Source organism: Carassius auratus, chromosome 44, assembly GCF_003368295.1.
Source record: "Carassius auratus strain Wakin chromosome 44, ASM336829v1, whole genome shotgun sequence".
In the NCBI taxonomy this organism is placed as follows: Eukaryota; Metazoa; Chordata; class Actinopteri; order Cypriniformes; family Cyprinidae; genus Carassius; species Carassius auratus.
Genome location: NC_039286.1, coordinates 12550741 through 12694919, shown reverse-complemented (window position 1 = coordinate 12694919; position 144179 = coordinate 12550741). Strand labels below are relative to the sequence as shown.

General features: G+C 35.4%; 8 protein-coding genes across 20 annotated transcripts in view; 5 read left to right on the top strand and 3 right to left on the bottom strand.

Annotated features, from left to right (window-relative positions):
* Nucleotides 1-2454, top strand: part of mturn (maturin, neural progenitor differentiation regulator homolog (Xenopus)) — a 7580-nt gene extending 5126 nt beyond the window's left edge. Inside the window, exon 3 of the mRNA XM_026232483.1 lies at nucleotides 16-2454. Within this exon, the coding sequence (XP_026088268.1) occupies nucleotides 16-123 (108 nt within the window). The 3' untranslated portion in view covers nucleotides 124-2454. The remainder of the gene's footprint in view (nucleotides 1-15) is intronic.
* Nucleotides 2455-4377: 1923 nt separating this feature from the next.
* On the top strand, nucleotides 4378-11439 carry znrf2a (zinc and ring finger 2a). The gene is made up of 5 exons (XM_026232482.1): nucleotides 4378-4987; nucleotides 10303-10401; nucleotides 10547-10652; nucleotides 10734-10802; nucleotides 10884-11439. Exons 1-4 carry the CDS (start codon nucleotides 4708-4710, stop codon nucleotides 10795-10797), a joined length of 549 nt encoding a protein of 182 aa, XP_026088267.1. The 5' UTR covers nucleotides 4378-4707; the 3' UTR covers nucleotides 10798-10802; nucleotides 10884-11439.
* A 12345-nt stretch (nucleotides 11440-23784) lies between these two features.
* LOC113062552 (NLR family CARD domain-containing protein 3-like) lies at nucleotides 23785-51471 on the top strand. Of its 4 annotated transcripts, none has more exons than XM_026232475.1 (9): nucleotides 23788-24087; nucleotides 27460-27559; nucleotides 27907-28011; nucleotides 30175-30279; nucleotides 30681-30788; nucleotides 34373-36127; nucleotides 46175-46348; nucleotides 50380-50553; nucleotides 51033-51471. In XM_026232475.1, the coding sequence occupies exons 2-9, from the start codon at nucleotides 27513-27515 to the stop codon at nucleotides 51037-51039; spliced, it is 2475 nt and encodes an 824-aa protein (XP_026088260.1). In that variant the 5' UTR covers nucleotides 23788-24087; nucleotides 27460-27512; the 3' UTR covers nucleotides 51040-51471. The 4 variants fall into 4 exon arrangements, with proteins under 4 accessions (XP_026088262.1, XP_026088260.1, XP_026088259.1 ...); XM_026232474.1 differs by having other exon boundaries at nucleotides 23789-24087; nucleotides 27478-27559; XM_026232476.1 differs by lacking the exon at nucleotides 23788-24087 and adding an exon at nucleotides 24539-24768 and having other exon boundaries at nucleotides 27478-27559.
* Nucleotides 51271-68471, bottom strand: ggcta (gamma-glutamylcyclotransferase a). The gene is made up of 4 exons (XM_026232479.1): nucleotides 68235-68471; nucleotides 62780-62925; nucleotides 51776-51908; nucleotides 51271-51552 (listed from the first exon to the last, which is right to left on the bottom strand). The coding sequence occupies exons 1-4, from the start codon at nucleotides 68343-68345 to the stop codon at nucleotides 51427-51429; spliced, it is 516 nt and encodes a 171-aa protein (XP_026088264.1). The 5' UTR covers nucleotides 68346-68471; the 3' UTR covers nucleotides 51271-51426.
* Nucleotides 68472-69197: 726 nt separating this feature from the next.
* Nucleotides 69198-71398, bottom strand: snrpd1 (small nuclear ribonucleoprotein D1 polypeptide). The gene is made up of 4 exons (XM_026232480.1): nucleotides 71242-71398; nucleotides 70637-70713; nucleotides 69483-69674; nucleotides 69198-69398 (listed from the first exon to the last, which is right to left on the bottom strand). The coding sequence occupies exons 1-4, from the start codon at nucleotides 71253-71255 to the stop codon at nucleotides 69322-69324; spliced, it is 360 nt and encodes a 119-aa protein (XP_026088265.1). The 5' UTR covers nucleotides 71256-71398; the 3' UTR covers nucleotides 69198-69321.
* Nucleotides 71399-72016: 618 nt separating this feature from the next.
* Nucleotides 72017-82133, top strand: clptm1l (CLPTM1 like). Its single transcript, XM_026232478.1, has 18 exons — nucleotides 72017-72174; nucleotides 72273-72461; nucleotides 73319-73413; nucleotides 73530-73719; nucleotides 73790-73938; nucleotides 74074-74152; nucleotides 74230-74347; nucleotides 77634-77728; nucleotides 77822-77906; nucleotides 79480-79583; nucleotides 79706-79771; nucleotides 79855-79905; nucleotides 79980-80062; nucleotides 80154-80188; nucleotides 80281-80336; nucleotides 80419-80463; nucleotides 81386-81501; nucleotides 81585-82133. The coding sequence occupies exons 2-18, from the start codon at nucleotides 72297-72299 to the stop codon at nucleotides 81667-81669; spliced, it is 1617 nt and encodes a 538-aa protein (XP_026088263.1). The 5' UTR covers nucleotides 72017-72174; nucleotides 72273-72296; the 3' UTR covers nucleotides 81670-82133.
* Nucleotides 82134-82725: 592 nt separating this feature from the next.
* rplp1 (ribosomal protein lateral stalk subunit P1) lies at nucleotides 82726-85496 on the top strand. The gene is made up of 4 exons (XM_026232472.1): nucleotides 82726-82953; nucleotides 83452-83526; nucleotides 85165-85276; nucleotides 85371-85496. Exons 1-4 carry the CDS (start codon nucleotides 82882-82884, stop codon nucleotides 85451-85453), a joined length of 342 nt encoding a protein of 113 aa, XP_026088257.1. The 5' UTR covers nucleotides 82726-82881; the 3' UTR covers nucleotides 85454-85496.
* Nucleotides 85497-86351: 855 nt separating this feature from the next.
* Nucleotides 86352-143654, bottom strand: ptk2aa (protein tyrosine kinase 2aa). 10 transcript variants are annotated; one of them, XM_026232462.1, is made up of 35 exons: nucleotides 143232-143654; nucleotides 138077-138297; nucleotides 129798-129964; nucleotides 125033-125120; nucleotides 122721-122800; nucleotides 122573-122635; nucleotides 120284-120338; nucleotides 117391-117531; nucleotides 116511-116588; nucleotides 116141-116248; nucleotides 112154-112271; nucleotides 111866-111896; nucleotides 111487-111551; nucleotides 110540-110629; nucleotides 109091-109108; nucleotides 108491-108547; nucleotides 106762-106785; nucleotides 105635-105732; nucleotides 104485-104569; nucleotides 104089-104189; nucleotides 103195-103310; nucleotides 103015-103115; nucleotides 102687-102776; nucleotides 101680-101884; nucleotides 100379-100490; nucleotides 100131-100217; nucleotides 97888-98013; nucleotides 97687-97794; nucleotides 94199-94261; nucleotides 93805-93844; nucleotides 92426-92520; nucleotides 90479-90487; nucleotides 88983-89138; nucleotides 88814-88894; nucleotides 86352-87277 (listed from the first exon to the last, which is right to left on the bottom strand). In XM_026232462.1, the coding sequence occupies exons 1-35, from the start codon at nucleotides 143347-143349 to the stop codon at nucleotides 87083-87085; spliced, it is 3390 nt and encodes a 1129-aa protein (XP_026088247.1). In that variant the 5' UTR covers nucleotides 143350-143654; the 3' UTR covers nucleotides 86352-87082. The 10 variants fall into 10 exon arrangements, with proteins under 10 accessions (XP_026088247.1, XP_026088249.1, XP_026088251.1 ...); XM_026232464.1 differs by lacking the exon at nucleotides 106762-106785 and having other exon boundaries at nucleotides 143232-143649; XM_026232466.1 differs by lacking the exon at nucleotides 110540-110629 and having other exon boundaries at nucleotides 143232-143647.
* Nucleotides 143655-144179: the final 525 nt, after the last annotated feature.

Below are 144179 nucleotides of genomic sequence, written 5' to 3'. Positions count from 1 at the left end.
GCAATTGTCCTGCAGCTCCTGGGTCTTCCAGATATTGACGATGACACATTCGATCAGTATCACGCAGACGTGGAGGAGGAACCAGAGCCAGACCACCAGCAGATGGGTGTGAGCCAGCAATAATGCCCAGCAGAGAGGCTCCGCGCTGGGCCACAGTCTCTGCATCGAGCCCTGCTCTCCTAATCTTACTCACCTGGCTCTTCTTACATACACAAACATACACCACACCATTAAACCCTTTAAGATCTGGACAGCTTTTCCTGCACCCTGATTTTAACTTAAATGATCTCTATTTTGGTCTATATTATTTCACATTAACTTCTCATCAAATTCAAGCAGAGACAAAACAAATATCTCATTCCCAGCCTTTATAATTTATATATAAACCTGTCATGTGACTGGATGTAGTAGATCAGAAACTTATGTTCAGAATGGGATACTAGTGCACTGTATACTGCTGCACTGTTGGCACATGAGCTCAGTACTTTGCATGTTTAATTCATGGTGTTGTCAAAAAATTAGGATGTTTTTGCATTTCGTATCCAATTCTGTGGTAAAAACATTTGAATTTTTGATGGTCGTTATAACACCCTATTGATTCATCAGTTTGGAAATGGAAGGTAAATGATGCACATTTTTATCAATTCTATCAATCTGGAATTTCTTGCAAACACAAAATTTACATGCAAAATAGTTAAGGTGGTATACTAGTATGATATTCTGAACATAACACTTGGGAATTTGCTTAAGGTAAATAATTAAGGAAAGTCCTTTTTTTGTGCACCGATGAATTGTTCACAATGAGACCAGGAACTTGTAGTAAGAAAGTAAATATGGTCAATTATTTTGATTAAATGTTGATTGTAAAGAATCTAGATATCAGTGAATAAGACATTTTACCCCAGGTCTTGTGCTTTAAATCTCTCCAAAATACCTGCTAAATGACAAATAACCAAAGCTGATTGCAAGTGCATACAAAGTATCTGTGGTCAATGATCAAATGAAACAAGATCAGAAGGTAAAGTCTGATTATCACTGGGACAGAGGTGATGGAGTCAGTGTGTTTTTGAGTGGGTGAGACGTTTAAACAGACGCTTGATTAATCTTCTCTTTGCCTTTATTGTCTTTTGATTGTATTAATCAACTTCCAGTTAACTCTAGAGTTTAACCAGAGAAAGGTCAAACTGTGTCAAAAAAGTCTAAACTCTTAAAATAAAGGTTCTTCTGCGGTTCGACACTGAATGCAATTCTTATCAACATCCATTTTTGGCCTCATAGGGTTCTTGAGTTGATATGGACTTCCTTAAAGGAGCTCTATACGATTTTTACAAAGAAGTCTATCAGATGTTTGTACGCTATCTGGGTCATAATCTTTCGAGTTCCTAATGAGTTTTGTGAGAAGGGGCGTGACCGAGCCACACATTTTGGTCTGAGATGTGCTGCTCCCGTGCAACATCTAGTAGTTGAGAAATCATCACACATTTAAAGAAGGCGTTAAAGAACCAGAAACTGAATAGTTGTACTTTTAACATAACATCAAACTCTAAAACCTGGATATCACCAGAACCTTTATTTTTAAGAGTAGGCTTATATGAGCTGATTCAGGTGACTGCTGTGTAGTGGTCATGTGACCTGATGTAGCAGTTGCCTCGACCTGTTTAAAGCATCATTTATCTGCTGTCATTTTATTTGATGGAAGGACAGCCACAGGAGAGGTCAGCACAGAAACAAACCTGTTCCTCCAGGACATATTGTGTGTGAATTTGCTGATGTTACACACGTGGCCGCTAAACTTCTGCTTCCATAGTGTCTTCCTGCACAGCCCCAGTCAACAGTGAAGCGTATGAATTATACCAACATTAAATGGAAGTGTTACTGAGATCAAAGCTGCTGTTTTTATGTAGTTATGTAACAGCTCTGTACCAGATTGTGATATTTATTTTATTTTACTGTTTATTTATTTGTCCAATGATCTAAACTTATCAACTTTGCCACTTTTTGTGCAATTTTAATTTCTTTTGCCTGACCATGTTACTTCATGTAACTTAACTTTTAAAAATGTATTTGTTTGTGTATACGTATTATACATTTTTTGTTAATCACCTGACTGTCTTCATTGTGTAACAGTGAAAGCTTTATACCAGTTTTGTGATTTATCTTTTATTTATTATTTCTGTTATTTATTAGCATTTATCTATTGCTATTATCAGCACTTATTTATTTACTCCTTTGTGTGTGTAAATCCGTATGTGGATGATATTTTCGTCACCTTTATAACTAATAATTTAATTTCTAAGAAGATTGTTCATTACAGTGTGGTATTTGGAAATATTGTTATTGATTTTAGATGAATGTTGATCAGCCTGTTGAGTCATTTAGAATTAAACTGGAGTAAAATTCGTTTGGGTCAGCATGAACTGTAACCTGAAATTCAACAATTAAATTTGAACCTTATGAGTGTATTCTGTATTTCTTATTTTTTTCATAGCAATGTTTTCATAACTGGTTAATCCTTGTGTTTTTCCCCACACACCAGTAAGCTGTTATTCTTCAGCACATCACATGAAACGCTGGAATTTGTTTTGATGAAAAGTTTACATGTAATATTGGTGATTAACAGGGGTGGTTCTAGGGTGAGTGGAGATCCGGGGCTTAGCCCAGAAAAATCCATGTATGTGACTTTTTATTTTAATAAATCAGAAAGATTTAGGCCTACCTTGTTTAAAATATACAAAAACAATAAAAACAAAAACAAATTTAAAACATTTTATTTAAAGTATTGAGGAAAATACATTTGCTTTTTGCAAACAAAAATTAAGAATTGCAAAACAAATGAAACAGCGCGAAAGCATTGATTTTGCAATACATATTTTCCATGGTCATTTCTATTAATTTATTTGCGACGCTGCTTTTATTTTGCGAGTCAGTCTAGTTTGAGCTTGCGATACCATTTTTCCTTTGCGCTTCATTTTTCTGCACGTCTCTCTGTGTGGCACTGTTTTGACGTGAGGGTGGAGTCAAGGGACGGGGGCGTGTACAACATGCCTCCATGGAAGTGACGTCATCGGCCCGAGACGCAGCTCACTGATCCAGGTCCTGTCATGATGAGCAGAGATTTTCGAGTTGATCGTTTATTTTTATTCAGTAGCATAAAAACATTCATGTTTTCGTTTTATTTACTTTATTAACAAATGTATGTGTATTAGCAGCGTTTGCTCAAGTTAAAGAAGTTGTTAACATGAACATCTGCTGTTTATTTCTTTCGATGTGCACACTTATGTGTATTGGGATCCAAATCATTTGAGTCAGTTCGGGAGTTCGTAGCGGGTTCGCGAATCATTTGAGTCAATTTGGTGATCGCGTATCATTTGAGTCAGTTCGGGAGTTCGTAGCGGGATCCCGAATCATTTGAGTCATCTGACTCCAGTTTGGGAGTTGGAGCGGGATCGCGAATCATTTGAGTCAATTTGGTGATCGCGTATCATTTGAGTCAGTTCGGGAGTTCGTAGCGGGATCCCGAATCATTTGAGTCATCTGACTCCAGTTTGGGAGATGGAGCGGGATCGCGAATCATTTGAGTCAGTTCGGGAGTTCGTAGCGGGATCGCGAATCATTTGAGTCATCTGACTCCAGTTTGGGAGTTGGAGCGGGATCACGAATCATTTGAGTCAATTTGGGGATCGCGAATCATTTGAATAAGTTCGGGAGTTCGTAGCGGGATCGCGAATCATTTGAGTCAGTTCGGGAGTTCGTAGCGGGATCGCGAATCATTTGAATCAGTTCGGGAGTTCGTAGCGGGATCGCGAATCATTTTAGTCAATTTGGGGATGGCGAATCATTTGAATAAGTTCGGGAGTTCGTAGCGGGATCGCGAATCATTTTAGTCAATTTGGGGATGGCGAATCATTTGAATAAGTTCGGGAGTTCGTAGCGGGATCGCGAATCATTTGAGTCAGTTTGGGGTTAGCAAATCATAGCTGTATATGGATAGGCATTTTAACTAATTTAGTAGCTAGTTATAATTACGTTTTCCAAGCTTGTTTAGGTGTGAAATGTGAACTGGTATTTTTGTTTTAATGATGTGCCTTTTAACAGCATCAAGTATATTCAAAAACTAAAATCTGTGCCTAAAAAGTGCATGCATCTAGGCTGATGTAAAGTTACATGATGAAGTCATACTAGTGCGCGTGTGCATTTTGAGTGAGTTCTTTCACTGCATTATTCGGTGTATTCAAATGCATATGAATGCATGTGAATGATCACAAAATTCAAGATATGAACCCTTAGTGCCAAAAGGGTTCTTTCTTGTCTTTGGAGTTGAGTAAAGAACCCTATGGTTCTATATAGAACCCCAATGATCCCTTTCTTCTATCAGTTTGTTGTCAGATTGATGTTAATTAGGCGTTAATGTTGCGAAGTTGCAAGCGTCCCACTCCAGTTCAGCAGGAAGCGCTCGCGCTCCGTGATAAAGCAGCAGCAGAAGCACCATCTCATGTGATCTTTCTTGGGCGTCTGTTGGAGTTGGTTTGCGGTGTGCTCGACTGGATTTACTCACATCGTATGTCGGAAGTGTGCCAAGCTGTTTACGCTTTTCTCTTTTGCGCGTTTGGTGCATGTTTTGCATGCATCGGTCACTATAGTTTTGCGCGTCTGGTTGAATTCGAGTCTCTTAGGTTTTGTAAGTATTTATAGTGTTATACAGTCAGTATGGGTCCTAAACAGAGCAGTCCGTCCGGAGGGGTTCGGATCCGGTCTTATTCCGGTTCCGATTGGTCTAACTCTGACGGGCGAGCTGCTATTCTGCGCTATTACGCGGGCGGTTCGACGGGACAGATCGGTGAACGGGTCCAGTATTCATCGCAAACACCCGGTTCGTTCATCCAGAGCGCCGTTATCCCGACCGGCGGCCGGAGAGATGAGGCAGACGGGCAGAGGACGCTTCTGATCGGCTCCTTACCTGCACACCTCACACCTCACCTGCTGGGGGGTAAGACACTGGACACACTCCCAAACTCCTGCTCATTAACATCACAGAATGCATTTCACTTTGGGCTTTCCTATATATTGTCATTTAATTCACATTGTTGATCTCACATAAGGAATTAACTTATTCTATAACCTTATCATAATTACAAGTATTGTGATATGTACTAATATATTAATGACAATCTGGTTAATATATTCAAATAATGCCAATAAGTCGATAATAATAAAATATATTATTATTAGCTTATTAGTCTTATTTGATAATATCAAACAATATCGTGCATAGTCGTATGCATTATAATTCACTTTATATAATTAATTACTCTATATGTTTATAATAATCACAAGCTCACATGTGCATTATGATAATATATAATGCACGTTATTGACCATAGCTCATAATTATTCCATGCACATTAGAATAAGGCTTATTGGCCTTATATGATTATTCCGCTTTTTAATATGCAAAATATAGCCGAATTATAATGTATAAAATATATGCATATGCAGAATATGAATAATCATAAGTAATCACAATACTACTGATAGCCTATATTATAATATATTGCTTTTTGTCCTCAAATTATTATTAAACTTTTTATATGACAATATCACGGTAATATATTATAATTAATCTCGTTGATATATCTATTTTGCTAGCACCTGACCACTTAATACTAGCATGCATACCTATTCTTTTCTATTCTATTCACTGTAATTTATTTAAAATAAAAAATATATCATGCATATATGAACTTGTATTATAATGTAGATTGACCACATATTGTTGTTCGGATAATGTCAATAACTCCTTAAATGTACTGTATTACAGTTTGTTTTATTGGTGTTATATGACAATATCATAGTTGTATGCATTATAATATATAATAGTGAATCATTTAGACTTTATATGATGTATTATCTTATTATATGGAACTTATCTTAATCAAGCTCATACGTGTTAGTGTATATTGTAATATATCAGTCATTATAGGTTATACAGTATATACTTCAGAATTTAATGCAGATTATTGATGAAATCATAAAATTATGGTATAATGATGCCAGTAATTGAATATATGTCCATACCTTTTTATTATAATGTACCTCACTGGTTCTATACGATTACCTGCTTATTATGGGAGCTTTCATAATAAGGTCATGTGTGCATTACACTGTATTTTTATTTGATGAAGGGATAGATGTAGCATGATTGAGTGTTGTTTTATGGCTCATGTGTTGATGGTTTTATCATTGGTAAATGTGTGTGTTTCTGCACATCATGTTCAGAATGGCCTGCGATCAGAACTGTACGGACACTGTTGATTCGTTGTGGATGTTTTATTGTCTCAATACACAGAGACTTCCTTATCCAAGAACAAGACTACATGGAAATGTGGTCCTTTAACATTCCTGATGTGTTTTTGTGGGTTGAAACGGGTGATATAATGCTAATGAATGAATATTGTTTGCAAGGTCTGTCTTTCCGGATTACATTGACTGAGAACATGAAGGTCAACCTGCAATTTTTAATTTTTGTGACCTTTGAGGGGCAATAAACATCAAACATTAAGAGCGTTTGGTGAGAGGTTCCAGATTTTATCTTAGTGCGATAATGACAGTTTGTATTAAATAAATGCTTGATAGTAGGTCAGATTGATAAGGACAATTTTGCTTATGGGTGTGAACATGAGTAAAACGTCATATTTGTCAGCAAGACATTTATGAGCCATATTTCCTGTTGAAATCCTTTTTATGAATCATGTTTGCGTTAACTGAATCTTTTTGAGGTGATTAGCCATTCTCTGACATAATTCTATAAAATAAGAAGAATAGCAACCTTAAAACATTTTTTCTGCTATTGTAGTTGCAGAATCAAACACACAAAAAATTATTAAAGATGACTGATAGAATTGTGTGTTGGAAGTGTCGCAGTGTTTATATTTTTCATGGAAATCAACTCACAAATGCTGTACTTATACGGAGCAGGGATAGCAAAAACTGAAGGGACATTCTGCGCTCTGTGTCAATGCACAAGATTTGGGTCAAACTGGAGTGTGAAGGTTAAAGTGCAGGAAGCATGTGTGTGTCATGTGGCTGCTCCAGATGCAGTGTGTTCAGTTGGATCAGTGTGTTCTTCGTCAGTTCACATGCTGAGCTTAAACATGAACATTTGGACAATACAAGTTACAGAGAACACAAACCGAATATGCATTAACCAAATTTTAGTGTCTTAAGTTAAATTCCTTATGCATAAAAACTTCCTCTCAGAATAATAAGAGTGCAAACTATTTTTCTTGCATTTTCTGTGACAGGGGTTCAGAATTTTGGGGTTGTTATTTATTTATTTATTTATTTTACAGTTTTTCTTAATAGCTTAAAAACATTTCTTGAAATTGTGCCTTATTTTCTCTAAACTCTAAACACCAATCCATAACCTCTCACCCAATTCCCCATACTTCCTATTTTCAGGTCAAAATGAATCTCTCCACTCAAAACCCTTCAGTCTTGCTGTAAAAAAAGAAACTTTGCCCTCAGACATGACACACATCCGCTCAAAAAAAAAAAAAAACACTACAACACAGTCTTACACAATAGTGAGATCAACTCATAACACTGTCTTCTTTTGGCAATCATGAGCTTGAGGGTGTACAACTGTTGAGAAATGTGTCTTTGTTTTGAAAACTGAATGAATGGTTTGGAAAATTGGACCAAATGAGTCAGTTCTAGTGTGTTAGCGATCAAGAAAAACTGCGACATGAATTTTAAATGGTTATTTTGTGATGAATACTGCCAAAAATTGACTATTATGAATTGAAGCTTAACAATGAAACAGTAGGTCCCTATTTGACTTGATTTTGTGGTATTGTTCCTGAATTGCGAATTTCAGCAAAAACTCACCTCATGCATAATAATAACTGACCAATCATTGGTCAGTACTCATCAGTACTCCTGTACATCCTTGCCAAACAATAAATATATACAGTAGACATCTTACCTTGGGGTCATTTAAGACAAGTTGGAGATGATCCTAAAATAAGGAGGTATGAAATGCTTTAAGGGCATTTCTTTTTTTCAGGAATTAAAATTCTTAGGTTTATTGATTCTTAGCAATCAGTAAAAAAAAAAAAAAAAAAAAAAAAAAGATGAAAATTCTTATGTTCTTGGGAATATAAAATATTCTTAAGTTTATTTTTAAGGTGTAAAATAAGAAAATTTCAGTTTCAAAGAATTTTATTCGTAATGTGTCATGAATATGGCCTCTGATCTGATGTGTATGCCATATTAAACATAATAGAGAGTGGTTTCATTGGGACAGCAGTGATCCTTAAGCAACCTTTGTTTTCATAACTCAAGCACTTGTTTCACTTCGACCTTTAACCTCCTGTCAGAGGAGAGTCAGATAGTGGTTCCTTTGATTCCTCGGGGCCACAGACACATAATACACACAGCTCTGTCTTATACTGGCTTCTTGTAAAAGCTGTATATGTCTGTAATCAGTCTGGAGATGCTGTCATGCGTCAGAAGCTCCTCCCCATCAGTACACAACTGACTAACCTTTAATTTTATTTTATTTACTTCCTGTTAATGTTTTGTCAGTACAGACTGACACTGATTAACAGGTGTGTGTGTGTAACCAAGCACTTAAATGCATTTATACTCTCAGTGATAACATTTGCCCTGCTTAAATAGTTAGTTATTGACGGGTCAATGCAGTAGTGGTTGTGAATAAGTTCTCATTATTATTAAATGTGAATAAATGCAATGAACAGGAAACATGTGCAACAAACAATCACACTTCATTTAGAATATAAATAGTTTTTTTTTTTTTTTGGTTTTCAGTTTTTTTTTCTGTATATGGCCATCAGAAATGCATTGTAATTAAACTTTGAGCTCATTGCTCTTTATTGTATTCTGTTGCATAATATTTTTGCATTGTGGAAAGACTGGGGTGTTTAATGCACAGAATAAAATGCAACCTGTTACACAGATTTATTTTAGCTTGTTGGGTAAAATGTTCAATGCATAATATATATTGTATACATATATATTGTATAGGAGTAAGAAAGGATTAATTAAATATCCTCTGTCTATATTAATTCAGGCATACATTTTGAATGCCTACAGAGATTTCTGTGAAGAACTTTATAGCCTCATAATGAACTTTGTTTGAAATAAAACAAACATGTTGGCATATCCAGCTTTATAATCATTCAGCCACGTGAAGCACAACCACGTGCCGTGAGTTTTATGTATTAGATATAGTTCATATTGTGATAACCTGATAATGCACAGGAGATCACTACATTTTTACAGGCACAGGAACTAAATGCTGTGTGATTCTAATCAAGTGACCTAAAAAAAAAATACACTTACCAAACACACACTGAAATTTTTTTTATGTTGAATTTACTTAATTGTATTACGTCAAGGGGTTGCACTAAATAAATTTATCTAAATCCAGATATATTTTTTTAAGTTGAGTTTACTTAAATTTTATAAATTGGTTGTACATTATATTTTATACATTGAGTTTATTAATCTCTTTCAGTAGTTTCAGATTAATTATATTCATAATTTTAGCTAAACTATTTTGAGTAGAATATACTCAAATTAATTGTGCAACCAGATCAATTTAATCGTTTAATTTCTACATATTTAAATTAATTTTAATCCAATATTTTATTTATTTATTGTATCTTTCATTAATTTTCAGACAAATAAAGCAAACCCAATATTTTTAACTCTAACTTTATTTTTTAAGAGATTTTAGCTCTCCCAAACAAGAGTGCCTGTATGTAACTCAATAGTCACCATTTCTCAGAGACCTCAATACATGGTACACCACACACAATGACGGTAACAATCAGTGAATAGTGTTGGAGTATAAATGGGTCATTTTGAGTAGAAAATGAACTTCAGGCGTCACAAAAATGAATGTCACTAAAAGTAACATCAAAAGCAACCATAAAACTGTGAAAAATTTAACATTTTTAATTATTCATGCCCCAGTGCATGATGGGAAATACACTGAAAAAAAATGATTCATTGAATTTACTAAAATAATTAATTAAATATAGCTAAAATAAATTGATTGCAACCACTTACCATAATTTATTTTAGTAAATTCAATGAATCATACCATCATAATCATAATTCGTTTAAAACCAACTAATAATTATTAATTAAAATCAAAAACTAAATTTGAATGGATTAAACTAGCAAAATTGAATTACGCTTTATTTAATTGGGGCCATAATCATTTTTTTTCAGTGCAAGTATGTGGATGACTTTTGTCTCTTCTGTTTGTTTCAGCTGGATTCGACTGTCCCATGTGCTCAAAGTTTGTCTGTTCTGATGAAATAGATGTTCATCTGCTCAAGTGTTTCTCCAAACCCAGACTCCATTATAACGGTAAGAATAATCTTCACTGCAGCTGGTCACTGTCTTTCTGTCTTAAAACTTGTTTTAATGCAGGTGTGACACAACCGCGGCCCGTGTGTCATCAGCTGCTTCTCTGATGCTGGTAGTGATGTTGTGAGGTTTTCTCTGTCTGTAGATGATGTTTTGTCCCGGGACTCTGGCGAGTGTTCGATATGTCTGGATGATATGGTTCAGGGGGACACCATCGCTCGACTGCCCTGTCTCTGTGTCTACCACAAAGGGTATGAGAAACATTCACTATCACAGTCATACACACACACACACACCTGCTGTGGAAATCAGCTCCTCTTCTGCTCCTCCAGGTGTATTGATGAGTGGTTTGAGATCAACAGATCGTGTCCAGAACATCCCACAGATACACATTAAAACAGGTCAGTGGTTAGACAATGGTGCCACCAAGAAACCAACAATGTTGGAACAAAAAATCACAAAGTATTTTTTTCTATCTGCAGATGATCAAATAAAGAAGAGCAGCAGAAAAGGGCTCAGCTAATATTTTCTCCATGATCTGACTCGCTTTGACACTAGATGACGAATCCATCACTATCTGAGACTTATATGGGTCTAAAACCTGCTGTGCCAAATCAAAATGAAATGTTGCGTATACTTTGCACAGTTCTGTTAGCAGACCTGAAGGCTGTTTTACAGTAATCTAGCTGCCATCTTTACCCATGATGCTCTTCGGAGATCAGATGGTGGACTGCAATACTACTTCAGTAACATAACAGCGGTTTCATGATCGATAACCACAAGATGAAACACATTCTCCTAACAGGACTTTCTGTTCAACTGTTTTAAACCAAAGGAAGAGATGTTTAGAAAAGAAATGAATATAGAGGACGATGACCATGGAAGGACATGAAAGACCGAATCAAATATATTTTCTGTACACATAGGTTTTTGAAATTATATTTAAAATAGATGAACCAGTTGTAAATATTTTTGATAAATGCTGTTAATTTTTTTTCTCAATGTTATTAATGTCATGTATAAATAAAATCAAAGAGCTCTGGGATGTAAAGAAGTGCAATTTTTTGCTTTGATTCTGAATGACTATTAATCTGTCCAACAACATAAGGTGTTTCTATACTATTGATTTATATTGTGTGTGTGTGTGTATATATAGAAATATACACACACACACATGTATATATTACAGTTCAAAAGTTTGGGATTAATATTTTAATGTTTTTATAGGCACTTCTGTTCATCATGGCAACACTTATTTGATCAGAAAAAACAGTAATATTGTGAAATAATTTAAAATATTTTTTTTGTTTAATATAGTTTAAAATATAATTTATTTCTGTGATCAAAGCTGTATTTTCAGCATCATTTTACTGCACTCTTCAGTGTCACATGTTCCTTCAGAAAGCATTATAATATGGTGATTTATTATATCAATGTTGGAAACATTTTTTTGTATTCTTTGTTGAATAAAATGGTAAAAAGAACAGCATTTATTTAAGATAAATATTTTGTAATAATACATGCTACCAAAAGTTTGGGGTCAGTATTTTTTTTCTTTAAAAAAATTAATGCTTTTATTCAGTAAGGATGTGTTTAATTGATAAAAAGTGATAGTAAAGACTTACATTATTAGAAAATATTTATATATAAAATTAATAATTATAATAATTAAGCAGCACAACTGTTTCCAACATTGATATTAAATCGGCACATTAGAATGATTTTTGAAGGATCATTTGAGAGTGAAGAAATGTCTGATGAATATTCAGCTTTGTATCATATAAATTATATTTAAAAGTATATTAAAATAGAAAAACAATATTTTAAACTGTAATAATATTTTACAATATTACTGCTTTTTAAAAAAAAAAATTGTTCAAATAATTGCATGAACAGAAGAGACTTCTTTAAACCGCATTAAAAATCTTACTGATCCCAAACTTATAAACAGCAGTATACAGAGATGAATTAAACAGATGCATTACTGGTATTGGATAAAACTTTAAAGCTTAGGCCTGCCATCATTTAAAGCTCAGTGTGATCACATAAACATGAGCTACTGATATTAGAAACTGACCAAACACACAAATTTTATCCTTACAGTTTTATTATTTAACATTGAAAACATCAGTGAAGAATGAAATTGATCGAAGGTCAATAGATGAACGAGTCTGCTTGCATTTTGTGATATTGGAAACGGCGTGAACAAACTCCAATAGCTAGCCACAGAGGCACTCCGGGGCAGGGTTGCCAGGTTTTCACAACAAAACCTGCCCAATCGTGTTTCAAATGGTAAAAATAAAAGTTTTATTGAGGCCCAATATAACATTATTGGCATCACTTCAATCCTGGACATGAAAAACAGCCCACGGCAACATTGTTCAAGTAGCCCAATTCTGTGTGAATGCACATTTTAGAGTGGTCTTTTAATGTGGCCAGCCTAAGACACACTTGTACAATAATCATGCTGTCTGATCAGCATCTTGATATGCCACACCTGTGAGGTGGATGGTTCATCTCAACAAAGGAGAAGTGCTCACGAACACAGATTTAGACAGATTTGTGATCAATATTTGAGTTTTGAGTTCAGGTTATGAAAACTAGTTGCAAAAACAAAAGTGTTGCATTTATAATGTGTATGTTCTTCTTCAAATGTACATTTCTCTGTCTACTTTTTTTCAGTTCTCTTTCACTCTCTTCATGCTCATCTCAGACTCTTCTTGTTAGTGTCCCTTTAGCTCAATTGGTCGCGCATTGCGCTATCTCTTCCCTCTATTAAACCATTTCTCTTCTTTTGATGTTAATGAAGCTACTGACACTATCTGCTCTACTTTTAACATCCTTTTCTTGACAATATCTGCTCAGAGCTGCCGAAAGAAGATTACACAAGACCAAGCTGACCTGAGCAACTATATCAGTCTCTCCTGTCACTTTCTCCTCTAGTGTTTCTGCTGCCAAGGTCTCTTACCACCAGAACAACATCAGCAAAATCTATTCACATCATTCTCATCTCTACTCTATCCTCCACTTTCTCACACTTCTTCTCCGACTGGTTCTTCTTACTCTCTCCTAATGGAGATCAGGCAATATCAGAAACTGTTAATAATGTGTTACCCTGAGAATACACGTTACAGTGCATAGACTCACAGAAGAGATTACAACAGTTCAGAGATTGCTTTTTTTATAGCCATGTAATCTTATAATAGCTGTTAACTGACAAGACCTGATGCTGTGCGATGTGCTCAAGTGACCTACATAATAAATACAGGAAAAAATAAATGTTACAAATATGAGAAGTTGATTTTTGTCTAGTCTGTTTGTTTCATTTGGATTCGACTGTGCCGTCTGCTCAAAGTTTGTCTGTTCAGATTTAATAGATGTTTATCATCTGCTCGAGTGTTTCTCTAAACCCACACTCCATTATAACGGTAAGAATAATCTTCACTGTGACACGCTGACCGCAGGAGGTCACTCTTTATCTGTCCAGTTAGATCATTGGCCTGTTCCTTCAGTCTTGGGCTCTCAAACAGAGCTGAAAAATTTATGAAATAACCAGAAACCTGCACTTATTTCATGCTGGACAGCTCTCAGCTCCACTGAAAAACTTGTTTTAATGTGTAACAGCGCCCCAGTGTGTCTACCACAAAGGGTATGAGAAATATTCACTAACACAGTCATACACACCTGCTGTGGTCTGTGGAAATCAGCTCATCTTCTGCTCCTCCAGGTGTATTGATGTGCAGAACATCCCATGGAAAAGCATTAAATCAGCTTTTGTGATTATTATTGTTCTTTGTGTGTGTGTGTTAAAATTTTTATAAGACTTGAAAGGGCTTATTTTATACACTACCCTATTCCACACAAACTGCATCTTTTTTCAACTGCAGATATTTTCCAATTAAGAAGACCTTTTCTCAGGAAAAAAAGGGCTCTTGGACATCTGTGATGTGCATCAGCACTTCTCTTGATTCTCAATAGTTATTAAACATCAGGGCTATAATTGTGTTGATGCAGTTGTTGTATTGAATAGCCTAAATTTAATTCTGTGTAATGAAAACTAGTTTGCATCAGAAAAAAAAAAATCTCAATCTGACCTGAGAAAGGTAGGCTGCTGGTTGCACTTAAAACCTTTGCCATGTTAATAATCTCCTATTTGAGCTTGTTTATATATCAGGATTATTTGCCAAAATAGAATCATAATAACTTCTCTAAATGAGAGCTGAACAAAGCCCATACTCTTGTCTTTTTCATAACACGTTCATGAACTGGATGAGCTGGATTCCTTCTCTCCGAACAAGACTCAACTTCTGTTGCCAGAAGTGAAAGCATTTGAAGAGTTTTACCATGTGCCTGTTTACAGCAGGACATTATACGATGCTTTAAATCAGAAAAAACATCAGTGTTAAGTATTAAATAGTAATATTTGTAGTTTACATGGTGGGGAAACACTTGAAGAGAAACTACGAACATGGGAACCTTTGTAATTTTGATCAGAGTGACTGAACATTAGTCAGGTGAGCTGCTTTTAACTGACTTCCTCATTCACTAAAGTTACCATGAAAGAAGAAAAACCTTAAATATGAAGTACTTAAACATGGATTTCTCATGTCAAATGTTCTTATTAATGGAGATGTAGGTCATATATGTACAGAGTAGTAAAACATCACTTTTATCCAAATGTTATAGAAGAAACAACTTTGAAAACAATCAACCTCACTACCCAGAGTAACAACAGTGGCTGTGGGTTATATTAATAGTAATGTAATACGGAGACAACTGTTTACATTTTGTATGCGCATTTATTTTGTTTATCAAATTACTGAAATATATGATTTTATAATCCTTTATGGGAAAAACATTATCCATTTAACACTTTTTCATTTTAAGCATTTTAATTAAACATTTAAATAAAGGTTAAACATAGGAAACGGCAATCATGATGGAAAAGTGTAAACGTCAAGGAAATTACCAATGACTTTTAAATAGACTGTCAATGTTTCTGACTCTTCAGACGTACCTGTGCGGCTACATTCAGACTGAATCAGTCATGGAGGACAAAGAAACATTTGACAATCACGATTTTTCTCCAGGATGCAGGTAATTCAGAGTTTTTACATGATCTTTATGTTATAGAAAATACATTGTCTTGTAATAGGGCAGTTGTACAAGATATTCTGAGTGGTTTTCTCGTATATTTCTACTTGTGAGTTAAGATGCAGTGGTCTCTGTAAAATTTTCTTTGTGTGGTGTCATCACTCTTCAACATTTCTAAAGCTTCTCTTGTATCGACAAAATTCCGTTTGAAGTTTATCTACATATTAAATCAACTATATGAATTATTGTCTTTATTCTATTAGTATCTCTTTCCTGTTCCACAGGCAGAGGTCAAACTCACTGGAGCCCGGCTGTGTGTCCATGAAGATTGACCAGTCTAAGGAAAACATAGGAACATTTAAAGGAAAATGCACATCTACAGATCTGAGGTACAACCTTTTTTTTTGTCCAGATAGAAAGTTAGATAGATTCTCTATGATAGGTTTATCTACATGTAAAATGAAACAAATTGATCCCTTTCTCTGCTCTGTATTGTTTTATCTCACCCTCTTCTTTTTTGTTATTTTCTTTTTATTTACATCTGTTTTACAGATATTTGTCCATGAGAAGTGATCGTTCTAAAGACAACATAATAACATTTGGAGAAAAACACACATCACCTGACCTGAGGTATAACATTTTATTCTGTCAGGTGAAGAATAGCTGTAGGGAGTTCAAAACGGAAATCCCCCATGCCTTTTTTTTTTTTTTTTTGTAATTCAAACCATCAACTAAAGCCCTGCACAGTCCTCAAATCTTGTTAAAATATTAGGTGCATATCCAAGTGTGAAGTGTGGAAGCTAAAGCATGCATTGTCTCTTTATTTTACTCTTTCACAGATATTTGTCCTTGAGAAGTTCTAAGGACAACATTATAACCTTTGAAGAGAAACACACATCACCTGATCTGAGGTATTACTTTTCATGTTGTCAGGTGGATTGAAATCAAGAAAGCATAACTATAAGGGGTTAAAGAAGAATCAGAGTGTCTTCCGATCATTAGTTTTATTTAATATTGAAATCTGAAAAAGGAAAAATAGCACATTTTTCACACAACAGTTTAATTTTTCATTTTAACATTCAGGGGAAAAAAATAATAAGCAACTTGAATATTCAATCTTTACATGTGGGCGGGAATGAAACGCCCCTCTTCGCTGATTGGTCAACCAAATATTACAACATAATAATATTCACAAAAAACAAAAAACATAATAATAACAAACATAATAATAGTACTTCACTTCTATTGATTCGTAACGTTTATTTCTACTACATTTGATCTCTTTCTCTTCATCAAACAGCCAGATTAATGAATGGCTTAACCATACTGAGGCAGAGACTTTGGTCTTTTGGCACACCGCCTAATCTATTATAGCTAACTATCAAAATCTGTGTGACAAAGCTGCACAACACACTACATCATACAACAATCATATGTTGTTATTCCATTGGCATGGGACTATTTGTTCGTCAGAGTGCTGTTTCAGTGATTGAATTTAGTGAAATGTGAATTAAATGATTTGAAGGTGAACTCATTTGAGTTATAAGATAATATCCAAACCCTGAAACAACAATTCGAACAACAAACCAGTGTCATCAGTGTCAGAAATTAACTTTCCCATAATGGGAAACTGATATTGTTATACATATTATTATGTTATTATAATTATAATATTATTATTATATATTATTCTTTTTTTTTACCTTTTCCATGTCATTTTTAAAGTTAAATTCTTACATCAAATAAATTAGAATAACATGAAAATAGGCTGTTACCAATTAAATCTGCATCTGAAGATGCTTTTAGATGTATTTACAGTTTAATGCAGACCAGACAGCTTTACATGCAATTTGCACAGCAATCACAAATGTATAATGAAATGAGATAAGTGTTTTATACAACATTTCTAATACAGAAGTATTAATAAAATGAAATTCTACTTGAATTATGAAAGTAATATACTAGGTGGCGGTAAGTTAGTGTGTTAATAAAGGAGGCTTTTGTTCAGTCAGCTCATTTATTAATTTTTGAAACAAAATCAGGCAGCTGTCTATAAAAATTGGTAATTGCATTGTTGTCTATAATAATGGGTTTTACTTTAGTTCAAACATTAAAGGGGGGGTGAAATGCTCATTTTCACTCAATATCCTGTTAATCTTGAGTACCTATAGAGTAGTACTGCATCCTTCATAACTCCAAAAAGTCTTTCTTTTTATTATATTTATAAGAGAAAGATAGTCTGTACCGATTTTTCCCGGAAAAACACGAGCGCCTAGAGGTGTGACGTGTGGGCGGAGCTAAAGAATCACGAGCGCCAGTAGGCTTTTGAGTTGAGAGCATGTGGAAGCTGTGACACAGATCCAGAGGCTGAAATTTAACAAGATCAGCATCAACAAAGGCGTTTCTATGTCGTATGTACAGAAACTGTATATATTTGCTTAGCAGTTTTGGAAAATGACTAAGTTCCACTTTGTCGTCTTTTTTTTTTTTTTTTTTTTTTTTTTTTTTTTTAAGCTGTACATGTGGAAAGTGCAGTTTGATGACAACATCCCAACTTGTTTACTTGATGTGCTTACGCGCTGATAGCTAAGTTAACAACACAGAGATATTTGAAGCAGTTTTACTCACCGCCTGCGGTTCCAACACACGATCGTGACCCTTTTTCATTGGGACTGCATTATCCTTAAGAAATAAACGATACGCAAATCCGTCGTCAAACTGGGCCTTGTTTGTAAAACAAGCATCTTCGAAATGCAGGGGAACAAACACAAACACTTGCACAACTCCGTTGATGCTCTGTAAAAATAAACTCCATCCACTGGTCCCTTAATGCTGTTTCTCTTTTGGTAATCTGTGAAGGGTTGTCTTGCCCTGGCAACCAAAAACACACTCCTTTTGTAATATTTCGCGACGCTCTCGCTCTGATCAGTGAAGTCTGTTGTGCTCTCAGTGCTCTGCTATACGGGAGCGCGCGCTCTTCCGGCAGAAGTGCGTCAGGACCCATATAAGGAAATTCCACTCCATCTAACATCACACAGAGCCAAACTCGAAAAAAACTTTCTGAAACTTGTGACAAACCGGAAGAGGTTTTTTTGGAACAAAAATACTCCTTCAGACATACAACTTAATTTTTGAAACTTTGTCCATGTTTAGCATGGGAATCCAACTCTTTAACAGTGTAAAAAACTCAGTATGCATGAAATAGCATTTCACCCCCCCTTTAAACTTAATTTGGTGCATCCAAGTGTGAAGTGTGGAAGATAAAGCATGCATTGTCTCTTTATTTAACTCTGTTTCACAGATATTTGTCCTCGTTCTAAGGACAACATAATAACATTTGAAGAAAGACACACATCAACTGATCTGAGGTATTATTTTATATTATCTTGGGTGAATTAAAGTCAAGGAAGAACAGCTTTATAGTGAGTGAAAGAATGAAATCCCTCAAGTTTTTAAAAATCTTTACAGTTCAAACCATCAACCGAACTTCAATTACTAATTTAATGAATCTTGCTTTGCATTGCCTCTTTGGATCTGGGTTAAGTCGCTTTTTCATATTTGTGAAGCTCTGGCTTCAGCTCTGAGATCAAACCCCTCACACCTGAGAAAACTGTATCTGACTGACAGGGTTAGTTTATAATCTCTAACTAATAATGCAGATTGTTTGAGTTCATATAAAGTGGGTAATGCATATAATGTCACAAACATTTGACTGTGTGTTATACTCACAGGTTGTAGTCTGACTTTTTCTGGATCAACTGATGGTGACTAGAGAGCCTGTACAGACAGACATCACATTCAACAGAATCAACAGACACTAACTCATAGTGATCATCACACATGTGTGTTTGTGTAAATTTAATGGTCCAGTCCTTGATTTGAAGTAAATAAAACTATTTTTTTGCTCTTCAGAAATGACATTTGTACTGGTACCACATTTTGCTCAATATTGCCAGGTGTTTTTGACACTCTTTATATTTTAATACTTATTACAGTAGATTTTAATGAATGTAACAAAAATATTAATTGACTTGGTAAGGTATTAAAAAATATGCATAACTGATTTTGCGGTTTTTATTGTCTTTATTTTATCTTAAATAAATTGACATTACATTTCAGTTTTAATGTGTAAGAAGAATTATGCAAAAGCTCTGATACCAGTCTACCAGATCTCCTGATCAAATTATTTCATATTCATCTCAGATATTTACCCTCATGCTCAAAACATCTTCTGAATCCACTGATTCTGCTGAAACTCATTTAAATCTAAAGTAGCATTTAATAATAAACTACTGTTCCCTGCAGGTCATTTCTGGATTTCTGTAATCTGATCCAGTATGGAAGTGCTGTCGTTCTGTTGATCCTCTACCTAGATGCAGAGTGATATGAGATAAGCATTCAGATGAAGAAGTGGCTCTTTATTGACACTTTTCTTTAAATAGATATGGTCTTTAATCCTGTGCACAATATGTGTGTTCAAAAAGACAGGAGTTTTGCATTTACATAATTTTTTAATTAATTCTAATTTTTTTTATCTTATTTGTGTACAAATCATTTCATAAACAAGCTCCCAACAATTTGTCCCTCACTCTCTGTAGGGCCACAGTAATGGAATAACCTGACTTTGATGATCAGGGCCCATATTCACAAAACATCTTAAGGCTAAAAATAGCTCATAACTTTCCGATTTAGGAGAGAAAAAAAAAACTAAACATGTCAATTACTAACTTCAGGACCCTTAAATTTTTGCTCTAAGAGTATTTCATGAAGTGTTTTAGTACTAAAATTATTTATATAATTTTATATACTGTAGCTTCTAAATCTGTGAAATGTTAGGAGTAGTGAAGAGGACTCCTAAGTCACTAAGACCAAGCCACAAATTATCCTGAAATGGCTGTTGCCGGCAATCTGCCTCTGAACATAAACATTTAAGAAACATTTGACTATAATGTGCATTTAAAAGGTAATACCTTTGTTTTTGGAGGTAATCCCAGCTCCAAATTTTCCTTTGATTATATGCTTGTTTTCATTAACCAATTGGGAAAGAAGCAACAGCTGTTCTTGTGTCCAGTTTGGTTTTCTTTTTGTTTGCATGTCTTACTATCAGCCGTGATTATTCTACTCTATTAATTAAAAGGCTGTTTATATGCATATTCACTATTTTCTTAGATTTAAATTAAACAAGTATACATATATATTACATATAAATGACACCTAACCTGCATTTCTTTAATCTTTATTTGAATGTGTTAAATTAACATTTAACCACTGAATATGGCAACAAGGTCAACCACACTCTTAGCTTAAGACTTCTCACAATTCCTTAGTAAAAGTTTGTTTCAGCAGCTTTGTGAACTCTTAACTGAACCAAACTGCTATTTAGGAGAACTCTTAGTGGTAAGATAAAATGTGTTGTGAATACGGGCCCAGATTGGCACCTTCTGTCAATTTTTTAATCTCTTTTGAAAATGAATCTTAGCTCCTTATCTTTTTAACTGGTGTGTCTTTTTTGCTTTAAAGGTAATGAATAAGTTATGCACAATCATCATCAAGATAAAGACATCATGTAACTTGTGTGAAGATCAGAAGTACTAACAACTGACCTGTTTTAATGTGAATCCACTCTTAGTCTTATACAACAAAACAAATCATCATTAAAATATCCTCACAGTTGGACTTTTATTGTGGATTCTGTTCAGTACTTTCTTTTAAGTGATGATCATTTAGATTTTTACTATGGCCCTTTGTACAGCACTTTGGTCAGTCTTGCAGGTGTTTTTAAATGTTTTATATAAACCAAATAAATGTTGTGTCTCAAAGTTCACTCCCCTCCCCTTAAACACATCCTCACTGAGCATGATCATAAAGGCACATGACTTCTCTTACCATTGCTCTACAGATGATGCAGCTCTGTCTGTTGTTTCAGCCTGATGACCTCACTGTTTCACCTCATCTCTCAATCATAAATGAATGAATTAATGAGTTTATTAATGATGCATTTATATAGCACTTTATTGTATATTGCTTTACATCCAAAATTGAATTTTAGCTGTGGTAACTGTTATTATTGAATAAATATGGTCCGGAGGAAAAGAGACACAAGAAGTTATTTGAGTTATTATAATCATTTCTTTATGGGACTCACAAAGAGGAGGTTACGTGACAGTGGCTGAACAAAGATACACAATATGGGCTGGTGACATGAATGGTGAAACATTTTATACAGGCCAAGCATGGTAGTGATATCAACTTGAAGGTCATTGGAATCGAACATGTGACAATGAATATCAGAGGTGGAGATAGATGTTTAAAACAGTGATAAACCTATTGGATTCATACATTAAATGTTCTTTGATATCCAGGACTTAAAGCGGGGTTGAAATGCTATTTCATGCATACTGAGTTTTTTACACTGTTAAAGAGTTGGATTCCCATGCTAAACATGGACAAATTTCAAAAATTAAGTTGTACGTTTGAAGGAGAATTTCTGTTCCAAAAAAACCTCTTCCGGTTTGTCACAAGTTTCGGAAAGTTTTTTTCGAGTATGGCTCTGTGTGACGTTAGATGGAGCGGAATTTCCTTATATGTGTCCTGAGGCACTTCTGCCGGAAGAGCGCGCTCCCGTATAGCAGAGCACTGAGAGCACAACAGACTTCACTGATCAGAGCGAGAGCGTCGCCAAATGTCACAAAAGAAGGGTGTTTTTGGTTGCCAGGGCAAGACAACCCTGCACAGATTACCAAAAGAGAAACAGCATTAAGGGACCAGTGGATGGAGTTTATTTTTACAGAGCATCAACGAAGTTGTGCAAGTGTTTGTGTTTGTTCCCTGCATTTCGAAGATGCTTGTTTTACAAACAAGGCCCAGTTTGACGATGGATTTGCACATCGTTTATTTCTTAAGGATGATGCAAACCCAATGAAAAAGCCGCAGGTGAGTAAAACTGCTTCAAATATCTCTACCTCCTTGTTAGTGCGTCCCCTCCCATGCCGGAGACCCGGGTTCGAGCCCCGCTCGGAGCGAGTCATTGTTGCTGCTGCTCTCGTTCAGTTTCAGCCTCTTGATCTGATTCTGGATCATAAATATACGCTGAATCTGACTGTAAGCCATGGTTTGTTTTGGATGATGTTTTTGTCCTCACGGTAATGTCACAGCTTCCACATGCTCTCAACACAAAAGCCTATTCGCGCTCGTGATTCTTTAGCTCCGCCCACACGTCACACTTCCAGCCGGTCGTGTTTTTCCGGGAAAAATCGGTACAGACTATCTTTCTCTTATGAATATAATAAAACTAAAGACTTTTTGGAGTTATGAAGGATGCAGTTCTACTCTATAGGTACTCAAGATTAACAGGATATTGAGTGAAAATGAGCATTTCACCCCAATTTTAATGATGAAATTGATTTCTCTCCATCTCTGTAGCTGGATTTTTCTTCTTCTATTTTTATTTTTATTCATATGACATTGTTGTCCACTTATGACATATCTATCTGCATTATGGGTTTGTATAAATATAGTTTTGTACAAAAAATCTTTCACGTTACTATATTTGGATAGTATGTGAATTTATTGTATTTTTCATGTCATTATTCTTGGGTTGTATGTGAAAGTGTTTTGGATCCTTTGAGAAATTATTGATAATTTATTACTCTCAACAGACATCTAGTGGTAAGATCCTGAAAATGCATAGTCACAAGTATACCTAAACCTACCAATCTCCACCCCCTAGATGTGTATCCAACCACGCCCCCTGGATCTTGTGTTTTGCGTTTTGCATTGAGGCGCTACTGCACTTTCTTGTGACAATATCTGACCATGCTGACCTAAGCAAGTATCAGTTTCTCCTGTCATGGCATGCATCTAATCTATGGTTTCAACATTGTATTCAACACTGCATCATAACTTTCAGACACCTCAGCAGGAATGAAGGAGCATCATCCCCAGCTCAGCCGTGTTAATATGAAGCTCCTTTTAATCCTTGCAAACTGATTACAATGAAATGAAGGTTATTTTAATGGAAGGTCACCCACTGTCTATTTTAATTCTGATTTGTTTTGTTGTATAAGAGCGGATTCACATTAAAACAGGTCAGTTGTTAGTACTTCTGATCTTCACACAAGTTACAAGATGTCTTTATATTGCTGATGATTGTGCATAACTTAATATTCATTACCTTTAAAGCGTTTAAAGCCTTCTCCACCCCCCAAAATTGTAAGCTAAGTAGCCTACTTTTTTCTTTTCTTTTCTTTCCTTTTTTTTTTTGCCAAAACAAAACTATTTTGAAAATGTACAGGTCAAGACTGGTTGAGTGTTACGTTATTCCCTCTCATATGATAGGGATCATATGAGCTTTATTGTTCTTTGCAATCGGGATGGCTAAGCATATTTTACTTAGTGAAAGTGAAAGTGTCTGTATAAGTTTTTCATGCGTCATGCATCCGAACAGAACTAGATCAGAAAAACGAGAATCTACGATTAGTAACCGAATGTTTGTTTAATTGTAGCCTTATATTCAATTGTAGCTCGTGCAGGAAGTTCTACTTGATGGGGAATAAACATTTTGAGAAGCTGTAACGCCACATTTTGTTCAAGGTGAGTCGCCGGGTAGCGTTCGTTTAAAATGCGGATATCACTGGTTTAAGCAAGCAAGCGAAATACTTTAATACAAAACAATAAAGAAACATTAAGCGCTTCACTCGACACCTTTCCTTGATTTTTCATTGTAGTGAAATCACAAAAGTAAATAATAACAAACGTGTAATATGCAATTTTAATACATTTACTGACAAGCGACAATTTTTATTAAAAGTTTTACACATATAAATTGAACATAAATGTAACAAAAATGTAGGCTTATATAAAGTTAATATTTTTACATTTTGATCGATTTGATTTTTTCCCCCCTTTCTCCAAACAGGATTGGCTATAGGCTAAAAAGCGTAAGTAGGCTAGCCTATTGTTTTTTACCTGCGTCGTTTTAAGATAATTTTAATCGGCGAAAACAAAGCTGAGCATCAAAGTGTCTAACAATATTTATTTTAGCTGTTATGTAGGATTTTACGTGTAAGGAGTCTGTGTTGAATAGAAAAATATGTCGATTAAACCTACGAGTCTTCAGGTGAGGTGTGTGAAGTGACTTCCTTGTTATAGGCCTATCCATAAGAATATTTAATCACTAACATGAATAACTTGACGTAACAAGAAGCTCTTGATCATCATATCTTAAATGACTTTGGTGGACTGATAAAGAACTAGGCCTACCCTTACCTAAAGGTAGTATACTTCGTTTATTTCATAAGTATATTTTTAAGTATACTTTATGTAGCAAGTATACAGATATCAGTGTACTAGTAGTATACTTGTAAGTGTACTGTTTCAATAGTCCTTGGGACTAAATTGGCCCACTTTCTAGTATATAAAAGTATACTTTAAGTATAACAGTAGCAAACTTTGAATACACAACTAGTTTACCTCTGTGTTTGTAGTTTGTACTGCAATCATACTAAAAGTGAACTTATAGGTTTACCGATAGTTTAATAATTACTTTGTACACTTTGAAGTATAGTCTCAGTAAACTACTAGTTTAGTAGTTTTATAATACTCATAAGTTTTCTTTAAGTGAACTTTACATCATACTTTAAGTATACTACTATGTCCCTGTTTAGGTTTGAATGTGTATATATATTTTGTTGTATGAATATCTGAACATACAAAACATCCAAAGAAAGAACAGAACATCTGCTTGTAAACAAAAACATTGTATTCTAGCTTCATGCATTCTTTTTTTAAACACTTTAATGTGGGTAAGTTTCATAAAAAAATTAAGAAATAACATTTTGAACAAAAAGCAGAAAAAAGACTGAATTGGATTCAGAATGGTAATAAAAACATAGATCGTTCAGCATCCCAAAGCCTGACTGTAATTATTACATCTTCATCGGTCAACATTTTATTCCATAACGTTATAGTTTTGATGCTGTTTCATGTCAGATGATCGAGTTAGATTACATGTGTTAGTATCTGCTGTTTCTTTTTTCTTCTTCACATGTTTTTTTTTTTTTTTTTTGGAAATTCTGTGCAGAAGATGTGTTCTAGCGCCCTCTATCGTATAACAAAGAAAATACTAATTCTACGAGTATAGTTCAAATACATTTAGAATTTTTGTAAGTTTAAGTCAAGTATACTTAAATGCCTCTTTCACATAGTACATAAAAAGTAAACTTGAAGCATACTTTAAAAGAAGTATACTAAAAGCACACTTGAATAAACTTCTTTTTCGTAAGGGTACTGAAATGCTATATGCTTAAAAATAGCCTACACTTTTTATTTGATTTTAAGTCGGCTACATATTTGGAACATTATGTTACTTTAAAACTTTGTTCTGGAAGCACATCTAAAACAAAAAGTATTATGAAACCAAAATATGACGTGGAGTTTATATTTGGTTACCAAAAAAGCCTAACAATTTTTGCTTTAATGTTTGTGTGTGTGTGTTTGTGTGTGTATATGTGTGGGTATGCTTCAATTTAATGGAATGTATTTTAAAATTCACTCTTTTAAAAAAAACATATAATCCTAATTTAGTATTTAAATAAAATGCAATCGAACAGGAATCATTTCATTTTCATCAATCAATCATTTTTTTATTATTGTTAAACAGTTAGTAATTACTTTACTTAAATAGCTTCAACAAAAAACATTTGAATGTAGAATCAGATAACCACAAGAAAAACTAAGGATAATCATGTACATACATATGAAAAGGACAGATACAAGTAAAAGACAAAGATAAAGGATTAAGTAAGTACCAAAAATATTATATGCAAAATAGGGCTAACTTTTAATAGTTAATTAAAAATAAACAAATGAAAACAGGAAGAATGCAGGTTAAAATTATTATTTAATCAAATCTTTACAAAATAAACAGACAAACAAACAAAATGCATTGTTTCAGGAATCTGTCACATTATAGCTATAAACAAAGAGACTTGCACAGTGAGTCAATAAATAAATAAATAAATAAAATAAATTTTTACCCCTAAATTTTTGTTTATGGATAAAAACTTGTAAAAAAGTTAAATATATTCTTTGGATTTGGCTGAGTCTGTATAATAATGAACAATATGTTTATTTTTTAATTAAAGGACTGTGCAAAGATTGGAGGTTTATTTAAATGTTAATATAAGTTAGTCAAAAACTTCTGAATCAGTTCAGAATAGAATAAACATATTAATGTTTCACCTTTGTAACCACCAAACAGAATATTTGTACACTGCTGAATTATTGCAGTATATTAAAATTGACATCATTGGTATTGTTGGGGATAAAATATTATGGGGTTACAGTTTTTCTCCAGTCTATATATTGTCAATTAATACTAGAGAGAGAGGTCTCTTTGTAGCCAAAGATTAGATATTTGGGGTTTTCTTAATTCACCATGTAGCTCATTTCTAATGCGTTAAAAGGATGATGTTACAACACTCCCCGGTCACCTCTACAAATTAATGCAACCTGCAATACTGTAATACTTAATAATACTTTGCAATACTTAGTTCTACATATTTAGTTTAGCATTTAGAAAATGTTAGGTTATGTTGAAAATATATGTTTTATGTGTAATGTTGTACAGCTATACTTCATTATCAAGTGAAATGCCATGCAGAGACTGCAAATATAAAACTATAGTGAATTTTTTTTATTTTATTTTTTATAATTTAACTTTTCTTAATGTTGCAGTTTTGGTTCCTTTTTTAAACTCAAATTTGGTGCATCATATTTTGGTTACAATATTTAATTTTCTTTGTGTAGTTTTTAGCCTGTATTAAAACATTGTAGGCTACTGTAATCTAACTGCAACAAAAATGTAACAACACTGAGCAGCTTGAGTGTCTATAAGTAAAAGGAAAATAGCAGATTCATAAATTTGTATCTCTTGTGTTTTGTATGTCACTTTGTCTCATTCAGTTTTTTTGATTCATCAAGAAAACAGATGCAGCTCGATGAAGACTGACTGAATCATGGAGGACAAACAAACATTAAAACAAGATATTTATCCAGAATGCAGGTACAATTAAGGCTTCATATGATTTACATTTTACAGAAAATAGTGTACATTGTAGGTCCCATTTACAGGGCAATAGAAAGATACATAGATAGATAGACAGACAGACAGATAGACAGGTAGGCAGGTAGATGGTTATATAGACAGGTAGATTAATATATTGATAGCTTCTCTGGACAATACCATTGCTCTTAAACATTTCATATGCTTCTTTTGAATAGACAAGATTTTCATATTAAAGATTTATTTCCATGAAAAATCAACTTCATTAATTCTTGTATATATTTGGTTATGTAAATTATTTTTGTCTCTATTTTGTTGTCATTATTCTTTTAAAATCAATTCCTTAGGGAGCGATCAAACTCACCGGAGTCCAGCTGTGTGTCCATGAAGAGTGACCGGTCTATGAAACTGCCAGTAAATGTTGAGGGAGGACACACATCAACTGATCTTAGGTACAAGGCAGATCATATATATATATATTTTACATTTACATTTATTCATTTAGCTGACGCTTTTATCCAAAGCGACTTACAATTACTATATATGTCAGAGGTCGCACACCTCTAGAGCAACTAGAGGTTAAGTGTCTTGCTCAGGGACACATTGGTGTATGTGAAGTTTAAACTCAAAATACTTTACAGATACAGGCTCATGTCTAAATGAATGGGCTGTCAAAACTGCACTTTCACTGGTCACCGGGACATAAAAACTGCATGTATAGAAACAGCAGTAAAATATGATAAAAATCGCTGAAAATGTTTGCCCCAAAATAAGGTTTAAAATGCCTTTTTCCCACAGGTTATACTTTTACTACGCATACGCAAGGGTTCCTCAACTGTGCGCATACGTCAGTGGGACCAGCCGATAGGCTTAAATGTTTCCTGGCTTGACTGTTAAAAGCAGATGATTGGCTTTCCAGTGGGAGGGGCGGGACGTGTGCATACAACCGCCATCTTTGCTGTTAGTGGTTTTCCTTATATAGTTGTATTGAGGATTGAGGAAGTGGCATGTCTCTTATAAATTGTCTCTGGCTAAACTAATTCCAGCGGTCAACTCCACATTGCTTTCATATGCAATTTTAACTCCCATTTTCGTATTCACAATCATTCTGGTAGCAAGTGAAGGCAGCATCAGTTAAAAAAGACAAGCAATGGTAGCTTCAGCAACATTAGCCTTACAGAGTGCCAAGAAGGTCTTTCAGGAAGGCAATTTGGAAAACTAACGTGTGATACTTCTTCTAGAGGTGTAGCTGGATCACAAACAGTTGGCATTGCTCCATCCTTTAGGAGAAACTTCTGTGCAAAAGGCGCTGTATACTGACCCTCATTCACAGCAGTCTGGTGTAAATGATTTGCGCAGACATAAACATTGAGGGAACATCTTCTTCAAAAACAAAATTAATCCACCTCGTCTTCAGGGGCTCCGATTTCGGGAGTAAATGGAGAGAGCTATGTGGATTCATATATCAAGCTACAGACAGCTTAGACACTGGGAGACATTCTCATCAGTGCAGCACTGTTGGACTGTTTACAACTCGATGCTCATGGTCTTTATATGTATAAACGGTAGTGTCTGTTAGCTTTTGTGGGTGAGGCCTGTGGCTAAAACGGGTGGTTGAGAGACACTGCCTTTTACTTATGGGGATTTAAAAAAAGGAGTGGTTGGATTTTTATAACTAGGGTGGTTGTGTACACACACTGCCAACACACATTTATATCCAAGCAACATGTGAAAGTGAATTTTGCATAATAGGTCCCCTTTAACTTTGATAAATAATATCTCTTTGGATTTGAGACTTTAGTCTTTGGAACTTTACAGATCTTCTTTATGCACCAATAGCTTGTAACACTCCAAAGAGAAAGAAAAAATTTAAATCGCATCATATGACACCTTTAATTTTAAGAGGAAAACCCACATTTCTAAGAATTTTCTTAGAATTTTGTTACTAGGAGCAACTCACTAAGATTTTTCATGAATACAGTCCCAGATGTTTAGTTGGCAGTTCGTGGGTGGCCTTTCTGAGACTGAGACTAAAGGCTACTATGTTTGTCCATGTTCGGCTCTGAGCATGCACACAGAAAGCAGTGGATTTAGTTCTCTTTCATGGCTTTTTACGATTTTAAATATTACTTTTTATTATCAAGCACACCCCACTCTTTACTTTCTCGTTCATCCATATTTTCCAACAGTCCTTCTGAAAGCTGTGCAAATTATCATAGATAAATATGACATATTTGTAAGGCATAAAAGGACTGAAATGTTTCAAAATATCTCTTGGCACAACAAACCACCAAGTTTCAATAAAATGATATGTTGTAGACCAGTAACTTTTTTTATATATACACTTTTATAAAACAGTTTGTTCAAATCCTTGATTCTGGTTGGTCAACAGCTGACCACTTGACCCATTTGTTCTTTGTATCACTGCTTAGCACCCTTAACAACATAAACAATTAAAATACAATCAATATTTCAATAGATTTTCATATTAAAGATTTATTTCCATGAAAAATCAACTTATTAATTCTTATATATATATATATATTTGGTTATGTATATTCTGTTTTTTTTGTCTCTATTTTGTTGTCTTTATTCTTTTAAAATCAATTATTTAGGGAGCGATCAAACTCACCGGAGTCCAGCTGTGTGTCCATGAAGAGTGACCGGTCTATGAAACTGCCAGTAAATTTTGAGGGAGGACACACATCAACTGATCTGAGGTACAAGGCAGATCAAATATATATATTTACTATAATATATATATATATATTTATATATACTCTTCCATCTTTATTTGACCCTCTAACTTTAACACTCACTATTCTAATTCTTATTCCACAAAAATCTTATTACCTTTCTAATCTTTTTGTATTCTAGTTTCTTTTCATTTATAATGCAATTGTGTGTGTGTGTGTGTGTGTGTGTAAAGAACTCTAACACTAGCTTGCTCTATTCTTTTTTTTATTCTATCTGTTTTCTTTTTATTTATTATGTTATTTAAAAGCCCATGCTACGTGTACTGTGTTAACCTAACTGAGACTTGTTATATATATATTAACGTAACTTTATGAATTATTGTTTCTATTATCTCTTGTCTATTATATAACACTCAATTCCACAGTGACAGATCAAACTCACCGGAGTCCAGCTGTGTGTCCATGAAGAGTGACCAGTCTATGGAGCAGCCAGAAGTACAACTTGAGAGAGGACACGCATCAACTGATCTGAGGTACAACTTTTATTTGTTTGAACAGACATACAGAAAGACAACCAAGACACAACTAATAAAGCAAGCAGGGCAGAGTTTGGAAAACTAATGCAAACTAGTGCTAAATTGACAAGAGACATTTATTTATTTATCTTAGTGATTTTCATGATTTATCTGAAGAACTTAGTGTATTTAATTATTTTATTATTTCTTAATGATAAAAGAATAGTATGATGTATATTTCATTATTTATTTTTTAATAATTCAGCTCTCCATATAATGGGGGGTTGTAGTAAATAATGCATTTCCACCTCGAAAATTAAAATGAAGTAAGGAATTAATGACAACAGGTATATTTTTTTTAAGAGACTATGCTGAAAATAAGTTTCTGTGGATGTGCTCGTACAGTATTGTTCAAAATAATAGCAGTACAATGTGACTAACCAGAATAATCAAGGTTTTTAGTATATTTTTTATTGCTACGTGGCAAACAAGTTACCAGTAGGTTCAGTAGATTGTCAGAAAACAAACAAGACCCAGCATTCATGATATGCACGCTCTTAAGGCTGTGCAATTGGGCAATTAGTTGAAAGGGGTGTGTTCAAAAAAATAGCAGTGTCTACCTTTGACTGTACAAACTCAAAACTATTTTGTACAAATTTTTTTTTTTTTCTGGGATTTAGCAATCCTGTGAATCACTAAACTAATATTTAGTTGTATGACCACAGTTTTTTAAAACTGCTTGACATCTGTGTGGCATGGAGTCAACCAACTTGTGGCACCTCTCAGCTGTTATTCCACTCCATGATTCTTTAACAACATTCCACAATTCATTCACATTTCTTGGCATTTTTGATATCACCCCACAAGTTCTCAATTGGATTAAGGTCTGGAGATTGGGCTGGCCACTCCATAACATTAATTTTGTTGGTTTGGAACCAAGACTTTGCCCGTTTACTAGTGTGTTTTGGGTCATTGTCTTGTTGAAACAACCATTTCAAGGGCATGTCCTCTTCAGCATAGGGCAACATGACCTCTTCAAGTATTTTAACATATGCAAACTGATCCATGATCCCTGGTATGCGATAAATAGGCCCAACACCATAGTAGGAGAAACATGCCCATATCATGATGCTTGCACCTCCATGCTTCACTGTCTTCACTGTGTACTGTGGCTTGAATTCAGAGTTTGGGGGTCGTCTCACAAACTGCCTGTGGCCCTTGGACCCAAAAAGAACAATTTTACTCTCATCAGTCCACAAAATGTTCCTCCATTTCTCTTTAGGCCAGTTGATGTGTTCTTTGGCAAATTGTAACCTCTTCTGCACATGCCTTTTTTTTAACAGAGGGACTTTGCGGGGGATTCTTGAAAATAGATTAGCTTCACACAGACGTCTTCTAACTGTCACAGTACTTACAGGTAACTCCAGACTGTCTTTGATCATCCTGGAGGTGATCATTGGCTGAGCCTTTGCCATTCTGGTTATTCTTCTATCCATTTTGATGGTTGTCTTCCGTTTTCTTCCACGTCTCTCTGGTTTTGCTCTCCATTTTAAGGCATTGGAGATCATTTTAGCTGAACAGCCTATCATTTTTTGCACCTCTTTATAGGTTTTCCCCTCTCTAATCAACTTTTTAATCAAAGTACGCTGTTCTTCTGAACAATGTCTTGAACGACCCATTTTCCTCAGCTTTCAAATGCATGTTCGACAAGTGTTGGCTTCATCCTTAAATAGGGGCCACCTGATTCACACCTGTTTCTTCACAAAATTGATGACCTCAGTGATTGAATGCCACACTGCTATTTTTTTGAACACACCCCTTTCAACTAATTCAACTAATTGCCCAATTGCACAGCCTTAAGAGCGTGCATATCATGAATGCTGGGTCTTGTTTGTTTTCTGAGAATCTACTGAACCTACTGGTAACTTGTTTGCCACGTAGCAATAAAAAATATACGAAAAACCTTGATTATTCTGGTTAGTCACATTGTACTGCTATTATTTTGAACAATACTGTATATATTTGTATGTGCATCCGTATCTGTATGTGTGACAGCACACTATAATGAAGGTTAATTTATTGGGGGAAAAAATTGAAATAGTTTACCTGGAACTAAGTAATTACACAGTTTAGAACATTAATCATCCGATCAGATTCAAACATTTAACAGCCCTGTAATATAAAACACCATACATTTATTTTGTCAATTTTGGCACATAGTCTTCTTTGTGGAAACGTGAAAAATTTTGTAGTTACTTAGGTTTTATTAAAGGGATAGTTCACCCAAAAATCTAAATTATGTAATTATTAACTCACCCTCATGTCGTTCCAAACCAGTGAGAGTCTGAGAGCTCTCAGTCCCTCCATTGAAGCTGTGTGAACAGTATACTGTCCATGTCCAGAAAGGTAAGAAGAACATCTTCAAAGTAGTCCATGTGACATCAGAGGGTCAGTTAGAATTTGTTGAAGCATCGAAAATACATTTTGGTCCAAAAATAGCATTATTAAGTCATTTGTGGATTAATGCGAATTGGAGATGCGAACTGTTTTAAACGCTTCAGTTCAATTTGGTGAACTGGTACAAAAAGATCCAGACAAAAATGGACCAAAATGTATTTTCGATGCTTCAGAAAATTCTAACTGACCCTCTGATGTCACATGGAATACTTTGATGATGTTTCTCTTACCTTTCTGGACATGGACAGTATACCGTACACACAGCTTCAATGGAGGGACTGAGAGCTCTCGGACTAAATCTAAAATATCTTAAACTGTGTCCCGAAGATAAACAGAGGTCTCACGGGTTTGGAACGACATGAGGGTGAGTCATTTATGACATAATTTAGATTTTTTGATGAACTAACCCTTTAATTTAAAATCAGCAGAATATACCTCCCATTTCTTGTATTTATTATTTTAATGTCAACTCCATCCTATATAAATTCTTGCCTCTTGTCTATTAGCTTTACTCTGTTGTCTCTATTCTATTATAGTTATTTCCACAGTGAAAGATCAAAGTAACCTCAATGGGGCATCTATCCTTGTCTGTAAATTGTCATGCTGTGCAGTGCAGCATCCAACGTAGATGGTATCACTAATAATAATGAGTTCTATTTGCTTTTGCCATGTCTGGTGTAGATATGGTTTAGATTAATAGATTAATAGATTAACACTTAAATGTTTTTGTGACGAGTGGGGCGGGGCCGAGAGATGTGGGAACGAGCGAGGCCGGTAGAGTGATTGGGAAATCCGCAACACCTGCGCCCCACCACCGGTCTCGAGTCCCACAGAGGAGATGGAAGGATATAAAACTGGAGCGACAATAGTGAAGGACGAGAGAGGACCAGGCCTGGGCCTTATTTTATGTTTTGGTTTTTATTTTGTGCGCACCAGTCGTTCGTGAGGGGCTGGTGCGCTGTTTTGTGTTTATTTTTGTCATTAAAGTTTCATTTTGATTGTGCGCCGGTTCCCGCCTCCTTCTTCCGGATGATTAGGAAGTTTATCATTACAGTTTTACATTTGCTTTACTGTCACTTTTACTTCTTTAATGTTGTAATCTGTTTTTTTTTCTTTTCCATTTTTAACTATGAACTGGACCAAAGCACATACAAACCAAATCTGCTGAAGAAGTTTCAGTGCCTGCATGAAGGAACAGCAAAGCAGGGAAACCCAACACTCCTGAATGAGATCTACACAGAGCTCTACATAACAGAGAGTGAAAGTGGAGAGATCAATAATGAGCATGAGGTGAGACAGATTGAGACACAGTCCAGGAGAGCAGCAACCGAGGACACACCAATCAAATGCAATGACATCTTTAGAGCTTTACCTGGACAAGGCAAAGCCATCAGAACTGTGCTGACAAAGGGAGTCGCTGGCATTGGAAAAACGGTCTCTGTGCAGAAGTACATTGTGGACTGGGCTGAAGGGAAAGAGAATCAGGACGTCCAGCTCATATTTCCACTTCCTTTCAGAGAGCTCAACTTGATGAAGGACAAAACACTCAGTCTTTTAGATCTTCTTCATGACTTTTTCCCTGAAACTAAAGAAATTCAAATATCTAGTAGTGAATATAAAGTGTTGTTCATCTTCGATGGTCTGGATGAGTGTCGTCTGTCTCTGGATTTTCAGAGCAATGTGAGGTTGTGTAATGTGAGTGAATCAGACTCCGTGAACGTGCTGCTGATGAACCTCATTGTGGGGAATCTGCTTCCCTCTGCTCTCATCTGGATCACCTCCAGACCAGCAGCAGCTGATCTCATCCCCTCTGAGTGTGTCCATCGAGTGACAGAGGTACGAGGCTTCAATGATCCACAGAAGGAGGAATACTTCAGGAAGAGAATCAGTGATCAGAGTCTGGCTGAGAGGATCATCTCACACCTGAAGTCATCAAGGAGCCTCTACATCATGTGCCACATCCCAGTCTTCTGCTGGATTTCAGCCGCTGTTCTAGAGAAGATGTTGAGTGGAGCAGAGAGCGGAGAGATTCCCAAGACTCTCACTCAAATGTACACACACTTCCTGATCATTCAGACCAATATCAGACATAAGAAGGACTATGTGAAGAAAGTTAAAAATGAAGACCCGATTGTCAAACTGGGGAGACTGGCTTTTCAGCAGCTTGTGAAAGGCAACCTGATCTTCTATGAGCAAGACCTGAGACAGTGTGGCATTAATGTGACAGAAGCATCAGTGTACTCAGGATTGTGCACTCAGATCTTCAGAGAAGAGTCAGGCTTGTTTAAGGGGAAAGTCTTCTGCTTTGTTCATCTGAGCATCCAGGAACATCTAGCTGCTCTATATGCACACTGCTCCTTCACACATGACAACATCTGTGTGTTTAGACAAAGTTCGGTCAACGTTTTAAACCTAAGGAAATATGTAATATCTGAGCTGCTTCAGAGAGCAGTGGATGAGGCTTTACAGAGTAAGAATGGACATCTGGATCTTTTCCTGCGTTTTCTTCTGGGTCTGTCACTGGAGTCCAATCAGACTCTCTTACGAGAACTACTGACACAGACAGGAAGATGCTCCTACAACAAAGAGGAAACAGTTCAGTTCATCAAGCAGAAGATCAGGGAAAATCAATCTCCAGAGAGATTCATCAATCTGTTCCACTGTCTGAATGAACTGGGTGATGATTCACTGATGCAGGAGATCCAAGATTATCTGAGATCTGAAGAAATAGGAGAAATCAGACTCTCCTCTTCACAATGGTCAGCTCTGGTGTATGTGTTGCTTACATCAGAGCAGGAGATGGATGTTTTTGATCTGAATCAGTTTATTGGAGAACAAAATACAGCAGATGAAGTTCTTCAGAAGCTGCTGCCTGTGGTTAAAGAATCCAGATCAGTTCAGTAAGTCACACCGACAACAATCACTGCACTGATAGAACATGATTACATTCATAATAATAGCATGTGCTTTTTTTTCTGCCAATGCAACAATAAGGATAAATTGACAAAATCCCATTGGCAGTATGGCGCAATTCCGGGGGGACAGCCTCCTCACTTTTTGAAAACTTCCCCCTTCAGCTTAAAAGAGAACAACACCGTTTTTCCATATTCCACTATGTTCTTCCCTCAACTTAGACAAGTTGATACGTACCTCTCCCATCTCAGTGTGTGGACTCAATTGCTGTGGCGCATAGTGTCACGATGCTAGCATTTAGCTTAGCATCATTCATTCCTTAGAATCCAAACAGGGATGAATTTAGAAGCCACCAAACACTTCCATGTTTTCCCCAATTTAAGTATGGTGACACAAAATAGAAATGTGGATAAAAAATGATTAAAAAATGATAATATAATATAATGTGTGGTGGAAGAGCACTTCGCAGCACTTTGACCTCGGCGCAGTAATATCAGCACTCCTGAAAACTCTTCCTGATGATATTACTCCTAGGTCCAGGGGGTTTCTATAATAACCCCCTTATTATGGAATTGTGCTATGATAACCCCTAATAATACAACTAATTATTTACTCTAACACTTGAAAAGAGACAGAAATGTAGATGTTTTTGGAGGGATGCTCAATTTTAAATCATACCCTTTTATTGCATCAAAGTTTGTTAATAGTACATTTATGGGCTGGATAATTTTATCAGTTCTTTATTATTCATGCAAACATATATTGTCCACCAAGTGTGGGATTTTCGGATAGTCAAGACTACAAAAGAGAATATCTGATATTCAGCCTTTGTGGTGCAGAAGGTAAAACCTGTGTCATACATATTTTGGAGGGGATTGACCCAGGTTCGAATCCGCCTGCATCTCGCGCTCTCACTCACAACTCTCTGAAGACTCGTTCACTTCAGAATCGTCTCACAACGATCATTTTCATACCTAGAACGCTAAACATTCTGAATTATACATGCAGACATTCATATGAGGAGTCTAGCAGGAAATTAGTCAATCAGAAAACAAATTGTATTTTCTAACATAAAAAGTTTACCGAGGTCCAGCTGCACGGTTAATCGCATGCGATTGTCATGCATGCCTCGTCAGTAATGCAGGTTCTGTGATAAGCGGTAAATGTCCAAAAACTGCTTTCAAATGGAGTGGCACTTACTACGCAGAGCCATAGTTAACTGACAGGCTACTCAATATCGCGTTCATAACTGCATGCGATTCATCTGCGATTATGAACGTGATATTGCGTAGCTTGTCAGGCTCTGTCTATTAAGTGCCGATCCATTTGAAAGCAGGTGATGGACATTTACCGCTAATCACAGAACTGGCTATACTGACGAGACATGCATGACAATCACATGTAATTAATTGTGCAGCCCTAGCATAAAATTTAGTAGTATGTGTGAAGTGAAAGAAGAATTGGGTATGTAAGCACTGTTTTTGCATTGGATGTGAGCAGATTCTCTGACAGAGCCCCATTCAGAGCCCCATGTCAGAACTAATGCCGTTTTGGTAAGTATCCTTGTAAATAGGCCCGTTTCTTTAGCGCTATAGCAGGGTGGACTGGCAGATATCATGGGTGGAGGGTGGGGAAGGGGTGGAATACGGTCTTGAAATTTAGACTCACTGTAGATATTGCTATTTTAACAGTGCAATTTATTGCAGTGCTGTTGATATGCAGTACAGACCAAAAGTTTGGAAACACCTCATTCAAAGAGTTTTCTTTATTTTTATGACAATGAAAACTGTAGAGTCACACTGAAGGCATTAAAAATATGAATTAACACATGTGGAATTATATACATAACAAAAAATTGTGAAACATCTGAAAATATGTCATATTGTAGGTTCTTCAAAGTAGCCACCTTTTGCTTTGATTACTGCTTTACACACTTTGCATTCTCTTGATGAGCTTCAAGAGGTAGTCACCTGAAATGGTCTTCCAACAGTGTTGAAGGAGTTCCCGAGAGATGCTTAGCACTTGTTGTCCCTTTTGCCTTCTGTCTGCGGTCCAGCTCACCCCTAAACCATCTCGATTGGGTTCAGGTCCGGTGACTGTGGAGGCCAGGTCATCTGGCGCAGCACCCCGTCACTCTCCTTCTTGGTAAAATAGCCTGGAGGTGTGTTTGGGGTCATTGTCCTGTTGAAAAATAAATGGTCCAACTAAACACTAACCGGATGGAATAGCATGTCGCTGCAAGATGCTGTGGTAGCCATGCTGGTTCAGTATGCCTTCAATTTTGAATAAATCCCCAACAGTGTCACCAGCAAAACACCCCCACACCATCACACCTCCTCCTCCATGCTTCACGGTTGGAACCAGGCATGTAGGGTCCATCCATTCACCTTTTCTGCATCGCACAAAGACACAGTGGTTGGAACCAAAGATCTCAAATTTGGACTCATCAGACCAAAGCACAGATTTCCACTGGTCTAATGTCCATTCCTTGTGTGCTTTAGCCCAAAGAAGTCTCTTCTGCTTGTTGCCTTTCTTTAGCAGTGGTTTCCTAGCCGATATTCTACCATGAAGGCCTAATTCACACAGTTTTCTCTTAACAGTTGTTCTAGAGATGTGTCTGCTGCTAGAAATCCATGTGCCATTGACCTGGTCTCTAATCTGAGCTGCTGTTAACCTGCGATTTCTGAGGCTGGTGACTCGGATGAACTTATCCTCCGCAGCAGAGGTGACTCCTGGTCTTCCTTTCCTGGGGTGGTCCGCATGTGAGCCAGTTTCTTTGTAGCACTTGATGGTTTTTGTGACTGCACTTGGGGACACTTTCAAAGTTTTCCCAATTTTTCGGACTGACTGACCTTCATTTCTTAAAGTAATGATGGCCACTTGTTTTCCTGTACTTAGCTGCTTTTTTCTTGCCATAATACAAATTCTAACAGTCTATTCAGTAGACCTATCAGCTGTGTATCCACCTGACTTCTGCACAACACAACTGATGGTTCCAACCCCATTTATAAGGCAAGAAATCACACTTATTAAACCTGACAGGGCACACATGTGAAGTGAAAACCATTTCGGGTGACTACCTCTTGAAGTTCATCAAGAGAATACCAAGAGTGTGCAAAGCAGTAATCAAAGCAAAAGGTGGCTACTTTGAAGAACCTAGAATATGACATAGTTTCAGTTGTTTCACACTTTTTTGTTACGTATATAATTCCACATGTGTTAATTCATAGTTTTGATGCCTTCAGTGTGACTCTACAATTTTCATAGTCATGAAAATAAAGAAAACTCTTTAAATGAGAAGGTGTGTCCAAACTTTTGGTCTGTACTGTGTATATATATATATATATATATATATATATATATATATATATATACACACACACACACACACACACACTGAAAAAAGAGCAATATCATGCGCTCGTGGGCAACTTCTAAAGAACTATAGAATATCATTAAATTTGGCAACAAAATAATTTTTCTTCTTTACTGAATAGCAAAAAATTGCCCTTTTTGTTCTTTCTCTGGATCGTTGTTTCTACACTGGTGATTCTTTTAACCAAGTCTGGTTAAACCCAATTTGGGTTGTTTTTACCCCAAAGCCTGGGTAAATATGTTGGGTTAATTTTACCCAGCAAATTGGCTTATTTAACCTAGCATAATGGTTTGATTTAATCACGCTAATAGGATGATTCATTTTTACTATAATACAAGCTTATTTTTTACTTGATATTTTAAATTATGTTTACAGATTAACTTAAATCCTCTAAACTTTTGTAAAATACTGCACACAACCACAGGTTTGCATTATAACTTCCTTAATTTTCCTTTATTTATATAATATACAGCATTATATCGTTTTTTAATACGTAGACTATACATATTGCTTATATTTAAACTAATTTAACAAACATTATAAGTTAAAATTAAACATAAGTAATTCACGTGTATTCATGTTATTCTGTTTTCACTTTTGGGTTGGTTCTCATGCCCGAGCTGGAATTGTGTTCAGCAGATAACTGCTTAAGTATACTGGCCTGCGTTTCACTTTTAGCCGAAATATGCTGTGACTGCCTCCATAACCTTCACATAACCAAACAGTAAACCACATATTTTAGCAGCAAAAGTATTTATATTCCATATCTTTATGAATAAAATTATTTATTAGTTATTTTATGCAAAGCACCAGGCTTTTCCATCACATGAAAAGACTAATGCAATGCACGTTTAGGTGATTTTTTTTAACCCAAATGCTGGGTTGAGCCATTTTTGGGGTTATTTTTTTTATTTTTATGTTAATTTTATTTGTTATTTTTTAATCTTCAACATAATACTTGGTCAAATTATTTCAGTGTGTATGAATAGCCTTCTTTTAAACATTTACAGCACATTTTTACAATAATGTGATAATATTGATTATCATGATAATTTATTTGTGATCTATAAACGTGATATTACATTTTCATATCATTTAATCTATAATCTTTACTGCCGTTCAAAGGCAAAAGACTATAACTTAGATTATCATCAAAAATGAGTTATTGGTATTTTAAGGACATTCAAGACATCATCATGTGTATAAATATCTTGAGTCAATCTCATTCTTTTTCAGAAAAAATAATGGGTCGTCTCAACCGTAACATCAAAAATCCCTGAAGAAATCAAGGCAGAGCACCATATAACACCAGTTATCGCTCTTTCACTTTTTTTCAAATTGAGCATCAGTCACACAATCATACAATCAGTAGGCTACTAACAGTTCCCAATTAAATCTATATCCTACCTTTTCCTGTAACCCAATAAAATCAATCCATGGCGAGGTCATCGGACTGATTGGAGATGTTTAATCCACAACCATTCTGAGCATTATTCCCATTTGCTGGTGTTCACATAAATCCACTAGTCGTTCTTTTAGGTTAGGCTATTTCATACAAACCAATTTAAAAGCAATAATGCTATGTCTAGCATTCTTTTACATTACTGAGCACAAATAAATTGGTATCCACGGTGTCCACTCATGTTTCACTTTAAGTCTGCTTGAAAATAAAAAATAAAAACTATGCAATTGCCTATATGAGACAGCCCATGATCACTAGATTTTGTAAGGTTGTTACTATAACGATTTTATAAATGGTGATCATCAACCAAATATCGATGATGTGGAAGTTACTGTCATTTGCCTTGGTTTGACTTCTTACATTTTGCAGACAATGCAAAGGCAGAGAACATTAACTTTAAAATAGGGGTAAAAATCAAGTTTGAGTTCACAGTTTTTTTTTATTGTAGATCATTACTAAAACATCTAATTGTTAAATTTCCAGTGTCCTACCTATAATTAATTTGGACAAGTAAAAAAATTTAAAGTCGTTTTTCTCAGTTTCAAACTCTATCGAGTTAAGGTATTTTGCCTTTGTAGGGCAGTATACATTTATACATTTTAATATTTTTTCCTGAAAAGTAAGCCTACTGTTAGACCTACCTAAAAAACTTAAAGGGTTACTCCTCCCCAAAATTAAAATTTTGACATTAATAATGTTATTTTATCGTTACATTTAATATTTGAAATTTGCTGTCAACCAATCACGAATTCCAGCAGTACGGCATATGCAAATGTGACACTAAAGCCAGCAAGTGAAATGTATTTTTTGCTTAGCCTTTCCTGCCCAACTGAGGACCTCAGCTCTCCTTTGATTATTCCCAACTTTTAGAAGCTCTGCTCGCCGATGGAATTGGACATCATCATGCACAGATAGTTGCGCAACCCAATTTCAAAACATCTGAGAAATATTTAACGATGACAAAAGCTCGTACAAGCTCTGCTCATTCGTTCACAGTCACTGGTTTCATGAATGCAGCAAACTGTGTCAGCTAATTTTGACTGATTAATAATCAGTTAATTGGTTTAAAAAGTCATATATTTATTTTCAGTAAATTATCAAAATATTTTAAAAGGTTTGCTGCATGGTTTATATACGCTACGGGTATATATATATATATATATATATATATATATATATATATAACGTATATTTGTTTAGAGAAAAAGATTATTTCATTCAGAAATAGACATAATGCAGACACAAAATGTTTACAAACATTAGGCTACAATAAACGCTGTTAACATAGGCTATTTTTTATAATCATTTGGCATTCAAATACATCGCGGATAAAGAAACATTTGATTTTGTGTTGAATGAGAGACCCAACGTTGGTTTGAGTTTCGTTTTAGCATAAATTAATTCGTTTTGGTTTGTGGTTAATATGCTATAGCTTCCTATATTTTTAATTCCTGTTCTTTTCTAAATACTGTTAAAGAGCCAGTAAGATGAAAATTCTAAGCTTCCCATCACTGTTTATAAGTCCTGTACAATAGGTTTAAATACATCCAAGGTTAAAAAACATTGTCATTTTGTCAAAATATCATTTAAAAATTACCTCAATTCTCAGAGATCCCCAAACGGTTCGCGCGAAGCTGTTCAAAAGATTCAGTTTCCTTAAACCCCACCTGTCGGTAGCATACTGTGTTCTGATTGGTCAACAACATAGTCAGGTTTGATTGGTTGTTCCGCACACAACTTCATGGTAAACAATGCGTTAGCATCTTTTTGGGGTGAATTATGTCTTATTCCTCTCATCGCGAAGCAAAAGTAAAATAAAAAACTTGAACAGTCTCGCTGCTTTTTCTTCTGTGTATCAAGCCCGCTCGCTTCAGTTTGAATCTGAATAGCGCGTTCAGCGCGGGGGCGTGGTCACATTAGATATAATGAAAGAGACGTGAAAAACGGACATCGCGTTGATTTCATATGGATTACTTTATCACAGAATATCTGTTAGCAGCACTTATTTAGTTTTAAAGAAGACATGTCAAGCTTTCTATAGATATCTGTCTCATGTCTCTTCGTTGAGTATTCACGAAGTTACACTTCATTTTAATGACGTTTTTGTACATGAAGATCAGCGAAGACAGGCTGCAGACAGCACACATACTGATAAGACGCTCGGGAGAAAACAGACACATAACTTCATAATCATACTTCGCTTTGTGATTCGGAGATGCTCGTTGGTCTAAATAAAGTTGGTAATGAACCCTCTTTTATGGCCAAATGCTTTGAAAATCCTGCCTTGTACTCACCGAGATTAGAAAAGCAGTCATCAGTGAAATGTTGTGAACACAACAAAAGGGATTTGTTGTACTGCTCTGGTATTGTGGTAAAAATGAATTTTAGCCATTGGTTTTTCTGATCTTCATTCTTTGGCAGTGAAAATAAAACAAGCTTTCCTTTACAATTAAAAACACACGGTCTCCTCGACATGATGCTCTCACACCAAACAGAGCATCTGTGTGTGGGGGGGGCAGTGTGTGGGGGTGGGGCAGGTCAGAGATCCGTTTCTCGCAAGACAGTAGGCGGAGATTATTATGCAAAGTGTTCTAGTGACGTACATAGAGATGGGCAAAAGATTTGAAATCTATAACGACTCGTTTCAGTGATTCAGAGTCGACTCCTTACTTTAGAAGCCAATAGCTTTATAAATCGTGTACTTTTAGGTTTAATTACTTTGCACATTGTTTACACTGATGGACAGCTACATCATACACTGTAATACAGGTCATTTTTGATTTCCCATCTGTGTGGCTCTTTAATTGAAATGATTTGTTGTGGAGTGAGGGGAACTAAAAAAGCCTAGCGGAGCTTCTCAAATTTACCGTAAGTTGAACGATTTTCATTTGCTATATTAACCTCAAAGTAATTCTTAGAATGAAATTTGGAGTCCGACTTTCGGACGCAAATACAGCGTTACTAAGCTATTATACAGTAACTATTATTCTATATTCTTTGCACTGTGACGTTACTGACTAGGGATGTTAATTTTGGTTATTTTTCCTAACCAACAACCGTTAACGACAAGATTATTTTAAATAATAATAAGTGAAAGTACAAACGCTATATAATCAATAACATTTTAGCATCCAGATACGTCGAGAACATGGAAACATTTGGATTCGTGCTGAATGAGAGAGGTAGGCATCAGCTTCACCTTAAATTCATTTGTTTTTGTATTGACATTTTTATAGCCTTAACTTTAGAGGATTTGTTTTGGAGAGAAACTAATAACTGTTTTTATAATGTTTGTAAACATTTTACTTTATTATTTCGGAAGTAATAATAATTCCTTACATTTATATAGCGCTTTTCTAGACACTCAAAGCGCTTACATAGTCAGGGGGTATCTCCTTATCCACCACCAGTGTGCAGCATCCACCTGGATGATGCGACGGCAGCCATAGTGCGCCAGAACGCCCACCACACACCACACACCAGCTTACTGGTGGAGAGGAGAGATATGGGGATTGTTAGGAGGCCATGATGGTCAGAGGCCAATGGGCGAATTGAGCCAGGATGCCGAGGTCACACCTCTACTCTTTTCGAAATGACCACAGAGAGTCAAGACCTCGGTTTAACGTCTCATCCGAAGGACGGTGCTTGTTGACAGTATAGTGTCCCCATCACTACACTGGGGCGCTAGGACCCACACAGACCACAGGGTGAGCACCCCCTACTGGCCTCACTAGCACCTCTTCCAGCAGCAACCTAGTTTTCTCAGGAGGTCTCCCATCCAGGTACGGACCAGGCTCAGCCCTGCTTAGCTTCAGTGGGAAACCGGTCTTGGGCTCCAGGGTGATATGGCTGCCGGCAGTAACATGGCTAATAAAATGCGACGTGAGCCGTGACTTAAGTTTTTTTTTTTCACTCTCAAAACGCAATCTTATACAAGTGTCTTTTTTTTCTTTACAATGCAGCAAACATTTTTAAATATCTTAAAAATAGTTTGATGTCTTTAAAGTGTTGATAGATTTTTTTTTTTTTTTTTTTTTAAGTAGGCTATCTTACATTTGGTCAAAATCTAGAGAAGATGATTCTGTATTGGCTGTGACGAAGCGTTAGAACTCTATTATTTTGTTTTTGAGTAAAGAAAACACTATACTTTATTATTATTGTATTATTATTATTATTATTAGGCAAATTATAGGCAAATAATATTGAAAAAAAATTACGTTATTAACCGTTTTTTCTTCCACCCGAACCAGTTTCTGAACGGTAATAATATCAGAGGAATGCAATTTTTTTTCCGTTTTCAAGCCCCACTGTCAGGGTCCAGAAAAGTAAGAAAGACTTCATCATAATAGTCCATCTTCCATCAGTGGTTCAACTGTAAAGTTATGATGCAATGAGAAGACATTTTGACGTATGCGATTACATATGCGACTAAATTTTCACTCTGGGTGACTAAATTATGTCTAATATTAGACGATGGCTAATGAATTATCAGATTTTACTTGTCAGTGTTTGAGTTTGAGGCTAAGTATAAGTTTAGGACACATATATTTTCACTCGTTAAACACTACCATAAACTGTAGTGTGAAGGTGCTCAATTCACCTTTGCTTTGTTTCATACACATGCAGAGAAAGAGCGAGAAAGAAAATTGACGTGGTACACGTAAACAATATTCTTTGATTTATTTTTCTGTCAAAGTAATGTCGTTCCTTTGCAATTTTTTGCAGCTTTTAAGAACTGCCTGGTTCTCCGTTAGTGGGCAGAGCTAATGTGCAAATGGCAATCCCATTGGCTGGCGCTCACCTATTATCATCCCTGTTTTGATTTCAGCAAATAAGTTCGAGTGAACGCACAAAACCTGATTAATATTCATGAATCCTGCAGCTCATTAATCCTTAGAAATCCTTAGTGCGTTTTATAATTCTTATCAGTAGAATTTGTCATTATATTATCAGTGTGCCATTTTACAAACATTTATTTAATGCGTGTGTGTGTGTGTGTGTGTGTGTGTGTTGAACACTGTGGTCCCCTGCCCCCGCGTGTCAGTGAGCAGGAGAGTGTGTGAGACATGGGTACGTGTGTGTAAGAGCTGGATGATTGTAGAGGTCAGTGTGTGTGAGACATGGTGAAGTATTGAATGTGATGGGGATCAAAACTGACAGCAATTAGCAACAGTGTCATGCATTTTATCTCTACAGGTTGTGTGTTTGTGGTTTCACACATAAAGGTTGTGCAGCTCTGGCTTCAGCTCTGAGTTCAAACTCCTCACACATGAGAGAACTGGATCTGACTGGAAATAAAATACGAGATGCTGGAGTGAAGCTGCTCTTGGATGGACTGAAGGATCCTCACTGTAAACTGAAAAAACTAAGGTAAGATTGTATAAAACAAGTTAAAAAACCCTTGGTGCAAAACATATTCCTTCTTCACCTACTGGTATGAAAGGGGGTCACATGACGTTGCTAAAAAACAACATTATTTTGTGTATTTGGTGCAATGAAATGTTTTTATGCAGTTTAAGGTTCATAAAACACATTATTTGCTCTGATTGGCCAGCTATCTAGTGTGTTGTTATTGGATGTATTCCTCAAGCATGTGACGGAAATGCTACGACCCTTACCGGGTACAGGAAACTTTCCTCCGTTAAATACACGTGCTACATACACTTGAATATTTGGGTTATACTGTTCTGGAACAGTGTTGTAAATAAAACTTAACCACTGATTTCTAGTTGTGTCCTCTTATGGAAGGTCAAACAAAGTAGTTTGGCTTTTATAACGAAACACACAGTGTCTCCACGATATAGTAGCAGTGGCAAATTTTGTAAATTTTAAAGTTAAATTCATCTATCTGGTGCACTTTGAGAGTTCAAAATAAAGAACTCTAATACAGGTTCAGTGTGCAAACTTAAAGAAAAAGCTGACTTGTTCTTGAAGTTGAAGTCTCTGTTCAAATTATACTCACACCACTGAATTTGAAAACCAAACAAATTACAATATAATGATTATGCACTGTAAAATAAGTAAAAAAAGGAGTATTTATGCTTAAACCTGCATTAAACAGTAGGCAGGCTGAATTTGTCTCTCTGACAGCAGGTGGCGCTTATTAAACAGCAGTGACGAGGGAAAAATGCCATACAAACTACTCTTAAAGGTGCAATGTCTAATATTTAGGAGGATCTATTGACAGAAATGCAATTTAATATAGACCTGAAGATCTTTGCCGAACCCGATGGGACCCGTCGGGACCTGACGGGTTTGGTCGGGTTCGGGCTTAATTTCTTTCATCTTACGCGGGCTCGGGCCGGGCTTGGGCTTGCGCTCCGGTTTGCGAGGTAAATGAGCGGTCATGTGATGTGTTTCGATTAGCGCGAGAAAGATGCGAAAATGAATGCTGAGCAGGTGTAACGGAGGCTTGCCTCTGGTGATTACGTTTTGGTTGCACCAGCAACTAAAGCAAACTCTGAGGTGTGGAAAAGTTTTGATCATTCTTATAATGAGAACAATGAGTGAATAATGACGCACCATCAGTGAGCGCAGGAGCGCGCTGAATCTACAGTGGATTCAATCATATTCCTCCACATAAACATGTAGACCTAGCCTAATCTCTGTGAGTAAAGGTTTTTTAAATGATAACTAAATATTCATTGAGTCTTAAATGCATAATGTTGACAGAGTATTTACGCTAATGTTGGCATTATTCTTTTGTTAAATAAAGCAAATCCGGCAGAGCCTTTATCTTAGTTTCGTTATTGCCAAATACCCATCTTAATTTAAAATTTATCTTAATTTATATTTTTTTAAATGACTCGTTTTTATTGGTGCGTTGGTCTATTTATAGGTTAAATGAGCCTATGTCTAGAATGCTGAGATGTTACGATGTGACACAGGACTTATTTTATTTCTTTATTCCAACTTCCAAGTGGTCTAGTCTACGTTAGGTATGAGTAAATTATGTTAAAACATGAATAAATTATTCATTGTTGACAAAAGGCAAAAGAGCTGTGTGCGTGCGCACATCTGAATAATGTCGGGCTGTAAACGGGTTCGGGCTTTAAAAAAGCTGTCAATCAAAATGTACTTTTCGGGTTCGGGTCCTGTCGGGCCTAACTTTTAAGGCCCGATTACAGCTCTAATATAATATACATAACTATGTTTTCAGATGTGTATAAATGAACCGTTGTTTTTATTAACTTAGAATGAGCCATTTATATCTACATACATTGCTGGGTACCCTTACAAGGAGGTCGCCACCATGTCTGTACAGTAGCCCTTAAAGGACAAACAGAGCATGTTTTTTGTTGTTCTTGCAAATAAAACACTGACACAATGATGAACAATAATTTTCACAATAACATATCGTTTAATTGAATAATTAAGCAAATGTAATTCCTTAATTTACTTTTGTAAAGAAACCTCATTCATGGTTACTCTCTGCTGTCCCAGACTATGACATATTAGTTCTGTATCAGCCACCGTAGCTTCTCTAAAGGGAGGGGTGAGTGGCAAACTGAGCTATTGGTTGCAATTCACAAATTTCTAAAATTTGCACAATGCACCTTGTAACAGTTCCCTTCAGAAATCCATTCATGTAAGCCCCCAACCACAAAATTTAAAATGTTCTTCCAATTAACAGTGAGCTTGCTCTGGCTGTACAGTAGTTCCTTTATTCATGTCTGTTAATTATAGTTCTTGCTTGAAAGAGGTAAACCTAAAAAATTTTATTTAGGAAACTGCATTTGAGCTTTTATTTTGGCGGAAAACTACAGCTTCTGTGAAATAATAATGGGAAGTCCAGTTTTTTCGGCCAGTTCGTTTCAGTGAATCGGTTCTTTTACGCCCTAACGTAAGATGTCATTTGTGAATCGCGAAGATGCAATGACAGCAAGTCTATCACCCCAGGCCGAAATTAAAATACACATTCAAATATATGAAGTCAGTAATCATAACTTCAGTCAGTTAAAACGTCAAAATCATGATCTGAAAAGTTAACAATTAAGTTTTTCAACTAAGGACCCAAATACAGCAACAGGCAGTGATGTGAATACAACGATTTAAGTTTTGAATATATAAAGTGAATAAATATTAGTTATCAGCCCAGAAACCATAATCCACTTACTATACATAATCCATTGCAATTTATTTGTTCTTAAATATATTTATGTTTTGCCAGATTGCCCTTTATTCAAGTCCTCAGTTTATCCACTCTCTTAACATTAGTACAGAATCAGTTGTCCAAAAGAACCAGCTCGGAGTTGTGTCAGTCATAGTAGGCAGTCATCTTCTGTTCGGTAGCTTCATACTGAATCATGCATATGCAGTGTCATCAGTTCATTGGTTCTCAAATAGGACGTGTCCAACATTAATTTTTCTTGGTTGAGTGTACCGCCGGTACCTAGTAAAATAGAGAGGAAAAAAAAAACTAAACTAAAAGCATCCTGTCAGATAACTTAAGATGATGTTGTTTTAATCTTTATTCAGTTCACAATGATTCTCTCCAGACTACTCTTTCTCTAAATAAAAGGCAGGGAGAAGTAGAGTAGGAGTATTGTTTGGTTGGAGACAAGCATGGCCTTTTCTGCTAACCTTATGTATAGAGTCCGGGTTGAGAAACTCTGGTTTTAAGCTCCTCCAAGTAAGTGTTGTTATCATTGTTTTGTCATTTCATGTAATATGTTTAGCCTGTATGTTATTATTTAGGGCTTCTCATAGATACCTCATCCACAGAGATATCCTTCTTATTCTACTTGATTCTTCCATCCTATGCTGTACTGTTTCTTATGGGGTTCTAATTAGTCATGACAATATCATCATTGGATAACTGGAATCAACTGAGATTTGATATGTTTGAGTGCTAAAAGGACAGCATTATTGCAACGTACCCTGAACTGAAGACAGGATTGACTGAGGTTAGAATATGAAATGAACTACTGGACTTTTTGCTCTTTTCTTGTTTGACAAACACCTATCATCACCTGTACCTTGCACTAAGACCTTTCAAGATAGCTATTTCATGGACAATGACCAGATAAGCTTGGTTCCTTATATCCTTTTTCACTATGACAACTTAGAAAACATGCATGTCTATCTTCAATTGTTGATTCACAGTTTTGATGGTTTTGTGGGACATATTTGATATAGAAACTTATGCAGTTGCTTTTGTGTTTGTACTTGGTTTGAGTGTTTCTGAGTCTGGTTAATTCCATAATAGTCAATGAAGTCCTCCTTTATAAATTTATTTGTGATGTGCCTTTATGAGAGTTCTCGGTTGGAAGGTTACAAAACATTATTAGACTGGAGCTGTTAATCATTCTGTGGATTAAGTCTCTCTTTCTGATTGTTCCTGCTGAACTGTGCTGTAGATCCCGAACTGAGAGACTGAAGAGTGTTGTTGTTCTCTACAGGTTGAGTGATTGTGGAGTCACATATGAAGGTTGTGCTGATCTGGCTTCAGCTCTGAAATCAAACCCCTCACACCTGAAAGAACTGGATCTGACTGGAAATGAACTAAAAGGCTCAGATGTGAAGCTGCTCTCTGATCTGAAGGACGATCCAAATTATGAACTGGAGATGCTTAGGTAAGTAGTGATGATTAAAAATGTTTGAATTTTAATTAAAGTTATTATAGTTTCTTCTTCTTACAACACTTTCTGAGTAATAGTTATCTATCCACTATAAACATGTTAATGAAGAGTTTAAATCTGTTTATAGGAATAATTAAGTATCTTTTAGTTAAAAAAATATTTTGCAACAACAATTAATAATTATTTTTACACCTAAAATTATATTTTTGAAGGCTATATCAGTTGCATTAGATTTGTGTTTTTATGACTTTGGTTGTCTTTAAAACTGTCACAATGACAGAAGGGAACATTCATACAGGATTATGGATAAGGGTTATTATTCATGGTGGCTAGGATGGTTAAAAATAGTTTTGAAAAATATGTCACAGGGTTAGTTTATTATCTGACTAACAGTGCCAATAGTTTGGTTTAGTTATTATACAGTGGATAATGCAGTATTCTCACAGATTTGTCTGTCTGTGTTTTACTTTCAGGTTTTAGATGTTAGTCTGATCAGCTGATGGTGAATAAAGAGCCACTGCAGACAGACATCACATTCAACAGAATCAACAGACATAAAGTGATAGTGATCATTACACACACGTGTGTGTGTGTGTGTGTGCGCGTGCAAAACTGTACAAAATGATCCACCCTTGATTTTAAGAACTTAAAAGAACTTTTTTTTTTGTTCTTCAGAATTTACATTTGTACTGGTACCACATTTAACATAATAGTTTTACAAGTTGTTTGTGACAATCAATGTTTAGTTCAGTTCTTACTACAATAGATTTAAACCCAACAAATGCCTAGGATTGAGTTAAAGTACTGGTCTTCATTTATGATTAATTAACTTGAAAAGCTTAAAAAAAAAAAAAAAGCTCCTGGAGGTCATTTCTGGATGTCTGTAATCTGATCTAATATTGAAGTGCCGCTGTAGTTGTTTGTCTCCAGTGCCAGAAGCTTCTGTATGTAGTTTTGAGGCAAGCCGCTCTGTTGAGCCCCTAAACACACAACCTAGATGAAGAATGAGATGAGATAAACATTCAGATGAAGAAGAGACTCTTTTATTGACACTTATCATGATAGTTATGAAACTAAACGGTCACAGATGTCTTATGGTGGCTTATATCATCATAAAGTTAAAATACAACTATACTGAGAATATTTGAAATGTAATCTTTAAAACAATTGTTGATATTTTATCAAAGGGTTACGGTTGATGGACAGTAAATAATACCTTTTTGTACTGTGGTGAAGGTGGACAGGGTCTGAGATTGTTCATCTTGTATGTCCGGCAGAGAAGCACCTCCTCTTTTATTTCTACTTTGATCTCTATTGGGCTGTACACACCTTCATGAACCTGTTCCTGTCTGAAACACATGCAAGGTCTGTAATAAATACTGATATATTAATTCTTGATCAGCATATAAAGGCTTTAAGGGGTGCAATAAGGATCCATATATAATGTTTACAACCAGTACCTGCATATATATTTGTACTTTTGAGTACTAATCTGACTGATTATAAAAGCCTATGTCATAGTATTTTAAAGTTAAGTTATTTTTTCTGCTATGTGCATGTAACAGCATAATATGCAGTAAACAAGTATACTACAAAGCTACTTTACACAGATAAATAAATGGAAATGAAACACTGATCTGAGATGCTTCTTTTACAGTGGAAAAAGAAAAAGTGCAATATCCCCTACAATACTTGGGGCTGCATTCACAAAAAGTCTTAAAGGGGGGGTGTAATGCTATTTCATGCATACTGAGTTTTTGACACTGTTAAAGAGTTGGATTCCCATGCTAAACATGAACAAAGTTTCAAAAATTAAGTTGTACGTTTGAAGGAGTATTTTTGTTCCAAAAAAACCTCTTCCGGTTTGTCACCAGTTTCTGAAAGTTTTTTTCGAGTATGGCTCTGTGTGACGTTAGATGGAGCGGAATTTCCTTATATGGGTCCTGAGGCACTTCTGCCGGAAGAGCGCGCGCTCCCGTATAGCAGAGCACTGAGAGCACAACAGACTTCACTGATCAGAGCGAGAGCATCGCGAAATGTCACAAAAGAAGAGTGTTTTTGGTTGCCAGGGCAAGACAACCCTGCACAGATTACCAAAAAAAAACAGCATTAAGGGACCAGTGGATGGAGTTTATTTTACAGAGCATCAACGGAGTTGTGCAAGTGTTTGTGTTTGTTCCCTGCATTTCGAAGATGCTTGTTTTACAAACAAGGCCCAGTTTGACGCTGGATTTGCACATCGTTTATTTCTTAAGTATAATGCAGTCCCAACGAAAAAGGGTCACGATCATGTGTTGGAACCACATGCGGTGAGTAAAACTGCTTCAAATATCTCTGTGTTGTTAACTTAGCTATCGGCGTGTAAGCACATCAAGTAAACAACATGCGATGTTGTCATCAAACTGCACTTTCCACATGTACAGCTTAAAAAAAAAAAAAAAAAAAGACAACAAAGTGGAACTTAGTCATTTTCCAAAACCGCTAAGCAAATATATACAGTTTCAGTACATACCACATAGACGCCTTTGCTGATGCTGCTCTTGTTAAATTTCAGCCTCTGGATCTGATTCTGGATCATAAATAAACGGCTGAATCTGACTGTTAGCCATGGTTTGTTTGGGATGATGGGTTTTCCCTCACAGTAATGTCACAGCTTCCAAACGCTCTCAACGCAAAAGCCTATTCGCGCTCGTGATTCTTTAGCTCCGACCACACGTCACACCTCCAGCCGGTCGTGTTTTTCTGGGAAAAATCGGTACAGACTATCTTTCTCTTATGAATATAATAAAACTAAAGACTTTTGGAGTTATGAAGGATGCAGTAATACTCTATAGGTACTCAAGATTAACAGGATATTGAGTGAAAATGAGCATTTCACCCCAACTTTAAGGCTAAAAGTAGCTCCTAACTTGCTGATTTAGAAGAAACTCTTAAAAATATTGGAAGTGTCAGGCTTACTTTTAGGACACATACATTTTTGCTATTTCACAAGAGTATTTAAAAAAGCATTTTATCACTAAAATCAGCTAAAAGTCAGGGGTAGTCAAGAGGACTCCTAAGACCAAATCACAAATCATCCTAAAATGGCTGTTGTCTGGAATCAGCCTTGTAATCTAAACATCATGTCCTGATATTCATGTTTAAGTTGGGCAAGAAATAAAATATAATGAACCTTTATAGCCAATTCCACAATCAAGTGTATACATTAAGCTTGCTTCAAAGAAGATACAGTATTTTAATTACATTAAAAAACAAGTGTTTTCTGACTGTGGACGCGCCATCAGAGAGAAACAGAGTGTTTGTTTGGTTAACGTCAGTGTTGGGGAAGCTACTTTGAAACTGTAGTTTAATAAGTAACAAGCTACTCATAAGTTAAAGTAGTTAAGCTTCTCTTCTGAAAAAGTAGTTAGCTATACAAGTTACTACTAAAAAGTAGCTTGCTACATACATACAGAAAATATTTTTTCCCACAATGAAGTATAATACAAAATAACTGAACAAGCATTAATGAGGAATGTGTTTAGTAAAGTATTTGGTATTAAAAATAATAATAAGTGCAACAAATGTAACATTGCAATAACAAAATGTTAGTCACTCAAAAAATAAGCACACATAAGCATTTTCTCAAAGATACTGTATGACAGGTGGCTGTATTATGGCATGAAATAATACTGAACAACTGCTCACATGTGGCACTGACAGGGAAAGCACAGGTATGGTTCAGGGCTGCATAATTTGGGGGGAAAAAATCTACTTGCAATTTTTATTGCAATTTGTGATTTGAAATTTTAATAAATAAAAAAGCAAATACAAATGAACAAGAAATGTAATTAGATAATAAAAATTAATGTTTAGATAATAACAATACTTATTTTATTTTAGAGAAAACTTTTTTTTAAAACTGCAGGGTTACTTGTTACCATTCAAGCAGCCTATAGCTGTACATCATATGCTACTGTTAAAATAAAAATCTTTGAAAGTAATTTAATTATTTTTATCAGGAAGTATGTAAAATCAAAAACTAAATTGATGTCTTTATTATGGAATATGAGACTTTTTAGCATGCACTGTGGGAGAAAAAACTCCTGTACACTTATATTCACTGTAGAGAAATCATATGTTTACTTTAAATGTCCCTATAGAGAATTATTATTTTTGCTATTTATGGCCAAAATAGGACTAAGTGCATATTACTGAGCATTAAACACATGTAATGTCTGTTTCATTCATACTGCATGCCAGAAGGCTCCATGGCTCTCCAGGAAATTCCTTAAATGTACAAAGACATCCAGCTATCACTGTGATGGAATAAAAAGAAGACAGAATGGCTTGAACTTATTAAACATGAAAACAGTAAACACACGGCGCAGCAATATATTCGGTGCATCCGAAATCGCGTATTGTTTGAGTAGGTACTCCATTTGAATTTACTTCATTGACCGAAAGTCAAAGCAGCATTACGTCATGAAGGTGTGGACTTTAGACTTTATATATTAAAGACAGCTGGAAAAATTTAACTTCACATTTTAGAGTGAGTTCTAAGGAACATTAAATTGCTTTTTGAGGTTAAAAATATACAATTTCTTTCAAAGATATTAGACTGGACAGAAATTGAAATCTAAAAATAATGCTAATGCACACTAAATACAGTTACGCAATGCCTATAACATTAATAGGTAATCCAAGATGGTGCTGAGCATGGTGGCCGTGTTGCGAGCTCGGAGTAAACTTTGCAGTTTTTAGTTTGTTTTACTTGTTTTTTTTGTTGTTCTACGTGGTATACGACAGACACACGCTTCTTAGCATAGTACCTACATTGCAAAACCCAAATCGGACTTTGAGTTCATGAAAGCTGGAGCCTTGTTTACACCGCATCAGAGCCCTTTGTCTGGGCTGCATGGGCGTGACCGAGGAAACGCCGGTGGAAAAGAGGGAAGAGAGCCGCCGTCCTTGTCAGACTCAGATGTCGTCCCCTCCGACCTCCTCTCCCAACCATTTTGCTGGCTAACGTTCAGTCACTGGACAACAAACTCTGTGAACTGCGGGCACGTATTTCATACCAACAAGAAACAAGGGACTGCTGCATTATTTGCCTCACAGAAACCTAGATGTTTGCAGAGGTTCCAGACTCAGCCATTGAGCTTATGGGGTTCTCCATGCACCGTTCGGACAGAACGTAAAAGCCCACAGGGAAAAGCAGAGGTGGGGGCGTTTCTTTATCAACAACTTGTGGTGTGATGAGAGGAACCTACACTATTAAATCCTTCTGCTCCCCTTATCTGGAATTTCAAATGCTTCTGTGTCCACCATTCTGGCTACCGAGGAAATTTACAGCAGTCATAATCACAGCTGTTTACATTCCCCCTCAAGCCAACACAGACCAGGCACTGTATGGGAATATAAGTGAGCAGGAAACCACGTACCCATATGCAGCGTTTATTGTTATGGGGGACTTTAACAAAGCCAACTTCAGAACAATAGCATTAAAATATTTTCAACACATCACCATCAACGCGCGAGGTGATTGTGCACCTGGACCACTGTTACTCTCCTTTCCAGGACGCCTACAAAACTCTCCCCCGTCCACCTTTCGGCAAATCAGATCGCTCTTCCATTCTGCTGCTGCCTGCTTGTAGGCAGAAACAAAAACGGGAAGCACCCGCCCTCAGGACAATTCAATGCTGGTCGGACCAATCAGACGCTATACTACAGGACTATTTTGATCACGTGGACTGGGACATGTTCTGGGCAGCGTCTGATGACGACATAGAGGAGTATTCAGAAACTGTAACGTGTTTCATCTGGAAGTGTGTAGAAGATGTAGTGCTAACAAAAACAATCCGCATTCACCCCAACCAAAAACCGTGGATTAACAGCGATGTTCGAGCAGCCTTGTCAGCGCAGACATCCGCTTTTAAATCCAGGAACACTGATAATCGCAAACAAGCCAGTTACGATCTCAGGAAATCCATCAAAGCCGCAAAAAGACAATACAAAAACAAAGTTGAAGAACAATTTTCAGAGGTGTCAAGTAACGAAGTACAAATACTTTGTTACTGTACTTAAGTAGAAATTTGGGGTATCTATACTTTACTTGAGTAATTATAATTTTACTTCTACTCCTTACATTTTCAGGCAAGTATCTGTACTTTCTACTCCTTACATTTTAAAAATAGCTTCGTTACTGCTATTTCATTTCGCCTTGTTTTCATTCCGGCTTGTCATCATTCAAAAAAAGTAGTATAAACATATACCATTCCGACACCCTATTGGTCTGTACGCGATCCATCGCACCTGCACGTGACACAAATCACATCACAGTCCAGCCAGGACATAGACAGTTTTGGGTTCGTTTATCAAAAAATATATTTCTTAAAAGTAGGGTTGGGTATGGAACCGATATCCGATCAACTCAGAGTCAGTCCGCTTAAATTTCACATGAAACCAGCGTCAGACCGGTCTCCTCCCGTCTTTCAGCGCGCTCTACAAAATCTAACCCTTAACACATATGAACGAACACATACTTTAATTACACTTACTTAAATATACTTAATTTAATCATACGTACTTTATACATACACTACTGTGCAAAAGTCTTAGACACGTTAGTATTTTCACTTAAAAGAATGGTGTTCGGACAGTTATTTATATATTTTGCTGTAGTGTGTCAGTATAAAATATCAGTTTACATTTCCAAACATTCATTTTGCCGTTGTCAGACTGCTTGTGCATTCAAAACCGCACTAGATTATTATTAAAATTAATGGCAAACTGATATTTCCTACTGACACACTACAGCAAAAGATATAAATAACTGGCTTAAAACCCTTTTTGGGGAGAAAATACTAATTTTTCCATAAGACTTTTGCACAGTACTGTATTTTAAAAACGACATTGTTGCTATAAAAGAATGACCATACAGTAATTCACAGAACTGATTAAAGACAGTGACAGACAGCACTCATCTTAACTAAATATCAGAGTGAGTGACAGAGATACAGCAGAAACATTATGTGTGGTTCTGTATTAAATAATGACCCAGATTGTGAAATACATTTATTAGCCTTAGATTAAGGGAAGCACAACTTGCACAACAAGCTATGGATTTATTTTAAATATTTGTAATGTTCTTTAAAGTTATCCATAGTTTTTTTGTGGTTCTTTTTTTTTAAGTATCGGTTCAGGCACCGTTTAGGAGCCGGTACCGTTTTAAAAGTATTGAAAAGGCACTGGACCCTACTTAAAAGTTATTATTTCTCACTGGCTCATTTACCAAATGAGTGCTTTTTCTTCGTCCTCCACAAATTAAGCTACTGTAGGTAGTTCGGTAGCGAGACGTTTTAATAAATTAGCGTTTTCGATTGACGATGCGATTGACAATGTTGTGAGAAGAAGGCTATACCAACTTTGTAACTCGTTACCCCCTGAACACTGGACATAGCAGACGTATGTACCAAATACAAGAAGCTATCAATCAAGAAAGTATCAGGATTATGATTTCTTTTTCAGTTTTAGTTTTTGATTAATCACTTGGATTAATCATTAATTTTGAAAGCACTATCATGTTTACTGTAAATAGACAACCATACAAGTGTAATTGTTACTAAGCCTGCACCAATGTTCTTGTCCATTCCCCTCGCAGATTCCTGCAGCTAATCATGGATGTACATTTACATTCCATTAAAAGTTATTGATGACAAGCCTCTGAAATTTGACTTTTTGCACTATAACAATACTTATTGGCAACTAGTCATCATATCTCTAGTCCTTTAATGTATTTGCATTGTACTAAAGTGCGTTCATTTTAAATGGGCATATATGCGGCTGAGGAAGACCTGAAGGTCGAAACGTTGCTTGATTAAATTCCTCTGGAGCAGTAGTTTTCAGTGTTCAGACTTCACTTCTTTATTTGTCTATATCATTCAGTTGTCTTGCACCTGCGTCCTAATTGGATGTTTGGGATGTGCACACCATTTTTGTATTTTCATATATGCGGCTGAAACAGGAAGCCTAGTGCATCCCAAATTTTTCAACATGAACATTTTAATATAACATTATAGTCATTATGGCCTATGGCCTTTAGAAAAATGTTTTTTTGAGGAGGTGGGGTAGTTCACAATAGACCCCTGTGGTGCGGCCTAAGCTTTTGTTCTTAATGGCATTTTTTTTCCCCTTACATTACTTTTACTTTGATACTTTAAGTAGTTTTTTAAACCAGTACTTTTACACTTTTACTTGAGTAAAAAGCTTGAGTTGATACTTCAACTTCTACAAAAGTCTTTTTAAACCCTAGTATCTATACTTCTACTTGAGTAATGAATGCCAGTACTTTTGACACCACTGACAATTTTACACCAACGATGCAAGAAGCATGTGGCAGGGCATCAACAACATCACAGACTTTAAAGGGAATAAACCAGCTTCTGTGAACATCGCCGCCTCTCTACCGGATGAGCTTAAAAATGTTTATGCTCATTTCGAGGCTCACAACCCCGCCCACACAGATCGCACTCCCGCAGCTGCTGAAGATGTGAGAACACTCTCCGTCTCTATCGTGGATGTAACCTGATCCATCCAACAGCTAAATATCCATAAGGCTGCGGGTCCCGATGGCATCCCAGGCCGTGTGCTCCAAACATAAGTATTCCAGCTAGCTGGTGTTTTCACAGACATTTTCAACCTCCCCCTCTGTCTGTCAGTGGTTCCTTCCTGCTTCAAAAAAATCTACAATTGTGCCCATACCAAAGAAACACAAAATCACATGCTTAAATGACTGGAGGCCCATTGCTCTCACACCAATCTTCAGCAAGTGTTTTGAGAAACTCGTCAGAGACTACATCTGCTCTGTGCTGCCTGCCTCATTGAACCCGCTACAATTTGCATATCACAGCAACCGTTCTACAGAAGATGCTATTGCTTTCACCCTACACACTGCTCTCTCCCACCTGGAAAATAAGAACACCTATGTGAGAAAGCTGTTTGTGGACTACAGCTCAGCATTTAACACCATAGTGCCTGCCACACTTGTTGCGAAGCTCCAGACTCTGGGACTAAACAGATCTCTGTGCAGCTGGATCCTGGACTTCCTGACAGGCAGAAGTCAGGTGGTCAGAATGGGCAACAACACTTCATCACTGCTGTCCCTCAACACTGGTGCTCCTCAGGGCTGTGTCCTCAGCCCACTCCTGTACACACATGACTGTACAGCCACACACAGCTCCAACGTCATCGTCAAATTCGCTGATGACACAACGGTGATAGGCCTGATCACCGACAACGATGAGAAGGCCTACAGAGAGGAGGTGAGCACCCTGACTAAATGGTGTCAGGAGAGCCACCTCTCAATCAACATTAACAAGATCAAGGAGCTGGTGGTGGATTTCAGGAAACAGAGCAGAGAACACACACCCATCACCATCTACAAAACACCTGTGGAATGGGTAAGCAGCTTCAAGTTTCTTGGCGTTAACATCAGTATCTCACCTGGTCTACACACACTGATGCAGTGCTGAAGAATGCACATCAGAAGTTTGGAATGAGCCCCAGCATCCTCAGAACATTCTTCACATGCACTATAGAGATCATCCTGATGGGCTACATCACTGCTTGGTTTGGAAACAGCACCGCTGGAAACCGTAAAGCTCTGAAAAGGGTTGTGCAAACTGCCAGCCACATTATTGGAGGTGAGCTTCCCTGCCTCCAGGACATCTACACCAGGAGGTGTATAAGGAAAGCTTTTCCCCTCAGGCTATCAGACTAATGAACAGTGAACAGTCAGAACTAATACACCCTACAGCATACTCCCACAATATAGTATGCCACACACTGCACTTTAACTCCAACAGTTCAACACTGGACTATACATACACACTGCATTTAATACAATAACTTAACCGTTAACACTGGATACCATCCGATGCACATCCATGACATTTCTGTATCCAGTTCACGTACACTCTGTTGCACCTTAGCATATTTTTGTGCGTATACAGTGCCTTGCGAAAGTATTCGGCCCCCTTGAACTTTGCGACCTTTTGCCACATTTCAGGCTTCAAACATAAAGATATGAAACTGTAATTTTTTGTCAAGAATCAACAACAAGTGGGACACAATCATGAAGTGGAACGAAATTTACTCGATATTTCAAACTTTTTTAACAAATAAAAAACTTAAAAATTGGGCGTGCAAAATTATTTAGCCCCTTTACTTTCATTGCAGCAAACTCTCTCCAGAAGTTCAGTGAAGATCTCTGAATGATCCAATGTTGACCTAAATGACTAATGATATAAAATAGAATCCACCTGTGTGTAATCAAGTCTCCGTATAAATGCACCTGCACTGTGATAGTCCGAGATACTGTTGTGGAGAAGTTTAAAGCCGGATTTGGATACAAAAAGATTTCCCAAGCTTTAAACATCCCAAGGAGCACTGTGCAAGCGATAATATTGAAATGGAAGGAGTATCAGACCACTGCAAATCTACCAAGACCTGGCCGTCCCTCTAAACTTTCAGCTCATACAAGGAGAAGACTGATCAGAGATGCAGCCAAGAGGCCCATGATCACTCTGGATGAACTGCAGAGATCTACAGCTGAGGTGGGAGACTCTGTCCATAGGACAACAATCAGTCGTATACTGCACAAATCTGGCCTTTATGGAAGAGTGGCAAGAAGAAAGCCATTTCTTAAAGATATCCATAAAAAGTGTCATTTAAAGTTTGCCACAAGCCACCTGGGAGACACACCAAACATGTGGAAGAAGGTGCTCTGGTCAGATGAAACCAAAATCGAACTTTTTGGCAACAATGCAAAACCTTATGTTTGGTGTAAAAGCAACACAGCTCATCACCCTGAACACACCATCCCCACTGTCAAACATGGTGGTGGCAGCATCATGGTTTGGGCCTGCTTTTCTTCAGCAGGGACAGGGAAGATGGTTAAAATTGATGGGAAGATGGATGGAGCCAAATACAGGACCATTCTGGAAGAAAACCTGAAGCTGCAAAAGACCTGAGACTGGGACGGAGATTTGTCTTCCAACAAGACAATGATCCAAAACATAAAGCAAGAGCTACAATGGAATGGTTCACAAATAAACATATCCAGTTGTTAGAATGGCCAAGTCAAAGTCCAGACCTGAATCCAATCGAGAATCTGTGAAAAGAACTGAAAACTGCTGTTCACAAATGCTCTCCATCCAACCTCACTGAGCTCGAGCTGTTTTGCAAGGAGGAATGGGCAAAAATTTCAGTCTCTCGATGTGCAAAACTGATAGAGACATACCCCAAACGACTTACAGCTGTAATCGCAGCAAAAGGTGGCGCTACAAAGTATTAACTTAAGGGGGCTGAATAATTTTGCACGCCCAATTTTTCAGTTTTTTATTTGTTAAAAAAGTTTGAAATATCCAATAAATTTCGTTCCACTTCATGATTGTGTCCCACTTGTTGTTGATTCTTCACAAAAAAATTAGTTTTATATCTTTATGTTTAAAGCCTGAAATGTGGCAAAAGGTCACAAAGTTCAAGGGGGCCGAATACTTTCGCAAGGCACTGTATATTTTTACATAATGTGGAACGTGTACATTCTGTGTATAGTGTATAATGTGTAGTGCTAACTGTATGTATGTACATATTGCGTATAATGTGTGGTGTTAATGCAAGTATGTCTAATAATACACTGTGTGTACTGACTATATGTATGTGCATATTGCACATTTTCACGTTGAATTCTGTATGGTTATATGTTAGTTGTTTCTGCAATTTCAAAGAATTTCACTCACCAAGGCACATGTGCTGTGGTGATGTGACAATAACAACGTACATGTTTGAATTTTTTAATAATAAGCCATATTTGAGATTAAACGATTTGAGGTCGAATGAACATTTACCTCGTTCTATGAGTAAATGACTGACAGAGATCCATCCCCTCTCAGCCAATCACTGCGGGCATAGTGAGTAAGATTGATGATATCATCTATAGCAATGAGCTCTTAGATTAATTCTCTTAGATTGAGATTTATCCTCATTCCTCAATAAAGGTTGGGCTCAGCAGCTTTGTGTATAGTTAAGAGTTTCCTCTTAGAACCTAAGAACTTTTACTGCTATATGGGAGACCTCTCATAAATATAAGATAAAACATTTTGTGAATATGGCCCCGGATCATTAACACAAATGATAGAGTGATTTTGGGAGACATCTCAATCACAGCAGGTGATCTCACCTGTCTAAACTGGGCAGGTTTTGGTTATCTATCCTCCACACGACTCCCCAAACCTCGTCTCCTTCGCTCTCCTGTATGGTGGCCACTCCACCGTGCCAAGCGCAGTTAGTGTGGTCACCCGAAAGACCGAAATTCAGCCTGTAGTCCTGAGAAACAGTACATCACTTACAAGACAGTCATATTTTCATGTATAACTTAACAATAGGATTCCTAGGGATGGCACGGTTCGGTTCGGTTCGGTTTGGTTTACCACACACGGTTCGGCATGCGCTGGGACCCCGGTTCAACTTAAATCTTACAAAGTATCTGTAATATGGTTTGCTATAAATAACACGTTAAACAAAGAAGGTTCAACTAATATATGTTTCTGTTTATGCATGCGCATTCTGGATTCCCAGACATAAATAACGTGGACAAACCATGCACCCTTGTTCAATGTGAAAGACTTATGCTGGATGAGCATAAGTATGAGCAGTCATTTATTCCGTCATCACCGGGTGCTGATAGCGGGCGAGCACAGATGAGACCTGAACGTTGATAGCTGTTTAAACTAAACTCAGTTAAGCTTTGTCAGTTTAAACATTTAAGAGCCAGAGGACGCGAGCACGTGCGTGCAGTGTTAAGATTTGTGAATGCGCTCATCCGAAGCATGCAAACCCGCGCCTCAGAACGCACGCATATATAAGCTCTCTCTGAAGTATTGTGTTTCACAAGTTCACACTTACATATAATTAGCTGAAGTATTGAAGTGCATATTTGGCGTGCTGTCCGGGGAAGTGGCTCCGAGCCCGGGAACTCTAGTGGAGGAGATGGGGTGGAGGGGGGATGCTGATAAACCATCAATGGAGACACGTAGGCTAATTCAGCTGTATTTATACCCTAAGGTTGATTATCTTAAGTGGCTCCACCTGTGCTAATTAGGCTAAGTATCTTACGTGCTCCTCCCGAACCTTGTTATGAAACTACATTTCATAAGTTCACACTTAAATATAATTAGCTGAAGTATTATAGTGCATTTTTGGTGTGCTGTCCGGGGAAGGGGCTCCGAGCTCGGGAATGGCCCGAACCTAGAGTACCCCCCAAAAAGCAATAGCGGAAAGGACAGCAGCCTACTAAGCGTTGAGATCTGGCGGGGGTTGATATTTAGAAAGTCAGCTGGGTGGCAGGTCGGAAGAGCCTATGTATTCCAGTGGGAGCAACTTTACCTATTTGGAGAGATAGGCCCTACCGGCTACTTGTATCGGACTACGTGATTTGGGGTGCCCGGTCGGGAGGGCTCGAGCCGTTGCACAACCGGAGCACCTCACTGCATTGGAACGGATAAGCCCTACCAGACGATAGCGGAGGAGCAACGTGATTGGATAGCCCGACCAGGAGAGCCCGAGTTGCCTCGACTGGAATAGGTCACGGTGTTGGCGTACAGGCCCTACTGGCTGATGAGCCCCTGCTAGTCAGTTGGCAACCAGGGCAGATAACTGACCGAGAGAACCCATGAAGCCTCCGACTGGAGATCAAGATTCAGGACGATGGACGTGTAGGTCCTCTCAGTTGAGCAGATAAACAGGCTTTTGGCTGCCGACAAAGAAGACTCTTGCAACACCCGACGGGAGATCAATACTCACGGCATCAGATGGATAAGACCTGTTTGTGGGCAGCAAGAAAAGAAAATCCAACCGGGAGCACTCTCGCCGACATCTGACTCGAGCACAATACTCAACGGCATCAGACGGGTAAGCCTCGCCGGTCGGGGAGCGAGAAGAGGAAAACCCGACTGCGCGGGCTCTCGCAGAATCCGATGGGAGATCAGGACTCAGAACATCAAGCGGGTAAGCCTCCCCAGGCGGGGGGAAAAGAGACTCTTGTCATCGTACAGAGAGTACTGTCACCCGTTAAACAAGAACGAAAAGTTAGGTGGCCGTTAGACTCTCGCCGACGTCCGATGGGAGCTCAATAGTCAAGGCACCGAACGGGTAAGCCTCGCCGATCATAGAAAGGAAAAGGTAAGGTTGTCTAGCCGGGAGGCTCTCACCGACGTCCGATGGGAGCTCAATACTCAAGGCATCGAACGGGTAAGCCTCTCCGGACGTAAGACGGAAAGGGTAAAGTTGTGTTGCCAGGAGGCTCTCACCGGTGTCTGATGGGAGCTCAATACTCAAGGCATTGGACGGGTAAGCCTCGCTGATTGTAGGAGGAAAAGGTAAGGGTGTGTGGCCTGGAGGCTCACGCCAGCATCCCGTGGGAGCTCAATACTGACGGCATCGTATGGGTAAGCCTTTTTTGACATGATTATGGCAATAACATTAATTGCAGTTATGTGCTATTCACTTCCAAGCAGTTTCTAAAGATATTTACTTACATGCTTTTCATATTATAGTCCTAGAAAGGCAACAGAATTTTTACTCACACTTGCTGTCCTGCGGCAAAACGAGGGTTGTGGTGTATTAGATAAATTCTAAGCGATCACGTTAGTAAATGGTGAAACATGTCCCTAAATAAATTGGTCCTGCCAGAAAAATTGCATGAAACTTATGTCTGTGTGAGGTTTAAACATGCACGGTAAGGCAGATAATATCTTTGGACATTTCAGTGTGGATGACGACTCTGAAACAGGGACAATGCACAAATAAACATTAAACTTGTTAAACAAAGAATATGTCTTGGGCCAGGTTATAGCAACAATTGCTAATTTCCACCTGTAGACTCTGTGGATGACGACTCTTGAAAAAATGCCTTGGCTTCGTGGTAAAAAAAAAATGGCATCGTCATCCAACAGAACTACGTCATAACCTCATTTAACAAACTTTAAGCCACCTTCCATGGCACACGACATTTGGACACGATTGTCACATTTCTCCCTTTAGGCAGTCGTGCAGAGCTTTCAAACTGGTCTTGCAGCAACTGTTACCTTGGCATGTTCACCATGGGAAAATTAATAATTTTAATGAATATAATGTATAAATACATAGTCACAAATCAGATGACCCCCAAAATAAAACAGTAGGTTTTATGGGGCTAATCAAGTAAATAATGGTTTAATAATTATTTCTCCCATAATTATTATAAACCACCATTTTACATAAATAGTGTTTGAAGAATAATGTTAAAGTTAACAAAATATAGGTAATTCTGACCTCGCACCGATAGATTTGATTAGAATACATCACATCCGGTTGGGCATTCGCATACCGTCTAGTCGCAGAAGTTTTTGAATGCATCCGAGGCTCAAACCGTGATCGGGATGAGTATGTGATCGGAACTCCATGCAGCTCCCGCACTACTTTCTAGCCGTGAACCTGTATTTAGCGTCTTCACCTGAAAATTTATTGATTACGACGCGCGGTCTGTGCCGCTAGAGGAGGCAGCCTCAAACTGTGCCTCGGCCGGAAAAGCCGCGGTGACATGCTGAGCCACGGCGGGTAAGAACTGAGGTGTGATTACAGCGCTCGAGGAGAGCCCAGTCTTGATCGGATCAATCGTGGTGTCGACCGAGGCGAGCTCGGGCTTTGCACGGTCTATTGGCCAAGACGGGTGCAACTGTGTTGCGTTTTTGTATGGTAGACTTATCAGTGCAGTCATGATCTCCATGGCTGCCATGAGATAATTCACTGGAGGAAAAAGTTTGCGCGGGTGGCCGTCATCCATGCCGTCATCAGATTTGGAAGTCGCTCAAAAGGCTTGTTCGCGGTTGTGGCTTCAGTCGAATTCAATGGGGCGTGGTGGTTTATGGGATGAGTAGTTCCTGCGCTCGAAATGAAAATATGTACACAGTCTTGTACCTTTGACTTTTTTTGGATTTTGTCTTAATTTTTTCACTTGAAATGATATGTTATATGCTTATGAGTTCAGCCGTAGCTGGTTATCCTCACACATGCTCTAAAACTCTTTATATACGGATTTTTCCGAAAGTCAATGGGAGAAATTAATGGGAAATTTACTTCCGGCACCAGAGCTCTCTCGGGCTGTGGGCGGGACTGTGATGCTCTATAGCCTATAATGATAAGGTTACAATACGAAGGTAAGTAGCAACGTAACTTCCGTGATGTCCCCGATGTGCGGGGCGGGGCGGGTCAAGAAATTTTACTTTATTTGCGGGGCGGGTCAAATAATTTCATAAAAGCGGGACCCGCGGGTTGGAAAAATCCCCGACCCACGCATCACTACTGCACAGCAAGCGTAATGTGACAGTCTTAATATTAATTTAACAGCAACAACAAAGAAATCACTCACTGCTCTTGATTAAAAAGCTTTTGTAACATTAATAAAGAACAATCTTTAATTTGTACAGTCAAATATGAGATGCTGTTTTACATTTGATAACTTTATAAAATTTTCAATACATATACAATTCAAACTAACGCTAGACCTCCCTGAACAAAAAACTGAAAATCACTATTTATTTTATTTGTATCTTTACTCTATTGTATTTATTTGTGTTGTTACTCATAGTTACATAGATTTTTTTTAAGTATCGTTTCTCCATAAACATACCAAACCATACCTAAACCTTGACTCTAAAACCGTGAAACAAACCGAACCTTGAAAAAGTTGAACCGTTCCACCCCTAATGATTGCCATATTTATAGTGTGTACAGTGCATTCTAATATAGTTTATAGAGTACTATACCAGTACATGTCTAAAACATTCTGTTCATACCTTTTTTATATATAAAAAATAAAATTAAATACAAATAAAAATTATACGATAAATTATATATATATATATATATATATATATATATATATATATATATATATATATATATATATATATATATAAAATAATAACTGAATAAAACAAGTAAACAACCTAGTAAATAAATAATTAGTGCTATAATGAGGGGATTTTTTTTTTTTTTATTATTATTTTCTAAATATTTAGGCAGCTGTAATATTTTTTACCCCACAGTATATAACCCTTCCTTATTCAATAAACTATATATAAAAAAAAGAGTTTTACATTTCAGGATGGTGGTCCCTTTCATCTATAAGTTTGGAAACACCTAGGCCAGCCTTACACAAATGTATGCGCGTAACACTTTAGAATAATGGTCCATTAGTTAATGTTAGTTAATTGATTAATTAATTAACATAAACAAAAAATGAACAATACATTTATTACTGTATTTATTCATCTTTATTAATGTTAGTTAATGAAAATACAGTTATTCATTGTTAGTTCATGCTTATTTCCAGTGCATTAACTAATGTTAACAAGCACAACTTTTGATTTGAATAATGCACTAGTAAATGTTGAAATTAACAACAAATCCTTTTTTGTTACTTTAATTTGTGATGACAGTAGTGGTCAGTACCAAATCTTTACACATTTATTGTAGTAAGACTCACAAGCACAGTTACCATGTTAAAGTAATCTAATTTTGTCATTCTATGGACTTTATCTCCATTCATTGCCGATTATTAAGGTAATCTTCAGTCACATAAAATGTTTGTTTACCTGGATTCTTCCGACGCAGTGAAACACAGCTGATGGGTTTTTTAGCTGCAGTCTCTCTTTCAGTAAATTACTGCCATAAGCGAAGTACATGAAACAACCGCTGGATGACATTATGCTAACGCTGTGCCTTAAGCAACGTAAACGCAAATGAACCTTAAAGAAAAAACCCTGACGGCTTCCATGCCCTTGGAAACAGACAGCTAGCTAATGGTGTCCGATTCGCTAAGGAATCATTCTCGTGAGTCGATTCTTTAGAACGATTCCCAACTTTAGTAACGTTCCCAACATGTAAACAGTATGTTCACAATATTCCAAAAATACAGTGAAAATGAACTTAAATGCAATGTTGTTTACGCCATTTTGAAAAAAACAATGAAACGCAAAAAAAATATTAATTTGAAAATAGTTTGAAACGAACCGATTCGCTAAGAACCATTGACTCTTGCGGTTCACAATTTTCAAAATAAAAGCCTCACGTATTCTTTTACACGGAAACAGAAGAGGCTTTAGGCTGTTGGTACAATATCTTTCACTTGTTAAATCAAAGCAAAATGTAACTGTTAGATCGTTGCTTATTATTATTAAGTAAATAAATAATATTAAATTTAACTTATTTTGTTTCCACATATTTACAAAACAAAGCTCTTCTAGTTATGGAATTAACATAAATAAAAAAAAAACATAATAATAAATTTTGATATTACAATTAACTTGTATTTCCAATTGCAGTAAACACAATGAATTATCTGAACAGAAAAACAACTCTACGGTGGTCTAATTTCACTTTAAATAATATTATTCGGCTTCAATGATATCATTTAAATAAAGAGCTACAGCCTTCAGCAAACACCTACCCAAGTTAAATTGAGCAGTTTATTGACAAAAATCTAGAAAAATATCCAGACACCTTTGCAGAAACATCTCTTTCTTATATGATCAGTACAAACAGCTCGAGACGCAAAACAGTTTTCAAAAGAAATGAATTTAATGTACAAAATTCAAACAATCGAGAAACTAAATATTTTCCAAATGAAAATAGAAAATAATTGCTGTACAAAGCACACAAATGTACAGTGGCTCGAGAGGTTTATCTCCTGGGCCCGCCGCGTCCGCGTCCTCTTCCTCGGCCTCGACCCCGTCCTCTTCCTCGAGCGCGGCCAGCCGCTGTAAGAAACAGACACAAACACATCAACATCTTCCCCTGATCAGTTTGTCAGCTTCAGTTCGGACAGTTTTCCTGACACTCACCAGCCTCTCTCTTCTTTGACTTGACTTTGGGCTCGATGTCGACCAGCAGCGTGTCCAGTGGAAGACTGTCGGGAAGGATGAAGTAGCGGATGTTGTTGCCACGGATGCTGAGAGACTCCAGCTGAGTGGGCTCTCTGTTTTTGAGGGTCATCTTCACAGCTTTGAGGTGAGTGTTCATACTGACATCCACACCTGGAAAACATTCAACCATCGGTCAATTCAAGATTTCCTCTTTAATGGAGCAGTTCACTTCTAGAGTTAATATTTCCTTGCCATTTCCTCATCATCCAAGATGTTAATGTCTTTCTTTCAATTTTGAGGAAAATCTTCCAGGACTTTTCTCCATAGAAATGAACTTAACTGGTGCTCAATAGTTAGAATTTCCAAACTGTAGTTTGTGCATTTGTAAAAAAAAAAAAAAAAAAATTATTTTTTTTTCCTTTCCCCTACTATGACAGATCATTTGTGTCCCTGGAGCACAAAAGCAGTCTTGAGTCTCTGGGGTATATTTGTAGCAATAGCCAAAATTACATTGTGTGGGTCAAAATTATTGATTTTTCTTTTATGCCAAAAAGCATTAGGATATTAAGATCATGTTCCATGAAGATGTTTAATAAAATTCCCACCGTAAATATATCAAAACTTAATTTTTGATTGGTAATATGCACTGCTTAAAATTCATTTGAACAACTTTAAAGATGATTTTCTCAGTATTTTTTCACACCCTCAGATTGCAGATTTTCAAATAGTTGCATCTCGGCCAAATATTGTCCTCCTAACAAACCATACATCAATGTAAAGATTATTTATTCAGCTGTTAGATAATGCATAAATCTCAATTTCGGAAAAAAATGACACTTAAGACTGTTTTAGAAGTCCAGATTTCACTAGATAAGACCCTTGTTCCTTGGCTGAAGCTTTAGCCCACTAGTACCCAGTGAAGTCCATTATATGGAGAAACATCCAGGAATGTTTTCCTCAAAACCCTTCATTTCCTTGTGACTGAAGAACGAAGGACATTAACTTCTCGGATGACATGGGGGAGAGAAATAATCAGGAAATGTTTATTCTGGAAGTGAATTCATCTTTTAATGTAAACTTGACACAGATAGTTTGAAACCAGAGTACAGGTTTCTATTTTGGATCATATTTACCTGTAACAGTGCCATGGACCTGTGTGCCATTCTTCAGCTCAATAGTGACAGTTTCATGACTCAGTTTCATCAAAAACCTGCAGGATCACAATCAGAAACACTCAACACAATGACAAACAACCTCACAGCAGCACAAATATCATGTTTAGTCAAATCCATTAAACGATAACACCGTCCTCGGTTTGATTTCGACAACTAGAAATATGAAAATGTACTTTGAACCTCCTATATATTTCCCTAGTAACATAAGTACAAATGTATTTAACAGATTGCATTTGTAGTAACAAACAAACAGAAAGTTACTAGCATTAAAAGTGTTTGTTTCTGTTGCTGCGTGTGTTAGATTCAAGGCCCGCATCTACAAGCTGAAATGCCCATAAGTCTAAGACTAAAGCACACGAATCACATGTTAAAAACATAAATACGTTTAAAAGAAGAAAACCCAAAGAATCTCACTGGGTTCATTCATTCCCGCCTCCTGCAGCTAACGGCTAACAAACAGCTAACAGCTACACACAATCTAACTCCATCCGTCAGATCACATTACTTCTCGCTGCGGAGAATCGGTGCGTATTAATAATATAATACACATAGAAGTTTATTACCTGACGAGTTTCATGCTGGCGGTGGATTTTGAGATTAAATCCTCCACCGAAATCAGAAAAAATTGTAGCGCAAAACGACAGAAAAGCGTCGGACGCTACTGAATCTTTGAGGGGAATGTCTTCCTGCACAAACCGGAAGCGGAATCAGTGAAAAAGCAGCATTGAACTGCCACTACACGCCAAAATAAGCGGAATATTTCACATAGTAGAAGATACATTTAAAATATTTAATCAATGTATCTTAAAGAGTACATAAACTTTTAGTTTAATAAAAGTAAAAAGTTTATAATCGTATTATTATATATATTTTTTATTATGATACAATACATTTAAAAGTCTTTATATCCACATTATTTATATATATATATATATATATATATATATATATATATATATAGAAAAAAATTATAATTTTCTTTCATCACGAAACATTAAAACGTAAAATCATCATGAAACATAAAAATCCACATACAAAAGAAAAAAGAGAAATCTTAATCTGTAACACAGCATTTAAGAGAAGGGAGGGAAAATAAATAAATAGATTAATAAATAAATGAATAAATAAATAAAAATTAAATAAATAAAAACAGTAATGATGATAATAATAAAAATATAAAAAACTAAACAATAGTTCAAATTATCTTCCTATCTCATTTTATTTGTTATTAATTTGCATTAGAGATTCTTTGAAAGATTTAATTTCTAATCAAAATAAATTAAATTTTGGCGAGCCTTTCTCAAATGTCAAAACAGCAAATAGAACACATCTGGCAACCCCGTGACAGGAAGCGGAACCCGGAAGTAAGCGCTCAATGAAGCGTCGCGTCCAAAGCGAATCGTGCGATCAATTAAAGGAATTAAACGCTCGCTTAATCACGAGGAGCCCTCGATGACTTCACACGGGACACCAGAGGATGCTGGAGTCTAACCCGGGTGAGATATCAGAGTACGATGCGGATGTGTGGAGTCACAGTGTCCGTGCATCAGGACTGAGTGATTGACAGCTCGTGCGTGTGCTCTGAATGAATTAGGACTGAGTGATTGACGCAGTCAGAATGTTTCCTAAGACCTCTCTGACGGGTCTGATCGTGGGGCTCTTCTTCCTCTACGTGCTGCACACATGCTGGGTCATGTTCGGGATCGTGTACACCAAACCCTGCGAGAAACCCCAAAGTGACAGCTGTATCTCTCCCTATCTGGCCGGAAACCCTCGACTGCAGGTGAGGAAGTCATGCACTCACTCTCGTGTGAACATTTATTTTCTTACTTCTTTTAAGATAATGCATGTATACATCGTACAGTAGCACACTGGAAGAGACCCCAGCTCTACCATTTAAATAAAAAAAGCCATCTGTATAGTTTCTTGTCTAAAGACCAGATTTATACTGTGAAACATTTTAGTTTCTAAGTTAATTATTAACTCGCTAAAGCACTGTACTAAATATTTATTTACTGATACACATTTCCTATTCATTATTCATAATTATATACTAAACTTATGTTTATTTTAGTTAAATTTTATTCATTAATACATTTTAATCCAATTTTATTTAACTTTTTATTTTAATCAAATTTTTTATTAATATTTATATGTTTATTTATTTTTTAATTTATTGATAGATTTAATCCTACTGTTTTATTTATTAATCTATTTATTTTTAATATAATATATCTCAATGTAATTTTATTTTACATTTTTATTACATATATTTTATTATTATATTTTAATCTATTTTTATTTTAATATCATATGAATCTATTTATTAATCTATTTCATTTGTATATTTCTCATTTTTATTTATTAATCTTTTATTAAATTTTTTTTTATTTTTCAAATCTAATTTTAGTCATTTTTAACTTTATTTTAAAACTTAATATATTTTAATTCTATTTTATTCATTTTTTACATAATTTTTTTTTACACTGCTTTTCTCTAAACATTTCCACATTTCACGTGCATTAGCAGACATTTATTCAAATTATCTATTTGCATGGCATATGATCAACATTATGCAGTACAAATAAGAATGCATAGTAACAAATGCAACATCAGATCATTTGGACATGTGTTTAACAGCTCAGCATCTACACTGCGTTAAACCCCAATGCTGACGGAGGACACAGTCTGATCCATAGAGAGGAAGAGTTTGATGTCAACACCAGGTTTGAGAGGTAAAAGAGAATAGACCTAACTACACTTTTATCACAGTTACTCTGTATTTTTGTTCATCTGTGTCCATTAGAAGCAACTATCACACACCAGATTTGCTCTGTCACATCTTTTAAAGGTTAGTCAATGTGTCTTTACCGAAGAAGACCCGCAAAAACGGGACGCTGTATGCCATGGTGTTCCTGCATCTGGCAGGAGTCTCTCCGTGGCAGGATCCTCACCAGGTGCATCTAGTCACACAACTGACCACATACATGCTGCCCAAACCTCCGGAGATCAGCCTGATCACGGGCCAGGACGAGCCTCAGGTGAGCTGACGTCCACGTCCTCCTGTTTACACTACACAACACTACACAAACAAACCTGGTTTGTCCTCAGAAACCGGATCAGAAGAAGCAGAGTAGCGACTCTGAGCTGGACCGTCCCGTTTCTCACTGGCGTTCCCGTCTGACGGTGAACGTGGTGTCCGAAAACTTCCAGTTTGATCGAGAGGCCCTTCCTGGAGACGTGCACCGCTACATGAGAGTGTGAGTCCATCAGCTTCCTTTTATTACACTTGACCTCTGCAGTGGAGCCCTTCGGTCCATTAAGGGATAAAGCAGTGTACACATATAAGTTTTTTAACTTGTGGTTTTCAACCAGCTCTATTTCCTGTCCTGCAGATATCAGAGCGGGAAGAAGATGATTTACCTGCCGCTGCTGTTTGTAGATGAGCTGAGCAACCGAGTGAAGGATTTAATGGTACTGCTCTGATTCTCTACTCTCCAGTGGTTTTAATGTGCAGCGAGTGTTAATGTGTTAATGTGTTTGATCTGCAGGAGATCAACAGCAGCAGCACTGAGCTTCCTCTGACCATTTCATATGACTCCATCGCTCTCGGGAAGCTGCGCTTCTGGATACACATGCAGGACGCCGTCTATTCACTTCAGCAGTTTGGTAAGAATCTGCAGACTCCTGGGGAATTAACCTGAATTTGTCAAGGATAAATGACTTTAAATGTGTTTTTTGTGTGTGTGTCTTTTTTGTTTGTGATCGATACTTCTCTTATGCAGTATATAATCAAAACTTTAAGAGGAATTCAACCATAAAAAAGGCTAATTATTAAAAGCAATACTAAATGTATTAACAATGATTAATTATTAAGATTATTATATGTCTATCAAGTAATGTAGGCCATTCAATTTCAACAGTTTTGGATTGCTGTTAAAGAATTTATATAAAATGTATAATTTTAATTATAAATTATAAATTCCATCATATAAATTATATATATATATATATAAAGTCACAGTTGGGGGGGGAATGAGCATCCCAATCGGACGGAATTACCGGTAACGATCCAAGCAAATGGACAACGGAATACGAGCGCAGTCTGTATTTGTGGCAAGGTCTGCAAAAACCTGAAGGGCCTGAAGATCCAGGCAAAGATGGCCTGCCTCAGGAGGGATCAAGTGAAGCTACGCTCAGGTACGGCAGCTGGGGCAGCAGTTACTGTCACGCCGGCTGCTGAACCTGGTGAGACGGAGGAGGAGCCGGGTCTGGAATCTCCCCACAGTACCCGGAACCTCCAAGCCACACAAATCCCCCCACCAAGCAGGAAATCGGAACACCGTAGGCTGAAGTGGCCTGCCGGAAACAATAAGGAGTGGCTTAAGCTGGACGAGGATGTAGACAAGTGCCTGGAATCCATCTCAAAGGGCAGTGTCGACCAGAAGCTCCAGACCATGTGTACCATCATTATGAACATGGGAGCAGAGCGGTTTGATGTCGAGGAAAGAAGAGGATATAGGAATCCAGTGAAGCTCAACTGGCAAGAAGCCAAGATCAGTCAGCTGAGACAAGAACTAAAATCCCTGAGACGTCAGTTCAAGATTGCCAAGGAAGAAGAAAGGACTGCCTTGTCAGAACTCACAAACATCATAAGGAAGAGTCTCATCTCACTGAGGAGAGCCGAACGGCACCGAAGGAAGGGCAAGGAAAGGGCTCGGAAACGTAGTGCTTTCATTGGCAATCCCTTCAGCTTTATCAAGAAACTACTGGGCCAGAAGCGAAGTGGCCACCTCGCTTACCCTGGTAGAGGAGATCGACAACCATCTCCACGCCACTTTTAGTGACACCTTGAGGGACCATGACCTTGAACCTTGCAGGGATTTGGTGGCGCCACCTGAACCAGGGATTCAATTCGACAGTGCTGAACCCACGCTGAAAGAGGTGGAAGAAGCCGTTAGAGCGCCCAGGAGTACCTGGATGTCTGGAGCACACAGGGGTGGTGACACAGCTGATCCGAGAGGCTAAGGAGAGCAAAGGAGATCTGGCAACTCTCTGGCTTGACCTGGCAAATGCCTACGGGTCTGTTCCACACAAGCTCGTTGAAACCGCACTGGTAAGACACCATGTTCCTGTCAAGATCTGCAACCTCATTATGGACTATTACAACAACTTCAGCGCACAAGTCTCTTCAGGCCAAGTAACATCCTCCTGGCATCAACTTGAAAAGGGGATAATCACTGGCTGCACAATCTCTGTATCTCTCTTCTCACTGGCTATGAACATGATTGTCAAGTCAGCTGAGGTGGAATGCAGAGGGCCCAAGTCTAAATCTGGGACCCGTCAACCTCCTCTAAGAGCCTTCATGGACGACTTAACAGTGATGACAACAAGGATGAGCTTCAAGCCTGCTAAGTCCAGGTCTCTGGTCCTAAGGAAGGGTAAAGTGTCTGACCATTTCCGCTTTGCCCTGGGAGAGACCATGATTCCATCAGTGACTGAAAAACCAGTCAAGAGCTTGGGGAAGTTCTTTGATAGCTCCCTGAATGACTCAGCTGCCATAAAACAAACCAAGTGCGACCTGACTACCTGGCTACCAGCGATTGACAGATCTGGCCTCCCCGGAAAATTCAAAACCTGGATTTACCAGCACGGAGTCTTGCCAAGAAAACTCTGGCTCCTGTTAGTCTACGAGGTACCAACATCAACAGTTGAGGTTCTAGAGAAGTCTACAAGCCAGTTCCCCAGAAAATGGCTGGGGCTCCCTCGGTCCTTGAGCAGCATTGCCCTTTACGGCCATTCCACCAGTTTGCATCTTCCTTTGAGTGGACTATCAGAGGAGGAAGAACGCTACACCAAAATGTCCAGCATGTCCAAACAAGGAGCGTGGACCAGGTGGGAACATGCAGATCCACGCAGAATAACCTGGGCAGAGCTCTGGAAAGCAGAGCCATTTTGAATCAAGTTTCTTGTCCAATCCTTGTATGACTTCCTCCCAAGCCCAGCTAACCTGCACACCTCTCCACTGCTCTTGATTGGCAGCTTCAGGTTGACCTTGGAAGACAGCTTAAGTTCCCAGGCAACATCACAATCACTTCTCTCCGCCCAGACATGGTGCTAACATCTGAGTCTACCAAGCAAGTGGTTATCCTGGAACTAACTGTCCCCTGGGAAGACCGTATTGAAGAGGCCCATGAGCGCAAGAGGGCTAAGTACGCAGGGCTCAGCTCGGAGTGCCAGAACAACGGCTGGAAAACTCGCTGCGAGCCAGTCAAGGTCGGGTGCCGAGGCATCGCTGGCCACTCACTGCTGCGAACCCTCAAACTCCTTGGAGTTAAAGGACTGCAATTGAAAAAAGGCACCGCAAACATCTTAGAGGCCGCAGAGAGGGCTTCTCGGTGGCTGTGGATCCGTAGGGGGGATCCGTGGAGCAACATGCCACTTGGACACAAGCCGGGGACTGATCACCCCCGTTTGGGTCGCCCGGGTGAGGGTGTATGAAGATTAAAGAGTTTTTCACTGATGACGTGTCCAAGTAGCACCAGAAGGTGTATTCAAACTCACACACTCTCTCTCTCTCTCTCTCTCTCTCTCTCCATATATATATATATATATATATATATATATATATATATATATATATATATATGTATATATGTGTGTGTGTGTGTGTGTGTGTGTGTGTGTATTAAATTGGAATCTTTAGACATTTTTGGATGTACATGCTTTTTATGTAAAATACATATATTTAATTTTTTCCCCCTTCCTTTTTTTTATTAAATAATAATTTAGAAATTAGTAATTAATGCAATAAACCTTGAGTGTTTGAGGGTTTTGAACTTCTATTTCCATCATATAAATCAGTTCATTTTGTTAACTGTTTTAGACTGCTGAACACTTTAATATAGAAAATAAAATAATAAAAGTCAAAAGGTTGTTTTTCTTTGCACTCTAGGCTTCACTGAAAAGGATGCTGATGAAATCAAGGGGATATTTGTGGACACCAATCTGTATTTCCTCGCTCTCACCTTCTTTGTGGCCGCCTTCCATGTGAGTTTCATCAGATTTCTGAACGGTGTTCATGCTGCAGATACTGAATGGAGTTCATATTTCACTTCATTCAAACATTTCTGTGTTTTTCAGCTTTTGTTTGATTTTCTGGCTTTCAAAAATGACATCAGTTTCTGGAAACACAAGAAGAGCATGGTTGGGATGTCCAGTAAAGCAGGTCTGTCAACACTTTTTGTTCAACAGGAACTTTTCCTTCACACCACTGGTTTACATGCGTGCAGTTCATGCAAAGAGTTTCTGCAGAAGTGAAAGCTTGTTTTGTGTTTGTGGAAATATGGTCAAATCCATAACCAAATGAGTGAAACTAAACAGAATTTCATAATATCACTAGGATTAATAAATTGTAATCTTAAACTAAAACTATATATAATTTAAAAAAATAAATAAAACTAAATGAGTTAATTAGAGATTACTTTTAACAATTTCTCAGAAATCATGTTTTTTTTTCATTGTGCATTCCAGTTAATCTTAATCAAACTGCAGTTGGGTTATTTTAATTAGGTTAAAAAAATTACAAAAAATCCCAGCTGAAATTATAAAAATTATGATAAAACAAATAATAAAAATTAAAAACATATCAAAATTACTAAAATTAAAAACGCTAACAAATTCAAAATGAATAAAAAAAATAACATGTCAATGATACTAAAATATCACTTTTAATTTATAAAAATTAATGATGATACTGATTGCAGCCTACGTTCAGTGTTATTCTACTGTTAACTTGTGAAATTTTCAGAAAATTATAGAAAATATAAATGTGTGTGTCAGATATTAATATTTAATGTATATATTTTATGATATATGTTAATATTTATTTTAGGGATCCAAAATATTATCGGACTGATAATGGAGTCAGCCTATAATGACTTTAAATGTAAATATAGGCATCAGCCGATATGAAAAATTATGCCGATATGTCTTGTTGTTAAGAGGAAAACTTAGACTGTTTATGGTTAAATAAAGCAGTAATATATCATAAAATAATGAGTATGTGTTGATTTAAAGGTCAGAAACTATAGCTTACATAAAAAAACTTTTAAATTAATTTCATATATACTAATATATTCATTAATGTGTACTATGCTTTATTTTTTAAACAAATCATAAGATCTAAAAGATTTTCAGAATTTGTACAGCTCTTCTTCTTCAGACCATCTACAAATGTAAAATCTTAAAATAAAATCTCTGGGGGAGAAAATGCAGCGATTGATAGTTTATGTAGGTTATAGTTATTTTTGAAGCTTCAGTGTACTGTCAAACAAACTTAATTGTTGTTTATTTAATTAAAACAAATAAGTTCTTGTTAAAAACTAACAAAAATTATATTTTGCTTAGAATTTTTGCACAGGAGAGACATGAGATTGTTTCCAAACAAAATGAAATATATCATTATCGGTATCGGCCAAAATGAGTTGAAAAATATCGGATATCGGCAAAAATCCAATATCGTGCATCCCTAATTTATGTATGAATGTGTGTGTGTGTGTGTGTGTGTATATATATACATATATAGTGCATTATCCTCTAAATATATACAGTTTCATATGTAGCTTCATTTTTTGATAGTAGCTACAATACATTCTTATTTATAAATTTGGAAAGTAATTAGATACAGTTGCATCACTTATCATAATATGAGCCAGATCGTTCAGTAAAATGTGTTTGCATGCATCAGATGATTGAATGTGTGTTGATGTGAAGTGTGTGTGTGTGTGTGTGTGTGTCAGTGCTGTGGAGGTGTTTCAGCACCATCGTGATCTTCCTGTATCTGCTGGATGAGCAGACCAGTCTGTTGGTTCTCCTTCCTGCGGGGATCGGCTCTCTGATCGAGGTACCGCCAGATTTCACTCATGCTCTGTGTTGGATGTAGTTTCTGCTGCAGATCTATCTGGATCAAGTGGACAGAATGAACACAAAACCACAGCTTTTGTCTTTTTTGCTCTTGTTTTTCAGGTGTGGAAAGTGAAGAAGGCTTTTAAGATACACGTCGTATGGAGGGGCTTGACTCCCACGTTCCTGGTAAACTGTTGTGTTTTTTCTTTAATGATTTTGTTAAAAGGGATTATTCTTCAACTCTGATTGGTTCCCGATCTATCCTTCAGTTTGGGAAGCTGGATGAATCTGAGAAACGAACAGAGGAGTATGACACGCTGGTGAGTTAAAGCTTCAGTCTTGTGATTACGATTTGATATCTGACGTTTGATTTGAATGTTGTTCCTCTGAGCAGGCGATGAAGTATCTGTCCTATCTGCTGTATCCTCTGTGTGTCGGGGGGGCGGTTTACTCGCTTGTGTTCGTCAAATACAAAAGGTGAAGAGTCCTGAATATATTCAATGGCTATTAAACACTTTTACTGTTATCTAAAGCGCACAACTGATGAATGTTTGTTGTGTTTGAACAGCTGGTACTCCTGGATTATTAACAGTTTAGTCAATGGTAAGTTTCATTTTGTAGCTCTATCTGACTGATTGAGTCATTTTGAAACATTGATGATGGAAATGTAATCGATCGTTGTTTTTCTCGGTCAGGGGTGTATGCCTTTGGATTCCTCTTTATGCTGCCTCAACTCTTTGTGAATTACAAGGTATGTTCAGTCTTCAATACCTCTTGCATTCATAATAATGAAATGATGTTTGATTTAATAATCAATGCATTTGTGTTAACAGCTGAAATCAGTCGCTCATCTGCCCTGGAAAGCCTTTATGTACAAGGTGAGAGAAACGATACTACAGACGGGAAGCTCTCTGATGCTGTTTGCATTGTTACTGCATTATATATACAGAGACAGTCTTTGTTTTGGCAGATAATACTGCTTTTAAAGTATTGACATGGCTCTTAATTACCTTTACATTACCTTTTATAAATATATTTTTTAACAATTTTCCATATTTTTTATTTTGCATTATGCATGATTTTGAGTAATTTTTGTTTAATTAAAACAACATAAAGTCTAACAAATGAATAAAGTAATATGCCACATTAGTTATTATTATTTATAGTAATTATATTTATTTATTTTTATTTTTATTTTAAATTTTTTATTTATTTAAACAAACTCTTATTTTATGCTAAAGGTATCAGATACGTTTGTTAGTTTTTCTATATAACAAATAAAATAATATATCACATTAGTTGTCAGTAAATTTATATATTTTTATTTGTTATTTTTTAAATGTTTTATTTTCTTTAAATATTTTTATTTATTTACATAGATTTTTTTTTGCAACAGGTATCAGATATGTTTTTCTTTATAACAAATCTATTTTCTATTGTTTTCTAAATAAAACAACAAAATCTAACAAATTAGTTGTCAGACTTAATAAAAAAATATTTATTTATTTATTTATTTATTTGCAACAGGTATCAGATACCTGTTATTTTTTTTAATTTAACAGTTCTCCATATTATTTCTATTAATTATTAAATATATGTGTTTTAATATTTATGTGTATGTACAGTATGTATGTATATATAACAAAAATCTATAATTTTAATAAAATAATTTATAATATTCATTGTCTGATTTAATAAACTAATTCCTGACTACTAATATTGACAAAAAAAAATCCAGTTTGTATTTTAATAAATGAAGAGTGGTATCCTTATAATTTTGACTCTTATTTTTCTCGACAGGCTTTTAATACGTTTATCGATGACGTTTTTGCATTCATCATCACGATGCCCACGTCGCATCGGTTAGCGTGTTTCAGAGATGACCTGGTGTTCCTCGTATACCTCTATCAAAGATGGTGAGGATCCACGGTTAAACACTGATCCAGAGCTGATGTTTAAAGTCATACAGATGTTTTATGTGATGCTGATGTTGTTTCAGGCTCTATCCGGTGGACAAAACCAGAGTGAACGAGTACGGCGTGTCTTACGATGAAAAGCCCAAAGGAAAATCCCATAAAGACTGACATCGTCACAACAGAACAGCTCGGCATTATCTTAAGATCAGTTCACGGATTCAATAACAAAAGACAAAACCACATTTGTCTGTCTGAGCTCAGTTGTGCTCTGCTAATCAGAGAAATGTAATTGTCTCTTCGACTGAGAGACGTGTGCAGCGTCCAGCAGTGCATACAGCTCCTCTATCTCTTTGAATTAAAGGATGAGGAGGAAAACCATGAACAGCTTGGTTTAATTTTACAGAATGTATTTGGATGGGACCTTTAATTCAGTCTCAAAAAGTGTTATGAAATACCATGTCACAAGGGTGCCAAAAGACCAGTTTCAGAATAATTATCAGATTTGTTGAATATGGATTAATTTGAGTAACATGACTGTTGGTTGTGTGTTCAGCGAGAATGATGTACATTTGTTTTTGTGTTTCATTCCATTAAAAGTGTTTCTGTTTCATCACAGAGACTTAATTAAACTGTTTGCGCCTTCTGCTGCCTTAATTTCTTTATGAAGCTTTTATGCTGTTCAATTGTTGATTTTTACAGCATTAAATGAACAACTATTGCCTACTAAACAATCAGTGTTATTTTAAAAAATAAGATTTTTTTAAAGATACATAAAACAAAGAGATACGTGCATAAAACAAACAAACAAAAAAGTACATTTTACCAAGTTTTTTTTTTCTTTTTTTTATCGTGTATTTTGAAGTACCATCTAAATATTGTGATACAAACTATATTAATTTTATTGTACCATAGTATTAACATCTAATGAAATGGCTTAAATGGACAGTTTTTTTTTTAAGTATTGAAAACAAATTCTTAAATTCATTCATATATTATTTTTCTCTTGTAAATTAAATACTATATATATATATTTTATTATTATTATTATTATTATTATTATTATTATTATTATTTATTCTTTTTAAATGTGTTTAAAAAAATTATGCATCTAAACCACGTGCTCTCATAAACGCGCGGATATAACTGAAAGAACAGACGAGCCAATCACAGCTTCAGGGCTCTACTATAGCCCCGCCCATTGAAGTGACGCACAATACTATATAAGTCATCACCCCGCCCCTTTTGGGCCCTTTCCGTTCACTGGTATCGCTGTGTTTGAGGTGCTCGGTCCTTCTCACGAAGCTAAGGCCTTTGAATCCGGCGACTAGCACCGTCAAATTTAGCCATCCACGTCTAAAACATTAACTTCCTTAAAGAACAATGGCATCTGTGTCCGAGCTGGCCTGTATTTACTCCGCGCTCATCCTCCATGACGATGAAGTTACGGTCACGGTGAGTGTGAGGGGTTTAACCCGCGGCACTGACATCCGGGACACCGGCACGATACTAAAGTGATTTTAAGTGATTTCCGTTTCTTAATAAGTTGGTTTGTTGCTTCGTGTAATTATTAGAATATAAATCTGATGTTTACATGTGAAAGTAAACTTTTGAAGTTGTGGTGGGGTAATCTACTACTACAAAGTTTTACCACCTGGTAACATCCCTGTACCATGGTAATGTCCCAGTGCTAACCTTACTCTAGTAATGTTCCGTTATTAATGCCCATTTGTTTGTTTAGGGTTTTTAAAGCTTGGTTTTTACATCTGGTACTATGGTATTCTTCCATGAGTAACATCATATGGCACCCTGTTATCTACCATGTGTTTTCTTTTTAACAGAGTAACGTTACTGTGTTATTAGCATCTTATACCATGACTGTACAATGGTAAGTTACATTGTTAGCAAAGCATCCATGCACTGCTGTTAATGGTCTCTGGTTGTGTTTTGCAGGATGACAAGCTGAACGCTCTGATCAAAGCCGCCGGTGTGACCATCGAGCCCTTCTGGCCCGGTCTCTTCGCTAAGGTGCGTTTATTTCCATCTGATGCATTCATAAAGGCGATTGAAGTGCCACTGTGTCATCTATCCAGTTAAACATCATACATAGTGCATCTTAACTATGAGCTTTAAAGGTCCCATGGCATGAAGATTTCACATTATGATGTTATTTAACATTAATATGAGTTCCCCTAGCCTGATTATGGTCTCCCGGTGGCTAGAAATTTTGATAGGTGTAAACCAAGCTCTTGGTGTCCTGCTCTGCCTCTAAGAAAACAAGAGCTCAGACGGGCTGATCTTTAATTTTCCCCTTATGTTATAAGGGGAAAGGTTACCTTGCCTTTCTCTGCTTTGACCGCCCAAACATTTACATTTAATTCAGTGGCAATGTAAGCACAGGCGTTACAGACTTTTACGATATGGATTCGACAGCACCGCCACAAACAGTGAGTAACCGCGTTCATTAATGCCTGATCTGTGATCAGTAATTTCCGATGTGTAGCTAATTATTCAAGTTCAAACAGACTTACTTTCTAAATCGTTTAATACTGTTTATGCATCAGTGAATCAAGCCAGTGACTAACAATCAACTTCAATTTGTTTCTCTTAGTAGCATGAAACAAATCTGTCATTTAAATTGTGATTAAACTACAGAGAGAGATCAAAGAATGCTCCTTTTATATTATTCGGAGCTGTCAATCACAAATTGCGAGCATATCTGCACACTTGCGCAAACTGCCGTTATAATGGATGATGCTGTTATGCTGCACAACGAAGCTTTTACTTCATGTCGATATTGTGTTTGCTGTTAGTTGTGGTGAAAGCATTTTGTGAGAAACGCGTTGCAATGATGAGATCACTGCATTCACGCAATAAACAGACTCCGTCTACTCAGTGCTCATCACTGAAGCATTTCATGTGATGGGAAAGATCTACAAAATAATGCCATTAATGCTAATCAACACTTCCATGATTCATTAACCTTGACAGTTGTAATAGTTATAAAATATCCAAAAACCACTAGGCTGATATATTTTGTCCAGCTGATCACTAACAATATCTCTAATGTTTTCAACTACTTGTAAATAATGAGAAAATCCCCAGTATAAATAGTGACACGGGGCAGTGCAGTCACCTGTCAATGACGTTAGTAACCCTTTGTTACCGCCTTTACTGACGTAAAAACCACATGACAACAGTGTCGTGGACAAATGCGGAAATAGCTTCGTGACAAACTTCAACTAGAAAGAGATGCCGATCTCGCTTGTTTTACTTGACAGCTGAGTTGTTTTGATTCGTATCTTTACAGTAAACGTATGCTATTATAACGATCAACAAGATTAGTATCATGGGGGATACACGCCAAACGCGGGGCATCGCGTCTGATCCATAGTCTGATCACGTCTTTAAATTGACTTTGTATGTAATTTACTCGCGTAAATCGAACTCGCGTTAAATCCATGATTTATCTTTCTGTCTGATTGATGGCCGTCAGCGGTTGGGTAGAAGACAACAAATCCCATCATTCCATGCTCCTCCTCCGCATCAAACCACGCGATTGTTATTGTTTTGGTAGTGCGCCCTCTAGTGGCAGGTCCTACAACCTGTACCTTTATGTGCTGAGTGTAGAAGTGTGTTGAGTCTGATGTCATTTCCTGTGCTCAGGCTCTGGCCAGCGTGGACATCGGCAGTCTGATCTGTAACGTTGGAGCCGGTGGAGGAGCCGCTCCGGCCGCCGCTGCTGCTGCTGCTGCTCCTGCAGGTGGAGACGCTCCAGGTGAGCTCACGCTCTCATTCAGATGATCCCACATGCGTTTGATTCATTCACTGAGGTTCAGAGAATCTGAACTCCGTTTCTGTTTTCATTACAGCCAAGCAGGAAGAGAAGAAAGAGGAGAAGAAAGAAGAGTCTGAGGAGTCTGATGACGACATGGGCTTCGGTCTGTTCGACTAAAGCAGCTCTTTTAATAAAAAAAAAAAAATGGTGAAACTGTCAATGCTGTGTGTGTGTGTGTGTGTGTCATTGAGCTTTTAGTTAACCAAAGTATCCACTATTCAAATATTTAGCTTCATATTTTTCCTGAAACCTAATGTGATGCTAATATAATTAACTTTCATTTGTTCAAGTTTAGATGAATATGAGCTAATAAAAATACTCAAGCATTTATTAACGTTAACTCAAAAATTGAACGGTAGTATTTAATGGATTTGGACCGAAGTCAAGAACTAAATGTTGGCGTTAGTTCATAACAATACAGCTGTTCAAAGATGAAGACTAATATATAGTGTGTTGTTAATGCATTTATAAATATTGTGTTGTTAGCACTTTCTTACATTCAAAACCATCGACCTTAAAAAGAGAAAATGCATCTTATGTATATGTTTATAGGGAAAAAAGCTTACATTAGAAGTCTAAAAGTGTTTAGTCGAATGTAAAAAAAAATTGTTATGGTCCATGTACTTTTAAAGGGACTCGTGAGATATCAAGAAACTACTTGTGATTTTCTTCAACATTTACATTACCATTTTTTGTACACAATGCAAAGGAATAAAAAAAAAAGTTATAAAATGTATAAAAAAACATTTTTAAATAAAACATTAAAAACAAATTAAAACCCCTGATTTAGCCAGTACTTTTATCCAAAGCATGTTCAGTTTAATCATGATTTTGACGACTGGTCTCAGACAACCGTCATTTCAGAGCATGATCAGATTTTGTTTTTCAATTTACAAAAAAAAAAACTAAATACATAAAACTCAACTCAGTCATAACCTTTTATAACTATCCCCGAAAAAATCACAACCAAAGGGACTAATAAAAGTCCAGCAGAAATAAGACCGAAACCTTCAGATAATGATAACATTTTATTAGTTAAAAGATCTGTACAGATGCTTCTTCTTCCTGAGAATAATTTATATTAATGACAAAATGGATTTCACGATTGTTCTGTACACAAAAAGTAATTCTAGTCCAAACTCAAAATGGGTTACTTCAACCCTAGTGTGGTAAAAAACAACAACAACATGATTTTACAGAAATTAACTTTTTAAAATGAATTCAGAAGGCAGCTTTGATTATAACAATTTATCAATGTGTGCTTCAAGTGACTGATATGTAGCTATATTGGCTTGGGCGTAATATTTTTCTCACATCAGGAGCTGGATTTCAGTCTCATACAATCTCTGTTTAAAATCTGTTAAATATGACTGTGGTTTGGCTTTGTGAGTCTGTACATGAGAGCGCATGCTCGTGTCTCGAGTGTCTCAGAGGATGTTGTAAAAGCACCTTGATCACCGAAGTCTGAGATCAACATACCGACAATATAAAAAAATCGCTGATAAGTCTTTGGATCACTGGAAAACCATTATTGGAGATCATTGGGTTCCAGTTACAGATTCTCCAGCACTGAAAAAAGTTCATTTCTGGATACAAAAGAAAACACGATGCTGCTAACGGTTATAAAACAATACGTCTGCGATATCCTCTCCGGTCCACCGAATCCCCAAGAATCTGGATTATAAAAGGTTTATGCATGTTGGTGTTTTGTTGAGCTGTCCTCGTGATGATCCAGCATCAGGAGAGTCAGCGCATCTTCAGCCGAGCCTGGTCGATGACGTCCAGCAGGTTCTTGGCGTCGACGGCGAGCGCGTGAGCCGCGGTCAGCATCTGCTTCTTGTAGTCCTGCTGCAGGCTGGTCAAGACGTACTGCTGGGCCAGACGCATCTTACTGATGAGCTCCGCCAGGTCTGAGTTCAGCAGCTTCTGAGCCATCTCGATCTGACACACACACACACACACAAACACACAGTGGATGAGAGATCACGGCCAGACTGCATGATTAATCCACACAAAACTTGTAAAAAAAAAGAAACAAGAAAGCATTAAAGGCTCCCTGCATTTTTTTCTGAAATTAAGACAAATGTTAGTATTGTTGCTGTAAAATATTATATTATTATTTTCAAAAAATACTTGATTTTTATTTTACATTGAAGTATTTTAATAGCAATTTTAATTATTGTGTTTACTAATTTATTTAATAATAATAATAATATAAAAATAATTCAATAATGACAATATCAAATAATGACAAATAATAAATTTTTGTTGTTGTTATTATCATTATATAGTCATATTAACATGTATCGTGTAATCACAACATTTTGGGCCAAATGGTGTTGCCATACAAACCTGGATATATATATATATATATATATATATATAAAGAAAGAAATTTATTATTTTGAATGTGAATTTTTTTTATTTCTGTTAAAAATTCATACACACAGACACACACACACATATACATATACATATACATATATATATATATATATATATATGTGTATATATGTGTGTGTGTGTGTGTGTGTGTGTGTGTGTGTGTATGAATTTTTAACAGAAATAAAAAAAAATTCACATTTAAAATATTAAATTTTTTTCTTCCAAATCATGCATTCCTAAATTACAATATACTCGAGATGGAATAAATAAATTATTATTAATGTGAATTAGTGTGTTGATGAAATGTTAAACATTTCAAACTGTAGTATGCTAATGCTGTGTTAAATAAAGTTTTTTTTAACATATTGCAATTAATGTTTTGATTTTTTATTTAATTTTTAGCTTTTGTTCCATTTCAGTATTTATATATTTCCAGTTATTCATTTTAGTTCTAAAAGGTTAATTCTTATTTTAATATATATATATATATATATATATATATATATATATATATATATATATATATATATATATATATATATATATGTGTATATGTATGTATGTGTATATGTATGTATGTGTATATGTATGTATGTGTATATGTATGTATGTGTATATGTATGTATATGTATGTATGTATATATGTATATGTATATATATAATATATATATAATATATATATATATATATATATATAAAATATATATATATAATATATATATAATATAAAATATATATATATATAATATATAATATATATATAATATATATATATATAATATATATATATATATTTATATATACATTTATATTTAATATTTAATTTATATTTAAATTTATAATAAGCATATATCAAAAGAATAATTAAATAACAAATTAACTGTTTAATTCAAAGCAAATAGTGCAATGGTTAATGCAACAAAAATGAATTGCTCTGTAAATAACAAAATGTTAAATTTACTTAATAAATATATTTTAATGTTGAATATTTATTTTGGGCCCTAACAGAATGGGGAAAACCCTATTTTGCAAAAAAACAACTAAACAAACAAAAAAAGGCCTTTCCCTGCTAGCAGTGTGAGCAGGTCTGACCTCTCTGTGAGTGCTGGCCGGTAACACCGGGATGGTCTCGTCCACCGTCGCTAGTAAAGTCCTGAGCGCCAGTCCAACATCCTGAGAGGAGACACCAGAGACACCCATCAAACACACGTCACACAGAGACAGCCGTCATGAGAGTATCCCAGCATGCCCTGCTCCTGACCTTCACCATGGGCACGTACTCCTCGGGCGGCGCGGGCTGGATGCGGCTGGACATCTCGATCACGGCCTTCACCAGCCCCGTCACGTTCTCATACACCTTATCACTGGAGCGGTCCAGGTTTGCTGTGGGAGGAGGACTGATCTCCTGAGGCTGGATCTGAGAATCAAAGCGGTCTGGATCAGAAACTCAGATTCATTCATGATTCACACACATTTACACAGACTCCTCCCAGATTACTGGATATGGATTTGATTTAGAAATAGAAGAGAGTCGAATCATTAGGTTTAAATGATTGTACTCAAATTTCAAAGATGATCTACATTAGCCCTTACAAAGCTCATTTCCATTTCATTATTATTATTATTTATTTATTTTTGCTTATTTTCATGATTTTTCTAGACTTATAAATCACAAATATAGAATTTGCCAGGTTACTTAGAATGTTGAATATCATTAGAATGTTTTTTTTTTTTTTTAAGAAAAATGATAAAAGATAAAGATTCTGAAAATGTAGAATCTAAAAATTCTTAAATTAACATAATGATTATGTGAATTATAATCAATCATTCACAGTTCTCTGATGTTTATTAATGGTCAGATGACATGCATGTAAATAAACACAAGATTTCATCATTTTATTTTTTTGTTAAATTATTATGTTTCCCTCAATTAATGTTTTTCATGTTTCAATTAGAGTAATATAATTATAAGTGACTGAAATAAGCAGAATAAATGTGGAATTTTATAAAGACATATTTGATAAATCTAAAATAATTTAAGGTTCGTATTATATCATTATAAATTATTTATGAATGAAACAATCAGGATAAAATTGGAATTTTATGAAGGTGTTCAATATTATAATTGATAAATCTATACTCATTCATGGTTCTATGATGTTGAATAATGGTCACATGACATGCAGGACAACAAAAACATTTCATATTTATGAGTTAATATTTTTTTTTTATTATTTGTTTTAATTACCAATTTTATGAATGAAAGATTTATAAATAATATAATTATAAGTGATTTATAAATAAAACAATCAGAATACTACAAATGTTATTTTACAAAGACAGTCATTACAAACATAGATGGTCTAATATTGAATAATGGTCACATGACATGCAGGTCAACAAATACAATATTTCATACTTTTTAAATAAATATATTTTTATCTTGATTTTTGTTTTTATTTTTTTACATTATTTATTTTTCGAATTAACATTTAATTTTATAAATAAGTAAATTATAAATAAATCAGAATAAAATAATTAGCCTTTTTTGAAGACTGCCAATTGAAAAGTCATATTGTCATGTATTATGTGTACAATTAAAATAGATTTTTCAACAGAAATGCTTCCCATGATTTATATGTAAAGAAAAAACGTCTATTGTTGACTTTAACCAGATGAGTGTGAGAAGAGCGGCCACTAGTGGCCATACAGTGAATAACACACACACACACACACACACACACACACAGGTCTTACCCTCCAGGGCTACGTGCAACAGTGCAGCATAAAGCAGGTGAGCGTGTGTGGGGGGAAAGTGGGATGCAGGAAAACAGAACAAATGATTATTAATGCAAACAAGCAAACAAATCAAAACTAATAAAGTCATGCAGCTTCAGGTCCAGAAGAGGTGTGATGGGAAACTGCTCAAATACAGATGTTTCAAATGTCCAGTGACATCCAAAAGAAACACGATCAGTTAGTTCAGCTTCTGAGGATTTATAATACGCTCACATTTCAGAGCATTGGGATCCGCACAAGAATCTGCCATAATAATGACTCAAAGGAAAAAATACATGCAGAAAAACATTTACCTCTTACATAATAGCTACGAAAAAAACACGAATGCCTATCCTCTCCAAAATTCTATTAATATTTTAATTAGTATTTTTAATTACTATATATATATATATCAGTATACTAAAATAAAACAATTTATTTTAATTGTTTTAATACATCAACTAAATGAAAATGAGAAATAGTGCCTGGCTAAGATAACATTAAGTTTTATTTTATTTATTTATTAATTTATTTTTATGGTTTTCGTTGTAATTTTAGAAAGTCAAAAAGAGCTTTATTGCCAAGTATGTGTTTACACACACAAGGAATTTGTCTTGGCATCAAGAAGAAAATACAGACACAGTGCAGACATCCATAGGAATTACACAGTAGTGATGAAATATTAAATCATCTTAAATTAGTTAACTATAATAACCCCGAGTGAAACTTTATATGGTCGAAAGTCTGAGAAATCTACTAGGAATATTACAAATCTGACTCCCATCAGATGATTTCAGAGTGTGCAGCAAACGTTTGCAGACAGGTGAAACGCAGGACACGAAAAACAAATACTTCAGTTTCTCTCTCGAGTGTTTTTCTGCCATCTTTAATCCAGCTCAATATTCAAAGGCTTCTCACGAGAATCGGCTGGAAGGTTATAACAACAGGAAAAATGAAAAAAACTGACCTCTTATATAAGAGCCATGAAAAAAATAATAAACACGGCTCCCAAAATATTCTTGGCACAGTTAAGTGTGTGTGTTTGTGTGTGTGTGTGTGTGTGTGTTACTTGAAATAAACATCAACTTAAAAAAATCACCTACTTGGCAAGGCACCATTTCTCATATTCATTTAGTTTAACTTTATGTACTAGATAAAATAAGTAAATAAATAGATAAATAAATCTATATACACATCCACGAAAAAAAAACTAATAAAAATTGCAAATTAATAACTAAAATAAAAATGCAATTTTTTTTTGTTGGTGAATATAAAGAATAAACTGTTTTGTTACTTGATTGAAAATAAACAACTGAAATAAAATATTATAAAAATTACACTTATTTTATTTCAACTAGTTGCCTATTTCTCATATTCATTTAGTTTAACTTGATATTAAATATACATATGTATATATATATATATATATATATATATATATATATATATATACACACACACACACACACAAATAATAAGAGAATAAAAATAATAAAACAGCATAAAACTACTAAAACTTTAACTAAAACTAAAAGCTACAGTAGTATATAGTAGTAATAAAAAGTATAGTAGTACAGAGATAACAGTGAAAACGCTTTCTGTCTTCAGGATTGATGTGGATTTGTTTATTCACTGAACTCTAGGTGCACTACTGAGTGTGTGTGTGTGTGTATGTGTGTGTGTGGTTTTTCTTTGAGGTTTGGCTTGGAGTGTGTTCTGCTGATGAAGATCAACTCTATCTGAACTCTGTGTGTGTGTGTGTGTGTGTGTGTGTGTGTGTGTGTGTGTGTGTGTGTTACTGTTCATGAGAGCAGCATGCAGAACACAACAGCCAATCAGCATGCTCTCAAATAGACGTTAACACAACATCATGCCTGGGGAAGTGAGTGAGTGAGTTAGTGAGTTAGTTAAGGGAGTATCACGCACCTTGACCCCCTCGTTGTAGCTGTCCGCGGGGTTCAGGTTGGTCAGGTGACTCGGAGCGCCGGGACGGGGCGGCTTCTTCGGAGGAGCCACATGTTCTGTTGGACACAGGAAGCATCACATGATCCTCAGCTCATTATAACACAATTCTAATTGGATGAGACACGTTCAGCGCTGGTCATAAATGCATTGCATTCTGTATTAATGCACAGAAATGCCATGTTGCTTGCCAACTGCAAATCATATGGAAATATAATACTATAGACTGAATTTAAAAATAATTAGTATGGAAATGTTATTTTGTTTTATTTAACTTTTTAAAAAAAGTTGAATGTCTTAAAACAGCATTTCTTGCGGGACAGTTTTATCTATTTATAAATTTACGTGAACAGATATTGAAAACAAATATTTTAATATTACATTTTAATCACTGTATTACAGCTTTGTGTATTTATTTATTAACGTACATGTCAAATGTATTAAATATAACACAAATTTCCATTCAAATGTAATTACTGACTTAGGGTTATAGTATTATAAGTGTAGTCTTTAAAGAGATTACACTTATAATAAGCCGTTTCTAAAATTATAATTTAATATATATATTATAATTGTATAAAATATACTATATATATATATATATATATATATATATATATATATATATATATATATATATATATATATATATATGAAATTTATTTAACATCTTTAAATGATTCTATAACTAAAAATAAAACCATAAAATAAACATGTCTGTTACTTGAATTAATTAAAAATGAACTTTTTGTTTCAACTAAGGCCATTTCTCATATTCATTAAATCATTAATTAATATTCATTTAGTTTAACTAAAATGAATGAATGCAAGAATTAATGAATGATTGAATTTTATACATTTCTTTAACTTCTTTAAATTATATATATATATATATATATATATATATATATATACACACACACACACACACACACACATATATATATATATATATATATATATATATATATATATATATACAATTTATAGATTTAAATATTATAAAAATAATTATTTGAAAACTACACACACATAAGTTTACAACAGGTAAAAATTACAAAAACACCTCTAAATTAATAAAGCTTTAACTGAAATGAAAATGCAAAATTTTTCTAATAAAAATCACATTTTTGGAATGAAATATTATAATTGCATACAGTATTTGAGATGTTTTTCAATAACTGACACCAGAAAATTCCAAACGTTTTTAGTAACTATCAAGACTTTTTTTTTCAGGCTGAATGATTTTTCCAGGTTTTTCACGAGGAGATTAGTTTTATGTGAGAAGATACATTTCTCTGATCCATCTCTGTATAAACTGAAATGAAAATGTGTGTCTGTACCTGCTTTACCCACGGGCTGATAAACGTGCTGCTTCCCCATCTGAAACAAAACAGTCACAAACAAGCCATTACAACCCCTCCTCCTCTGGACCCTTCATGCTTCCCATCAGGGTGGAATTCTGGGTAGTTTATTAGTTCATTATGTGTCAACCCCATGAAACCCCCATGAAGCCCCTTTAATTAACCCTTTCTCCTCTCAGGGTCTCAGCTCTCTGCTCAATGGATTCCTTCTGATGGAGTCTGAGGCTGTTTCTCATCTGTTTGGCGTACGATCTGTGTTTCTGGCTGCGACTCTGACAGGAAGTGAGAAGCAGATTGTGTCCTCGCTGTGGCACTGTAAATCTCCCTCGGGGAAGAAACAAAAACAAGCAGGGAATCATGGGAAGTGGCTCACCGGGGCCTGGAGAGCACTGTCCTCGCGGTCGATGCTGCCCCTCGAGTTCCTCGACTCCGGCTTCTGAACACACACACAACCATTACTCAAACATATGCATTAATTAATAAATCAGTCATCAGTCACTCATCACATGACTGGATTAAAAGCACGATCACATCAAAAACAACAAAACTGAAACTTTTCAATGTTTTTAAGAACGCATTCATAGCTATATTTATTACTATTGCTATATTTAATAGTGATTTTAGATTTTGCCAAATTATTGTTTATTATTAGTAATAGATGTGTATAACAAAGTTATGGCATGTTTATTATAATATGATATATGATTAAAAAATCTAGAAAAATATTGAAACTTTTTTAAAAGACTATATTAATTTGCATGAATTTATTTTCAAAGCTTGGAAATCACAATTTAAAAATGTTAAAAAGTTTTTCACACATAAAATACAAATATGCATATATATCCAAACACAGAAAAATAATAATATTTTTTTTTAATATTTAAATATCTGTAATTTTATAAATATTTAAAACATTTTTGAAAATGTAAATATTTTTCACAGAATTTTTAGTGACCTTTGAAGATTATATTAATTATATATTTTTTAATAATAACAATAATAATAAACAATTTCATATTTATTTGTTACCAGCAATTTTAAATCAATATCTATTGTTTAAATGCTTATTTAAAAAAAATACATTTTCACTCTAAGAATTTGAATGACTTTTAAAAATGATATTAATTTGCATTAATTTCCCAATTTTAAACTCCCCTGGCAAGTCTACTTTCTCATCTGACAGATCTCAAGATGTCTCAGACCACAATGAAGGAGTGACAAACTTCTTGCTCAACAATCCTCTACAAAAATAACTTCCCAACCCCAGATCATCCCTCTCTATGGAAGTCCAGTTACCGTCTTTCCGAAGCAGAACTTGAAGAGATGCATCCTGTGAGCGGAGCGTCCGAGGGATCGTGAGCACGCCGCGGCGAGGAAAGAGCCAGTTGTGTGTGTTTCCATGAGAGATGTGAGTCTGTCTGCAGAAACCCACAGCTCTCTCTCTCTCTCTGTGCCTGGTTTTCCTCTCTCAGGCTCCCTCACATGTCTTTTCCTGTCGGTCTGTCCTCTCTTTCACATCCCACGCTTCCCTTTCCTCCCACTGGTTTTACACAAGCAGAAAAGCTCCTGGTATGTGCTGCTGAGCTCTGATAAACACTGATCTCACTCACACAACACATACTGCTCCAACAGCAACAATAACACACTAATGTGAAGTATGCACATTTTTATGCATGGAAAACCCAGATGAATGTCTGAATTTGCCAAGAATCAAACTGCATGGAACACTGTATCCCACAATGCACTGCGCTCGATTTGACTTTCCATTTCCAGTGCAATGAATGAAGCGTGAGTGATTGCAGTCACATTTTTTTGCTTCTTGCATCTTACTTTCTTCTGCAGACTGTTGTATAATAAGACAGTTTTTATGCAAACCTTTATACAAAAGCTCTAGAGTCTATTGAATTTTATTTTGACAGATGATGTTAATCCAAGCAACTCAAAACAAGCATTTCTAGAATGTAAAAGCATTTCTAATTTTCATTTAGTTTAGTTCTAGTACTTGATGAACTAAAATAACAAAGTAAAACTAAAAAATAAAATAAAAAATAATAAAAAAAAAATAATAATAATAATAAATATATATATATATATATATATATATATATATATATATATATATATATATATATATATATATATATATATATATTAAAATAAAAACTAATTCAAAATATTAATATAAAATTACCTCAATGGTTCTAAAATAACTAAATAAATAAACGTAATTACTATGCAACAACCCGTTAATATATAAACCATTTATTCATTGAATATTCAGTAGAAATAATTATATTTTAATGTGCTCCATTTTTGTTTATAGAATAAATTATATATATTATATATATATATTTTTTTGTTTATTTTTTTTATAGATTTGGTCAAATTGCTTACCATATCAGTGTTCACTCCAGATTCAGACTCGATCTGATTCTTTTCTTTTGAGAGGAGTATTTGTTTTCATCAGTCAGAGGAAGCAGAAGCTTACGAGAACGGCTCAAACCACACACTTTCCACCGATTCCCAGCAGCCTTCACTGCCAAACCAAACGCCCCTCAGCGGCCGCACAACTTTCCCCAATCTGTCCTGACAACAATCCTCAAATCTACAGACAACATCATTTGTGTGTCAATTAAACACCTCTCTCTCGGCTCACAGGAAACTGTTCTGAGCAACATCTCACCAGCATTCCCACATTACTATAAATATGAGGCCTAAAATATCATCTGGAAATAAACAGCTTGAGAAACTCAGGAGGGGTTTGGCAGAGATGAACGTGACCGATAAAAGAGTTTGGAAGTGCTCACAGATTTACAGCTTTGTTTTCAGGACTGAATCTGGGAGATCAGGACTTCTTCTTCGTTTTATTCCCTTTCTTCCTCCGAGCAACAACAACAACGACGACAGAGTCAGATGTGACCGCAAACACACTCGGAGAAACCAACAAGCTCAACTCATTTCATCAGAAACTCATTTTTAATAGTCATTTTCACATTTATTTGAATTTTTGTATTATTCTTTAAAGAATATATATAATAATGTTATTGCATTTTTTTATTATAAATATTTATTAGATATTCTATAAAAATTATAAGTTAATTACAAATTATAATTATTATTATAAACTGCATAATACACAATTACATAATATTCTAGAAATACTGTTATATACATATTTAAATATACACACAAACAAACACTATATATATATATATATATATATATATATATATATATATATATATATATATATATATATATATATATATATATATATATATATTATATTATATAAAATATATATAAAGTCATGGAAATGTCAAGAATGAAATTAAAACTTTACTTTAACATTTCCATGACTTTTTAAGATTATATTAATTTGATATTTAATTTAATCTTTAATCCAGGTTTGAAAATCAATTACGAGGTTTTCACATATAATATTACTACTACAACTAATTATTATTAATAATAATAATAATAATAATTATAACAATAATAATAAACATATTTATAAAGATTTAATATTTGTATATCTGTTACATGTTATTAATATTTAATGATATTTTTCATAAATATATTTCATATATCAAATAAATATTTATAAAACGTATTTAATAATTTATTTAATACTTTATTTTTTTGTTTTTACTCTAGAAACTTCCATGACTTTTTAAGAATACATTAATTTGAACATTTCAATGTTTTCACATATATTACTAAAAATAATTTATACTATTTTAATATTTGTATATCTGTAATATTTTATTAAGGTTTATATTATAATTAAATATGTATTTTTTGTAACTTTATTTGAAAGGTTTTAGTTTAAATGATTGTTGGCTTCTGTTGTGTGAGTACCAGGAAGCTCTCCTCCTGCTGGAGCCATCTCTGGTCCTCCTCCATCTGCTGCTGCTGCTTGATGAGTGTCTCCTCCATCAGGTGACTCCGCCCCAGAGCGCCCCCATCCTGACACACACACACACACACACACACGCAGCAGCAGTTATAACAGCGTTCCTCCGCTCATTCACTCACGGGCGTCCTGGTCTCTTCACTCACCTCCATGTTTGGGGACCACACTGGCACTTCCTGTCTGTGATGGTTCCATGTTTCATGCGGGTCGAGGACGGAGGCTTGCGGCGGGAATCCCGAACCGGGCAGGTGTGCACCAGGATATCCAGACCCCTTGACAAAATGACAAGACATGGATTTCAATGATTTCAATCATTTAGTACATGCTCCAAAATGCCCCAGTAAAAGCTGTAAAAATAAATCAATAAATAAACAAATAAAACAGTTAAAGTCTTCAAAATTTAATAAACTATACTGTGGCAATCAGTATTATTTATTTATTTTTTACTATATTTTCAGTTTGCATTTTAAACTTAGTTTAATTTTAAGTAATGTTGTTAGGTACTTTTATTATTTTTATTAGCTTTTATTTTTTATATTTGTATGTGTTTAATTTATTTTATTTGAATGTTATTTTTTATTTCCAGTTCATTTTTATACTTACTTTCAGAACCTAAACTTATTTCAATGTTTAATCTAATATTTATATTTTATTATATTTCAGCTTTGATTTACCTTTTATTATTATATTTTAAGTTTTATTTTTAATTTTGGTTTAATTAAAAAAGCAATTTTAGTACTTAGAACTTATTTCATTTTTATTACATTTTTATACATTTTTTATACATTTTTATTACATTTATACATTTTTTTTTCAATTTGTTTATTTTTAAATTTGCAGTTACTGCTTTTAGTAATTATTTAAACTTATTTCCGTTAGTATTTTTCCATCTATTATTTATTTCAGCATTGAATTAGCTATTTATATTTTCAACTTTCATTTTAATCTGCATTTTTAATAATCTTATGTTCTTTTACCATTTTTATTTGTATTATAATTAACATATTTTAATTTAGTTTTAATTTATAATATGTAAAATAAACAGATTTAGTTTTATTTAATAACACTGGTAGCAATATTATATACCATTCATATACTGTACCATTGTATTTTATCCTTCCCTAATTCCTTTTATGCTCATAAATGTTGCAGTATGTAACTAAAATGTGTTGTGAAAGTGATTTCAGTTCAACTTTAAGACCCCCGGAGCGTCTCGGACCCCTTGCTCTTCCTCTCATAACGGCTAACAAACACCCCGATACAAAAATAACAGGCACTTTGAGCACAAAAGCCTTTTAAGGCATGAAGACAGAGCAGCGATAAGAGCAGTGGTGTGTGTGTGTGTGAGAGAGTGTGTGAGTGTGTGTGTGTGTGAGCTGAAGGAATGCATCTGGACTCAACAATAGCAGCGTCTTTAAAGAGCTCACAGGAAATGCCTGCTGTCAGAGACGCTCCGAGAGACTCAGAGCAGATGATTGAACTGAACACTGCAGTAAATCAGACACAAGTGTGTGCTTCGTCAACTGTGACTGATCTGATGAATGTTTTATGTCTAGATAGTTTGGGGGATTCATTGTTTGGCTACAGCAATCAGCTTGCCATTTGGTAAGGTTATACAGTTTTATTATGATGATTATTATTATTAATAAAAAAATATTTCTAATTTATTATTATTTCAATAAAAATATTTATATTATAAATTAACAATAAAAAAAATAAAATAAAGTAATATTGCTATTTCAATAATACTATAATACTCTAAAACAACAAAACATTAACTATTATAATAATAATTATTATTTAAATAATTAAAAAATATATTTCTGTTTTAATATTATTCAAATTATATAAATTAAACTAATTGATAAGAATATATTAATATTGGAATAATACTAGTGTACTGTTTATATATATATATATATATATATATATATATATATATATATATATATATATATATATATATATATATATAATAAAATAATAATAATCATAATAATTTAAATTACAATATTTATATGAGCGGCTGCTTGATTTCTCTGCTTTCAAAAATTAAAACTATAGAGGAAGTGGAAATACTGAAGTGGAAATTCTCTTTTTTGCCAAAAGATTTCAACAAAACAATTTTAAAGACAAATGTAAAAACATGGTCACATTGCCAACTTCAGGTTATCAGGCTGGAAAATACAGAAATCTGTATAAATATATAAGGTCCACATTTATACTGCATTAATAAACATTATATATGCATTATACCTTGAGAAATGCTGATGGCTAAGATGTTGGTTCACTAAATAAATGAATAAACAAGCTTCACTGTATCTCAACATATAGGTGTGCATTTATATTCTGATGCATTATTTGTGTGTTTGTGTGCTAGTGGTGTTACCTGATAATGATTGTGCTGACCGGAGTGTTGTGGACTTGGGAAATAGCCATCACTGGATCGAGGACTCGGGTAACCCGGTCTACTGGGCTGTGGAGAGAAAACCAAAAACACTGATTGAAACAAACTAAACACGTACACATACACTCCATCCAGACCTGATCAGGGCCAGAGGTCTTTCCAAACACATGGTCTGATACACAAAACAGCTGTTTCCCATCCTTCACATCTGATGTGGATGGAGATCTGACCTTAGGAGGCGCTTCGTCTGAGTTCCCAGCGTCCCAGGACACGGTGACCTGTCTCCTCATCTCCATACGGAAACGCTCCTCCTGCTGGGCCTTCTCCTCGTCCAGGATAGTGCTGCAGAGACAGACACAGCCAGAATGAGTCCATGCCATGTGCATCTGACAAACACATGTCTGGGCTTCTGATTTTCTTTTTTTGTTTTTGTTTTTTGAAGCTAGAACTAAAAGAAAAAGAAAAGCAAATGATGCACATTAGGTGTGTAATTAATGCTTTACATGTGTATCACAAGCCATTTAAGTCTATTTCTTTTCTTTATCAATGGCACACAGACCTAGTAAAAATGCAACTGTATAGCCAACATTTAAAATGCTGAAATGCACCATTAAATTGTTAAAAAACAGCCTTGCATCTTGCAAAAAAAAAAAAAAAAAAAAAAAAAATTATATATATATATATATATATATATATATATATATATATATATATATATTTTTTTTTTTTTTTTTTTTTTTTGCTAGATGCAGGGCTGTTTATTAACAATTTAATGGTGCATTTCAGCATTTAAAAATAATTGTTTTGCAAAAATAATTGCTAATATTACCTCATTGATGATGCGGAGTTATCAAAAAAATGTTCCAGCAAATACAGTTTTTCATAAAATAAGATCAATTTAAATATATGTATCAGCTATAAGGCACTTATCGAAAAATAAAGAAAATCACTCGAGTGTCAAAAGTTCAAAATATGTAGCATTCAAAATATGTGATTTAACTTATTATCAGCAATAGAAGTGGTAAAATATGTTCATATACTCCATTTAATGTTCATTGTCAAGGAATTTGTCTTGGTGTCAGGAGCTTCCAGGACAGACATAATTCAAATATAAGAATATAAAGTGAAATAAAACACAAAAAAATAAGAGAACAGACAATAAATAAAAATATGGTAATACAATAAATAGTTAAAACTCAATAGGCAGAACTGTGAATGTGCATACGTGCTATTTTCAGATAAAAAATGTTTTTTACAGATGTTGAGTCCTGAGAGTTCATGTCTTGTTCAGATTGAATGTGTCCTGAAGGGAAAAGCTGTTCTTGTGTGACATGCTACAGTAAAAAACAAAACACTATTTTTTGAGTTAACAGCACAAAACTAGTAAGAAACCCGTTTTGGATTTTGTTCAGCAAATATGAAGCAGGGCAGTGAAGGATAAAAGGTTCAAAGAAAAGAGTTGGTGTCATCCCTGAAGCTAAACGGAGACCTCTAGTGTCAGAAGCAGAGCACTGAGATGCTGTTTACTGACCTGAGCTGTGTCTTGAGCTCGGTGAAGCGCGGCCGTTTGCTGGGGTCGTACGCCCAGCATTTGGTCATCAGGCTGTAGAGGGTCGGAGGGCAGTTCAGGGGCATCGCTAACCTCTCGCCGTTCTCTATCCGCCCGATCACGTCATTATTCTTCACACCCTGGAAGGGCTTGATGCCGAACATGAGGATCTCCCACATACACACACCTGAGAGAGAGGAGAAACCTGCCTCAGTGACCACAGATACACACAGGACTTCAGTGCTGCGCTGGGTCTTTGAGAAATCGAAAGGTTACTCAATAAAAAAATACAATAAATAATTTATTACAGAACAATATATGAAATATAGGTTATATTATATAAAAAAAAAAAAAGTCTATTCTCATTGTAAATAACGGAAAAAAAATTCAGGTGTAAAAAGTATATTATAATATTCCAATAATAAAATAAGATATTTTATATATAAATATTAAAATGTTTATATTTATAAAGACTTATTTTATTTTATTTGTAATATTTGTAATCAACCTTCGTTATTTAAGCCTGAGGAAGGTAGCCTGATCAAAACGTTGCAAAAATAAATAAATAAATAATAATAATAATAATAATAATAATAATAATAATATTTTATATATATATATATATATATATATATATATATATATATATATATATATATATATAGTTGATTGCAGGATTTATATGTGAACATATTTCTTTATTGTGCATTTATAGAATTAGTTGTTTAATTTTTGTTTGAATTTATTTGTTATTGTTTTATTGTCTATTTTGTTTCTTTTATTTTATTTTTATTTAACTTCAGGCAAAGGAACTATGAAAACCAGCATTTGGGTTAATTTAGACTAAACTAATTAAAACTGAAATAGTATTAAATCACAGAAAGATGGCGTTGATGGTGGTGTATGTTGATGGTTTCACACTGTAAGAATCCCGTAACATGAAACATTCATCCTCCAGTTTCTCAGAGTAGAAAAGGTTATGCACTCACCAAACATCCAGACGTCGCTGGCCGAGGTAAACCGACGGAAGTTTATGGATTCAGGAGCCATCCATTTGATCGGCAGTTTCCCTTTAGAAGCTGGAAAACACACACCGCTGTTCACACACTATCACCAAACCAAACACACCTTCACTATCCAGCAGAGGACGCCAGGGCTAACATTTCTGAATTCATTACAACATTTCCCAGCAGCTTTAATCAGCCTCTAAAATCCAAGAAGTGCTATAATGAGACTCGCACATGCATATGAATTAAATGATGTTGTATTTTAGTGGATTGCTTGTTAAACAGCAAACAGAAGTGCAGTGTGATATACCTTTATAATAGGAACTGTCCTCCATGTATCTGGAAAGACCGAAATCACCAAGTTTCACACAATCCATGGAAGACACCAACACGTTCCTGGCAGCGATGTCCCTGCGCAAAGCACACATTCACCTCAGAAAACAGATGAAAGCTTGATTTGAGCTTGTGGAGATCTCCAAACTTCAGTCACCTGTGCACGAAGCGTTTGACCTCCAGGTACGCCAGCGCTGTGCTCAGCTGGTAGGAGAACAGAATCAGCGCCGACAGATCGAGGTTGTACTTCCTTATTTGCAAGAATGACCTCAGCTAAAAAGGAATCAAACAGTTCTCAATGGAGATTTTTCAGATGATTTTATAGTGAGTATAACATAAAAAGCACTCAATTAAATATTTTATTGCCTTGATATCATTTGAAAGCTTAAAAAAGTCAAAAATTCATTCTGTGAAAAGCATTTTGAAACCAGGACATTGCTTTACCGTGGAAATCGTACTTAAATAACTTAAGTGGGCGGTGTCAAGTGTCATATTACAAAACGTATTACGGTATTTTAAAATCAAAACTTTTTATAATCTTGACAAAATAGACATCATTGGAAAGGTCTGATATTAAAATATTTTGTGATACTGACAGAGAAATGTAGACATTTCTGACAGAAAAATGATTAAATAATAAATCTCAATGGAGTCTGGGTGTCACCCGGTGGCTGTTTGTGGTATAACACCCCAAACTAAATCTCACAGGAATCTCAATTTTTGTAAGATCAACTTCAAATTTGGAGCATAACTTATTTAGGCAAAAGGCTTAACTTTATAGTAGTCTTAGAGTAAAACTGTTTTGAAAACAAACATTAAACTTTATTTTTTACAGTAAATTTTGACCTATTATTTTTTGAACCTTTTTTAGATGGTTCCATTTTTACAATAATATGCAGTTTTTTTTTTTGTTTTTTTTTTAAAGAGTCCAACCTTAGGTCTGTATTCAAAAGAATAATAACAATTTAATTTCGGATAGTGCACTTTCACGTCTATGTTGAAAAAAAAAGGGTGGGGGGGTGACAGCTATGGGGTTAAAACACAGTCTGACCTCTCCAAGCGTGCACAGCTCCATGATGATCCAGACGGGATTTTCAGTGATTATTCCAATCAACTTCACAATGTGTGGATGGTCAAACTGCCGCATTGTCACTGTCAAACGTAAAATCACACAAGCTGAACACAATATTCTCACTTCACCACACTTTTGCAAAATACGTCTGGTGTTGTGGGATTCTGACTTCTCTGTAAATGTGTGTTAATGTGGTAGTAGAGACTTCCTCATATTCAACTTAAAAATAAATAAATAAAATAAAAATGTTTAATGTAATCGGGCTATCAGGAATCAGATGAAACAAGGGAAACTTCCCACAGCAGATTTGCATGAGCTCAGACGGATTCTGTGGTGATGTACTGTAGGTCACTAGTGTGTACTCTTGATACTCACGAGCTTCCTGCAGAAACTTCTCACGCACGCTGTCTGAAGTGCAGTTCTTACACGTCTTGATGGCCACTGATAATGATGGATTCTCCTGTCAGGTAGAGCAAACATGCTTCACGTCAAACACACGCAACTCAAAAACTATGTGAATCAATCCAGGAAGACGACAAATTAAAAGTACATAGTAGCAAATCAGTATGTCTACAAATAGAGACGTTTTAGTTGGTTTGAGCAGCTTAGTAAAGAGCAGTAGGGAATCGGTCATAAAAACATATGGAACATCTTGAAAAGTTATTATACATATTATAACACTTATTAAAACATTTTGTATATCATAAATACAGTTTATAACCTGCTTATCTGTAACATAATAGCATAAAACATATATACAAATCTAAACGACAACAACATTTAATTGCTAAAATGAATTAAAATAGACTTATTTGGAAGAAAAAAAGATTTAGCCTGAATTAAGACCTCACTCAGCAGTAAACTTAGATATTATATAAACATATGTATTATAAAAAAATGGATATTCCATATAAAATGTATTCCATAAATGTAAGAAAAATATTTATTCTTTGCTATATAAAATACACACACACACATAATTTTAATAAATGTAACAAAAATATTTGCTTGATTAATAGAGAGCTAGTTTGGGACCAAATGTTAGAATGTATTAACAAATAATCAATATTATATAAACTTCTATATTACCGGTATATACAATTATTATTATAATTATTTTCTAAGAATATTTTCCATAAATGTAAGAAAAATATTTGCTGGATCAATAGAGAACTAATTTAGGACCCAATGTTTAAAATGACCAAAAGTATAAAAAAATTTGTTACATAAAATTATATAAAATATGTATTTTAAATTATACTTCTTAATCTCAACATCTTGATTATTTTCCCCAAAACTTTTAGAATAAGGTTTTAAGGTTGAGCTTAATGAATGCAGTCAGATCTAATCTAACTACTGTATGCTAAATAATACTTTTGTAACATGGGATTCTGATATGAATTGATTTTTTTTTTACAAAAAATGAAAAGGGCCACCAGCTGGCACACTTTATTCGTGACGAATAAACAGTCTTTGTTTCATTCATATGTCTGTGGACTGTGTGGATGATGAATCTGTTGTTTACCGGACTGATGTAAACCCCTTGGTGGACATCACCAAACTGACCCTCGCCGATACACCGTCCCAACTCGATTCTGTCCCGCTGGATCTCATAGTCCTGAGCTACAGTTACAAAACACAAGAAGCCAACCGTCACACACCTGAAGCTCAGCAAACAGAGGAATCCACAAACTACAAACTAAACATCACATAAGTTCAGAAGAGCCGCATGCTGCACGCGAGATCAACAAACGTTTGCTGAACGCAGAGCTCAGCCATTTATCTTATCGCTTGATAGTCGCCAGATGCAAGTTTAGAGAACAGACGAGCTCAGTCAGGGTGGACGCCATATTTAATTGGACATGAATGAAGACGATGCACAGAAGGACAGTCACTAGATGATGAAAAACTGGCTATGAGAAACCTAAAAAACTGAGAGGAACAAACTGCACACATATGCCAGAAACATTTTCATTTGTCATAATAAATATGAAGTCCACTCTGACTTATGTACATAACCTGTACTGACATAAGTCTTCAATAAAGTCCTAAATGTTCTGTAAAATCACGATACAGCAAACTAAAAAACGTAAAATAATAAATGCACAATTAATTTGTAAATGTTTATTTATTTATTTGATTTAATGCTGAATATCAACGTAAAAAACTTTTAAAACCTCAAAAAAAAAAAATGCAAACAAACAGATTATTTGGAAAATATAAATGAGCAAAACAAAAATAATAATATATTGTTTGGCTACATATCAGTGACTTCTGCAGGTTTTCAGTTATACAAAGTATTTAACATCAATGAGATATTATTAATAATGATATTACAAATTGGTATAAAATAAATGATACGCAATAATAATACAAAGTTGCTTGATAATAATATAATGCCTTAAAGATGCTGTGTGACACACAATACTTTTTTATTGATCTCATAGCTTCTGTACGTTAGATCGTAGCACTAACAATGTCAAGTCAAGGGTTCGATTCCCATGAAATGCATAAAAATGACTTTATGAAACCTGCATTAGTCTGTGATATGAGGACGAACCTGCTTCTAACACAAGCACACAGCAAAACTGAGACAGAGACAGAGAAACAGAAAAGAAAGAGAGAAACACACAAACAGAGGGATGGCGTTACCTGCGTCTAATCCATAGCATTCGGCTGGTTGTTAAAGAGAAAAGTCAGAGATTGGGCTTTTAGATCAGAATTAAAGCTCAGGATGAGAGGGAGAGAAACAGAGGGATGAGATGTGGAGAGCTGCACACACTTATCAATGACAGACATGTCAAACAATCCCCACAGAGCTGCTAGAAAACCTCTGCATTCAGCAGATTATTAAAATGCCCTGTACAATGAGCAATAAATTATAACAACTATCTCAGCGACCTGAAACTGCTGTTAACAAAATGACAAAAATCGAATCCTGATTTGAAAAGCATTTAAAAGCATAAAAGACAAAAAAAGCCCTTTTCAGTTAATTTACATATAAAGAAAGCAACTAAGAAATGATGAAAAAAAGCAATTTAATAGGAAATCAAGTTTATTTTTGTACCCAACTTGCAGATATCTTTTTTTTATTTTAATCACAAACATCACTGAATATTGATACATTTCTCCAAAACATAACTTATTTGATGTCATTTTGCATCTCATTTAAATGTATCTTTATTTAAGAATGTTTAGATATTTGTACTGAAAATAAAACAAGACCAAAAAAATTATAAAGAAAGTCACTTTTTGCAGTAAAGGAGCAAAAGAGCAATACAAATAGTATATATATGACTCATGCAGTACATTTATGGTCATCTGACGGCAGATGGTAGCGTTATGTGATCACAAAAAAAGTTAATGTAAATGTTTGGCTTTAGAAGACTTTTAATTAAGTGCATGACTTTTTTTGGTTCTTTATCAGAATGTTACATTTGAATGCTTTCTGAACATTCTAAAAGTAGCCACATTTAACGAATGCCCAACCAAAACGTTTCAGTAAAAAAGTTCCATGAGCAATGCATGAAAACTGCTTTTGTGCTATTGTTTTGAGAACATTATTAAAGACCAGATAACTTAAACAACATTTGTTCGTAACATTTGTTCAGAACCTTGCCAGAATGTTCTAAGAGCATTTTCTGTTAGCTGGGAAACCATCTGATTTCATTGAACGGAAAAGAGCAGCAGGAACATTCTGCTAAACATCTGCTTTTGTGCTGCACGTTAGAAAAGCATGCAGGTCAAGGAATGACACGATGGGGAGTAAATGATGATTTTTTTTGTCTTATAACACACACATTGAGTCGGACTGTGTTCAGAATCCTGTGATTGTTTGTAAAGTCACACACTCGTGAATGTTAGAGAGCAGTCGCTGACTCACACACACTCACTACATCAGGACACATCACAGACTTCCAGTGCGTTTATATAAAGCTAATTCACATTCAAATCCAAACCATGAAAGAAAATGGCCATTTTTACAGATGATTAATACTTTATGGATCCTTGAAACAAATATGTCAGATTGAGTACAATCCAAACACGTGCATGCATGCTTTAAAATATATATATACATATATATACTGTATATATCCCTTTGCATCTGAATTATGCCCAAATATGACCTGCTTTAATTTATAGCTTTAATTTATAGCTTCTAAAGCACAACACAAACTGAGTTTCCAGAGAGAATATTCTGGAATGTCAGAGCTGGATACTTTAAATTTCATTTGCCGCCACATCAACAAACCAAACGAGCCAGACAGGAAAAAAAAAGGTCAGGATTTGGCTCGGAAAACCGAACGGATTTGGACAGAAACATCTGGATCCCGGAAGACAGCAGTTAGACACACTTACACGCACGAGTGAGGGTACTTACTGGAGGGCATGGTGTAGGTGTCCTCCTCATCTATGATCTCTGCGTAGTCGTCTGTTTCTGCAGGGAGACAGAAGCGGCAGCGGTCAGTCTCTCACACACACCGGCCAAAACAACGCCCACTCGGTCACTGCACCACCCCAAACACGCAGAGCCTTCCACTACACAAACTAGAGCCAGACAACCAGCCAACACACACACACACACTCAAGTGCACTTCTCTTTTTTAAACTCTCTGAACTCCATCTGAGTGTCTGTCTGACCGGCCAATCAGAGAGCAGCTCTGTGGTCAAGCTTGAGAAAGACGAGAGGAAGGAAGTGACTCTTTCGTCTTCATGCAAAACAGATTAAGTCCAGCATTTCATTTTTTTTTTTTTTTTGGGAGAGGTCAATCGATTTTCTAAATAAGTGCATCTTTAAAGTGCTCTGAGAGGAATTCAGGGAGCAAAAGAGAATTCAAGTGCACTTAAAGTGAAGAAGACTCATATTTACAACTAAACTACAATCTACGCAAGATTGACTAGATTCCAGTAACTTCCCAAATGCACACAGAGCAGAGAGTTAGTCTGAGGAAAGAAATGAAGATTGCAAGTCAGACATTACCATCTCCACTTAGGTCTTCTGCAGGTCCATGCAAAGAACGGAGAGGAGAAGAGAGGAGGGGAGAAAGGTTAATTCATCAGCAGACATGAAAACACACATTTGTCGTGAATTTGAGGTGGTTAACTGGTGTGTGTGAGCAGCTCCTGCAGTAAAAGTGTTTTGTTCATGCTGTTCTGGGAGTCATTAGTGTGGGTTATATTGAGTTAGACGTGCAGCAGGAATGTGTGGGATGAGATTCAATTGGGACGTGGACACACATCTGCCTGGATTCTTCATTCTCTTACTGATTCGCATGGAAAAATCTCTGATCTTATTTGGAGGCAGGTTTATATATCTAATGTAATAAGCAAAAAAAAGTAATTTAAATTGCATGAGTCTCACAAAAAGTGTCAAAAGTATTTAATCACTAAATCAATAGAAAGAAAAATTTGCATAAAGAAAACTGGCTGTACTATAATGTAAAATATTCTTTATATATTTGATTTTAATATATATTGTTATAATACACAATTTTAATATTACATATTCAAATATTATTTTAAACAAAAAAAAACGATAAAATGCCATTTTTAATACATTCAAATAATAATAATATTATATAAATGTTATATACAAGATATTTTTCTTAAATATATACATGCATGTTTATACAACAATTAACATGCATATACAACAATTAAAAACAATTTATTAATAAATTGTAAAGCAAATTAAGAAAATCCTAAAATAGTTTTTGTTTATGCAAAATACAATTTCTCATAAATCGATGTTGACCGATATATCGGCTGATATTTGCCATTTTTTAAATATATATATTATAAAAATGGGCAAATATCATCCGATATATCGTTTATTATTATTATTATTATTATTATTATTAATTTAATAAAATCATATCTGCTTTATTTCGGCTATCTGCCCCCTGCTTTCCAAGATATCGGCTTTCAAAAAACACATATCGGTCGACAACTACTCATAAATATATATATTTTTAATTGCAGTGATGAGAAGTTGCTAGGAATTTGTTTATATTGTCATAAATAATTTCATAAATCAAATTAAGCAAATCAAACAAAAAAACTTTTTGTTAGTGCAAATATAATATCATTTGCAGATGTTTAATTGAATTAAAAAATGTAAAATGCAAAAATAAGCAAAACAATATTATATAAATTATATATAAATATAAATATCACTCATTTTACAAATATTTATTTTTTTACAAAATCATAAAAGGAATGTGATTTGATTGTCAAGGGGGTAAAAAAATTTACATAATTCAAAATTACATCTACACATCCAGCTCGACGAAAATAAATGAGACTGATTTGCTGAGCACTGTGAATCTATGGGAAACAGAACATGTGTTTAGGGTGGAGAGCAGGTGAGGGTTAGTGTTGAACCACACACACACACACACACACACACACACACAGGAACAGCATGTACCCTTAGGAGGAGAATCATGGGAACAGAGGACAAACGGAAGGAGAAAGCGTCGAGCTTTAGCAGCTTTGGTGGGCGTCTGAACCACTGAGTCTTCAGTGAAGAACGACAGATGGAGAGAGAAAGAGAGTGAAGCAAAGCAAGAGAATATGGCAGGAGGAATGGAGACGCAATAAACATATTTATCTTCCAGATCCGTGACAAAACATTTCAGCGATCTTTCACTATCAGCTCAATTCACAACAACACTGATCCTCTGACGGCATCTGCAGTTTGCGTTATTTTAGCACTTGACTCACTTAAAGAATTATGCAAATCGGATGCAAATCAGTACAAACACATCTTGAGATGAGTGCAATACCATCAAAAATGAAGCATCTTTGCATTGAGAAGAATGAAAATGACTCCATTTAAATATGCACAGTCTTCAGAAAGGGTTTTAGATTATAGCTTATGCTGAAAGTCTCCAGTGTAAACAGCTTTTAAACAGAAGACACATTCATGAGCATCAAACATCTGAAATACATCTAAATGTGTGCAGATGTCGCAGAAACCAGCCCAACATCTTGAAGAAATCAAATAGACAAATTTTAGAGACTTTGTGAAATCGCATTCGCAATGCATTTGAATGTAATATTTTAGAGTGAGACCAATTTTATTTATAAGGATCTATATGATTGGATTGTAAAGGGTTAAGCTTTAATATCACTAGCAGTGTTACTCTATTGGTCATACTCTGGACTGAAAAAAACCTTGAACACTAAGTATTAAACTTCAAATGTAAATCATGCAACATGTTGCTGCTGTAACTTTCATAAGTGAGCTGACAATGGAAATGATGAAATTCATTCAGACTTCTGCTGAACAAAGGTCTTGGCATCAGAGTTTGATGTAAACTGCTTTGCAGAGCTGACAGATCCTCAATAAACCTGATGTCAGACGTGTCTCACCTGAAACTGAGATGGCACGAACTCCTGCCCGGATCCCCTCCAGACGTTTCTCATTGTTAGCAAGTCTGTGGAGAAATGATTTCATTAACAAATAAAAAAATTATGTTTTCATGCACACAAGAGAAATGTATCCACTGACTCTTGTGAACATGAGCACTTTTGAATGCCAGTGTTTTTTTGGTTCAAGGTGCAAATATGCATGCTATTGCTAACTTCATAATCAAAATGATACTAAAATGTTTTATGTATATATATATATATATATACTAAAATGACTGCTAAAATAATTGCTGCTCAAACCACCTCAAAATCAATCTCCTGTCTGACGTCAATTTATTAAACAGGTCATGAACACCAGTGAAGTGAATTTAAGACTTACTTTGGAATGGATGGAAGAGCTCTTTCCCCCTCTGTAGGACAGAAAAACACACAGCACCAGCTCATGAATCAAACAGAAGAACAAACCCAGAACTGCATTTTATTCTTTACTACAAGTGGACTTATTTTCAATATACATGTCTTTCTATTTAAGTCTAGCTGAGGTAAACAGCTGTGCTGCTTCGTGCTGAGATTCTCCACTCAATGTGTCCCATTCAAGTTATTTCCGCAGTTTCACTGCCTCTGTGCTCCGAACATCCCACAATGCAGCAGTGTGAGGCAGACGTACCTTTCTGAGGCCTGACGATGAAGGACTGGCTGACGGCGTTGAGCAGGCGACAGTATCCATCGATGAGGTCGGCCATGTTCTCAGCGATGGCGAAGGACGGCGTGCTGATCGTGAGAGGCTACGAGAAAGAAACCAGACTCACAATGAGCCATTATCAGCAACAGCAGCCTCATCATGACCTCAGAATACAACACAGAGCAGCTGCACTGAACAAAAACACGCCCACAACTGAAGAAGACACACTCACTAATGTCCTCAAACATACCCCCAACTGAAGACACACCCACGAATGTCCTTAAACGTCTCCAACTGAAGACACACCCACAAATGTCCTTAAACGCCTTCAACTGCAGACACACCCACAAATGCCCTTAAACGCCTACAACTGAAGACACACCCACAAATGTCCTTAAACGCCTACAACTGAAGACACACCCACAAATGCCCTAAAACGCCTACAACTGAAGACACACCCACAAATGCCCTTAAACAAGCCTACAACTGAAGACACACCCACAAATGCCCTTAAACGCCTACAACTGCAGACACACCCACAAATGTCCTTAAACGCCTTCAACTGCAGACACACCCACAAATGCCCTTAAACGCCTACAACTGAAGACACACCCACAAATGCCCTTAAACAAGCCTACAAATGAAGACACACCCACAAATGCCCTTAAACGCCTACAACTGACGACTCACCCACAAATGTCCTTAAACGCCTACAACTGAAGACACACCCACAAATGCCCTAAAACGCCTACAACTGAAGACACACCCACAAATGCCCTTAAACAAGCCTACAACTGAAGACACACCCACAAATGCCCTTAAACGCCTACAACTGACGACACACCCACAAATGTCCTTAAACGCCTACAATTGAAGACACACCCACAAATGTCCTTAAACGCCTACAATTGAAGACACACCCACAAATGCCCTTAAACGCCTTCAACTGCAGACACACCCACAAATGCCCTTAAACGCCTACAACTGAAGACACACCCACAAATGCCCTTAAACAAGCCTACAAATGAAGACACACCCACAAATGCCCTTAAACGCCTACAACTGACGACACACCCACAAATGTCCTTAAACGCCTACAACTGCAGACACACCCACAAATGCCCTTAAACAAGCCTACAACTGAAGACACACCCACAAATGCCCTTAAACGCCTACAACTGAAGACACACCCACAAATGCCCTTAAACGCCTACAACTGAAGACACACCCACAAATGCCCTTAAACGCCTACAACTGAAGACACACCCACAAATGTCCTTAAACAAGCCTACAACTGAAGACACACCCACGAATGTCCTTAAACGCCTACAACTGAAGACACACCCACGAATGTCCTTAAACGCCTACAATTGAAGACACACCCACAAATGCCCTTAAACGCCTACAACTGAAGACACACCCACAAATGCCCTTAAACGTCTCCAACTGAAGACACACCCACAAATGTCCTTAAACAAGCCTACAACTGAAGACACACCCACGAATGTCCTTAAACGCCTACAATTGAAAACACACCCACAAATGCCCTTAAACGCCTACAACTGAAGACACACCCACAAATGCCCTTAAACGCCTACAACTGAAGACACACCCACAAATGTCCTTAAACAAGCCTACAACTGACGACACACCCACAAATGTCCTTAAACGCCTACAATTGAAGACACACCCACAAATGTCCTTAAACGCCTACAATTGAAGACACACCCACAAATGCCCTTAAACGCCTACAACTGAAGACACACCCACAAATGCCCTTAAACAAGCCTACAAATGAAGACACACCCACAAATGCCCTTAAACGCCTACAACTGACGACACACCCACAAATGTCCTTAAACGCCTACAACTGCAGACACACCCACAAATGCCCTTAAACAAGCCTACAACTGAAGACACACCCACAAATGCCCTTAAACGCCTACAACTGAAGACACACCCACAAATGCCCTTAAACGCCTACAACTGAAGACACACCCACAAATGCCCTTAAACGCCTACAACTGAAGACACACCCACAAATGTCCTTAAACAAGCCTACAACTGAAGACACACCCACGAATGTCCTTAAACGCCTACAACTGAAGACACACCCACGAATGTCCTTAAACACCTACAATTGAAGACACACCCACAAATGCCCTTAAACGCCTACAACTGAAGACACACCCACAAATGCCCTTAAACGTCTCCAACTGAAGACACACCCACAAATGTCCTTAAACAAGCCTACAACTGAAGACACACCCACGAATGTCCTTAAACGCCTACAATTGAAAACACACCCACAAATGCCCTTAAACGCCTACAACTGAAGACACACCCACAAATGTCCTTAAACAAGCCTACAACTGAAGACACACCCACAAATGTCCTTAAACGCCTACAACTGCAGACACACCCACAAATGCCCTTAAACAAGCCTACAACTGAAGACACACCCACAAATGCCCTTAAACGCCTACAACTGAAGACACACCCACAAATGCCCTTAAACGCCTACAACTGAAGACACACCCACAAATGTCCTTAAACAAGCCTACAACTAAAGAGACACCCACGAATGTCCTTAAACGCCTACAACTGAAGACACACCCACGAATGTCCTTAAACGCCTACAATTGAAAACACACCCACAAATGCCCTTAAACGCCTACAACTGAAGACACACCCACAAATGCCCTTAAACGCCTACAACTGAAGACACACCCACAAATGTCCTTAAACAAGCCTACAACTGAAGACACACCCACGAATGTCCTTAAACGTCTCCAACTGAAGACACACCCACAAATGTCCTTAAACGCCTACAACTGAAGACACACCCACAAATGTCCTTAAACGCCTACAACTGAAGACACACCCACAAATGCCCTTAAACGGCTACAACTGCAGACACACCCACAAATGCCCTTAAACAAGCCTACAAATGAAGACACACCCACAAATGCCCTTAAACGCCTACAATTGAAGACACACCCACAAATGTCCTTAAACGCCTACAACGTCCACACCTGAATAAGACACAAACAAATGTATTTAAACACACCTACAGCTGAATAAGACACACCCACAAATGCCCTTAAACACGCCCACAACACTGCTTCCTTTGACTCCAGCTGTCATTATACTGTCTAGATTAAATGTGATGAGATAAAATAATAATAAACACACAAGACTTGGTTATATTTTGTTGTGTAATTTTGTTATGTGCTTTGTTATTTTATTAGTTTTTGTACTTCTTTTTATCTTTCATTTATTTTAATTTCTGCTTTAGTAATTTTAGTACTTAATTTCTTTTTTATACCCAGTTCAGTTGACAAAGCAACATTTCTTTTTTTTTTATATCTATATTTTTTATTTTAATTTTAATGTTATTGCCAAGTTGATTAGTTTGGTAATTTCTATTAGTAGTTATAATATCACTTTATAATAAATAATACAATTTATTATTCCATTTATTCATAAAATTAAAATTTTTTCAACTTCAACTTTTTTTTTTTTCAGTTTCTAAATTTTTTTTTTAATCTAGTATTTATATTGTGTTTTATTTCACCTACATTTCAAATGACCAAAAACATTTTAGTTTCAGTGAGTTATAACAGCAATAGTTTAAGTCTAACGAATCCACCACATCGTCTAAATCCGGGTTAAAATGGCACCTAAAAGACAGACAATCAAGAAAGAAAAAAAAAAAAAAGACTGACAAAGTACAGACAAAGACGCCAAAACCCAAAATAACAGTGATGGACTGAAATTATATCGCCGTCAGCGCAGGGTTGAGCTGGATTTGCACCCTCCTGAGTCACACATCTTGAACTAAACACTAGATCCTACAATCACAACATCATCTGCATTTCATTAACTTCTGAGCTGAAACTCAAGCGTTTTTTTATTTTTTTTTCAGAGAAGCACGGCTGATCATGATCTTTAAACTGCAGTGTGATGTACCTCTGGGGCTCCTGCCACGTCCAGCTGTAAGACGCCCTTCCTCTCCTTCTCCTCCACGCAGGAGTAATGGATGCTCTGCACCTGGGTGAAGTTGGCCAGATGTGTCGGCTGGAAGAAAACAGAGACCCATTAATCATCCATCACACCACAGAGAGACTAATGGCACAGATAAGCTTTAAAACTAAGACATTTCTCCTTCAAACTTCAAAAATCAGCCAATCAGCAAACAAGAACTCTTTTAGTTTAGTTTCAGTTAGGATTTTGGACCAATGAGATTTCACTGTGGGCGGAGCTACTCATAAATAGAACCAAGCAACTGAACAAAACCACTGGGATTAAGGTGATGTCCGGTGATGTCAGCATGTGTTACCGTGGATCCCTTGTCTGTCAGGTAACTGATTCCCTCCTCTGGACCGATAGCGAGATCCACTTGTATGACCCAACTCGACTGAGACGGACAGAGAGAGAGGATTTAAGATACAAGAGCATTTAAAAACACTCAATTAAGAGTTTAGCATAAAACAATAAATCGTTGCATGGTCAAAAGATGCTTTTTTTTTAAAAAAAAGGCTCTCTAATTTGAACTAGAAATATTGCTTTTATTATAACACCAAAATGAAAATATGCCAAACAAACCATGATATAATATATAATGTATACTATAGCTTGAATTCATGAGAAGTCTCTTCCGCTCACTATTAAAAATATAATAAAAACATTACAATTTTTAAATATTATTACAATTTCAAATAACTATTTTCTATTCGAATTTATGTTAAACTGTAATTTATCTCTGTGATGCGCAGCTGTATTTTCAGCATCATTCCTCCAGTCTTCAGTGTCACATGATCTTCAGAAATCAGTCTGATATGATGCTTTACTGCTCAAGGAACATTTCTGATTATAATCAAATGCTGAAAACAGTCGTGCTGCTTCATATTATTATGGTAAACGTGACTGATTTAATTTTTCAGGAATCTTTGAACAGCATTTATTTGAAATAGAATTATTTTTAATGTCACTTTTGATAGATTTAATGCATCACTGCTGAATGAAACTATTTATTTCCTTCAAAGGGAAATCTTACTGAACATTTGAATAGTAACATAGTATGCAGTATTAATGACCAGTAAATCATATTCTTGGTCATGTGATCCTTCACTCTGAACCCTAAGTGTCAGTAAACATACTTGACCACCAGGGGGCAGTAAAGTCCAGTGACTCCCCACAGCAGCGGTGACCCAACTTACCCCCAGAGCACATCGGAAGCACTCTTTGTCGAATCTGTAGACGGGTGCCAGGATCTCAAAGAACTTCATTATGCTCTGCTCGTCGTTCAGGTTGGCGAACTGTTTAAACGTCTGTTGGATCTGTTTCCTCAGCGTTTTGGCCTGAAACACAGAGAGAAAGCCAGCGTTACACTTCACACACTGATTACAAACACCAGCAGAGAGGGTTTTAAGTCAAGACAAATCCAGTTTATTTGTACAGCGCTTTTCACCAAACATAAAACTGAAACCATTTCAGAAAATGTCACTTCAAATAGATTAAACATAAACTTATTTTATTTCAGTCAATTGCTAAGAAAACGTTTCTCGTTTTTATTTAACGATATACAAATATACATATGCATATATATATATATATATATATATAAATAAAAACTAATATAGCATCTCAGTGCTACTAAAATTACACTGTTCCAAAGCAGCTTTACAGAAAATCATGATGTTAATGTTTATAATATCTTACTATCTTCATGCCTTAAAGTCGCATTTAGCAGATTAGATGTTAGAGATTCGTGAATTATAAATACACTGGATTTTTTCATGTTCTGGAGAATGAGCAATAGTAACAGTGATGGTTTTCTAAGCAAACACAATAAATGCTTTATGCTAAAGTAAAATCATAACAGGGAGCGTTGATAACAATGAGGAAATGTTCTCTTATTACACGTAAAATCACTGACAGTGCAAAAATTAATTATTAAACCTAGTTGATCATTAATAATATTAATACTAAAGACGTACATCAGACAAAAGCTGATTTAAAATTAAAAGAAAATGATTAAAAATAGAATAATAAAAGAAAGAAAGAACAACATCAATAAAGAAAAAACAATTATATATTTATAAATATATAAATTATGGTATACCCTATCATCATTTATGTCTCTTGACTGCATGACACTAAAACATCTGAATATTAATTTCTCTCATCTATTATGTATTCTGGTTTCTCCTAATTTGTCTTAAATGATTATTGTTGTCATTTTATGCCATAATGTCATTTCAAAACCATTAAACATGAAGACGTTTAGATGAAAATCAATGAATCGTGAAATGGAGGCTGCCGAGCTAAAATGTTTTTTAAAATTACCATATCGTAAAAATATGACTTGTGCACTATAATCTTTATAAGTCTTCAGATATTATATGGTAGTTTTGATCCTCTTAAGCAGCAAATTAGCATATTATTCTGATCTCTGTAGATCATGTGACACTGTAGACTGGAGGAATGGTGCTGAAAATACAGCAGTGCGTCACAGAAATAAATTACATTTTAATATATATTAACATAGAAAATATTTATTTTAAATAGTAATAATATTTCACAATTTTACTGTATTTTTAATCAAATAAATATCCTTGTATAGTAAACAGCAGCTCATCAAGAAGTTTCCTTTTTTTGCTCCAGCTAAAGACACGACAGAAAGATGAGTAAATAATGACGGGATATTTAATGTTTTGGCTGAACTGTCCCTTTAATAAACCCCTTATGCTGTGAAAACAAACTTTATAGTTATTAAAAGGATGAGATGTGAGCTGGATGTGGTCAGTGACAGATGACTGAACCTGGTTTCTCTTCTAACACTGATGCTGGAAACTCTAGAAGAGCACAGATTAATGTTAGATTGGGCTCTCGAACAACATCACGGCCGATGGGGATAGAGTGCGAGTCGGGGGAGGATGGGCCGATTTAACGCCTCTGTCCCGCCCACGTGCACACGCTTGTTTACGGGTGACCCTCAGGGTCAGAGGACAACCCCTCTGTTTTACTGAGCATCTGTCTGCAGGGGTCTGAGTCCGGGAACACACTGACACCATCAGCTTACAAGATAAGAATAACTACAATTCTATACTTTTATATATTATATACTTTAAATTATAGAATCATACTAAAGTAAAAATTAATACAAATGAATAGAAATAAAATGTAAATAATAAAAACTAACAAAAAAGACAAATGCACATAACAAAATTAAGATTTTTTTTTACAATTAAAATAAAAAGTATGCTGATAAATATTTATAAATAATTTTAAAACTAATGAAAATGACAAAAGAAAATAAAGTTACAAAAATGTCAAATTAAAAAGAAAACAGTATAAACAAAATTAAAAAGTGAAATATTAATAAAAAATGCCAAAAGCACATAAATAAAAAATTAAAAGAAAATATACAAAAAATGCAATATTAATTAATACCAATAAACAAAAAAACTAACTATAATAGCAAAAGCACATAGTATAAAAATAAGTAAAATTACAATGAAAATAGAAAAAAAGAAAAATAATGTAAAAATGCAAATAAATGTTTATAAATAACTGAAAAACCACAAAAGCAAATAACAAAATTACAAAAGCTTTAAAATTAAAAAGGTAATTAATACTTATAAAAAAAGTGCATATAACCAATGACAAAATTTTTTACTAAAAATTTAACAATCTATATATATATATATATATATATATATATATATATATATATATATATATATATATATATAATAAAAATGTAAAATACAAACAAAACACTGGTCAATATTATAACTGTTCATTTGTACATTTATATGTGTGTATGTATGTTGTATATATATATATATATATATCTATATCTATATCTATATATATATCTATATATATATATATATATCTATATATATATATATATATATATATATATATATAGATATATGCAAAGATGAAACTCAATTATATAACAGTATATATTAACATGCATCAACTTGATTTCATGCCGACTTAACAACCTAACAGCTTAAGTAAGAAACACACTGCACGCAAATTCTTGAAAATGCAAAGATTTAATAACCGATGTATTTGCAATAGAGTGCTTCCGCTCACCTTAACCGATTCCAACAGACTTTTGGGGAAGAACCGTCTAAGTCCAACGTCCTTCCTGCAAAACAGAGGAAATCTGAGCACAGATGCAATGATGTCATCGCAAACTCAGAGGCGGCCGAGAAAATGTATTTTAATTTAGACATCTCACAGAGAAGGAGCCCATCTGGTGAACTGATCTCAGAGTACAAATCTATAAACGCATGACGAAGCTCTTGGACGAGCTGTGGACATGTGGACTCAATGAATCAACTTTTCCAAACATGTGTAAAACATTACTAGAACAATGAAAACGGCGTGTCATCTTCTGCTGCGTACATGCTTTAAACACATCACAAACTGTGTGTGAAATAAAGAATGCATTTATTTATACAACCTCTCCTTTCTGCATTAATTTTGCATGTTTTGATGAGAACATAATAAATGGAAGTGAAATAAAAGCTATAATTTTGTCTTTTTTCTTCCTTAAAATATCTTCAGATTTATTTTCATGGATCCGGAGAGCAGCACATCAGTCCATACTTGATCTTCTGTGCTAAACCTTTAGTCCAGAGAGGTTAACGGCACACAAACGCAGTCAGACCCTCATATTTGACAATAAAAGCACTAAGAACACTAATATAAGGGAACCATGTTATACAAACCCAACACAGTTTCTGCTCTATTCTGTTGTTCAGAGCAGGTTATTATCAGTCATTAAAACTAAGAGTATTAAAATAATACAAAAAAAAAAAAAAAAAAAAAAAAAATATATATATATATATATATATATATATATATATATATATATATTTGAATAAAAAAAAAAAAAAAAAAAAAACAACAACAGATATATGTAAAAAAAATAAAACTGTGTGTCTCTGAATACACACAGACTCATGGGGACTTAATTGAGGTCCCCACGGGTAAACAAGCTAATAAATTACACAGAATGAAGTTTCTTGAAAATCTAAAAATGCAGAAAGTTTCCTGTGAGGGTTAGGGTTAGGGGTAGGGTTGGTGTAGGGCGATAGAAGATACGGTCTGTGCAGTATAAAAACCATTACACCTATGGAGAGTCCCCACAAGGATAGCTGACCAGACATGTGTGTGTGTGTGTGTGTCTGTATGTGTGTGTGTGTGTGTCTGTATGTGTGTGTGTGTGTGTGTGTCTTTGTGTCTGTATGTGTGTGTGTGTGTGTGTCTTTGTGTCTGTATGTGTGTGTGTGTGTGTGTGTCTGTGTCTCTGTCTGTGTGTGTGTGTCTCTGTCTGTGTGTGTGTGTGTGTGTGTGTGTCTGTTTGTGTGTGTGTGTGTGTGTCTGTGTGTATGTGTGTGTGTGTCTATGTCTGTGTGTGTGTGTGTGTGTGTGTGTGTGTGTGTGTCTGTGTTTGTGTGTGTCTGTGTTTGTGTGTCTGTGTCTCTGTCTGTGTGTGTGTGTGTCTGTGTTTGTGTGTGTGTGTGTGTGTGTGTCTGTGTTTGTGTGTGTGTGTGTCTGTGTGCGTGTGTGTGTCTGTGTGTGTGTCTGTGTCTCTGTCTGTCTGTGTGTGTGTGTGTGTGTGTGTGTGTGTGTGTGTGTGTGTGTTTGTGTGTGTGTGTCTGTGTGTGTGTGAGCGCGCGGTGAGGACATGATGTTCAGCAGAAATCTCTCAGCCAGTATTCTGAGATCATATTGGTCACTGAGCCCCTTTCACACTGCCATCGGACCCCGTCATATTTCCGGAACATTGCTGGGTCACCTTCTGTGTGAAAGCAACCACGTCCCGGGATTGAATCCGGCATTGAACCCGGGTCGGGGACCTAGTAACATTGCGGGGTTCGACCCGGGACGAGCGCTGTGTGAACAAAAGCCAGGTCTAATTCCGTGTCGAAGTGATGACGCGCGTTATCACGCGACTCTTTTACCGGCTGTTTTGAAGGAAGATCAACGTTCGTGATGTGCAAACTGTAATGAAGCAGAGATCAGTTAGTTCCTCACTTCCGCGCTGACGGCGAGATCGTTTGCTTGCTTCAGTGAAAGTATAACGTGCCTAGCGTTGTCGACTCGTACATTACACATCACGCGCTGATGTCACGTGACGTTACGGGATCTTCACGGGCTGTGTGTGAAAGCACGCACATATCCCGGGTCATCACTGGCAGTGTGAAAGTGCACAATCTAGCGACCAGGGAACAATTGCAGGAACACTTTACCCCTGTATTTGCCGGAATGGCAGTGTGAAAGGGGCTTAACTGGCCAATAAACTCTATTAGATATGATATTGAGCATTATACAGCGATATGAAACTGGTATCAGTCAGTCATGAATACTTACTCTAAGAGTTCATAGTTAGATTTTTTATCCAGAGCGTTTCCTCTCATCTCTCTGTAGAATCTCCTGGAAAAGACAGAAGCAGAAATGAGCACGAATCGTCCGGCTGCTGCTGATCAGAGTCTGACGGGACGATGAGCGATGCACGCACCTGATCTCGAGACACCCCAGCTTCAGCGCGATTTCCTGATCCACCCGATCCGCCGTCTCCAGCATGTAGCCATTCTTCACCTGCAAACAGAAAGATGCAGAGATTTGAGCTGATATTTCTGCTGCAGAAAGAAATGTCAAGAACCAAAAAAAGACCTCTGTTCAGTAAGCATTATGTATTGAAAAAAATCTAAACAAACATATCATATAAGAATAACATTTTTTGGATCTCATTTATATCTTAAAATTTGTATATAGTTTTAAATTATGATTAAAATTGAATTATTTAATTATTACAATTTAAAGAATGTAAAAAAAATGTATTTTTTCCCTCATAACTATTAACTAGTGATTAAGCAAAATATGATGCATTAAAAATTATGACATCAACCACGGTAAATAATCATTAATCATTGACATCAATAGGTTTTATATTATTATTATTTTCTTTAAAAAAAAAATTATGTCATACTTAAAATTTAATTATAGAATATAAAAATTATTAAATAAATATAATAAATATACTACAGTATGTCGTTTTTCTTAACACTACGTTATTAACTATTAATCAGTTAATCCCAGTAAGATGCAATAATGAAAGTCATTATATTATTATTTGTATATTTAAATATTTTCTGCATTAAACCTTTAATATAATCATGAATAAATATAATAAATATACTTTGATATATAAAATACTTTTATATATATAAAATGTACTTTTAGAATAAAAACATTAATATTTTAGATTAATACTTAATATGAAAAATATATTTTAATACTTAAAATATTAAAAATACACAGCCTACATTTTTCACATCATGAAATTGTGACGTTATACATAATAAATTAACTAATGCTTATAACAACAAAATTATTTAAAATTTTAGATATAACACACACACACACACACACACACTGAGGTCATCTGATGAAGCCTTTGATACGGTTAATCATGCAGTGCTCCTTTCCAAATTGTCTACATTTCAACTTTCATCTGAAACTTTAGAATGGATATCCTCATACTTGCTAAATAGAGAACAATGTGTAAAAATCAAAGGAGCTAAGTCTAGCAACTTGCATTATACAATGGGCGTACCCCAAGGATCAGTAATAGGTCCTTTACTATTTAGTTGTTATATTAATGATCTCCCTCAACAGTGTGAAGGGACTCAAGTACAAATGTATGCTGATGATACTGTGATTTTTACACATGCGAGAACAGCTGAATTAGCAGCTGAGAAGTTAAAATCTGCTATTGAAAGAGTTACACAGTGGCTGGAACAATCATGTCTTAACTTGAATATTGGTACAATTAAAGGAATTTTTTTTCACAAAAACAAAAGTTAAATCTCCTGATGTTGCAATATTTATTAATGATGAAAAGATAGAAATAGTTAATGAATTAAATTATCTTGGTTTAACATTGGACTCTAATCTTAGTTTTAAAAAAACACGTAAAGAAAATGGTGAGGAATATTAAATACAATATGGATATTAAAAACTTCAGACAAATTAGACATTGTCTTTCTTTTGATGTAGCTAAGGCTCTGATGCATGCTACGATCTTCTCTCACATGTCTTATTGTTTGACATGTTGGGCTCAAGCTGGTGAAACTGTTATTAAACCCTTGAAATCGCTATATAAACAGACATTAAATTGTTTTGATAAAAAACCTAACCATCTTCATTCTTGTAGGATCATAGAGACATATATTTTTTTAAACTTTGACAATTTTAGACTTTATTCAAGCACGTGTATGGTTCACAAAATTTGAAACGGTCTGGCTCCTTCTGTATTAGGTGACTTTATTCATCTTCGCTGTGAAACGTTTGTGAGATCAACCCGACTATCGCATATGAGTAATTGTCTAGTTCCCTTTCGTCGTTCTGCATTGGGCTGTCATCTTTTACAGTGAAAGCCACTAATCAGTGGAATGCCCTACCAGAGGACATAAAAGGGTGTAAAACTCATGGTCTTTTTAAATTTAAGTTAAAATCTTTTTTTAAATCAAACCAACTATGTAACCACTAAGACTGGTGTAGATAAATTGACTGACTGATTTATTTTACAGCCATTTATGGCCCTGACAGTGTGTCTTTATGTATTTATTGTATGTTAACATATAGGTATTTTCTGTGTTTTGTAAGTGTTGACCTGCCCGGGGACTACGGACGAAAATTTGCCTTTGGCTAAATCAGGTGCAATGCATGAAATGTGAATTTTATGTTAAAAATTATGCATGGTCCCTTTATAAATAAATAAATGAATGAATGAATGAAGCGGGACGCTGCAAGGACACCTTCACCCACCTGCTGATAAAAATAGCTGAGAGTGGGTTTGTCTTCAGCAAACTGATTGAGGAAGCCTTTGGGCAGGTAACGGATCCTCAGCTCATACCTGAAGAAGAGAGAGAAAAACACACTAAATAAAAGAGTCATGACAGGAAGAATCACCGTATGCCCAAACCATCTCTCTCTCTCTCTCTAACACACACACACACACACACACGTGCTGATAACAGACTCGATCTCATGAGGAAACTCATCTTTCACCACCAACTTAACAGAAAAACTAAGGGACCACTTGGCACAAAATAATTTTGTTTTGGGAAGAATTAAGTTGTTTTGCATTATTTTTGACAATTAAGTATATTTTTTAAATAAAATAAAATAAAACAGGGTTCCTTTTTTACACTATTATGGACTATTATGTCATTTTAAATAAAAATAATATTTTATTTATCAACCACTTTTCAGGGTACTCAAAGAAGCTCTAAAGAAATGACAAAAACAGTAAAACAAAAATAGATCAAATTAAATTAAATAACAGAACTTTATTTTATACATTGTTATTTTACTTTATTTACTTATTTTATATACTATAGTTTTATTCTTAAATGTTCATTCTATTTGCACTATTATTATATTACCTTTAATAATAATAATAATAATAATAATAATAATAATATTAATAATAATAATATTTTATGTATTGAGCAGTGTTCAAAGTACATAGATGCTTTATGACAGATAAAATGTACAAAATTAGTAAAGCAAAAAAACTAATATATTATATTAAATATATATTTTAATAATTACTTTAAATTATTATAATAATACATTTTAAATAATAATAATAATAATATATTTTATTTAGCAGTTTTCAAAGTACATAAAGATGCTTCCTAATGATAGATAAAAATAACAAAAGCAGTATTGCAAAAGTATTTTATTATAAAGTAATGTTTAAAGTAATTATTAAAATATTTAAATAATTCTTTTATTTTTTATTTTAATAATTACTTTAAATAATAATAATCAATTTTAAATAATAATACATCATACATTTTTTTAATCAAGTTATTTATACACATGAAAAGACTTCTGTGTGAAAGTGTGTGTGTGTGTGAGCCAAGAGAACTAGACTGAAAGCAGAATCAAATTAGCTAACAAATTAATATCTAACAAATAAACAACAAATGTCATGAACCTACTGCGAAAAAACTAAATATTTCTGGCCAAACTGTACGTAGGATATATGCTGATTACATGTGTGTGACTATGAAAATATTTGTTTTCACATTTAAAATATATTTTGCTTAAAGGCCAACTTTTATTAAAAGAAAGAAAGAAAGAAAGAAAAAACACTTCCAATTTTAGAATACATTTGGGTGCTTGTAAAATGCAAATTTTAAAAGATTTTTTGGACAATAAGAATTCATTTAAGTCAAGTCAAATTTATTTGTACAGTGCTTTCCACAATTCACACGTCTTTACAGAAAATCATACGGTGTGTATATATATATGACATAAATTTACTTACAAATAATTAAAACTTATGAAACAATATACACATTGTAATACTATTTTAATTTTAATAATGCATACTGTAATTAATTCATTAATTAATTCCTGATAAATATTTAAATAATACATTTATAAATGTATATTATATTAAAATTATAATTAAATAAAATTGACTTGAACGTTATTTTAATTAATAATATAAAAAAATTGAGAAAAAAAATCAAGTGAAGCAATTGAAAATGTATATAAATAAATAAATAAAAATCTATTTATATATATATATATATATATATTTATATATCTATCTATATATATACATATACATATATATGTATATATATATATATATATATATATATATATATATATATATATACATAAACTTTATTATCAACATGTATTTTTTGGCTTTTTTCATTTTTAACAATATATAATTCTCTGTAAAACATCAGAATGGGAGTAATTCGATTATTGGGAATGAATGCAGGACAGAATCTGGCCGGGATTTCCCACCGTTTCATAATAATCAAATGAGATACTGAGAGAAGAAACTAAGGGAAGTAGAAAATCTGATTATTCAGGAATGAAGGTTTTCAACGTCTCTTCTGCTCACCAAAGCTGCATTTATTTGATCCAAAATACTGTAAAAAATGTAATATTGTGCAATATTATTACAATGTAAGATAACTCATTTCTATGTGAATATCTGTTAAAATTTAATTTATTTATGTGATGCACAGCTGTATTTTCAGTATCATTCCTCCAGTCTTCAGTGTCACATGATCTTCAGAAATCATTCTAACATTCAGATTTGCTATATGAGACCAGGAAGATCCAGACTGAAGGTTTTATGATGGTCTGGTCCCAGTTTATCATTCATGATGTAATGACGCACCGGTTGAAAATCAATGAAAATCTGTGACGATTCAAGGCAGTTGAGATGTTAAATGAATCGCGATACAGTTTGGGGTGTAAATAAGTGTATTTCTGAGGGAACTGATATTTTAATTTCATTTGCCTCTGTATAATGCATATAAAAGCAGTGTTTATAAGCACAGCACTGCTTTGTTTACAACTGTATCGCTGCTGCTCCATAAGCGCCACCTGCTGTCAGAGAGTGAATGTAGATGAGGATGTTTTATGTAGTATAGTTTCGCACAACTGAAGCCAGACCATTGTGTTTTTCCTTCAACTTTCAAAATGATACAATCTAATCTGAATCAATCTCTGTTCATGCGTCGTGTGTTCAGCATCTTTATTTAGATCGTGATTCAAATGCAGTGGTTGCTTGTCATTTTAAATTATAAAAGCACAGAAAATGGCTTAGTTTGTTCATGTGATAGATTTTTGGGATTTGTTTTAAAATTTCAATTTCACAAAGACGTGTGCAGCATTTAGTCTGAGAAATGATGAAAGGACATAATTTCATTCATAATTTGTCTTAAATTGTTCGAAAATCACATTGTGAAATCAGTATCTTGAATTGTGAGAACATACTCATCCACAACACCAGCAAAAGCACAAATACTCTCCCTCCAAGAGATCAGATCAGATCAGATGAGATACGTCAAGCCTTTCTGACGTAAAAGCCTTCTCAAACAGCAGCTTGTGTATGGGACAGTTAAAAGGCGGGAAATAAAATCACCGGCGCTCTTTTCAGTCTTTATGCTGTGAGTGACATAACAAAAGCTGGTGAGAGTGAATTAGTGGCGGTGAATAGACGCGCAGCTGCTTCACGGGGCACAAGGGCCTGACGGCTCCGCTGGTGCATTGTGGGTAGAGACAAGGTGACATAAAAATACCATCTGTGAGGGAACATGTCAGAGACTCTGATAAAATAAAACACACACACTCAGATGGACACAGACAAAGAAAAGGCCGGCCACAGGCACACTAAATTTATAGGACGATGAATTTAAATACTCTTACTGCCACAAGCCCTAGCCCTCATGTCCCGTACAGATACATGTGATGTTTATAATGCAGAAGATGCGCTTTCATTCAGAAAAACAACCTTAAATAACAAGGTAGATTTAAAAAAACACATGCTGGTTTGAGCCGGTCTCCCAACCTGAGCTGCTAAAAAATGCATGAAACCTGCCTGGTCAAGCTGAGATCAGTAAACCAGTTAAGGCTGGTCAATAATGGTCTATAATAATAATAATATATAATGTTCAGGAAGGGTCAGAATCTAAATCTATGTGATGCAAGAAATATCGCAAACCTGAATCAATCTGTAATCAATTAAGAGGAACTTTTGTCATCTTCGACACAGTGTTGTTATTGTTAACCAAAACTATTAAAACTGTTTTTAAAAAATCATACAAAAAATAAGCTGATTAAGCGTGTTATTTCAGCATATTAAGTTAAATTAAAATAAAATATCAACATTAGATAAAATAATAAATAACTTAATAAATAAATAAGTTAAATAAGTTTAAGTGCTAAAATTATTAACAAAAATAAATTAGAGCTAAACATAAATATTTACATTTTAATAAAAAATATTTAATATTTTAATATACATACATAAATATATGTTATACTATTTTGAAATAATGTAAATATCCAAACTAATAAACAAGACAAAAGTGCTTTACTAATAACTTATTACTTAAACTAATATATATATATATATATATATATATATATATATATATATATATATATATATATATATATATATATATATATATATATATATATATATATATATATATATATATATATATATTCTTATAAATGTTAATTTTTACATTTACTAATGCAATATTAAAATCAAAAGCTGCATGTTAATTTTATTTAATGGACCTGAACTAACATGAACTAACAATGAACAATTTAATATTTTTATCAAGTTCGATTAAAAAATATATTCGTCATTGTTAATCAGTCATTACATAAATGTAAAAAAAAAACTAAAACTAATGACTAACCTATTACTACAAAACTTAAACGTTAAAAAAATTGCTTTGGTAAGTAATAAAACTAATAACAATTACAAAAGCACATGACAAAATGTTTAAGACTTAAACTATGATGTGAACTAAAATATATTGAAAGTATCAAAATAAATGTAATATTATAATTGAAAAAAATACATAAAATACTTAAATAACAGTGTTTTTTAAGTGCAAAAATGAATGGTTATAAGTAATATTTCAGATCAGGATGGACCAGAGTCCATTTGCCGTCAAAGCTGGGTTTATTAGGCAGCATTACAGCTCCTGAATGTTTATTGCATGCAAAGCGTGTGTGAATGATTTACCTCCATTCGTCCTGTGGGCGCTTCTGCTCGTATCTCTCCCTCACGTGGGACACGCCCATATCTGGGTGGAGCCAGTGGATGTCGCCCGACGGCACGTGAGTGAGACGCAGCCCGAAACAAGCCACGTGTTTGACCTTATGAATGTCCACGATCTTCTGGATGATTCCCTGCAGACACAAAACACACAGTTCAAGCTCATAAAGATTCTGAAACACACGGCGATATATAAACTGATTTATAGAACCGTAAAAATCCTGCGGCTGTTATTCAGTGATTAGAAAGCGTAATGGATCCGACCTGGATCCTGCCGTGTAAATCCACCTCAACACATTTACTGCATGTGCAGAGCCAGACGGTCACTTAAGTCTTCAAATGTTTGGAGTTAGTGGGTTAGTGTTCTCTGTTCTGTGGTATTCCTTTTATACATTACTTGACTAACGCCCTCTAAGCTTTTTTTTCTTTTCATTTAAACCCTTTAAACCATTTTTCAGTCCTCATCATAGAGGAATTGCATTGATTGTCCCACACATGACTCCGATGACATCACTGCTGCTGAGATGATGCTCTTAGAATGTAATAAACAGGATGTGAAAGTGATGCGGTCGTCACGGAAGCTGGGTTGTTGCCATGAAACCGCCGTGGACCTCACTGATTGGATTACGGACACGGGCAGAGCTGCCAACGGCTCACACACACACACACACACACACACATATAGGCATTCACTTCAGACGGATTCTGGCAATGTGTCTGAAAGTCATTCTGGTTACACACTAAATGGATTACATAATCACATAAGAGCCAGAATAAATACTGATTCTATGAGGTGGATTATTGCCATGTCTACATTAATGATCTAATCAGATGCAAAATAGTTAGATAAATGAGATCTAATATCAGCCTAATGTACTTCACAATAACTTACAAAGTACTCCAACTCCAACTTTCATTTTCACTGTAAATTTCACAACAATATTTGTAACTTTATACGGTCATGGTATAGATCAGAATATAGTTATTTTTAGTATAAATTTGACTGAAAATTAATATATAAATATAATGCACAAAATATACAATAAATGTCACTGGAAATTAAAATAGAAAATTTAATTTATAAATTTAATTGATAATGTCATATTTTAAATAACCAAACAACTGAAATCAGTGTTCTTAACTGAAACAATTAAAATTAACTTAAAAATTATTTTTGTTTATTATATATATATATATATATATGTGTGTGTGTGTGTGTGTGTGTGTGTGTGTGTGTGTAAAACATAAACTAATAAAAACACAACAAAATTACTAAAATGTAACAACTAAAATAACTATAAACTGAAAATATACACAAAAGAAAATATGAAATAAAAAATATGCTAGTATATGCATAATACCAAAATAACACTGACTGAAATACTTAAATGAAATGCACTTCATCTCAGTCGATTGTTATTATGTATTTATTAATTTATTTCAATAAATTTTGAACCTGGAAGGACAGAAACCAGAATGTAAGATTATTAATAACCAATGAAAAAATGTGGCATCAGTGTGAAAACAACCTCACAATATGTTACACAAACGTTAAAAACAAAATAAAAATTATGAAATGAATATTTCTGACCAGTATATGCAGATCTGTGACATCAGATTAATTTTACTTCAACAATCAACCTTGTGTGGTATATATATTTAAATTCCCTTCTGGTGTCTTTGTGCAGACCGAATAACCTTAAAAAACCGAGAGACAGACACTACAATAACGCACCCAGACATCATCTCGCAGACAGCAAACACACTACAGTACTCTTCACAGACTAGATCACGCGTTTCATCAGGTCTAAAAACTCACACTGACACTCCAGCCAAAACACGGCATATTTATGATGGCACGTTCACAGCCGGAGTCCCCCAAAGCTCCGTCTGTGGACCATTTTCAGGCTAAAAGGACCGTCAGGACAGTTCAGTGTTAGGCTTTACCAGCAGGACATGACTTATAAACCGAGCACAGGCCGGCTGGAACCTCCATCTACACATGGCTTTCTGATTACCACTGATGGTTTGGCAAACCCGTGGTGTGCAGGGACAACAGAGCTGGATTCCCCAATGCACCCTGGCACTGGGAGCGCTATCCCGGCATTTACTGTATGTGTGCTTTCAGTAAGATCTGGATCATCAGTCTGCGTTTGTCGGATTCTACTTTAATGCTAATGAGCTCTGCTGACTCCGCCTCTTTAATTCTGATCTGCTCTATGAGAGACTGTTTACTTTAGCCACATTCATAGTGAAACTAGCTAATTAGCATATTATTAGGAAAGGCAATTTTCAATGATTCATTTAAATACATTATACTCGCTGCTGGAGGTTAGATCATGAGGGATTTGCGCGAACATAAACGCATTTAAGTAGATCAAGGGCGCATTTCTCCAAACGTAAGTAAAGCCTCTGAAATTTCAGTCACTCAGATGTAGGGAGTAAATGACTACTGCTGTGTTCATTATTACATCCAACAACAAAACAGCTCTATCACTGAGTAGTCATCATGCTCGTCTGCATCTCGGACTGATGACGGTCACTCAGGGCGGGTCTGAGGTAAGACACAAGTCTGTGCTAAAACGATGCTGTCAATCAAATAATCATGGGAGGGGCCTCCAACGGTCAGACGGCTCGATTTGAGAAAGGGGAAAACATTTAAAGAGATAAACTACTTGGTGGATTTTTATCATTATAGGGTGGTTGTGTACGCACACTGCCAACACACATTTCAGTTCAAACAACTTGTAAGAGTGCATGTAGCATTATATAACCCCTTTAAGTAAAGATCATGCTCCATGAAGATATTTTGTACATTTCCTACCATAAACATATAAAAACTTCATTTTTGATTAGTAATATGCATTGCTAAGAACTTCATTTACACAACTTTAAAGGAGATTTTCTCAATATAGATTTTTTGCACCCTCAGATTCCAAATATTAAAATAGTTGTATCTCGGCCAAATATCATTATATCCTAACAAACCATACATTAATGGAAAGCTTATATATTCAGCTTTCAGATGATGTATGAATCTGCATTTATAAAAATCTACCATAATGACTGGTTTTGTGCTCCAGGGTCACATTTATATCGGAACAAGGCACCCACTGTAAAATATTATTATGTAAAAATGAAGTTGTAAATAAAAATTATGAGAGCATGTTTTAGAAGAATATACTATTTCAATCTTTCTACTTAATTTTGTAACTTTAATTCACTGTTACTTGCAATTTCTTTAAAATTAATTTTATAATATGCTAATTTGTTTCTATAATTTTTTTTTTTTCAGTGCATGAAACTGAAATGAACATGCATTTTGTTAAGTGACTATTCAGCCCTTCAAATATCCGGAGGACATGAGCAAAGACAAGTGGATGACAAGCTGTTTGCTATCGGCTGGTTAATCTGAGACTGAAACAACAGCAAATCTCCCATTAGAGTAATTAAAGCGCTTTGAGTTTAATGAGATAATCGCTACGGTGTAGATCTGCATTTCAAATGAACTTAAAGGGACAATAAGTAACTTTTTAGGTATTTTATTATCTAAAATCAATATTTTTATTCATAAATATGCCCTCAATGGTGTACAAATACCTATGCCAATGTTTAAACTAATCCTCGTAAATGAAGAATTTATTATCTTTATATACATGGGACGGGTAGGTCGACGGAGGCTTCCATGTAGTTCCGCCATCTTGCAAAACTATAATAGCAGGGAGGGACAAAAAGTACTAAGCCAACGCGTTTCCACAGCGCGTTTTCGGTCAGAGCCAGAAACGCAGGTGCAGAGCAGTGAGAGGCGCTTGAAACTGCACCGGCAAGTTTAAAAGTCTGGATTGCATTCTTATTATGGACCATACATTCAGGACGGTGACGAGTCTGCTTACAGACAGGAGGTAAAAGAGCTGGCTGTCTGGTGCAGTCTCAACAACCTGGAGCTTAACACGCTCAAAACAGTGGAGATGATCGTGGACTTCAGGAGAAACCCCCCTGCACTCCCCCCACTCACCATCATGAACAGCCCTGTGACTGCAGTGGAGTCATTCAGGTTCCTGGGCACCACCATCTCTCAGGACCTGAAGTGGGACAATCACATTGACTCCATCGTAAAAAAGGCCCAGCAGAGGTTGTACTTTCTCCGCCAGCTGAGGAAGTTAAACCTGCCACAGGAGCTGCTGAAACAGTTCTACTCCACTATCATTGAATCCATCCTCTGCACTTCAGTAACTGTCTGGTTCAGCTCAGCTTCTAAATCTGACCTCAGAAGACTACAGAGAGTAGTCCGGACTGCTGAGCGAATCATCGGTTCAACTGTCCCATCTATTCAAGAACTGTACTTATCCAGAGTGAGAAAAAGGGCTGTCAAAATCACTCTGGACCCCTCACATCCAGCACACTCCCTCTTTGAACTGTTGCCATCTGGTCGACGCTACAGAGCACTGAGCACTAGAACGACCAGACACAGGACCAGTTTCTTCCCTCAGGCAATCCATCTTATGAACAGCTTATAATAACGGCGGACACACTACACTTTATATTTATATACACACACACTTTATTTATCTAACACACATACTTAGTATACACTTAAATTTTGCACACAATATATATGTACATACATAACTTCACTTTGTAATATACCTGCCTACAATTGTCATTTGTATATTGTCATTCACTGTCTACCTTTTTTGTATTTTTTATTCTTTTATTATGTGTTTTATGTTCTGTCGCTGTCATTCTGTTGTACTGCGGAGCTTCTGTCACGAAAACAAATTCCTCGTATGTGTAAACATACCTGGCAATAAAGCTCATTCTGCTTCTGATTCATATGCCGCGCCACAGGAGAAGAAAACATCGTCGCCAAAACAGTCAAAAATAGAACGTAAAAGGAAACGTGACCGTAGATTACAGAAAACAAGAGTTAATGTCGGGAAGCTTTTTCTAGGTGGAAAGAGCTAATGCTGGATAAAGATTTCAAAAGAGACGCTGAAGTGGCCAGTTTTCTTCTCGACAGGTAAGTCAGTGTTACAATCTATATTACAATATTTTTTTTATATCTAACAATGCACATTAATCAGAAAATATAACGAATAAAGAAGACATAACTACTAATCACAATATTTCATGTTTTCCACAGTCAGTAATTCATACTGTAACATTCGTTTGTTAGTTGTCATGTTGCAGTTTGTTTGAAATAACACACCTGTTCACCTGAAGGAAAACTTGACGAAGTGCTATTAGAAGACATCCCGTCAAAGCTTTTTGGTACATATCGCCTACCTTAGATGCAACGCTCATTTGAAAAAGCGAGGCGCTGGAGAGCAAAATTAGTTTGAATGCAAAATACAATTTAACCACTAGATGGGAGTAATTCCTACTTACTGTCCCTTTAACTATATGATATGTTAAAGGAGTCATATGATGCATTTTTAAAGATCCTTATTTTGTGTATTTGGTGTGACAGAATATGTTGACATGCTTTAATGTTCAAATGTTTAATGAATTCACATATATTTTAAATCTGTGACTACATGTAACAACAAAAAGTAAAGCATGCATTTAATTTCTGAGTGTTCAGCTCAGCATCATTAGCATCACAAATGATTTGCATGCAAATTGTCATTTAGAAGTTGTCATTCCTGCCTTGTTATTTTATATTTAGATCTCAATGCTAATGCATTTGATTTATATTTACATATTCATTTATTCATTAAGCAGATGCTCTTAAACAAAGGGACTGCCAAATAATGACAGCTAACACGAGCAATGTAAAAGTTTTTCCTTTCTGTAAAAGAAATGAGCCATTTTCAGCAGAAATGACATGGTTTCAAATTTGAATACAGTTGAAGTTTAACTGTATCACACTTTAAGTGTTTTTCCACTTCTCTTCAACCACTAAAGACCAGCCAGACCTCTGCATGTTCTCAAAGATCAGAACACTTTTTTCTCTGGGTTAAGACAACACACCACAGATGAATATGTAAAAAATTATAACTAATAGATATTACCAGTCTTCCCCTGCTGATTCATCATATTACATTAAGACACATTTTCTGATTAATATGCAAATGTAGTATTATCTAGTTAAATATGCATAAATTTGCATACATTTGGACAGAGCCATATTCAGAATTCGTGTTTTGTTTTGTTGACATTTTGGGGAACTATTGATAAAAAAAATGAGGTGAATGATGTATGAACAAATCTTCAGAACAGATATTAATATAAAACTGTAAATGTTGGTGTATGTGAGTGCTACACAAGTGATTAAAACATTAAAGATATGTTTAATTCAAATCTACAGATCTTATATGTTATAGAAGCAAAACAGGCCAGCATCTCAAAACTGACCGGTGTTTTCGTTATTTTTAAAGATGCAAATGATGCATTATCTAATTAAATATTCACTCACTTTGCATACATTCCCAGAACAGAAATCTAACATTGGACAAAGTCTAATTTAAAAGTGCTTGTCTGATTTTGTTGACATATTAGAGGAAAATGTTTTTTTTACTAAGGAGATTATAGATAGTGGTCAACCGATATTTGTTTTTTGACAGCTGATGCCAATGCCGATATCTTGGAAAGCAGGGGGCTGATAGCCAATATAAAGCAGATAAGATTTAAAAATATATATATTATTATTAAAATTTTAGAAATTTGAAATAATTTGACAATGGATTAAAAAATAAATCTGTAAAAGAAACATGCATTCTTTGTTTAATTATTCTATCTGAATATTAGACAGACTTCTATCTGTTTTAGACAGAACTGTTAATGACAATGACAAACAAGAGAGAGAGTTTGAGCACTGTGTGCGCCGTCAAAATAAAAGTCCCACCTCGAACACATTGGCCAAGCAGAAAAAACGTATCAACCAATACCGATATTTGAAAAATGACAAATATCGGCCGATATATCGGTTGACCACTAATTATGGATATCTCTTTCCATCATGCAATAAAAAAGACAGAAAATACTGTCAACACAACAGACAGAAAAAATACAACAAATCCCTCTTTAAAAACATTCAGAATATAGATTATGAATAAAAGAGTATTGCAGTTATAAAGGCCCCAGCGGTCAGAGTGGAAACATGAGAAATCACCAGAGACCATCTGATCAAGAGGAACAGAATGTTTATCCTTCCTGCCAAACACTTCACTTAACACAGATGCTGATCAATACAACTGCTGCGTCTCTAACCCGTTCCCCTCACAGTCTGTAATGGATTCAACTTCAGGAGGGAAAACTAAGCTCTTCAGTGAAAGCCGAGCTTCGACAGGACAGATTTACAAACCTGACGTTCATTCAGAAACTTTGAGGCTTCAGCTGTTTGTTATCAAACCCATCCTGAAAAAAATCAAGAGACTGGCTATAAAGAGGATTGTTGCTGGTCTGAAGTGGTCTACTAACTCTAAACACCCTTGAAGAAAATTGGTTTACGCGATTAAAAACAAACAAAAGTTCAGCCAAACAACTGTCTAGACCTAAACACATGCTAATCACTATTAATGACCATGTGACCATCTGGATTTGTTAGTTTACGAAAAAAAAAAAAAACTAATTCAAACAGCTGTAGTTTTTTTAACAGCTACATAATTTTAATTATGTGTTAATAACACTTTAAATTAATGATCCATTACCATATTTTTTATTTGTTTATTTGCATTATTAATAAATATAAAAATAGTATAACTAAAGTTTTATCTGGATTTGTTAGAAAAATATATAACCAAAAAATTATACAATAAAAAAATTATAAAATAATGATAAAATATATTACACAATTTACTGATTTATTTATTATTAATTGAGGTTTTATAAATTATAAACAAATATTTATATAACAAATAAAATTAAATATGTATATAATAAATATGATTTTATCAATTATAAACAATTTGCACATTTATACATTTTAATTAAATTATCTTTTTTTTTTCTTTACATACTTAAAATACTATAAATTTAAACATAGCACTTGAAAGAAAATTTTTTTTTTTTAAATGCACTTAATTAAAAAAAGAAATTAATATGTCTGGACAGGTAGATTCTCAGATAACAGTAGTAAGAAGAAAATCATTAATGAGAAATAGCCAGACAACTGAGACCAGCTAAAGACTTCAAAAGCCAGAATCCATAACCCCTCAGAGACTGGTTCTGTCAGCATAAAGACCCAGACAGATTCTATCAGCTGTAGATACTGATCCTCACAGATACTGTGATCTTTCTCTCACCCTGACGTCGGTGCCGTCTCCATGCCGGATGTTACTGGACCAGGTGCTGTGTTCACTGTTGTTCTCAAAGTGATGGAAGACCTTCAGGACTCTGTCCGGGGCCCCGGGGGCCCGCTCTGTCCCGGTGCTGAGACGGGCCTTGGCCCCGGCGCCCAGGGTGTGGTTGGGCTCCAGGTACGCTGTCGCCATGCCTTTACTGTGCGCTAGGTGTCTGTCATATTCTGTGCAGAAACAAGAGCGAAGGGAAAACAGGTCAGGGCTGTAGTCTGATTAATTATTGCAATCATTTAATTTTAAATAAATTAAATAATATATTCACATCGTGTTTCAATGTGAAGTGATGCAGATTAGATTTTTCCTAAAATATAAACATTTTTTTTTTATATATTTTTTTCTTCTCCTAATTAACAGTGTAATATTTGCAATATTTTGTTCAATATGTGTTTATTTAAAAATAGCAGTAAATAGTTATAGTAATTATTATTATGATTATTGATATTGATTATAATCCCAAAAATGTAGCCAAATTGTGCAGCCCTTTAAATCAGGGTTATTATAAAACTAAACCACTAAAAATTTTTTACCTGAAATAAAATAAACATTAACCGAAATCAAATAAAATATTAAAAATAAACTTATTGTATTTCATCTAGTTGCCAAAAAAACTCACATTTTCATTCAGTTTAACTTGATGACCTAAAAGAACTAGATTTAAAACTAAAACTATATACTATATATATATATATATATATATATATATATATATATATATATATATAAAGACAAAAACACAACAGAATTATTAAAACCTTAAGTTAGATTAAAATAACGGAAAATGTTAAAAACAAAATAAAAACTATAATAACATAAAACTGCAATTAGTAGTTTTTAATAGATTCTAAAATAACACTGCTACAAGCAAATTTGAATTTTTCTGAAAAACTGCTATTCGATTTTCCCCCTAAATCATGCATCCCTATTTTGTCCATAAAATTAATTTCACAGGCAATAAAAGCGAACACGGTTTCCCAAGTGAGAAGAACTTTCTTCTGTCTTCTCACATTTCTCACACCTCTGATTCAATCTAAGCACATTTCTCGCTCGCTCTTGGTATGAAGTGACTCGAGAGACGCATGGTGAAATATGGTGAAGCGATAAATGTACTCGTGAAATAAAGATGTGTAATATAAGAGCAGATGGACAGCTACTCACAGTTACATCAGGGTCATGCTTTCACACCTCACCAGATCAAGCTGAAGATTACACTTCCTTCTCACTATCTAATGCTGGTTACGGTGGTTTCCAGCTAAAGGAGCCTTTAAAGGGTTGGTTGACTCTCAACACTCAACATTTCTGATGATCATCTAACCATACATTAAACTTTACAACACACGCAGGACAGAAGGATTGATATTTGAGCGGTTTTGAGGCAAATCATTCCCATCAGGAGCATTCCAACAATCCCAGACGTCCACTTATCACCATCACAGACATGAAACACAGCCGGCAAAACACACACACACACACACACACACACACACACACACACACACACGGCAGCACAGTTACACAACTCCGTGTGTGCTTCCTGTTTCCAGTGTAATATAAAACTAATCCAAATAAAAGATAAACAATGAGTCCTTTCACAGTCAGATCGAGAGACAGAGCAGGTAAAACATGCATTTAAAGAGCTGAGACATGTATTTATAATATATTATCTTACTATATATATATATATATATATATATATATATATATAACATCAACAGATTCATGTTTTAATTTTTAAATGTTTCTAAAGTAGTCTCTTCTGCTCACAAATCCTCCATTTGTTTGATCAAAAATACAATAAAAACAATAAAAAATGTGAAATATTATATCATTTAAAATAGCTGTTTTCTATGTGAATATCAATTAAGATGTAATTTATTTCTGTGATGCACAGCTGTATTTCCAGCATCATTCCTCCAGTCTTCAGTGTCACATGATCTTCAGAAATCATTCTTATATTCTGATTAGCGGCTCAAGAAACATTTCTGTTGTGCTGCTTCATATTTTTGAGGAAACTGTGATATATTTTATTTTTCAAGATTCTTTAGTGAATAGAAAGTTCAAAAGAGAAGCATTTATTTGAAATCGAACTCTTTTGTAATGTCATGAATGCCACTTTTAAGCAATTTAATGCTTCCTAGCTGAATAAATCAAGTTGTTTTCAACAGACTTTCGATCAGTAGTTTAAACAGACGTCAATCTGAAGCCACATTGGAAACCATGAGCATCAGACAGTCCTACCTGTGAGCAGAAAGGGCCAGCAAACACACAGTACAGCAGAGTCGTGCGATACACATCCATCTCTGTCCAGGAACATGAGGAGAGACGTGCGGCGTACAGAAATCCCCGACACACGTCTGTGCCTGTTACGGCTGGGGAATATCTGACACGACACGCTTTACCACACACACACACACACACACACACGGCCGAGCCTCTTCCTCTGACATACAGTAAAGTCTCCTTGCTCCAGCCACAGCAGTGTGTGAGTCATGTTTATCTGCACATCACTGATGTCTCATCATATTCCTCACGCCATCCAGGTGTGTGGGGGCGTGGCTTAAGACAGGACACACCCCCATGCCATTTACACAACAAATACTGAAGTTCGTGTAGGACAAAGAGACATACAAGCTCTGCTTTTATAACCCAGTGAGCTTCCTTGTGTATACGGTCTGCATAAGAAGCTTCCAACACTCTACATGCAATAAATAAATAAAAATAACAGCATTACTAATTAAAACCAAGTGAGAAGCGACTTACAACTGGGTTCAGTAGAGTTTGAAGTTAACATGAACATTGAATCCTAACCCTTATATGCATAAAAATAAATAGGATGTAAAAATAACGGATAAAACGGTTTATTTTTAATTCAATAACATTGAAAAAAGCCCTTAATTAATCCATAATAACAAGAGGCATTTACTATAACTATTTATTTTTTTAAATATAATAAAAAAGCAACAAAATATATAATTAAAAGCATATAAATCTATTTTTTATTTAGTGTTTTTTTTTTATTGTTCCTTATATTTTAAAATATTTATAAAAAAACTATTAAATCCAACAATAATACACACACACACACACACACACACACACACACACATATATATATATAGCATAGTATATTTTATATATTATTGACGTGTACAACTAACTGCATGCAATTTTCCTCATTTGCAATTAGTTTTAGATAAATTAATAAATGCTAAATTAATAAATTTAAACATTTAACCCAGTGCAATGCATCTCTGTGCTGCCAGATTAAAATATCATATGGCTTTAGAGCGAATGCTGATCTTTTTCGGCTGAATTTAATTTCCCATAATAAAGCTGATAAGATACAAGAGAAAGCAGCACGGAAACGGTCATGTAATCAAGAATAAAATGGGCAAAGCTGAAGGAAATCTCTTCACACTGTGAGCAAACACGAGCAAATCTGTACAGAGCATCTCTAATGATTTCACAATCTGAAACGTCACAGTTCAGGCGAATTCAACAGCTCTGCGGCTGATGTTCACACAGACGCGTCTGAGTCACTCCAGGCGACTGTTTCACTGAATCTCCGTCATCTAGGAGTCATGAGTCATTCCTGACCGCCTGAGACCAGTCTGAGCGCAGCAAACACACAATTTTCAATAATACGAGAGCAAGGGAGAATACACAAGAAGAGATGCGACGAGACAAGGGATGCTTACGTGACCTCCTGTGACCTCTGAACACACGGCTGCTCTCAAGCGCATGTTAACATACGTCACACATGCAAACGTATTGAAATGAAGTGGGAGGATCAGACCAACACACAAATCACTCCGACAACACAACCAGAGCAACCATCTGCATCCATCCACACACACAACATTAAACCACAGTGGATTCAGTCTGATGCAGCCATTAACCTTCACCTGATCTTCATGGGTCACAGATGATCTCGATCTCTAGCTTTATCAGGCTCCTAGGACAAGGATGTGTGTGTGTCTGTGTGTGTGTGTGTGTGTGTGTGTGTTTGAGGCCCTTAGTAACATCCCAACCATATTTCTCCAGTATATTCATCTCTGTTCTGAGAGATGTCTTCAGATTTAACAGCCAGAATCAAACTGTGATTGATCATTTTACATCGATCAGACGTTGTCATCTTGTCTAAACGTCCAGTTCTTGGTCAGAATTTTTCATTTTCAAATCAAATTTTCTATCTTCATGATTCTTTGGATGAACACACACAATAAAACAGTGAAGACACACACACACACACACACACACACACACTCATTGATACCGTTTACACTGTCAGTCAAACAAGAGTCAATCAGATTAAGACTGAATGAGTGTTTGACTGATGGACAGCGTCAAGAGCAGGTGCTGAACACACACACACACACACACACACACACACACACACACACACACACACAGATCAAATCTAATCTCTAATCTTGACGAAAATAAGGCAAAACAAAAAAAATCACAATAATGTGCTTTATGATTAATTATGTTGTATGTCTCTTTGCAAGATGCGAAAAACATTGGCTAAAATATTAATGTAAATTATGATATTATATTCTTTAATATATTTCACAGAGTGGCGTTAATTAACGTATACGGCCCTGGTAAGGTAAAGTAAAAAAATGTAAACAGTTAAAAACAAAATATTTAATGGAATAGAATAATAAAAAACAAGATTAACAATAAATTTAAAACAAAAAATAAGACTAGCAATTAAAAAAAACTAAATTAAGAGAAAAATACAAATAAATTATAATAAGAGAAAAAAATAGATAAAAACATTAGAAACAAGATAAAATAAAAAATAGACTAAAAACTAAAAAATAAAGTACAATAATAAAAATCTAAACAAGATAAAACAACAAAAAATTCAAAACAAATAAAGACAAAATATTTAAAAAACAAAATAAAAATTAGTTAACAATACACAAAATTAACAAAATATACAAGAAAAATAAACATAATAAAACAAAACAAATAATAGAATAAGACTAAATAAAATAAAGCTCATGTTTATTCTCGGAGAGATGTCTACTAAAACATGACTGACTGCAGTTTAACTCTTTAAACCCCGACACACAAACGGTCTGAAGTGTACCTGCGGCCCAGCACACAGGGAAGGGACTGCAGCGTCTTTTCTCCATGTATGCGGCTGACTGTCTGTCCGAGGCCGTGCTGAGGGTCAGCCAGCACCCAGCGCTCTCAAACATCCTCATAGGACCCAGACCCCGGCCTGCTTCAGGACACACGACAATAATCCACCGCTCCCTGACACGCAGATCGACGGGAACACACAGATCTCACAGGAACAGGCTGAAGTGATCTCGCAGGAGACAGATGGAGACGTGTCGCTCCGCTTCGGTGAGGCCACTGAGCCGATTGACTCAGGAAAGGCCAGTGCAGAGGCTAGAGGGGGAGGAGCCACTGCAGCCTCATTAATATGCAAATCCCAGACTCTTTCCTTCAACAGTGGCTGTTTACCAACTCAACTGCAAATCAACGCTGACCTGCGTGCCTTTATATTGCCTCTGTCCCCATAACAGCCATTTGTGTTTCCCAGCATGCTCACTGTGTGTTTTCTTTATACTACAGCTCTGTAACAAAGCCTAGTGAGCTGCCTTAATGTTTACTGCCTACATAGACAGCTGCCTTTTCAGGCGCCGGTCACACAGTTATATATTTTTATTATTAGTCTACTTTCACATAGAGTTTTTTACAATTGTAAAATAAACCAAAAAAAAAAAACTATTATTGTTATCACTATTACAATTACTTCTAAAGTATTTTTACATAGTATTACATTATTATTATTATTATTAAGTTTTATTTATTTACTTACTATTATAATAAAAATAACTCAAGGACTAACTATAGTAATTATTATAATAATTATTATTATTATTAATAATATTACTATAAATATAGGACTGATGATAATAATATTAAATATAAAAATTATATTATATTCTAAAAATTATATTATAATTAATTTTTAACCATATTAATAATAATACCATTTTCTATTGAATAAAACACAATTATAAAA

Coding starts and splice junctions, on each gene's coding strand:
- znrf2a (XM_026232482.1), top strand. CDS start 4,708: ATGGGTCCTAAACAGAGCAGTCCGTCCGGAGGGGTTCGGATCCGGTCT. Junction 4,988..10,302: donor CACACCTCACCTGCTGGGGG/GTAAGACACTGG, acceptor TGTTTGTTTCAG/CTGGATTCGACTGTCCCATG. Junction 10,653..10,733: donor CTCTGTGTCTACCACAAAGG/GTATGAGAAACA, acceptor CTGCTCCTCCAG/GTGTATTGATGAGTGGTTTG.
- LOC113062552 (XM_026232475.1), top strand. CDS start 27,513: ATGGAGGACAAACAAACATTAAAACAAGATATTTATCCAGAATGCAG. Junction 30,789..34,372: donor CACGCATCAACTGATCTGAG/GTACAACTTTTA, acceptor ACTGGACCAAAG/CACATACAAACCAAATCTGC. Junction 36,128..46,174: donor AAAGAATCCAGATCAGTTCA/GTAAGTCACACC, acceptor TTATCTCTACAG/GTTGTGTGTTTGTGGTTTCA.
- ggcta (XM_026232479.1), bottom strand. CDS start 68,345: ATGTCATCCAGCGGTTGTTTCATGTACTTCGCTTATGGCAGTAATTTA. Junction 62,926..68,234: donor ACTGCGTCGGAAGAATCCAG/GTAAACAAACAT, acceptor ACTGTTTCTCAG/GACTACAGGCTGAATTTCGG. Junction 51,553..51,775: donor CTTCACCACAGTACAAAAAG/GTATTATTTACT, acceptor TTCTTCATCTAG/GTTGTGTGTTTAGGGGCTCA.
- snrpd1 (XM_026232480.1), bottom strand. Junction 69,675..70,636: donor GGTCCATGGCACTGTTACAG/GTAAATATGATC, acceptor AATGTTTTCCAG/GTGTGGATGTCAGTATGAAC. Junction 69,399..69,482: donor GTCAAAGAAGAGAGAGGCTG/GTGAGTGTCAGG, acceptor TGTTTCTTACAG/CGGCTGGCCGCGCTCGAGGA.
- clptm1l (XM_026232478.1), top strand. CDS start 72,297: ATGTTTCCTAAGACCTCTCTGACGGGTCTGATCGTGGGGCTCTTCTTC. Junction 73,414..73,529: donor GTCAACACCAGGTTTGAGAG/GTAAAAGAGAAT, acceptor CATCTTTTAAAG/GTTAGTCAATGTGTCTTTAC. Junction 77,729..77,821: donor TCTTTGTGGCCGCCTTCCAT/GTGAGTTTCATC, acceptor TGTGTTTTTCAG/CTTTTGTTTGATTTTCTGGC.
- rplp1 (XM_026232472.1), top strand. CDS start 82,882: ATGGCATCTGTGTCCGAGCTGGCCTGTATTTACTCCGCGCTCATCCTC. Junction 82,954..83,451: donor ACGATGAAGTTACGGTCACG/GTGAGTGTGAGG, acceptor TGTGTTTTGCAG/GATGACAAGCTGAACGCTCT. Junction 85,277..85,370: donor TGCAGGTGGAGACGCTCCAG/GTGAGCTCACGC, acceptor TTTTCATTACAG/CCAAGCAGGAAGAGAAGAAA.
- ptk2aa (XM_026232462.1), bottom strand. CDS start 143,349: ATGAGGATGTTTGAGAGCGCTGGGTGCTGGCTGACCCTCAGCACGGCC. Junction 111,897..112,153: donor CATCGTCAGGCCTCAGAAAG/GTACGTCTGCCT, acceptor TCTGTCCTACAG/AGGGGGAAAGAGCTCTTCCA. Junction 102,777..103,014: donor GGACAGTTCCTATTATAAAG/GTATATCACACT, acceptor TGTGTTTTCCAG/CTTCTAAAGGGAAACTGCCG.